Consider the following 138,398-nt stretch of genomic DNA (forward strand, 5'->3'; position numbering starts at 1 on the left):
TGGTTATTCCATCGATTTAGGATGTATTATGACGTTTTACTAAATTAATTGATAAAAAAATTGTAACGATTCTCATATACCATGAAAAAGTGCTTAAAATACATTAATACAAATGTAGAATGTGGTTAGAAACTTTTAAACAACACTAAAGATTATAGGCTTTCAGTATATAAAGTATTTACCAAAAACTCAATATTTTTGAAGGGGGTTAATACATGGATTTTGAGAAAACTTCAAAAAATATGACAATATTGTTTTCATGCATATTTGCATCCTGTACTAACATACGATGATGTTCAAAGAGGTTTGGAGCCTTTGTTGTCTCTATTTTTAAAGAAAATAGTTATTCCATCGATTTAGGAAGTATTATGAAGTTTTACTAAATTAATTGATAAAACAAATTGTAACGATTCCCATATACCATGAAAAAGTGCTTAAAATACACTAATACAAATATAGAATTTGGTTAGAAACTTTTAAACAACAATAAAGATTATAGGCTTTCAGTATATAAAGTACTAGTGTTACTCCCGTGCTAAAGCACGGATCAAATTTGTATTTTAAATTTAAAAAATGTGTGGTCTCTTTTATATAGAGCAATTTATATAAAATGTTAACTTTCTGTAACATTCACCCTCTGTAACGTGAATATACTTTATCTTCTTTAAATTATATTATTAATTGCAATAATTTATATATAGGGGGTTAAAATCAGATATTTTTACTTTCTAGTGTTTCCAAGTACTCTATATTTTTCTCATTACCATTTTTTGTTGTGGCTGTTAATTTTCATCCAATCCAAAAGTTTTGAAATTTTTATCTGCTTCTTTTTCCCAAACATTATCAAAATCATCACTCATATACAATTTCCTATGAATATAGAGAAAAACTGAATGGATTAGTAAAAATCGACAATATGTTTATAATAGAATAAAAGTGCTTATTATTACCTCATGTTTTGACGTAAATTGCTCAATAATATTCAAGATGCTTACTGAATTCTTTCTTTACATTTTCTTATTTGTTAGCAATGTCTTCTCTAGCTTCAAATTTTGTCGATGATTCTTGAAATCCTTTAAGAAGCAAGCATAATAACAATTTCTTGTCAATTGCTTTCAAATACGTTTTCTGCTTTGGTAGCAAATAGATAAAAAAAAAATTCCTAAAGATAAGTCACAAAGCAGATATGAAAATCAGTTTATAGATAAAAGAAGTAGAAAAATAATTTGTCACCTTCATTACTGATAAACGGTGAGAAACTGGCGTTCCTGTTAATTAAAGGATTTCAAAAATCATCGTGAGAATGTAACAACTGTCACAAAAAGATGTTAGAAGCAATAGAAAAGTACAGTAGTAATTCAATCATTTCTAAAAAGATTATTTCAGAAAAGATAAGCAGAAAAACCGTGAGAATATAGACAAAAAGGAATATCAATAAGAAGATTGAGAAGTTCTTGTCTATTTTGGTCGTCTAAAAAGTTGCAGAGCCACCATATGTGAACCTATGAGAACATAAAGAAAAAGGAAGACCAATCTGGTGGAGTTTGAGAATAACTTAGCCGATTGCTATATTTATTTTTTGACATCAGAGATTGCTGTTTATACAGAGAAAAAAACAGTTTGATAATGAAGAAGAAAATTGAAACGTGGGATGAAAATCCCGAAAGAATTGAAATTTAAGTAGTTAGAGTTGCAGAAAAATAGGGAATGAAATAAAATAATTTAATCCACTAATTTTTGTTAACCAATGCCATGTGTCAGAATTTTAGTGGTGAGGTGACTTGTGCTTTAGTATATAAGGGATTTACCAAAAACTCAATATTTTCGAAGGAATTTCAAAAAATATGACAATATTGTTTTAATGCATATTTGCATCCGGCACTAACATATGATGATGTTCAAAGAGGTTTGGAGCCTTTGTTGTCTCCATTTTTCAAGAAAATAGTTATTTTATAGTAGTTATTTCATCGATTTAAGGAGTATTATGAAGTTTTTCTAAATTAATTGATAAAAAATTATAACGATTCCCATTTACCATGAAAAAGAGCTTAAAATACATTAATACAAATGTAGAATGTGGTTAGAAATTTTAAAACAACACTAAAGATTATAGGTTTTTAGTATATAAAGTATTTACCAAAAACTCAATATTTTCGAAGAGGGTTAACACATAGATTTTGAGAAAATTTCAAAAAATATGACAATATTGTTTTAATGCATAGTTGCATCATGCACTAACATATGATGATGTTCAAAGAGTTTTGGAGCCTTTGTTGTCTCCGTTTTTCAATAAAATAGTTATTTCATAGTGGTTATTCCATCGATTTAAAGAGTATTATAAAGTTTTACTAAATTAATTGATAAACAAATTATAATGATTCTCATATACCATGAAAAAGGGCTTAAAATAAATTAATACAAATGTATAATGTGGTTATAAATTTTAAAACAACACTAAAGATTATAGGCTTCAATATATAAAGTATTTACCAAAAACTCAATATTTTCGAAGGAGTTAACACATGGATTTTCAGAAAATTTCAAAAAATATGACAATATTGTTTAAATGCATAGTTGCATCCTGCATTAACATATGATGATGTTCAACGAGGTTTGGAGCCTTTGTTGTCTCCATTTTTCAAGAAAATAATTTTTTATAGTAGTTATTTCATCGATTTCGGGAGTATTATGAAGTTTTATTAAATTAATTGATAAACAAATTATAACGATTCTCATATACCATGAAAAAGAGCTTAAAATACATAAATACAAATGTAGAATGTGGTTAGAAATTTTAAAACAAAACTAAAGATTATAGGCTTCAATATATAAAGTATTTACCAAAAACCTAATATTTTCGAAAGGGTTAACATATGGATTTTGAGAAAATTTTAAAAAATTTGACAATATTGTTTTAATAATAGTTGTATCATGCACTAACATATGAATGATGTTCAAAGAGGTTTGGAGCCTTTATAGTCCCTGTATATTGCAGAGAATTTTTGAAATATTTGAACAAATAAATTAGTACTACATGTAACAAATGGATTAATATATATGAATAACATAAGCCTAAAGCTAATTGATAAAAAAAGGATGGGTCCGAGAAACCTCCCCTAACATGATCCTTTCATCCCTTGCTTTCTCTTTCTCTTTATATGAGGGGTTGATGATGAGATCCCCAAGGAACTCCAAACTCCTTTGTTATTGATCTCTAAATCTTTAAAAAACAAAAGCATTCATCATCATAACATAAGTTCACGATCCAATACAAAGCATATATGTGATCAATCCTCTTGGTGGAGTTCGTTTGTATATACATGTATTTATTTGATCCAACTGCAGACGCAGCTGCAGGATTTAGTTTGGAGATGGCCTTCCCTCAACATGCTTTTATGTTCCAACAACGTCATGAAGACAATAGCCATGATCAACTCCCTTCTTGTCCTCCTCCTCATCTCTTCAATGGTACTACTATCTATATATATATGTCCCTACATATATAGAATATAGTCGTATTTAACGTATTTGTTGTCTTGTTGGAGGAAACTACATGATGAACAGATCTATGTCGTTAATGAACGTGCAAGAGGATCATCATCAATCAGTTGATCATGAGGAGAATTTATCAGACGATGGGGCACATATGATGCTTGGGGAGAAGAAGAAGAGGCTACAATTAGAGCAAGTTAAGGTATTAGAGAAGAGCTTTGAGCTAGGGAATAAGCTGGAGCCAGAGAGGAAGATACAATGAGCTAAAGCATTGGGGATGCAACCGAGGCAGATAGCGATCTGGTTCCAAAACAGGAGAGCTAGGTGGAAGACTAGACAACTCGAGAGAGACTATGATTCACTCAAGAAACAGTTTGAGTCCCTTAAATCCGACAATGATTCTCTTCTTGCCCACAACAAGAAACTTCTTGCTGAGGTATAATATATATATATATATATATATATCTGTCTCTAGAAAAAATTAATCGAACTTTTGGCTTAATTTTTGGTTGGGTCATTTAGTTTTACTTTACCGTATTAATAAAGTAAAATGAATCTCATAAATTATAATTATTTTTTTTTGTTTGAAAAAAATTAGAATGAAAATTTGTTAAGAAAGTCTTTAAAAATCGTTTTGGATTCAGTATTTCAGCATATATTTTGGGTTTTAGGATATAAAAATAATACCTCATTTTTTACTTGGATTGGGTCATGAATTTATCAAGTTTATATATGCGTTTATATTATAGTAGGATTAGTCTCATTTAATACGAAGAGCAAATTAGCTCAATATACTAAAAGAAGTGGGATACCATAGAATGTGGGAAAAATGGTAATGATGGAGGGAAGCAAATTAGGGGGAAATAGAGTATGAAGTGCAAATAGAGTAAATGTTGTGTGTAGGGAATACAAATTCTCTAATATGAAATGCAATAAATTATTCTTAGGATTTTAATGATCCAACACTATGAGATGTTTGTCAAAAGACAGTGGGTGTTTTGTTTTTAAGTAAATTGTTCTTGATCAGTGTATACATTTAAGAGCAAATTAGCTCAAATACTGAAAAGAATGGGATATCATTGAATTGGGAGAAAATGGTAGTGATGGGGGAAAAAAAATTGAAGGGAAATAGGGTATGGAGTGCAAATAAGGGGGAAGTTGTGTGTAGAAAGTACAAATACTCTACATTTAATTAGTGCATTCCCATATACGACTATCAAGCCATTGCATGTGGAGAACGCGCCAACCATAAGAGAAAAATACAATATATTTAACAATACTATTTTTGGGTTTTCAAATGATTCTGCTAAAATGCGATAGTTACTACATCTCTAAATATAACTTGTGGAAATTTCTAAATTCTATAGGCTTACTGAAATTGAAAATTCTGATACAAGAACGGTTATTTTAAGTATATTTGTAGTCAATTTTCCAAATATTTTGTTGTTACTTCAAAAAATATTGAAATAGATATTATTTAAATGTCATTTAGAAATGTAACCATGACTCATGAATCCAAAAAAACGTATTCGGTCTTCATGTCACAAATAGTGTTTGAATTTCTAAAACTTAACATTTGATATGTGTATGATGGTTAAAGGTAATGTCATTAAAGAACAATGATTGTAATGAAGGAAGCATAATAAAGAGAGAAGCAGAAGCTTCATGGAGCAATAATGGAAGCATTGAGAATAGCTCAGACATAAATCTAGAGATACCCAGAGAGACCACTACAACACATGTGAGCACGATCAAAGACCTTTTCCCTTCATCGATTCGGGCATCTACACATCATCGTCAGAATCATGAAATGGTTCAAGAAGAGAGCCTTTGTAACATGTTTAATGGCATTGAGGAAACTACGACGGATGGTTACTGGGCATGGTCTGATCCAAACCACATCAACCACCGCCAATTCAATTGATTAATGATTTTATAGCTCGAATGGATCACCACCATCATGGCATTATCATCACCACCATCGTCAGCATCATGAGATGAGACACTTCATCTCTTATTTGCATTTGACTTTTTGAAATTATATATTATTACTCTTTTAAATTTAAATTGTGATTTATTTGGTTTCTTTGGATTTGTAGAGCATTGGTGTATAGTGGGAAAAATTGTTGTTTAATCGAATAAATTTAATCTTTACTTTTATGAGCAAGTTATATATATATATGGATCATGAGTTTACAAGCTAATCGTAAGATCATCTTATACTTCTTTGCTAGTGACTGAAAAATTGGACAAAAAGAGAAGCATAGCATTGCCATTTAGCAAAAAGTTAATATGAACACACGCTAATGTACAGTCTAACCTTCTATGACTCTGATCCCAACCTTACCAAGATTTATAAATTACGTTTCTTTCATTTCCAACATTTTCCAAAACTAGTCTCTTTTTTTGAAACACTTTCCAAAAATAGTCTAAATGTGTATTTTTGTGTGTGGTATATAGAAAATTTACTTTCTTTTATCCGATCAAAATTCTCCCTCTAACCAGTTGGGTGGGACTAGAAACCATGACCTCGTCAAATTTTATTATAATAAAATGGAAATGCCACAAAACACGAATCAAGATCCATAATACGAAAACCAAAATCAGAATGAGGAAGAAAAAGATATTGTGATGTAAGTCTATTATTCCTTGCATTATAGGTGTATCTGCGTCTTGAGATCCTAATTGCCATGGGTCTGCTGCATCGGAAGGAGAAATTGTGAGGAACGTTGCAAAAAAGAAAGTGTTGCCTTCCATGCCAAGCCAGTACAATATATGCCAAAATATTACTGAAAACACACATGCATCTAATTCGTTATGGACGAATACCATGCGTCACATACAGTCTACTGTCTACATACATACTTGATACCTGCTTTAATAGATGTGCCAAATATTCAGGTTTAAGCACATAACGTAATCTAATCACCTCTGCCTATAAGTGAATGTACTATATTGTAATTTTAGTGTAATATATAACACGAAATGCATATTCTTCTGTCATTGATGAATATCTCCGATATTCTTCCTGGTAGCCATTCAGCAAGTGTTGCTAGTTGAGCGATTAGCTATATATGTATATATGTAAGTGCTATGTTTCTTAATAACCAGTTGAAAATGTTGATATATATATATATATATATATATATATATCTTTCTTACCAGATTAGGACCCTTATTGTTAATTTTATAAAGTTATAACATTATATCATATGTGTTAATATATTTGTACATACATGTATGAACTGTGTAGTTGTTGGAATCTAGATATACCATATTGGCATGTGGAATACCCGGCTTCTCAAGTATTCGATGGATATGGAGTGCACGTGGTTATATATGTTGATGGATGAATCATCTCATAAACTAGTTTTGTGTTAAAAGCAAAAAAAATATTCTGCAACTATTACAATATTGGGTTGATAACAAATTAACAAAACATTAGCGCAAAAATATATTACAATATTACTAGCAATACTTTCATTTAATAGTGTTACAGTTGATTTAATATTAAATTTATGTGCAATTAAATAAATATATACAATGGGCAAATTATTAGTTCCTCTCATTCGTAAAGCCAAACTTCATGGGGCCAATATGAAACCTCCTTATAACGTTCATGAAACCCTAGTTCATGTTTCAATATCTCCCTCTGTTTAATCCCAAATCCTTCAAAATGCTCTGGATTATGGATCCATATCTCTTTTTCTTTGGTGTCCGCTTAATCCTTCTGTTGAATTTCTTAAGCTTTTTCTCATAAGGTTTTAGACTCTTACCCTTTTTGTGAGCTTCTCCGAGCTCATCCAACACCGTCTCAGATTTGGTTAACTCATTCACCTGGGTTTCCAAGCTCTTAAGGTTGGCTTTCTTTTCTTTCAAGTCCTCTGCGATCAAGTCCTTGGCTTCATCCAGGTCCTTTTCAATTACTTTCTCCTCTTTATCTCTTTCTTTTTCTTTTTCTTTGTCTTTTTCTTTGTCATTGTCTTTGTCTTTGTCGTTTTCAAGAACTTTTTCGTCTTTATCTCTTTCCTTGTCTTTGTCTTTGACTTTGTCTTTGTCATTTTCAAGTACTTTTTCGTCTTTATTTCTTTCTTTGTCTTTGTCGTTTTCAGTTACTTTTTCTTCTTTATCTTTTTGTTCGTCTTTATCTGTTGAACGTTGAGCCTCAGAGACATGTAGAAAGACAATAAGAGCGACAACGAGAAGCACAATGGAGATCTTTGCCATGTTTTATTATTACTTTTCCCTCAACTTAATTTGAAACAGATCGAACTTTAATTTGTTAAAAGGGAGATATTAAATAAGAGGATTGAGTTCGTGTGTTCATTTCTTAAATCATTTGCAGTTTTATCTATGCGTAAAAATAGTAACCTTGTTTTGATGGTCAACGAATTGTGTTGACTTCTCCGGTCATCCATTTATTTCGCAAATGTTTTTGGTAGTCATCATCTTACTCAAAAACTTCAAATTTCGAACCTTCAATTATGGAAATTCAAAAGAATATTCTTATCTCTTCTATATATAATATACTAGATATGGGTCTGTGCGCGTTGCACGAATTTTGTTTGGTGTTATAATTTTGTGAAATATATAAAAAATGAGAAACGTTTTTACTAGAGTTTTATGACCTTTAGCATATATTTTTATGAAACTTAATTTAGGAATAAAAAAATTGTTTTCCCACATAAATTCTGATTAGTATTTATAATTTAATAATCATGGTGCATATGTGAGTTATTAACAACCTTGTACCTAGGTTTAGACAAAATACTCAGACCAAAGATCTAAACCAAACTTAATCTGGAAAAATAAAAGAATTAATAACAACGATATACACTCCTCATATAATGTTTGTATTAAATTGCTATGTTATTTTTCTTGTTCAAACATATTTAATGTTTAAATTCTTTTAATTTTCTAGTTTAGATATTGCTTAGATTATGCAGCCATAAAAGTATATGCGTATGATCTTCTTAATTACTCTTTCTTGATCTGCTCAGGGATCAGCCAAACAATATCAAGGAATCGTTGACTGGCTCCAATATATATATATTATATTTTTTAGATTATAACTAAAATACAATTTCATCAAGACCAATTAAATTATACCTCTTATATTATTTAGGTAAGGTATTTAGAAATTTTAAATACAACTTAATATTTTTGAATCACATTTAAATTTAATTGTTTAATAATTTAATAAGGTAAATTATAATGATAAGTTGGGCATTCATGAGTTTTTAAATTACAACTTAATATTTTTGAATCGTTTAATACTTTAATAAGGTAATTTAATATTTTTGAATCACATTTAAATTTAACTATTTAATAATTTGTGATTGTCGAAAACATGATTATATGTTTACTTTAAGAGGTCTTGTTTAGTAATATATTCTTTTTAGTAAATCACACACATTTTTTCTCTTTTTTTCCATTATTTGTATCTTATGTAAAGTTACGCAATTCCACAAATTAACTTTTTCTAAAAAACATGTTTTAGCATAACACTCTATAAATTAAAATGATATTTAAGTGCTTTTTTCCTTCCAAGTATCGTCACTGAATACACATGGAGATGTAATGTCAAGCTTATGATCTTTGAATGTGAATATTTATTAGACTCGATCACTTCACAAGTAATAAGATCCTTCGAAATTTTATTTGTTACATTGTCTTATCACGTGATGAGTGATAAAATTATCTATATTGACTGATTCATTTTTCAACTTAAAATCTTCGACATTAAATGTATATATATGACCTTAACAATGGTATTGTAACTGTTTGTAAAATTTAGAAATTTTCAAAACTCCACCGTAAATATTTGTCAATGCTTTATAAGAATATATGAAATCTCATTCACCATGTTAACTACAACTTAAAATTTGATAGTTAAAAAATAATAGTAATTTATATATTAATTCAATTTTTAAATGTTTAAGATAATTAAAAATTTCAAAATAATTACAAATACAAAGTGTTTGTTGTTAACTACAACAACTATAAACATATAATTAAACAATTTCATTTAATATTAGCAGTTTAATAAAATGGAGTGTTTAATTTATAGTTTATTGGTCCTTATATAATAATCCCATCAGCGATCAAATCAAATATATAAACACAAATATAAAAAATTCATCACTTATGAATTGCTAAACTTAGATTTTAATAAATTGTGTGATATCAAAAACTCTAACCATCTACTTTCTAAAATATTGTTTGCAGTGATTATTGAAATAAATGGATCCTTTCATCTAATTTTTTATCATGAGTATTTCTGAAGATATAAATCAGTATATATAAAAATAAAATTTGAATAAATTACTGACTTTACTTATGACAAATGCAAAAATTTAAAAACACACAATTATGGGGATGATTGGTTGGGTTGTAACTGTAGAAAATTTACTTTAGCTTTAAAATTTTCTACAGCCAAAAAAATGAGGTTTTAGAAAATAAGATGTTTACAACTATTTTTTGTGTGTTTTTGTTGTAGCTTTAATTTTTTGGTTGTATCTTTAAAAACCAAAATAAAGTATGATTGGTAGTATTTAAGGTTGTAGATGAAAGTTAAAGCTAAAGTCACTTCCTACGGCCCAACCAATCACCCCCATAGTTAGGTAGTAGAAATTAAAAAAAATTAAAAAAAAAACACAATTTTCACTGAACTTAACTTGCGAAAAATTGGTTGATTAAGTAGTAGAAGTTATTTTTGTAAATTGATGTGGTTCATCGATAATATTTTATAAATATATATCTCAAACTTCGTATCCACAATCTTGCGTAAGTTTTAACCTAAAAGAAAACTGACATAAGTATTGAAATTTCGCATAGAAACATATTCTGATATCATAAGTAGTAATATTTCATTTAATCATGTTAATTACATTATGATGCAACTAGTATACTATGGGGGAAATTATTATATCTCCTCTCACTTGTAAAGCTAAACTCAATGAACAAGTTCAAACCTTCTTTGAATAGTAATCAAACCCTAATTATTATCTTTTGTCATTCCCTCCCTCCGTTTAGCCCAAAATCCTTCAAGATCTTTTGGATTACGGATGCAGCTTTCTTTTTTTTCCCAAGTACCTCCTTGACTTTTACCAGCCTGCTGAATTTTTTGAGTTTCTTTCCGTAAGGCGCTTCATCCGTATCCTTTTTGTAATCATTTCCAAGTTGTTTCAGCGTCTGTTCAGATTTGCTCAACGTTGTCACCTCATATTTCAAACCTTGAGTGCTCGTTTTCTTGGCCTTCAAGCCTTCCTCGATCATGGCCTCGGCATTGTGCAAGTCTTTTTCAAGTCCTTTATCGAAATTTCCAATGCGGTGAGCTTCATAAGCCTGGAGAGAGGAGAAAAGGACAACGACCAAAAGCAATAAGGAGATCTTTGCCATGACTATAGAGCTCAATTTTCCCTTAACAATCAGTTTGAAATCAGATTCCAAATAATTTGTTAAAGGAAAAGAGGCGAGAAGAGATGTGAGTTCTTGTCTTTGATTTTTAGGTTACTTTATACTATTACCCGTGACTAATAATAGTATGTACATATAACCTTAAACTGAAGGTCAACGTATTGTATTCACCCGGAGACTCATCTTTATTTGGTTATCCACAAAATTCTCATATTTCTTTTTTACTAAAATCATTTCGTCAACTTTTTATATTTATAGCATTTACTAATAGAAGTATCGAACATCAAAATATCAAGCATTACCTTCTACTTCTTCTTTTTTTGATCAAACATTACCTTCTACTTTTAGACAACATTTTTCGTGTAAAGGCAACCACCCACAGAAGTTTCAGTCCTCTCATATATATGACCAAATAAGATTTGCCTTAAACCAATTTGAAACAATACAATATGGCAAAGAAATCTATCATACTTATTGTGACCCTAGTCATCGCATTGGGATGCAACATCGAAGAGGCTGCAGCGAGAGACGTAAAGCTAGTGAAACTCCGCGATGTAAACCCCGAAACATTGACAACATTAAAAGGAGAAGAAGAAAAAGAACTCATAAACGACAAACTTACAAAAGAGATTGAGAATGCAAAGAAATTGCTGGGAGAGTTGAAAACATTGAAGAAGGAATCAAAAGATGATATGAAAGAGGAGTTGAGTTCTTTAATGAAATCTGAATCGCTACTTAACGAAATGTCGGATACTCTGAGGAACGGAACGTGCAACGCAAACAAAGCTACCATATTTGTTGAGAAAGAATCATTTTTCTACAGATCATGGAAGGAGAATGCATATCATTCTGTGGTTCCAGAGAAGGAGAAAGAGTTTATGTCTACGATTAAACGCATTATTAAGCTGTTGAAGAAAACTTAGTGTAAATTTATGATATTATCAATGGTTTGGTGCGTAACAATATTTCCTAATTAGTAGTTTATTACACTGTTTTTTCTGTAAGCGTATCCAAGTTGTGTTTGGTCGGCAATACTGAAAGTAAGACGTTTTGGCGAACTAATTTTATCATCCGTTGTCGTCATGGTCAAACAAATGGGCCACACAAAATATATCATCAAAAAATAATTAACTCTTACGACGTTTGCATTACACACTGAAAATACTATAAAGTTACAACCTCTTTTTTTCCTCGTTCGAAAAACTTGGCTTAGACGAAGAAGAAGAAGTCGTGAACAAAGTGAATGGAAGTTCTGACGACGGTAGGTTTAACGTTGATAACATTCCTGGATTCGCCATATTTGACATCAATAAGCTGCTGAAATACCCTTCACATCCTTTATTTTTGTTGTTAGAATCTGCAGCAGCCTGTTGTTTAGTAATCGGCAAGCTATTTAAGGTACGAGCGGATTGCTGATCTCCATTCCCTGATCCGACCATAGTTGATATGGCTTGTGCTATCACTGAGTGGAAACTTGGGTCAGAAGCAAGAGCCTTCGTTAGGGTTTCGGTCAAAGAAGGGTTTTGCGGTAGGTTTTTTCCAATATTTAGAAATGATGGCCGTCCGATGTGTACCTTATTATCTGTAACAGGACTGCAAGAAGCGTATCCACTACCCCATATCGTGGGAATGTTGATGGTTGAAGTTGAATCGGAGGAAGAAGAAGAAGCAGAGAAATTAAGGCTTGTGGAAGGGAACCTTTGGAGTGAAGAAAATGTGTTGAAGTTCAAAGAATATGGTGATGAAGATGGTTTTGGCATAGGAATAGTGAGATCTAGAGTGACTGTAGGGTGTAATGGCGAGAGAACGGTTGGTTTGTTTATGAATCTTGAATTGTTGTCATAAAGTTTGAAGTTCATACCGTTCTTGATCATCTCGGTGTCTAACCCTGATGTGGAGGAACCAGAGAGGAGCATGGAGGCGGCAGCTGCGGTGGTGGAAGCCATGGCGGTGGCTGTGAGTGGAAGAGGGTGGTTGTGTGTTCCTTCATAAGTTGTGATTAGAATTGACATGTCATCCACGCATCTTTGTACCTAATTAAGAATAAAAATGTTACAAAAAATTAGACACCGGAAACTATATATAATGTATGGTTTATAGTATATGTCTCGGTAGATATAGATAGATACCTGTCTTCGAACAGGACAACCAGGTGCAACCGTGCAGCGGTAATATGCTCTTGGACAAGGGTTTCCTTTCGCAACCTTTTGTCCGTATTTTCTCCACTGACAACCATCATTCATCTTATAACACAAACATACGATATTATTTCATCAATATATATATAAGATGACAAATTTTTTGAAATAATCAGCATGATAGATTATATGAATATATATATAAAAAAAAACTCACCGTGAGAGTGTCACATCTTGCTCTAACACAAACTCTAGCTCTTTTGGCAAGATTTTGCTGACTATTATCATCAGCGCCGCCACTAGGAGAACTTCTCTTCCCGGTGACTTTATTCATGGCTGGAGCTTCTTCTGATGAGCTATATTCTAGGCTTGAAATGGCACGATTTTCCTTTGCTAATCCAACGGCTGGTCCTAAAGTCAAACCCGCATTTGTCAATTCCTCTTCTTCCTTTTTAACATTTTACCAAAAAAATTCCTCTTCTTCCTTGGCTCCTAAGCATATTAATTTTGTCTTCTCTTCTTTATTGGCAATGCTATTAGATGGAGAATTTGAGCTTCTTCTCCCAAGAGAAAGCGAAACAAATTCACGTTCTTGATCAGAAGAACTTAAAAACTCTGCGTTGAGATGATCATTCTTGTTATCCGGAACTGGTTTGGCTGAAGATTTTTGCTGAACTTTGTTCAAATATCTGAGTCTAAGAGACTTGTAATCACTCTCAATATGTTCTAGCATTACTTTAAGTTTCTCATTCTCCTCCTTCATTTCACGCATCTCAACATTTGCAGATTCAAGTTCATGACTCACCTGAAATATCATCATACATGTTTTAATATTATTAATAAATCATTATCTTCTCTATATTAAAACAATATTTATTAAGAAAAATAATTTATTGTATTTTCTCTATATATTGAGCTATAATCATGGATGAATTCAGATATGCAAGCAATGAATAAATATGTATGACATTAAAGTAACGGACTAATATTTAACTTCATCGTGTAACAAAACTGAAACTAATTTAATCGATTTGGTAGAAACCTTTTCCGCACTTTCACGTCCATATATATATGATGAAATCTCCTAGATCAAAACACATGCTAATCATGTAAGCTGAAGTAAATCAGACGCATAAAATGATTATAAGGAGGTTTCCCACTTAAACTAACGTATATATAGATATAACATCTGAGGTTTCGTTATTACCTTTCTACTTTCTTGGATGCCTCCATCAGATCCTGCAACTTCATCTTTTACAATAGAATCTGAAGTAGGTAGTTTCTTAAGAACCTCCATTTAGAAATCAGAAATATAAGAAGATCTTCAATTCGTCCTCTTCTTCTTGTCTGAAAAAAATAAAAAATTCTTCTTCTTCTTTTGTTTGTTTGTTTGTCCTCTTTCTTCACAACCTCTTACTATATATATAGCCTTCAGAATAGATCGATGTGTACTTTCTTCGAGGAAGACTCATATCGTCAACACTTCAACTTGTTCATTTTATAATGATTTCAACCATGAGTTAAGGACGACCTTTTCGATCTCCGGATTTATATGCTTTCACATCCGAGTCATTTGTTTTAAAATATCCCTATTAATCTAACCAAAATATAAATTCTTGGCCTCGTTGATGATAATAATACAATACCTAGTCTACTATAATTATTTTTTCAATTGGAACATTCTCTCTCTCTAAATACATGCGTGTGCTCCCATGTATATGAATGGCCATATTAGCAATTTAGCTTTACACATTAAGGGTGGATTTCATATTCTTTTGAAAGGGTGAATTTCATATGGATACGTGAGTGTAAGTGTTTCATTTTAGTTAGCTAGCATCTTATTATGTTTCTTGTTTTGGTCTAAGTAAACTATCGTGTATCTATGTGGTTTCTTTCTTTACCAAAAGGATATAACATATTGATAAGTTAACATATGGATATAGTCATCTTGTCTTTGATAACTAAAATTTGATAACATATTTAGTAGCTTCCCATAATCAAACACCAAACCCATTTAGGAATTAGAAGCAAAAAAAAAGTTTTAATTTTAGTTTTCTCACAATGTCCAAGAAAACTCAACAATCGCTTAATAACATTTCATGGAAAAAAACTAATGATTTCGTATGTAGTTTTATATTTTGCCACGTTATCGTATACTAGATTACAAGAATATAAATAAACATACTAGTCTTATCTAGACTAGAAAAAGTCCTCGGTCATCGATACGAATTACTTTAGAATATCACAAAAATATTTACGCCTCTTATGATCACATAACCTCTCCTACAAAAGACAAAAATTATACGAATGGAAACAACCAGGCGAGGCGGAATTGCAGTGACATGCCATATAAAAATGGGAAAAAGGAAAACAAATGACAGCGAAAAAATCGGAATAGTCGATTCAACAAATAAAAAGAAAAAGAAAGAGAAAATTCAATGGTTCAATAATAGTAGTTGACTTTTGCTAGACAATGAGTGAATCAGTGAATGGAAGGGTCAACTAGCATGTCTTCACGAACTTTCAACATTTTTAGAAACATGTATTAGTAGGTATGTTCGTGTATTGTGTGATTAAACATGCATTATCAAATATGCAAATAATATTTATTTTTAATAAACTATAGCGATGAAGGTTTCGCAAGTCTGCCAGCCTTCATTGCGAAGTATTCAATAAGTTATTGATCATCAACTTGCTAATAGATTTTCTACTGACCTATAAAGGTCAATGGTGTCGATTTAGACATTGACATTAAACAATGACATAAAGACTTTTTAAGCTTAAGGCCAGCTTGAGATTCTCTGTATATAATAATATTGGTTAATTAATGGTCAACACGCCTTATGAAAAATCAATATAAGTGCTTACTAGGTGTTTTCCTGCACAATGTGCAGTAATAAATTTTTTAAAAGTTAAATTAATTTAAAATAAAATGTATTAATATTATATATTGTATTCTTTTTAACTAATATTAATATAAAGTTGATTATTTAATAATAAAATTAAGAAAAAATGATTTAAAGTGCATTTAATAATATATATGTAAAATATTTAAAATTCGAATCTTAGATAATTTTTTATCTATTTATTTTGGTTAAATGTATTAAATCAACTTGTATAAAATTACTAAGAAATCATATAAAATTGTATAGTTATTTAAAAATTATAACTAAACAATAATTATAAAATTTGTAGATATCTAAAAGAAACTAATGAAATTACGATTAACAATTTATTTATTTTTAAAAAAAATGTAGAAAATTTTGAAAATATTAGTAATAAAAATTGTATAATTATAAAAATACAATTAAATAATATTTCAAAATTTATAATGCATATTTCAATATATTTATTTTAATGATGATTTATGAGTTATTATCATATTTTAAGAAGTTTACCAAAAATATAAATCAACATTAAATGTAATGTATTAGTTATTATCATATTTTATAAAGTTTACCAAAAATATATATCAGTAATAAATGTGATTGTCCATGTCATATTAACTATAAGCCATGTCATCAATCTTTTTAGCTATGTCATTATTATTTTTTGTAAAAATAATTGTAGAGATGACACGTAGCAAAATCACTTATCAAATATAGTCTAAGGGATAGAAGACATGTACCATTATGTCAAAAATGAAGATAGGATGTTTTTTTGTGCTACCAGTTCATTAGATAGGATGTATAACTTATGAAAAATCAATATAAGTGCTTGAATGTACGGAAGAGTTCAATGACATTAAAGTGTAAACAATACACAACAACTATATAAGTTATTTATTTGTTAAATGTTGGAATTACTGCGATTTCATGTACTGAAGCTAAACTATTCTTTTCGTCTTCTACAATTGGAAGAAATAAAGAATAATATGTTTGAGAACGATTTTTTTTAACACATGTTTGCGACAGATACTTATCAAAATTAATTAATACCAAAGAAATCATTTGTCAAATCTAATAAATTGTTAACATACTTAATATGTTCTATTTTTTTTAATCACAAACCAAAAGAGCTGATGGAAACGGATTAATTCATATATTTTGTTAAATTTTTTGTATTAACAAGTGTAAGTTTTGGTGGATATGTATATAATATATTTGGAATGAAGGCCAAAATATTGGAAAATGACTATTCGGATAAGTAATCAACACATCGGTTAAATTGTTAACTAAGAACAATCGGTTCAGGAAATGGACATTAGTTTTTTGATCCTTGAGTCATTGCTTAAGTCTTTGTTTTTAAATTAATCACCTTATCTGTTTTCCCATTGGTATTTTATATTTGTCCCCAAGATAAGATAGTGAAATTATGGCGAGCACAACCAAAAAAACACACACACAACAAATGTAATACAGAAACAGAATAGAGTTACAAAGTATCCAGCCGTTCGCATTCATTTTTTACACAAAAATCTTCATAAATTAGACTTATTTCAAATTTTTACCCCATGATTTTGCTTAAAAAGATTTTGGCCTAGATACAAGGAGAAAAAAAAAATAGTAGTGAGCAATATTGTTTAGCATGGTTTTCCGACCCGGCAATCCAATGCTCCGGCGTATTTGGTAAGCTTTGAAACGGCAACACCGTGTTTGGGCTTTATCATCTGTTGTCTAGAGTGTGAACACATGAACTTTGGGTTTCCAGACTGTCTGAAATATGCATTGTTCATGAAAATGTCTTTCTCGGATCTCCAGTTCCAGTTTTTCCACTCCGATTCTGGAGCAGAATCCCTCTTTGTCACCTGTAGACGCACACATTTTTCTCTTAGCTCAAAAACTATATATACCTTAAACACATCAAGCCTTTGGGTTTATATGTTTATACCTCTCTGTAATGTTGTAGGTGAGGAGGAGCGATGAAACGGTTTCCGTGGCTGAGAATGGTAGGACTTTGGCTACCCCCGATAGCGTAAAGCTCCCAGTGAGTGTAGTCATTGTTGACAACATGGACGAAACCCCATCGAATCCTCGGCATCCTCTGCACAAGTCCTTTACCAAAGTGGTTGAAAGCCACGGTGACTTGCATTTTCTTGTCCGCGTGGTTGTCATTTTGTGCACCAAGCAACATCACCTAAACACACAAACAACATGTTCATTAATTACTTTTAAATTGTCTTTAAAACTCCATATATAACGATCAAATCAATTAGGAAAAATCTAGTAGAGATGTACGGATTTGATGAATACTCACGTCGTTGTGGTGGGTGAAATGAGAGTTAGAGATAGTGATACCGGTGGAGCCCATTATAGCGTCGATGAGACCATCTTGGCATTTAGACATAGAAATGTGGTCAAGCCAAATGTTTGTTGCTCCAAAGATGGAGATACCATCTCCATCGGCCACTCCTCTGAACCCAAAGTGGTCATTTGAGTTTCTTATCATGCCACCTCTGCCCTGGACGATGTGATGGATGTGAAGCCCATGGATGATGATATTATGCACGTACTGCATCGTGATCCCAGCACCATATGCGATGTGCACGTTAGTGCCACGAGCATCGATCGTCTTGTGACTATTAATCATTAGCTCTTGGCACAACCTAATGCTCATATCGTGCTTGAAAATGATCCAGAGCGGTTCGTTCTGAATCACAGCATGACGCAGTGTTCCGGGTCTAGGGTTCACCGTGTCATCATCTCTGTTGCTTGTGACCACGTAGATTCGACCACGTTTGCCTCCTGTAGTCTTGTAACCGAATCCACGGACACACTTGACGAGCTTCTTGCGACGCCTGGCCCAATCCGGCTGGCAACGCCAACATTTATCGATAGGGTTACTTGCAGTGCAAGGTCCCTTTAGCTTGCTCCATTTCCCTCTACCCTTACCTTTACCTCTACCTCTTAGACTCCTCCTTGTGCTGTTCGTCGCACTAGAAATCATCTCAATGTCGTCCTCTTCCTCCGAAGCGTTTTCATCCATCTCTTCAACATCAGTAGAGTTGCTGAAGATCATATGCACAAAAACCAAAACCCATCATAAACCCTAAATCATTATTTTCGTTTATAAAAATAACCTAACGAAACATTGTCGTGAATTCATGTGATAAAGAAATAGATTAAGGGAGACTTACTCGTAATGACGCTCGTGGAAGTGGTCGACAATCTGATAAGGATCAGGATGGTAAGCCATAAGGGTACGTCTACGAGCTTCGTTGGCTTTTGTTACCCAATACTCATCCGTCTCCGCAACATTGGCTCGTAAGGTCGGAATCAAACTGGCAATACAAATCACGCAAACTAAAAGCCTAGCCGTCTCCATTTTTTATTTGATTACCCCTTTTTCTAGAGAAAAAAACAATTTGTATTAATTCTTTTTTTCTTTCTCAAAGGGGTAATCTTTTTATATATTTTTTAAATATATATGGAGAACTGCTAAGCTTTAAACATGGGGTTAGGTCGTTTTTCTGTTTGGCCTAAAGTGAAACGTATTGCGAAGTTTGACAAACGTGAAGGTTGGTCTTTAAATAATTATAAATAGAAAAATTGACGAAGGAAGTTAACTTCTAAATTTAGAAAGTTTTTCCCGTTGTGTATGGAAAGCCACCACAATATACTGGTGGACAGGTTTCTCTGTTTCTCTTTCTTTAGTAATTTAACATTTTTCCTCTCCTTTGTACGTCTTCTATATTTGGATGCTTCTATGAAGAGAGAAGCGTTACTGTTTTCTCAATATTTCCAACCAATTTTAGCAACAATAAGAATTTACTTTATAGGTTATAGTTGTCAGATGCATCCAAAAGTAGTAAAAATGTCAGAGTGTTTGTTAAGTCTAATTTATTTACCTGTATCAACCATACTAAAAAGTAAAAACTAACAACTATTTTTTTCCTAACAACATCGGTGCCTCGGTGGTACTTGATCAATAATAAATAATGACTTCAAACAATGCTCATATGTTCTTGTATTTTTTTGCTTTTGAAATTTGGCTGATGGTGAAATTTTCGAAAATTTTCTTATAGTTACATCCGTTTTTGAATTCTTCTAGGCGAAATTTTGTTTTTGTTTATAAATATAAATTTAGACATAATTGTTCATCCTAAAGTATGTTAAGGTGTATATGTTAAAAAATGTAAATAGCAATTTACTTAAAATCGCGAACTATTTATAATGGAACCCTGAATTTGAGTATTAAACAGAGATATCAGACAACTAATGGCGAAACAATTATTGAACTCCAAACAAAACCACATGGGTTTCAGACTAAATAATTCAATTAGTAAATAAACCGAATCATTTCCCATTCAGGACAGAAGAGAGTCAAAGGAATAAAGTAAGGTTAGTATAAAACCACGCCGGACCTTATTCTCATATGTCCTATACCTCTTAAAAAATTTCTAATATACCCCTTTTCTAGTAAATAATTTATTTTCATTTATTTTTGATTACAAAATGTGGCTAAATACAAAACAACTCTTAATAAGTTAAGGTATTTACCGGGTCAAACCCATTTGGGTCATCGGAAAGTAATCTAATATGTCCGAGTTCCTAGAAAAGGGGTATATTAGAAATTTTTGAAGAGGTTATAGGAGGACATTTTAGAATAAGTTCCAATAGAGAAGAGGAGAAGAAGTATAAGAAAAGGAATGAGCGGCAGCAGATGAGGGAAGCAAGTATGGATCCAACGGCTGATAATAGCTAGGGCTTTCTTCTAATCTTTTATAGACGCCACAGTTTCTTCTTCTTCTTCTTCTTCTTCTTCTTCTTCGTTCTCTGGAGCTAATATCATACTATCAAGGAGAAGCAAAAAGAAATGGGGAAAGGTCCAGGTCTCTACACGGACATCGGCAAAAAAGCCAGAGGTGAACCTTTTGCCTTCTTTTTTTTCTCCATTTTTTATTGCGAATGAATCTGTTTCTGCCAAATAGAAGATGTAAGTTAGGTTTCTGGATCGCTTGCTTAAGATTTAGTTTTCGGACCAATCTAGTTATGCGCATGTTGGTTTCAGTTTTTTACTTTTCGAGTTATTCACTAGAAATAATCAGAAGTTTATAAAAAATCGAGTTATTCACTAGAAATAATCAGAAGTTTATAAAAAATGCGTTGTCATGTGCAGACCTGCTGTACAAGGACCACAACAGTGACCAGAAATTGAGTATCACCACTTACTCTCCTGCGGGTGTTGTAAGTTTCTTTCTTGCACTTCATTTTTTTTTTTCCATCTGAAAATATTCATTCAAGAGTTTGTTACAAAAACCCAAAGGAAAGGCAACTTGAGCCCACGACGGAGCAGCTTGAGCCCACAACGGAGCAGCTTACGGACAACAAAACAACAACGGTTAAGAAAGAACCTATCAAGCCCACACCAGGGCAGCTTACGGAAACTAGAACACCACAACGAAAACATCTACAGACAAACCTATAACAATTCAATGCACATAATCTCCCAATTTAGGAACCACAGTGATCTGGATAAATCGAAGCTGCCCTCGGCCAACCAACGATTCCATCCGCTTCAAACCCTGAAGACCCTTAGTCTTCTCAAATCGGATCTATCGCTGCCGCCTATAGCCTGCCAAACGATACCATCCCCACTAGTAACTAGGAACCAAAACTTCACAACCCGACAAGTAAGACCACTTCAGGATCCAATCAACTTTCGGATACGGTTTGAACGCACTCTTTGACGTCCACTTTACACCTAGAAAGAAGCCTCCCAAACACCTCCACACAAACAAGCCTCGTTGATTGATTTCCACAACAAATGCATTCTAAAACAGATCACATCAACGAGAAATCACTGTACCACCAACTAAAAGAGATTTCTGCAACTGAAATTGTCACAACGGCTGCCAGACCCCACAACTCTAATCAAAAGAGAACCAACAACAACACTCGCTAGATAAGGTTTCCAATCCTAGCCAACCCATTGGTCAGGCAATACTGATGCAGTGCCATGTATCAACAGACTTCACGCAAAACCCATTTAGAACTGAGGACAAGGCATCAGCCAACATAATCACAAACCTTAGCCACAACACTGACCATACACACTGAACTGAGGACAAGGCATCTTGCACTTCATTCTTTAATATCTTTGTTTTCTTACTCTTTTGTTTTATTGATTAGTTTTCTTTATTTACCTTTTACAATCTTTAGGCCATCACATCAACCGGAACAAAGAAAGGTGAATCGCTCTTGGGAGATGTAGTTTTTCAACTCAAGCAAAAAAACATCACCACCGATTTCAAAGTTTCCACTGACAATACCGTATGCTTTATTATATTTACCCAAATTACATTCTTTCCCTTTTACCTTATCTGATTATCTAAATCTATTCCCTTCTTTATTATTACTGGTTGGTTTCAGGTTTTGATCACTGCTACCGTTGATGAGGCTGCCCCTGGATTGAAGTCCATCTTCAGCTTCAAGGCCCCTGACCAAAACTCCGGCAAGGTAGGTCTTTCTTCTTCTCTTTTCAACCCCCATCCATCTGCATTTGGATACCTTTTATAATTCTTTGTTTCCTCTTTCATACAGATTGAGCTTCAGTATTTGCATGACTACGCTGGTATCAGCACCAGCATGGGATTGACTCAGAACCCAACTGTCAACTTCTCTGGTGTTGTTGGGAACAATTTGCTGGCTCTTGGTACTGAGGTTTCCTTCGACACCAAATCTGGCAATTTCACCAAGATCAATGCTGGCCTCAACTTCACCAAGGATGATTTGATTGCTTCCCTTACCCTGTAAGTCAATGAATGAATTCATGTGAGATATTTGTGGATTAAAGATGTGGTTCTTATCAGTCTTGTTTGTTCAGGAACGACAAAGGAGATTCTGTCAACGCCTCATACTACCACATTGTTAACCCGCTGTTCAACACCGCTGTTGGAGCCGAAGTGAACCACAAGTTCTCTAGCAAGGTCAACACCATAACCGTGGGAACGCAGCACTCGATTGACCCCTTGACCATGGTGAAAGCACGTGTGAACAGTGCGGGGATAGCCAATGCACTCATTCAACACGAGTGGTCACCCAAGTCCTTCTTCACAGTCTCTGGAGAAGTTGACACCAAGGCCATCGACAAGAGTGCTAAGGTTGGATTGGCTCTCTCTCTCAAGCCTTGATAAATGAGCCATCCCAAGTAGTAGTTTATTTCTACTCACTTCCCTCTTGCTTGGTTTTAATGGCGGGCTGCTTGCTAATCTTTTTTCCCCCATTTTCTTGTTGGATTTGTAGAAGTGAATAATAATAATAAAGTTGACAAAAAAGATGGTTTGTCTTGGTGACATGATGAAACACTAAAAGATCTTTATGTTTCTTTGCTATGCACTGTGTTTCCTTCTACTCTAATGTTACCCTTTTAACATGTTTAATCTTATATGAAATGAGGTGATATCACTTCTAACACAATAGTTAGTGATAATATTACCCTCACTAGGGCAACGGTTAAAGAGTACAATAGACAAAAGAAACACTAGGTTAACAATATCTGTTTTACATCGGTTGAATAGACGTTTCCTTGCATTACAAGAGAGATCCTCCCCTTTAGGAAATGTGAGATAGCTTCAAAACTAAGTAGTTGCACCTTTGGGCTTAGGAGACGGAATCTGATGACGATAAGGTGAAGAACCAGCTTGGCCATGAGGACTAGACTGTGTCCTAAACACAAGTTGCCCGTTTCTTGACCCGAACCCACGACCCGACCCAGACCCAGCTTTCAATCTCTCGGCTTGCATTGTCTGGAAGTAGTAAGAAGAGCTTGCCATGTCTTTCAGATGTGGGAGTGGTTTAAGGACCTCAACCACTTCACTCATTTTGGGTCTGATCTTGGAGTCACGGCTAAGGCATTGAGCTGCAAGCTGAGTTACTTTCTGAGCTCCTTTGATGGAGAAATGACCCTCCAGCCTCGGATCAAGTAGCCTGTAGAATCTTCTCCTGTCGAGGAGGTGCGGTCTCGCCCATTCCACCAGGTTGTGTTCCCCGTTTGGTCGGTTTTTGTCCATAGATCTTCTGCCAGTCAGCATTTCGAGTAGAACCACACCGAAACTATAAACATCGCTCTTTGATGTCAAGTGACCTATGGGCATAGTGCAGAAAAGATTCTATAGTTATATATCTAATCTCCTAAAGAACCAAGCCAAAGAAAAAAGTGCCAGAGTGTGAATGAACAAAGAAAAGAAAGGCATACCAGTCATAACATACTCAGGAGCAGCGTAACCATAAGTACCCATGACTCGAGTAGAGACATGGGTTTTGCCTTCATCAGGAGCATCTTTGGCAAGCCCAAAATCTGATAGTTTCGCATTGTAGTCCTGAGAATATTGGTAAAAAAGTTAAGAAGCAAGCAAGGCCTTATACTATATATGTCAAAGTAATTTAAAAAAAAAGAAAACATACTGAATCTAGTAAGATGTTTGAGGTTTTGAAATCCCGATATATAACGGGCTTCAGAGCTTCTTCGTGAAGGAAACTGAGACCCTTTGCAGCACCTAATGCAATCCTCATCCGAATTGACCATGGAAGAGGCAACGACCCTTCCAACACAAAGCAACGAGCTCAGTTTACAGCGCATGTACAATAAGAAGGTTTGAGAATTGTTTTAAGTTTTAACTTACTTCTGAAGAGGTGATTCTCCAAACTCCCACGAGGCATAAACTCATATACCAGCAGCCTTTGGTCATCTTCGATACAATAACCCACCAGTTTAACAAGATTCGGGTGCAGAAGATTACCCAGATAGTTAATCTCAGCCTGCAAAAGACCACAAACCTTTTAATCGTGTGTGTTCTTCAGTTTCAAAAAGAAAACAGATGCAAAGGATCTTACAAGCCACTCTTTATGACCCTGAAGGCCATCAGGATTCAAGGTTTTGACGGCCACAGTAAGGCCAGTGCCAGGCTTAACAGGAGCGGTGCCGTTCTCCTCGACCCATCCTTTAAAGACACAACCAAAGCCACCTTCTCCAAGAAGACTCTCCGGTCTGAAGTTTCTAGTTGCCAACTTGAGATCAATGAAAGAAAACTTCTTGAGGTGAGAATAGATCTTAAGTTCTTCACTGATCATTGGAGTGGACAGAGAGCTTTCTGCATTGCTAGTTGTTGTTGTAGAAGAAACAGGGCCAGCCGGTTGATCATTAGATTTCAAAATTGGAGACTTACTTCCCACTGTTAAAGCAGAAAAAAAAAGTCTTATCATTACAATACCATTCAAGGAGACAATAGTCATAATCAGAAATGGTTTAGCAAACAATAAAAGAGGAATCTTTTTTTTAATTAGGATTAGAATCAAAGTAGTTAATACAAGACTTATGACAGTTATAGAAACCAAAATTAAGAAGATTGCATTCCAAAAGGAAAGTCCTTTCTTTGAACTCAATTGCATACCAGTGGTTGTGGAGAGGCTGAGAGAGCTATGAACGTCTGATGTCGAAGCTACGCAACAAAGCATGACCCTTAATTTGACCCAGCAACCCCCATTTGCTTCTTCTTCGACATCACTGTTTCTGACATTGTTGTTCTTTTTCTTCTTCTTATTCCTCTTGTTAAGCTCATTGGATCTGTTGGATTGCCAATCCTCCATTACTTTGACGGAATCTAAACTCATCCCCGAGAGTTTCCCAGTTTGAGGAAAGAAGCGATTTTGGTGTAGAGAGAAGTAAGATTTAAAAAAAGCAGATAGAGAGAATTTTAGTCAAAAAAGGGAATTCATTGTCTATGGGAGATGAAAGAGAAAGAGAGACAAATCATGAGTTTGTTTGCTTATAAACTCTCAACTGTTACAAAACGCAGTTTTCCTATCATTTTCATTTATTTATTTATAGAGTCATCTATCTATTTTTTTTCTATATTGAGGAACAAATATACTCACTCCTTTTATAATCAATTTTTATAAAACAAACAACAACAGATGGACTACTTTGTTTTGTCATCATTATTACTTTTTCTTTTTGTTCTTTTTCAGTTTGAAGAATTAGTCGTTTCTTTTACAACTAATCTTCCAATCACTTAACTTCTTCAAATTTTGTTTGGTCAATCCAATTAATTTCTTGAGATTTTGCCTACAAATGTATAGAGAAATATATGTATGATTTAATTGTTCCTCTGTGCTTTTTTTGGAAAAGAAACTCCCAATCATATTGCTTTTCATTTTCACTTTTTCGATATAAGTGAAGCTTACCCCAGTTAAAAAAGGAAAGTGTTAACATAACGTAAAATTAGTTTTACCTTGAAATGAAAAATCATTACACTTTCTTTATTCGGTGGTCGGCCAATAACATAAGTATTTTAATAGTATTGCTGTTGAAATCTAAGGCCGACAGACATAACCTCAAAAACAGAGAGACTCGGACACAGCTCCTAAACCACTAAAAAATAAGAACGAACTAGTACCCGCGAGAAACATAACATTTTTGAATCATTGAATAGTAGTTTGGGGGGAGAAAAGCAAAACTGAAACATGTAGGGAAACAAAAAAAAAAGGAAAGAACAATGATTTTGAGCTGCACAAAGACAAAATCATATCAAATTTCAGAAAGAAAGATAAAAAGTAAAAATTTGGTAGGCATATTCCCTTCAGCTTTTTCCGTTGGATGAAGAGTTTTTGTAGTTGTGGAAGAGGTTAACCAGACGCTCGAGCACCGCGGCACTTTTGGAGAAGTAACCGGAGAAACCAACCGGAGTCGAGGCCGGCGGGAAGTCTTCAGGTGGCATAGCAAAAGGACGAACCATTTTCTCCATAGTCTCCAGTGTTAAACAAGAACCAACCTCTTGAAGCCTCTCTGGTCCCATTATCGGAAGCGTGTGTTCCCTTAGCAATGACTCTGCCTCGTCGTCATTATTCTGTCCTCACACATATTAAAATCATATTTTCAAATTTTAAGTTTTAATTTGTTCCTTTAGACGTTGAACAAAAATAATAATGGCTCTTCTTTACCTCCAAGGGAGACAAATCAGCTCCACGGCTGAATGTAAGTTCAATCCTGAATCTCTTGGGGTCTTCAAGTGATACCTGAGACCAATTTTTTCTTTTTATTATTATGGAGACAATATAATATTAGATGTTGAAGCATATGATATATGATGTGAGAGTAAAAGGAATGTAATGTGAACCTCGGTGTTTTCAAAGAGCCTTAGGACAATGTAGCTCATGTAATCGAGTTCCTTTGTTTTGCAAAGACGTTCCAATGCGTTTTGGCAGATGAGACTTTCCTCTCCTTGAAGTGATTCGTCCAGGTTACAGTATCTAAGTACGTTCATCAGCGAATGAATATGTGATTCCTGTTACATCAACATCATGCCACGCAAAAAAAAACATATCAGTTTCACTCTAAGAGTGTCAATCACATACACACGTGAACACCATAACAAGCAATAGAGAAAAGAGGAAACTTACAGATGTGAAATAAAGTCGAGTCCTCACATGACGTTCAGGTGTCTTAACATTGGCATACCTACAAGGGAAATGAAAAGTAATTAGTAGACAACACTTAAATAATATGCAGAAACCAAGAAAAAAAAGAAGAAAATAATTTATAGAAGCAGAGGCTATTACTTTGGATCCAATCGGTATTTGGTTTCTTTATCATCATCTTCGTCTTTATCACCTGTGCCAGGTCGTCTCAAATCATCGCTGCTATTAATAAAAAGCTTTGGCTGACTATTTCTATCTTCCTTTTTCGAAGCAGATAATGACAAGGCGGCTTGTTCTTGGCTTTCTTTCAGTTCAGCAACACTCATTGCTTCTTCTCGAGTGACTTGCTCTTGGCTTTCTTTCAATTCAGCAACACTCAATGCTTCCTCTCGAGTGTTCCTCAAGTCTATCAAGATCTTCCCCATCAAACGCCGAGCAATCTTTTTGTTTAACGGGGAAAAAAGAAGAAGAATAAGATATGATAAGATGTGAGATCCTTTGGAGCAATCTGGATAATCAGAAAATAATTACTTGTAGCTAGAAAATGTCACCTTTGAACCAATTTTAAGCTTTTGTTGCGGATTGATTCCATACTCATTTGGGATTACACCATCTGCAAGCAACTGCGACCACATAACAAGTAACTTAGTCATAAGCGAATATAATCAACAATGCATGCATAATAGAGAACTACAGTTAGTATGTACCTGTGCAACTTTGAAGAGTTCATCTAATCCTTTTAGATCTAGATGGGAATTATGCAAAAGGTCGTACCTGGTGAAGATAAGAGACATTACAGCATATTCAGAAACGAATAACTAAAGCTAGGTGTAAATCTAGAGATACACCAAAGACATGATCTAATATGTATAACTTACTTGCATGAATCATAGACATCCGGAATCTGCGTGATGTCGAATCGGCTGCAAGTTAAAACTCAACTATTAGTGCTATTCTCAGTCACAAGCCTCTAACGAAAATAAAGTTTAAAAGTTTGAGAAGCTTTAGTTTACTCTTTTCTTTCGTTATAGAGATCCCTTGCAAGTTTTATCCACCGAGCAAACATCAGAAGGAAACCTTCACTACCACATGGTAATCCAGAAGCAATCCGATCACTATCAATGTTAGTCTTGCCCAGGGCTTTTGCTTGATCATATGGCGGAATTATATCATATGGCTCTGTGAGGTTCTCGTCCTCATCCATTGCAAGTTGTCTTACTTGGTCAGTCACATTCTTAGTTAATTTCACCTGATTATTTTAAAAGTAATTCAACAGTTAAAGAATTGTTTTTTTTTAGAAATAACTTTATGGACTCTAATACACCACTTTTTATGAAGGATTAAAAATGGAAGTAAAAAACAACCACAAAAATGAGAGAAATGCCACAGAGGTTACGAATGTGCTCAGAGTCAGTGCAGTATGAAGTATTAAGTTGTTTGCAAACAAAACTAAAAACGTTTGGTGATCTGTTTCACATTAGTAATGAACTAATAGTAGATGGAAAAGTGTGAGTACCAATTCACGGAGGACTTCATGGGCATTGGGAGGAAGTCCAGCTCCATCGGTCATCCAAGGGAATTCTTCAGAGGAACCATGCTCATGTATCATCTTTGTGCCAGATGTTACAATCTCATTCAATCTAGCCTGCAGTCCAAGTAGTGACATCAAAATTGTTAACATATTTCAAGTGGACAAAATGAAATTAACTGAAACCATATCTACAAAAACCATTTGAGATGGTTTTGAGAGGCTTCTATTAGACCACTTTAAGAAAAATACTAAGATCTTTCAGAAACAGTTTTGATCTAACTGACAACTACCGATGGTTCAGACGAGTTGCCACCACGTGATTTATACACAATAAAGATGACTCATCAAAGAGAAGGGCAAACCTTGGCCGCTTCCATTTCAATGCTGGCATTATCAAGACCGTCCAGCATGGAAGAGTCCTTGCTAACCAAAGAAACCTAGAGAAAATAGATAATAAATTAGTGAACACATGATGACAATTCAAATCACAAGAAGATCTCAGTAAGATAAAAGTGAAAACCAGAATTGGCGTCAGCTGTCCTTCTAAGTCAAGCAGGCCTTTAGCAAAAGCAGCTGCAGACATCTGTCGACAGTGAAAATCAGTTAGTAATATTCGATCAGACTTGATCTTCTGTCACGTATTTTGGTGCAAACTGAGAAGAGTAGTGAGGCGTCAAGTATATCTTTAAAAGCTCAATGGCATACGCTCATCTTCACTACTAATAGTGTAAAGCTGTACCTGAACACGTCCCTCGTCAGAGCTGTAAATTTTAAGGTCATGACGGTATGTACTATGGAGACGAAGCAAACCAGTCCCTTCACCTGCAAGCATATTATGCCATTTGATCATGAAATATGTGACAGAAACTGCTTCAGAAACTTTTGTGCGACAGGTTAAAAGTATCAGATAAAAACAGATCAGACGCCCGTACCTGGATACATATTGTTTCGAAAGAATCTACCAAGTTCTTCCGCCTGCAGATGAAGCACACATCAGTAAACTTAGACAAGTTTACACGATAGATAAGCTACCAAAATAGATTTCATGTTTAAATAATTGTTCGATGCAATACATTTAACAATGACTAAATGGTAGTAGTATACCTGCTTTCTACCAGCGTGTGTTAGAACACCCCCATATTTCAGTACCATAAGAGCCTCTACTGGTCTTTCTTCTTCGCCTTCACCGTTGTTTTTTGGTATTTTAACCCACTTCAGCGGCTTTAGTTGAACCTTCCTGTATATGCCAGAGAAATGTCCACCCTGCATATCAAAGTTCTATTAATATGAAAGAGAGCTCATGGAGGAAAAATCAACCACGAACATATGATAGCAACAGTTGTCTGGCCGTGAATTTAAACCCCTAACTGATACAATGTAATTATTTCCAAGGACTATCCGCCACCATACAAAACTGTACGTTTCAAATAATGAGGACAATAAATTGGAACGTATATATGTATCAAGATATACCTCTTCAAGAACTGCTTTAACTTGTCGAAGTTTCTCCGCATGTTCAAGGTCTTCTGCATCACTATCACTTTCACGACCTGGTCTAAAGATTAAAAAAAAAGAAGACCATAAGGTCATTACGAGAATTCAACTATCAGCACGGGGTGCTGAGCAGAAATGCTATATCTATAGCGAAAGTATCTCAATGGAAAATGCTTCACAGAAAAATCATGAGTGTTCTAACAATAACATAATCTCTTTCAATAAAATTGTGCAGCCACTTGGAAAGCTATTGTGACAAGACCCAAAGAGGTGAGTTAAGGGTTATACCTTGTACGGGGAACTAACATTCTTGTGGCATCTAATAAGTCTTGCAACTGGACCGCAGTTTTAAGTTTGGTCTGTAAAATTAGAGAATAAATTTACACAGTAGAAGCAACTAACCAAGGCAGGAATAAGTTGATGATAGAAAAGTCAAGCCTCTCACCTCAGCTCTTGGCTTCCCACCATTGTACTTCAACATCAGGTTTAACAGTTTTTCCTCTGTAACTTTTAGTTTCACCTTCTGTTTGGGAGTTCGATCGCCACTGTCAAGTAAAAAAAAAGGTTAAAAACACTCAGATCTTGGCTAAACACGGAGAGAGGTATAGAGGGGAATGGTGATCATAAGCTAAAACATACTGTCGAATAACAGCGATAACACAGCGTAGCTCTTCTGATTGCCCAAAAGTGCCTATGATGCCACTGCCTTGGCGGGTTAGTCCTTCATTAGGTTGTACAGGTTCATTGACCTTCCATGGCAAAGTGGGAGGAAGAGTCGAGGAAAGATGTGGAGCTTTTGCATCCAAACACATTTTTCTTAGTACACAAGCAGCATCGTCGTAATACCTTAATAGTACAAAAGGTTTGAGTATACTCTAAAGTTGTAAAGCATTTTTATAAAGTTAAATAAAGTGAAGAGTGCTAGCTTACTTGTAAGAATTCTTCACAAAACTCCATCCATTTACATCACAAACATATGAACATCCCTCAGATCGTAGAAGATCAAACCCACATACCTGAAATTTGAGAAATGTTGAAAAAACTAACACGTAATTGTATTAAATCCAAAGAATCATAGAGGATTGGTTTCATAGCATACCGCTTGACGAAATGCAAGGCAAACTTCTCTAGCCATCTGTTTCTCGGTAGGTGTAAGCAACACTGGATACCTCACCTGTTCAATAAAATATCCAAAAAAAAAAACTGATTAAAGTCTAAACACATCAACGTGTTACACTTTCATGAAAGACTTAGGCAATTCATGCTTTGATACTCTATTCAAACTATATCTCTTTCGTCAAAAGATAGTGAGATAATTTCCGGTTTCATTTTTTAAGGTAATAATTGGTAGAGGACGTACTTCCTTGCCATCAGTATTCCTCATAACAACACCATCAACAACAGGTGACTTTCTTGCTTCAGCATGTGCGTATTCAGGACCCACTGTGTACACCTGTATTTACCAAGCAGATTTGTCAATTTTATAACTCGAGAAAGCCAAGATTTACGAAAAATGTTCTCCAGACAAAAACAACCAGCAATGGGAGCTACAACAGCTGTTGATAAGTCATGCCTTATATATACAAACATAGAAAACATAGGTCACTAACATGACAACCTTTTACATTTAGGACACTTGATACCAGCAACAGAACAATAACAGCGTAATATTCGAAGCAAGGTTAGGTGGTGCGAAAGATGGGAATGAAGAAACATGTAAAGGAAAACAATCAGACCTTGACATCAGTTCCTCCGGTAGCCATAAACTCCTCATATATATAGGAACCCTCTCGCCTAACTCTTCTGACGTCAGGATGAAACTCACTTGATCGGTTCCCAATCTAAAGTAAAATGGAGACAAACAAAATACATTAGATGGGAAAAGAGTCAACCAGAGGAATCTGCCACAAACTATTACGAAAATATTATAGTATAAACAGTTCAATCCAGACTGAAGAAATACCTTGCGAAACAATTCCTTCATGCCTCCACCTGCGGAGCTAGGATAGTATATCATGATACTATGGTCATCTCCTACAAACGCACAGAGAATTTTTGTAAATAGAACAAGGAGAATACCAAGAATCATATAACAACTTGTCCTTATGGATAAATAGATAATAAGGTGCATGAGAAAGTGAGCAAGAGGCAAAAAAAAAGAGAAGCTCACCATTGACAGGCTTTTCCACAAAAGGCTTCCAGAAGCGTTCGCCATTAACCTCAACAAAATCTTCTTCCTCGACAAAATAATCGAGGTCTTGATTTGGTACCGTTCTGTTAACACAAGCATACCTAGGAACTGGGATGCCATACATCTCAAGATGCTGTAGATGCACAGAAAATTTATATCCGTTAGTACAAGGAAAAAGTATATAACATCTAAAGTGCACGGAACCAATTCTTTCTTGCAGTCTAACATGCATACATACCTCATACACCTTGCGGCGATCATGAAGAAGATACTGAGGATCAAGTTCATTCACTAAAAACGGCCTGAATAGCAGAAATAAGAAAAGTCAACTCATGAGTTGACGCTGGACTTTTCAGGAAGGAAACATTAGACGTAAGCTAGGCCTTTTACTGAACCAAGAGCAAAAGAAAAGAAACTCACTTTCTTAAAGCAGCATATGCCTGAGCCTTTTCAAGAGGATATCCAGAGGAATGAAAAGCAATCAAGCAATCACAAATGGGCCAACTGAAACAGGAAATGCTTAGGTCAAGGGTTTGATTCCAGTATATACCACCACCTTGTGGACTAATAATGAAACAAGAAATCAAGATGATACAAAAATAGGAAAAAAGCGAAAAGCAAACCTTTCAATTGGATCTTCAAGTATGACTTTATCCCCAAAATGTAAGATCTGCGTATAAAGTTGTACATCACATGACAAATATAAAAAAAAATACAGGAGGGAATCTAGAAAGACAAGCGTCAACAGCAACTTTTGTTTTGGCAAAATAAGGCCAGCAACTTGTAAAATGATAAAAGCATCATCTTCCACTAACATATGGCCAAGGATACACAAAGTACAAGTAATTTAAAACAAAAAGAAACCTCTCTCCAGATTAAATACCAAACTACTTATAAGAGTATAGTGTATAGACCAGAAAGCAGTGAGTAAGCTAACCTCAAATTCACCAAAGGACTCCAGTCTGTCAAGAATTTGACCCATGGGAGCTGAGAAGACCTATAAACCCCACAAGGAACAATATATGAGTGATGGAGAAGAACAGATGGTGAAAATAAACTGGATCCGTATCAGAGTTAAAGAGGGCTTTTAAAAAAAAAAGCATCTGAATCTGTTGGTCAGGAGAAGTAAACGTGAAATACATATACGAGCAGCAGCAGCAACAGCAACAACAACAAACAAATAAAAAAGGAAAAGAGAACCTCGGAGCCGCACTTCACCTTCTTTTCCATGACGCACACTCCTATCTTTATCTTCCCACCACCACCAACGCTTCCTCCTCCTCCTCCTCCTCCTCCTTCTTCCCCCTCCATTCTCTACCTTTTGCTCCTTTTTCCTCTTTCTGTTATATCCTCTCACTAAAGTCGCAGATTCACAAATCAAACAAAAATCTCACTAAATCTCTTCAGTTTTAAAAACGAAGATTTGCTAATCAGCTCTCTGCAAAGGGAAAAGAACAAGCAAACGAAAACAGTTGAAGAAGGAGAGAGAGAAACTTACCAGAGCGAAAAAATGAATGATGATCACAAGGCAGAGAGCAGTAGGCGATAGATAATACTACTTCCTACTGATTTGGGAAATAAATAAAAATAAAATATCTTTCTTTAGCGGAGCGGTGAGGAAGCACGAGGACAGAGCGAAGGGCCAGTCATCTCGTCACTGGCCCGTTTGCGTTAAATTATTTTATTTTTATTTTATTTATTTATAAGAATAAAATCAAACATGCTCTCCTTTTTCAAAAATTTCTAGTCAGCATCTCTTGGACCCACTGCTTGACGTTAATATTATGGACTTACTATGGTGCTTGAGCTTATAATAATAATACTGGTTGTAATGATGATTTTGTTAATATGTGATTGCTACCAAACTTAAAGTATCAAAATGATGGTCCATTGTGTTACTCATCAATGTTACATATGTCATTATCATGTTCTCCCTCTTATATATCTTGCTCTTATAAAACCGATGAAAGGATAAGATCTAGGATTCGAGAATATGCACTAAGATACAGCCAAATGTAGTTTAGCTTTTTGGTTGCTTTCCAACTTTTCCTTATTCCATAAAGTATTGCAGACGGTTCAAAAGGTTCCAACCAAAAGACAATCTCTGTCATATCAGGCTCTTTTTCTACTACCAACTGATTCGTTACGTTACGTACGTGTATCACTATTAGTTATACTAGAGCCTTTTCCCGGGCTACGCCCGGGGTTTATTTTCCTAAAATTTTAATTTATTTTAAAATATTATTTATATTTAAATATGTAATTTATATTGGAAATTTTGACAAATATAAATTATTAAAATGAAGTTTCACATCTTAGAATGTAAAACTTAAATAATGATAAAACACATATTATATTATTTAAATTAGTATTACAGTAAAAGTAAAATTAGTTAAAATTTCAATAATTTAAAAGTTTGATTTCTTAATTATTTTGTTCATTCTATCTGATTCGTATTGTATAATTAGTGACGAAAAGTTTAAGTTCTTCCCAATAAAATCAATCTCTCTAGAAATACACATGAAAGATAATATTGTTGGATCTAATAATTTTATCAGCTTGATAAAAGGTAAACAGTTGATTTATTAAATATTTTCAGAAATTTCATAAATGTTGTTAGGGGTAATTGGTAAGTGCTCTGGGTATTTTCTACTGTTCTTTTTATTTTTACAACATTTTAATTTATCAATTATTTTTTTTAAGAAAATAATTTAAAAACTATAGCCCAAAGCTAAATTAGTAAATATATTGGTTTTGGAAATCATTTTAAAAAGATATATACATTCAGTATTGGAAAGTAATTAATATAAATTTACGTCAATCTAATCTAAAGTCACAGAAAACCATGGATAATGTATATTCGAAAAGCTGGCAAAAGTAGATTCTGGAAAACCATGGATAATGTATATTTCTGAGAAAATATCAGAGTGAATTTGATCAAGCAGATTCGAAACAGATGCTAAGAAAGTAGATTTATAAGGGAAAAAATAGTGAGGAAGATGAAAAGAGTCCATTGAATGGGTTCAATTAAGAATTGATGAGTGTAGATAGTGGTGAAGTTATTGTTTGAAACGCATCTGGAGAGAATAGCAATGGAAGATATCGAAGCTAGAAAATGGAAGGGGAAACCGAAAAAAAGAAAACACGAACGAAATTAAGGTTGAGTTCTGCAATTTCTTTTTCACTTGGACAATATGTCGGGCCTAAAAAAAACGAAGAAGCCCAAAATCATTAACAACAAAGCCCTAAACGAAACAAAAGAATCCAACGTGGACGATGGAAGCAATTTAACTGGCCGAATTTTTGAATTGTTAGATTTGTCTTTTTAATTTGTATGTCAATTTCTATTTTTTACAATTTTTGTACTTTTTCATTATAAATTTAGAGTAGTCATTTTTTGTTTTATTTCAAATTAATATTTTACTGTTGTTTTGTTTTATTTATTGTATATATGAAAAAATTTCCTTAAGCCGTATCAAATTTATTTATTTGGTTATATAATAGGTTATTATTATTTGAAACCAATAGTGCGGAAGACAACAATTAATATGATAAATATGAGGAATTGACATTGCGTATTAATTTTTTCATATTATAGTTGTGTATCTTTGATTCATTTACTTGAAAATGACTAAAATATCACTTTAAGTCAATGCATGGCAAAAACAATTCTGATCAAGTTACACAGTTAATAATTTTGTTCTAGGTTTACATTAACATTTTCCAATTGACTATTATATACTTATCTTAGGAAATAGAACTGAGATCATTTTTAAAATGTGTGATAATATAATATTGAATTTCAATAAAACAAATTTAGCAATTTCTAATATATCAGGATTTAAAAGTCTGTTTCTAACATATAATAGTGTACTATATTAATTCTAAAACAAATATTGTTTGCATATTATTTTAAAACAATTTAGACATTTTTTTGTAGTTTTCTATTAATATAATTTTTTAGACATTTGATGCATTAACCAATTGGCCAGCAATGAGTGTTATTCTTCCATGATCACACACCTAAAAGGACTAACAATGTTTAAGGTGAATGTAATGTTTTTATAATACTAATTATGTTTCATTTTAATTGTCATTTTCGATTTGTGCATACAGATGTAAAAAAAAAATTAATTTTGTATATTACTAAAATAAAATATCATTAGTTATACACTTAATCACATTTCAATCAGTAAAAAATAGACTGAAGAATACAAAAATCATATAACATATAAAGTTAATCAATTATGTATTTAAATTCTAAAACAACATTTATCTTGAAACAAACAATTTACTCTACAACAACAATTAAATTAAAATGAAAATAGTAGTAATTTTTGAATTTCATAAGAGATTATATCAAAAAAAATTTTAATATGTACTTTTATACTCAATTAAAATATAATTGCTTAAAACTTCATTTACCATAAATGTTAAATTTTCTTACATTCACAATAATTAAATTTTTCGTACATTCACAATAGTTACATATATATTAAAATGAGAGTCAAGTGTGTATAATTGATTTTACACCAACTACTAATCTAAAACTCTAATATACTACTCCCTCTGTTGCAAATCATATATGTTTTACAATTTTTACACATATTAAATCTTATTTTTGTGAATATATATTTATTTAAGTCTTAGTTATAAATATATATTTTGTGATTTATATTTCTTATAATTCTAAACCGGTAAAAAGTCAAGAAATGCAATTAGTATTTGAAATTTAGAATTTATCATTATTAGTTAATAAAATGTATTGAAAATACAAAAATGTATCTTTGAAAAAATAAATTTCCGCTAAAACATACAGTTTTATGTGTATAATTGAAAGTCTCATAATCTTAACGAAAACTTGAACTTTTATGATTTTGAATATTAAAAAAACACGTGGATCCAATAACGTTTTCAAATTTACAAATTCCCTTCTGTAATACAAAAAATATTCTCCTTCGAGTGGAGATTATTTAAAAGTAATAGTAGTAGAAAACATTTGTTTTGAACAATCTTTTTTGTCCAGGGGATTGATTATGTGTATTGTTCAAACCTTTTGGTCTTTTTCTCGGATCTCAATCTTTTTATTATTATTCTTTCTCTTTGATTCCTTTCCTCGATCCAACCTGCTACTACAGTTTCTTATTATGCAAAATCAAACTACTTCTGAAGATTTGTTTAGCATATTAAGACATTCACAACTCCTTTAGTATCGGGAAAACGTTTTAATAAACGCAGTGGACAATCAACCCATTTGATTTGATTTTAAAGAAAAAGATAAATGGTAGCAACATTCATTCGACTTCATCGATAACATATCAACGATCTTTCACTTTTATTAAGCTTTAAAGTTTCAAAAGATGCAACAACGTCACTGACACAAACTCTATTGACAAACAACATGCTATGTGCAACTGAGATACTAAGGAAATAACTAAAACATAAAGCACTTTTACTACTTGTCTTCTCATACTTGTTTGGGGAAGCTCAGAGTCGTGGGCTACGTCCATCGTTTTGGTTGATCTGCATAGAGGAGAAGAGATATAGACAAAATCTGCAAGGACATGGCAAGAAGCTTAGATCTGCTGCATCCATCTCTTGAGGGCATATAAGACATGCATTCATCACATCATCACCTTATTTCTTCTGATCATACTTCATATTTTTTCTACTTAAATTGTGATGAATTGCCTTTTCTGGTGAAGCTTCTTGGTGGCACTTGCACTCTCCTGCTCTTCTTCATATTGCTGCAGAGAAGCAATGAATATTGTGATATTTTGACATTAGCACAAGAGAAAAGACATAGCAATAAACAACCATTATCATTGCACAAAATCAGACATATATTATCTGGTGGGATCCACTTACTCGGCAAATAATAATACCGAAGACGACATCCCCTAATAAGGAACTTATATTATTGATATTAAGAACAAACATACATAAATTAACAGATTTATATAGACATGTTGAGTAGGCTAGATTACAGAGAACGATGGTTATCAATTTGAGGGGTTTTAAATTATGAGAAAATTTGGCTGTGCAAATAGCCAGAGAAAAAGTGTCAGAAATAAAATTGTAGCATATACTAAGACCTCTTGGAACAGAGAATTACCATGTCTCCCTCACTGCGTATAGCACAGTTTAAGATTTGTTTCACACCTTAGCTAGCTCCATCAGTGGAGAATATGAGTTTTGGATCACTGAGATATGAAAATAACAAACAAAAGGCTTGAGCTGGCTTTCCTTTTACAACAAATACATTCCATGAAAACAAAACTGAAAGCTGGTTTTCCTTTTACAACAAATACATTCCATGAAAACAAAACTGAAAGCAATCACCTGGGATACCCATCAAGTCATTCAATGAACTCAGCAACCTCTTTCCTAGCTTCCAGAAGGCCTCTTGAGTCACTGTAAGCACCTGATGACACACATAGAAAGGAAATAAAATTTTGATATTTCCTCACGAAACCTTTGCAAAGAAAAGATAATGCTCAGCTCTTGGAAATATCATTCATACCTTCAGGTTTATGGAGTACCTGGGGCAGTTAACTCACCAGGCTACCAATACGGGCAACTGAATCAAAACATCCCTGTTGGTCACAGTTATACAACGGTACAGGGCTATTCAGTTCCAGGAAGTCATATTCAATCTCCCTACCCTTCAGCTAGAGCAGGTCCTACGCCAAAGCAGTCCCATATAATTGTCCAGACTCCTCAGTATATGCAGAGTAGTGATTCATCCTGATGGCTAAAATTATATATAATTAGATATATATATATATATATATATATATATATACGTGGTGAAGAAATGTCAGCAGCTTATGTAATATTCAACCCAAATTAGTCCTAAACGAACTGAAGATCACATGCTTCATTGTAAGTCTCTTTTTCTAGATTAAAGCCAATATGTAAAAGCACAAGATGATCCAAAAGTGTATACCTTTTTAGAGATGCGAGGGTAGGGAAGATAATGTTCCTTCTAGGGAAAACTCACCACTTACGGCATACTGACACTTCTTCATGTTTTCATTCAGAGATCATATTCGACAGACATTTATCTTCACACCTTACAGCAATCGCTACGGCACTTTAACCTTATCGAGAAAAACTAAAAAATTGTGAGAAGACTGGATCAAGCGAATCGACATGAAAACTACAAAGCGACGGCTTTTCAAATAGGTTATCAACACCATTGAAGGAAAAAAGAAATTGATCATCGCCATAACTTTAGATTCGAAATACTAATTCAGATTCGGGTGGACCTGGTGAGATGTCCTTGAAATACAAACTACAGAGACTTACCGTGGAGACATGGGACTTTCAGTTGGATTTTGTTGCCAAAGCTTCCGGAAAGAAACTCTGATGACATCAAAAGAGAGAGAGAAGAGAGAGAGAGAGAGAGAGAGAGAGAGATTAGAGATAACTCTTACGAATATGGATCAAAGGATCGCTTACGGATTTGGATGGCTTGAGGATTGAAGCCATCCTGATTGGCTCCTCGAGAAGGAGATGGCTCGAATGCATCTTTGGTGAGTAAAGAGAGAGATCTCAGATGAGCGACGACGGCGAACGGAGAGAAAGATGTGTGACGGCGAACGGAGAGAAAGATGTGTGAAGTTTGGTTTGATTTACTTTCTGCGATTGAGATTAGACTGTCAAATCTTTTCTTTTAAATCCAAATGTTTTCAATTCTTCAGGTTTCATATCGGAGAAAACAAAGAGGTGGAGAGGAAGATGATGAGTTCATGTGGCGTCAACTTCAGTTTTCATTTGTCGATTTGGGCAAAAAAAGCAAGCCCAAACGTGATGGGTAAGTCCAAATTTAATTACATATAAATTACCTTGCCCAAATTTACGCCCAGCTGACGTGTTTAAAAAAAAAAAACATGATTGGTTGAATTTATTTGAGGACGTGGACACCTTAAGAGAGCTTTATTAGTCCCTTTTAGTATAGGATAGATGTTTTTGATCAGGAAAAAAAAAAGACTATTAGTTATATGTTGAGTCTGATGAAGGTTTAGTGAACTTTATTCCTCTTTTTGTTTCGTAAATAATATTATTTTGACACTTTTCACAAAAATTTTTAAAAAAATTATTAAAATACATTTATGTTTTTAATCAACCAATAGTGTTTGAAATAAAAAGAATCTATAAAATTACTACATTTTGTAACTAATGCCAAATTTAAAATATATATAGAAATTGCATTAGAAATGTAAAATTGCATTTTTGTAATACGAATGTTTTTGTCAAAATGATACTTTTGTTAAAGTGACATTTTGATTTGTTTTTATTCAACACGGTGCTTAATTGTAGACTTTTGGATATAAAACGTGTAGATAAAACGTAAGCAAGTATATAACTAATATAATTTGGTTTATTCTACTAATATGTTAAGATAGCTGATAAATATTTGCCAGTTGATTTTGATATTGTCGAATACCATAGGCTGGTACCCATGATTGGACCGATATATATTATTAATATACATACAACTCTTTGAATATATAAAACCAGTATTATATCTTTTCTACGTGCTGAATGCAAAGGAATACAAAGAAGAGACTATATTCAAAATGGAGAACTTTTCTACGTACTGAATGCAAAGGAATAAAGAAGAGACCATATTCAAAATGGTTTCTCTGGTAGTAAAGAAATAACATAAAATAAAAACTTTCTCTATGTATAGTTTCTTCTCCTCGATCGACATACGTGCTGAAATATAAAACATAAAATAAAAACTCTCTCTATATAAAACCAGTATTATATCTTTCGACGTGCTGAATGCAAAGGAATACAAAGAAGAGATTATATTCAAAATGGAGAACTTTTCTACGTACTGAATGCAAAGGAATACAAAGAAGAGACCATATTCATAATGGTTTCTCCGGTACTAAACAAATAACATAAAATAAAAACTTTCTCTATATATAGTTTCTTCTCCAAGAAATGACATGTTGTTTGACATGTAATGTATATATAACTTTATCGTTTATCAATGTCTGCAAGAGATGAAAGAAGAAAAATCGATAAACAAGATTAGACATTAAGAAAATAATTAGACTTGGGATGATGAACATTATATATACGTAGCGAGTCTTTTAAGGAAAGAGTGTGTCGTATAGTAAATTTTCATTTTAGATTGGAAACAAGAGCTTTGGACACTAGCTAATGTCTCAAGAAATCTGGGCTTTGTACCTAAAATAGTCTCATCAAAAACACTTTGGAAAACCTGCACTTCCATTTTGGAATCACGATTCTATTTTAAAAATCAATATCATAAATAAGTAAAAACATTTGACCAAAAAATAATAATAAGTAAAAATATAAAATTATGCTTTTCTATTTTATATAAAATGTAAAAATTAATATTATTAAAATAGAAAGAATAAAAATATATAAATATTAAAACGAAAACTATAAATTATTTTTGTGTATAGTAGTTTAAAGAGATCTGGCGTATATATTCATATATATTGCATTAATCATTTGTGAGATATTAAAAATATTTTATTTGGTTATTTGGCTTATAAATTCAGTTTGTTAGTATTTTCAAAATTATAATATGAAGTTAAGAAAAAGAAGAAGAAGAAGAAGGCAGAGGAGAGAAGAGGAAGTAAGTTTCAAACGCAGCGGTTGCGGTTGCGGCTGCGGGCGTTTGCGGATGCGGGTGGTTGCGGTTTCTAGCGGTTTTAAGAGATTTGTACGACTGGTTCTGCGGTTAGAAATTGGTGCGTTTGCGGGATACTTATGACTGGTTAACTATCAAATACAGCAGCGGTTAAATAATAAATTAATAATATTTACATTTTATATAATTATAAAAATATCAAAAATCATAATATTATAATAAATATGTAAATTATATTTTCAAAGTTATAGTTTTAAATTTTTAAAATTATAGAAAATATTTTTATTTTAAAATTTTATAATATTAATTAAAATATAATAGATATATTTTAGTATTTTTATAATTCCATTTTAAAAAAATTATTGAATATTTTTATTTTTGTATTTATATGGTTTTTAAAGAAAAAGAAAAAAAAATTATCTTCCCGCAACCGCCCGCAACCGCAAACGCTAGCTGGAACCAGCTTTTGATTTTAAGAGGTTCGGAGCGGTTTGAAGCGATTTGTAGCGGTTTGTATGATTGTTTCGAAACGCTGTCAACCGCTACCAACCGCAAAAGCTGCGTTTGCGTGTGGTAGCGGGGAAACCAATCAACCTCTTAATGAAGTGGTGGAAGAGGAAGTAAGTTTATTTGGTTATTTGGATTATAAATTCAGTTTGTTAGTATTTTATTTGGTCATATCACTGTAACTACTATTTTACATTTTTTTTGTAATAAACTCTAACGATAAATTAATTGACTGGACGATATATTTGATTAGTTTTTACACTATGCAATTAACGTTTTTAATCAATCATAGAATACCAAATATCTACCAAAGTAAATTTAAAATAAACATTAAAAAAACTTAAGAAAAATTTAGTATTACCAAATTAATTAGAAAGCTCAAATAAGTGTATAAACAAAACAAACATATTAAGGGTTTAGGGTTGAACCCTAGGGTTTAGGGTTAGATGGGATTTAGGGTTAGATGGGGTTAGATGGGGTTTAGGGTTAGGTAGGGTTTAGGGTTAGATGGGGTTTAGGGTTAGATAGGGTTAGATGGGGTTTAGGGTTAGATAGGGTTTAGGGTTAGATGGGGGTTTAGGGTTATATAGGGTTTAGGGTTAGATGGGGTTTAGGGTTAGGTAGGGTTTAGGGTTAGATGGGGGTTTAGGGTTAGATAGGGTTTAGGATTAGGTAGGGTTTAGGGTTAGATGGGGGTTTAGAGTTAGATGGGGTTTAGGGTTAGGTAGGGTTTAGGGTTAGATGGGGTTAAGGGTTAGATGGGGTTTAGGGTTAGGTAGGGTTTAGGGTTAGATGGAGTTAAGGGTTAGATGGGGTTAAGGGTTAAGTAGGGTTTAGGGTTAGAAAGCTCAAATAAGTGTATAAACAAAACAAACATATTAAGGGTTTAGGGTTGAACCCTAGGGTTTAGGGTTTGATGGGGTTTAGGGTTAGGTAGGGTTTAGGGTTAGATGGGGTTTAGGGTTAGATAGGGTTAGATGGGATTTAGGGTTAGGTAGGGTTTAGGGTTAGATAGGGTTTAGGGTTAGGTAGGGTTTAGGGTTAGATGGGGTTTAGGGTTAGATAGGGTTAGGTAGGGTTAAGGGTTAGATAGGGTTTAGGGTTAGGTAGGGTTTAGGGTTAGATGGGGTTTAGGGTTAGATGGGATTCAGGGTTAGGTAGGGTTTAGGGTTAGAAAGCTCAAATAAGTGTATAAACAAAACAAACATATTAAGGGTTTAGGGTTGAACCCTAGGGTTTAGGGTTAGATGGGGTTTAGGGTTAGGTAGGGTTTAGGGTTAGATAGGGTTAGATGGGATTTAGGGTTAGGTAGGGTTTAGGGTTAGATGGGGGTTTAGGGTTAGATAGGGTTTAGGGTTAGGTAGGGTTTAGGGTTAGATGGGGGTTTAGGGTTAGATAGGGTTAGGTAGGGTTAAGGGTTAGATAGGGTTTAGGGTTAGGTAGGGTTTAGGGTTAGGTAGGGTTAAGGGTTAGATGGGGTTTAGGGTTAGGTAGGGTTTAGGGTTAGATGGGGTTTAGGGTTAGATGGGGTTCAGGGTTAGGTAGGGTTCAGGGTTAGATGGGGTTTAGGGTTAGATGGGGTTTAGGGTTAGATGGGGGTTAAGGTTTAGGGAGATGGGGTTTAGGGTTAAATAGGGTTTAGGGTTTGATGGAGTTTAGGGTTAAGATAGAGTTTAGGGTTGAACCCTACGGTTTAGGGTTGAATTATAGGGTTTAGGGTTGATTCTTATGATTTACTTGTGATTTTTTTTGTTACAAAACACTAATTTGAACTTTATAATTTACGGTTTTGGATTTAGAATTTAAAAGGTAATATTAATAATGATATTTTTTTCTTCTTTGTTTATTAATCAAAATATTATTTTAAAAAATTTAGGAAAAAATCAGTATTGCCAAATTAATTTCTTGCTGAACATAAGTGTATAAATAAAACAAATATATTATTTCTAACAATCAATTAATTGACAATATGTTGATTAAATTTTACTCAAACAATATTAAATTTCTATTAAATTAAATTTAAAATAAATATTTTTTAAAAAATACTACAAAGTCTTCCACCTGCATGCAGATGATGCAAACATCAGTAATTAGAAAGCTGAACATAAGTGTATAAACAAGACAAACATATTATTCCTAAATATCAATTAATTGACAATATGTTTTATTAGGTTTTACACTAAACAATATTAAACTTCTACTACCTGTTTTACATAAGGGCAAGTCTTCCTCATGACAACATCATCAACAACAGGCAACTTTCTTGCTTCAGCATGTGCGTATTCAGGACCCACTGTGTACACCTGTATTTAGGCAGCATGCAGATTTTCAGTTGAGAATCCATGAAAACCAAGACTTAACGAAAAATGTTCGCCAAAAAAAAAAAAAACCAGCAAATATATAGGAGATAAGTCATGCATTTAGGACACTTGATACTAGACAATAACAAACAGACACTGTAATATTCTCAGTAAGATTAGTTAAGTGGTCCAAAAGATGGGAATGAACTAATCAAGAAACATGCATGCATATGGCAAACAATCACACAAACCTTGACATCAGTTCCTACGGTGGGCATTAACTCCTCATATATAAAGGAACACTCTCTCCTTACTCTTCTGACTTCAGGATGAAACTCACTTGATCGGTTCCCAATCTACAAATGTAAAATGAAGAAAAACTAAATACATTATCTGAAAATTTAGAGTCCCCTAGAAACATACCACAAATTGTTATGAAAATATATTAGACTATAAAGAATTCAATATATAGGCAGAGCTCACTACAAGAAAACATATTTTTTACGAGGGCGGTATTCCTTGTTAATTCGTCGTAATAGAGGCTTTACGACGAATTAACGTGGAAACGCGTTTCGTTGTTAAACGCTCGTCGTAACGGAGGATTCGTCGTAAAGTCCACGTAACGTTTACGAGGAAAGAATTTCCTCGTAAAGCGGAAGGAAAGTTTTCGTCGTAATGCACTCGTAAATCTCGACGTAAATACCTCGTAGTATTTCGTTGTAAAAGACATGTAATACTTCCACGTAAAGTCGATGTAAAGTTTACGAGGAGTTTACATCGACGCCATGTAAATTCCTCGTAAAGTTTACATCGACTTTACGTGGAAGCTTACAACGAATTTACAATTCGAAAGATATAATATTAATTAATTATAATTATATTAATTTATAATATTTGAAATAAAATTAAATATAAAACAAAAATCAAATTTTTTAAAAATTATAAATTCATAAAATAATATTTAAATTTATAATACAAAACAATGTCTAAAAAAAAAAGTACTAAAGGCCAACATCGTCGAAGTAGTTGGCCGAGGCGTTCGGGTCTGAAGAAGTTCCTGCTTCGGGATCCGGCTGTTGCATCCTCAGAGCTGCTCGTCTGTCCGCCAAAGCGGCCTGCATGGTCGGGTTTCCCACCGCCATAATATCCAGCAAACTCTCGAGAGAGTCCAAACGCTCCTGCTGGGTATCCAAGCGAGCCTGCATCCGCTCGTTGTCCTGGTCCCGTCTCGAATGGTATGACAAAGTCGCCCTTGCAACTTCATTAACGGAACCTATTCCGACCGTCCGTCCCTTCTTTCTAGGAGCCACCTATATATAAAGAACGTATTTAGAGTTAATAATATATATACTCAAACAATAAAAATTAAATTTTTAAAAATTATAAAATTTTACCTCCTCGAAGATCCGGTCGATCTCTTCGGTTGACAACTTGACGGGTAACCCATCTGCAGACTGTTGGGTAAGTTGCGTCTCTCGCTCTACAATCCGAGTAGCCACCGCGTTGAAGAGTTTCTCGGATGCAGGATCAACAAAAACCCCCTCTGGTGAGGCGTGAGTCATCTTGAATAGGTCGGAGAGAGATGGCAGAACTCCTGTCTTCTCCAGCTAATAAACAAAAATAATAAATAAATTTAATTAATAAATATAAATTTAAAAGAATTTAAATTTAAATTTTAATTAAAACTTACAACTTCAAGACGAATCCCGGCATGTGGTTTTTGGCCGGTTCTATGAACCATGGGCAAATTGCCATCCTTATCCTTCGTTCTTCGGGAAGCGGAGCAGGAGTTGGCTTTACGGATGGAGCTGGGTAGTTGCCAAAAGGCAATGAGACCATCCCATGCTTCCTTTGTGACCCCGTTCGGCTTCCCCTCATAGCCGTAAATCTCCCACTTGTCCTTCCAGTCCGATACGGTGTTGCAAAGACGAGGCTTTGCCTTTGCAATGAACTCCCTCTTCACCCTCTCGGTGATTCCTACGGACCAGTTCCACTTTTGCTGAAAAAAACAAATTTTAAAAAGATTAGAAAAATAATTAATTATTTAAAAAATATAAATATAAATAATTATATGTAAATATTACCGCAAATTGCTTAAACCACGTCGTCTTGACGTGTTCGGGAGTCGAGCTCCAGTTGGGATAAGGGCCGTCGTAATATCCCTTCATCGTCTCCGAAACGCTCCGGCCAACACGGTTGTTAGCCCCAAACCTGCAAATATAACAAATTTGTTAAAAAATTGAAAAATTTAAAATTTAAAATTTAATAATTTAATGTACTTACCAATAAGTACCCGGGGGTCTATCGGGGTCCAGAACGTCTAAACCCTCTCGTCCAGGCTGGGCAAGCAAATCCTCGACGGTGTATCTCGCGAATGGTGCATAAGCAGGCACCCGCAAATCGGGATGAACTGCGGCCGGTGGAGCAGGCTGATCCGGGGCGACAGGTGGAGCTGGTGGGGGAGGCATCTGAGGTGGAATAGGAGGAGGGGTCGAAGAAACTCCCCGAGATGCCTGAGAGTCCGGAACAGTCCCCGAAGAAGACGACGGACCGGTAGATGAAGATGTGCCATCGCCAAACAAGTCGGCATACGTCGGTGCATCAGAAACTGGTTTCCTCTTCCTAGGAGCCATCTATAAAAATTAAAAAAAAATTAATATCTTTAAAGAATTATTTAATCAAATTTCCTAAACTAAACACCTAAACTAATCCCTAAACTAATAACCTAAACTAATTCTCTAAACTAACCACCTAAACTTAAAAAAAAAAAAAAAGTAAGAGAGAGGAACTTACCTTTGTACAAGTGGGGGGGAGGATTTTGAGAGGAAGTTACGAGCAAAGCTCGTAACAAATGAGCTCTGCTATATATATAGAAACGTTGTCCTCGTAATTTCGTCGTAACGTTACGACGAAATTACCAGGCCCGCGTTTTTAAAGTTTACGACGAATTTACCAGGCCCGCTTTTCTGTATTACGACGAATTTACCAGGCCCGTCTATTTTATTTTACGACGAATTTACCAGGCCCGCTTTTTTGTATTACGACGAATTTACGAGGAAAAGTATGAAACCCCAAAAATCAAATCCCTAAACCCCAAACTTACTCATCCTTACCATTATCACTCTTTCTATCTTTTATCCTCTTTATCCAACTAAAACCCTTAACTTCAACAAATTAAAATTTTAACCCCAAATAAATATATATTATACAAGACAATATATAGTACACATACATTAAGTATCTCATTTAAGTAATAAAAAACAACATTTGGTACAACAAATTTTTAAGATAAATACAACATTTGTTACATATATTACATCATTCTGAATTGTTTGAGTTCTCATCAACATCAGAACAATCATCGTCGTCACTACACTCGAACTCGTCTTCACGTGCTTCATCTGTCGCATCTTCGGGAAGATCTTCATATTGATGGTTATTTGGGTCGATCAAAAGAATTTCATCAGTTTGTTGATCAGGAACCTCAACTTCATTAATAGCATCTTCTTCTTGCAACGGTGGTTCTTCTCCAGCAATAATTCGTCCACGAGGTGTAATTTTGATAGTAGCCAACCAATTAATCCCAGAACTTCGAAGGCGAGGGTATGGAAGAAAACTAACTTGTTCGGCCTGGGAAGCTAGGATGAAAGGCTCAAATTTGTTGTATCTTCTCCCAGAGTTGACATCCACAACACCAAATTTGTTAAACCGAACACCTCGATTCTCAACGGGATCGAACCACTCACATTTGAAGAGGACACATTTTAGCTTCAATAACCCTGGAAATTCCACTTCAATAATCTCCTGCAAGATCCCGTAAAAGTCTGTTTCGCCTTTCACACATATTCCATAGTTACTTGTTGCCCGATGACTTCCATACTCGTATGTGTGAAAGGTAAAACCTCGTGTGAAGTACATATGTGATGTGGTGACCTTTGCTACTGGACCTTGGACCAATTCGTGAAACCATACAGGGTAATATGGATCATCATACTCAACCTACAAAATACATCACCGTTAGAATAGTACCAAAGATTGCTTAATTTTAATTAAATATAATACCTGTGATTTTAACCACTTGACAAAGTGCTTTTCTTTTCTTCCTTCCACTTCAGTTTCAGATATTCCCGGTATTGCTTCTTCAACTTGAGATACAAACATGCTGCAAATTAAACAAATGTATCATATCATATAATTAACAACAATAAATATAATTAACAACAATAAAGATAATTTTACCTTTCAAACGAAGACGTGATTGCATCCCCACAGTTCAGCATAATATATGTGTGGGCACTATGCTTGTCCTCTTCACTAGACCACCAGACTTCTTTCAGCTTACCACCAAATCGTCCAATTTGACAAAAAATGTCAGGAACACCGTCTATGGCATATGACGAAGGTACTCCACCATCATCATATCTTCTAGGAACTCTTTTCCTTGTACGGACGGTTGGAGCAAAGTAGTAAGACGTGAAGTTAGAAGTTTCTGCTGTCAAACTCCCAGCAATGATCGAACCTTCCACCTTTGCTAAATTTTTTGCTTTCCCCTTCAAATGTTTCATGTACCTCTCATATGGATACATCCAAGTGTAACTGTACATCAACTTTACAACGAATTCAGTTAGGTATAAAGCACACTAAATACACGTTTGGACCAAGTATAACTGTTACAAGTTTCGTCGTAAAGTAGTTGTAAAATTACAACTGCTTTACGAGGAATGGTAATTAGCAGGTTTCGTCGTAAAGTAGTTGTACAGTTACAACGCTTTTACGTGGTAGATAATATTCCTCGTAAAGCCGTTGTAACTTTACAACTACTTTACGACGAAACATGTTCGATGTATTATTACCTCCACTTTACGACGAAACAACATTTCGTCGTAAAGTTGTCGTAATGGACTCGTAATTTTACGAGGAAATAATTTCCTCGTAACTTTTCGTTGTAATGCCCGCGTTTTCTTGTAGTGGCTGTGCATGTAGTGTATTGAAAACGACATTCGCCTCCAAATTTATTTAAGTCTCCAAATTTAAAATATTTTTTAGTCTAGTAGCTTAAACTTATTTTGAAAAACCTACAACTAATTCACCTTCTGAACTCAACTATTTTTTTCCTATATGATATAATTACAGCATATTTACTTAATAAAATTATTCTTTTATAATTTTAGACTTGTATATTTGGTGATGATGATATTTTGTATTAAAAAAATTATTTTAAAAACTTACCTTAAACCCTTGACACAACACTGTATATACGAGCCAACTTATTCTGCAGAGAGATACCTTGCCGAATAATCCCTTCATGCCTCCACCTGCAGAGCTAGGGTAGTATATCATATGATACTATGGTCGTCTCTCAGAAATAATTTAAACTGTTAGAAGATAAAGATAATTAAAAATAACAGTCTACAAACCAGAAGATAAATAAGTTACAAAAAAAAAAAAAATCAGAAGATAAATAGAACAAGGAGTATATCCATCATCATATAACAACTAAAAAAACTAAACAATGAGTATATGACTTTGAAAAATCACCTCTGTCTATATTCACTGTGAGATAACAGATTCAAGTGAATTTGGTTAGAAATATCAGAGGAAAATAACAAAACAAACTCCTATGGTTTTATGTTTCTAGTTTAGACTTTGTCCTTATGGGGGATAAATAGATTATACCCAAGCTACCACAGACCAATGAATGAAAAGAGAAGGTCACCATTGACAGGCTTTCCACAAATGGGCTTCCAGAAGCGTTCACCATTGTACGTCAACATCAGGTGGGTTTAACAGTTTCTCCTCTGTACCACTGTCATGTAAGAACAAAAGTTTTTTAACACTTGTCAGATCAAAAGAGCAAGTATAAAGAAGATATATAGGAGATTGATTGATTATATGCTAAGAAAAAAACATACTGACAATGGCTGTCCGTGATGGAGCTCTCCTTAACGATACAGCTTGCAAGATCCGAGATCCATCGAGAGAGGAGAGAAAGAAAGAATGGGAACAGAGAGTGAGAGAGACTGAGAAATGAGAAGATTCAAAATTTGTTTTGCTTTTTTTACTCTACCATAATAAAATATTTATCTACCCCCAAAAAAAGCAACGGATCTATTATTTACTTTACCGTTGTAATTTATTATAGCATAGCTTCCTTTAATTTTACTATTTCCGATAAAGAGTTTTATTTATATTTTTAAAGATTTTTATTTAGTTTCCTTCACCTGAACCTTTTTTTTTTGAAACACAAGTGTTTCCTTCACCTGAACCAAAACATATTATTATTTTAATAAGATTTTGAATTTTCCGGTTTTCTGTTTACGAAATTTAGACCGTAGATTTTTCCGGTTTGCCATGTAAACATCAAATAATCTCCGCTAAGCATTTTGGTCCAAAGTAGCAAAGTAAAAGGTCGAAAACGAAATCCATTATCCCAGTAAGGCTCTTTCACCCTCAAAGTTTGATTCTTTTATCCATTTTTAGTCTTTGCTTGAAGTTCTTGAAATGCATTAAGGTCTGAGATGCAATGATTCCTCTGAACATTTACAGTTTTTTGGAGATTGAACTATTTGTTCCCGGGTTTATTGGGACTGTATGGCAATGCACATAAGGTGTTTGTTAGATTGCCTGCCTGCCTGAGAATTTTGGATTTGGAAATCAGTTTTTTTTTCCTTTAATTAGGCTTTAATTTGAATTGGTTTTTTTTATCATCACAGGACTTTGCAGTTTTGCAATTAGCCAGGCTAGTCTTTTTTTTTCTCTTCCGGAAAGGGAAAGCAAAGATTCCTTTTTTCGATCTGTTTTTACATAAAGACAATAGTTTTATTGTAATGAAATGACCAAAGCAAGTACTGTTGTATGTTTACGACTTTTGTTTTGCTTTTATAAAAGATTTCTTTACCAATATTGTTTTCAGCTGATTTTTATTTTTTTGTTTTCTTCTATTTAGTTCTACCAGCTTCTCTACTGAAGAAAGGTCACGGCAATATAGTAAACCTTATGGCATATGCAACAGGAGTGACCCCTGCTTCAAGGAGTATCTTCCCTATTTGTTCCAGAGCCTTGTTATTTCGCTTACGTGTGGCTTCTATACTTGAATCATCCCCCTCCACTTTCTTCACAAGGGTCCAAGCTCATCAGCTTTTCTCCACTTCTAGAGCTCCTCTCTTCTCCTCTGTTAAGTGTTCTACTTCCTCTCTTGAGACAGCTGCTTCTCGCCCAAATGTAGTCGATATACTCGAAGAAAGAGGACTCCTGGAGTCAATCACCAGCGAGAATCTCAGGTCTGCTTGTTCTGATCCCAGCGTAGCTCCTACTGCGGGTTTGATCCAACGGCTGAGAGTTTACACTTGGGTAATCTCCTTGGTATCATTGTCCTTTCTTGGTTCCAAAGATGAGGACACCAAGCCGTTGGTTTGATTGGTGACCCATCTGGTAAAAGCCTAGAAAGACCAGAGCTTGACGCCCTTACATTGGAGAAAAACATCGCCGGGATTAAAAACATCCTCGTCAAGATTCTTGGTGGCAATGCTAGGCTCTTATGTGATTTTTTAATAACTACGATGCTAGACTTTCTGAAAAACGTTGGTCGGTTCGCTAGAGTTGGACAAATGATGGCGAAGGAGAGTGTGAAGAAGAGGTTGGGATCAGAGCAAGGTATGAGCTACACCGAGTTCAGTTATCAGTTACTGCAAGGATATGATTTTGTTCATCACTCGATACATGCTTCAATCAGCAGTGCATGCGGTCTGGAGAGAAAGGAATAGAAGAAGGCATGGAGAGCCTCCATCCCCTGCTGCACTCTTGATCAAACGGCTTGACAAGAATTTAAGGAACAAGTTCACGGTGATAAGACAGAAGGGAGACCAAGAGTATGAAAAGGGAATGGAAACTTGGTTTAGCTTGAGATAGAAGTTTATTTGAAACTCAATTTTGAAGTTTAGGCATGTTTAGACCTTTATAATTCTTGGAGGGAATCATTAGTTTGTAAAAGATCTTTTTTTCTTTGAATTAAATTTAACATTCAATTCAAAAAAAAAAAATGATTTTGTTCACTTGTTGGACAAGGAAGGGGTTAATGTTCAGATAGGTGGGAGTGATCAATGGGGTAACATCACAGCTGGAACTGATTTGATCCGTAAGATTCTCCAAACCGAAGAAGATGGAGCTGTTTGGCTATCTCCTTCCATGCTATCGCCTTATAAGTTCTATCAGTACTTCTTCTCACGTTGATGTGATACGCTTCTTGAAGACGTTAACTTTCTTGAGTTTGGATGAGATCAAGATGTTGGAAGATGAGAGATGAGGAAGCCTGGGTATGTCCCTAACACCGCGCAGATGAAGCTCGCTGAAGAAGTAACTAGATTTGCACATGGCGAAGAGGGTTTGAAGGAGGCAATGAAAGCAACAGAGGCTTTAAGACCAGGAGCTGAGACAAAGCTTGATTGGAACTTGATTGAGAGAGGTTTTCTATTGTGGATGTCTCTGGTTCTTCAGGGTTGTTTGAGAGTAAGTCTGCAGCAAGGAGGTTGTTGAAGCAAGGTGGGGTTTATATGAACAATGAGAGAGTTGATGATGAGAATAAAAGAGTTGAAGTGGGTACATAGATAACATCTGAAAAGGATTTAAATCTTGAAGTCTGAATGAAATCATGAGTTATGCTAGGCCTTTTTTTTTTGAACAAGCTAGGCCATTAGATATAGAATAGGGCTATCATGTTTTAAGACCAGCCAAATTTAAATTGAAGTTTTAGTAAACTATTACATACTGTAGTGTTTTTCACGCAAAGGCCCATTATAATTTAGTTTCCGCGCAAGCGCGGGGTCGGGTTACGTTGTTGATGCGTTTTGTTGTTTTGTGTACGGAATTTTGTCATTTTTTTTAACTTTTGTTTTTTTTGTATTATCTATAATGATGATGAATGGAACATTGGAAGTCACATAGCTTGATTAGGTTGATATAATAATAACCGGAGAATTCATATGTGTTGATATTAGTTACAAAATTATTTATTTTTAGAATTTTACTGGATTTTGTTTAAAATGATTTGTGGTGGACAAAAAAAAAAGTGAAATGGTCGACCAAAGAATAGAATTTGGTATAATTTTATGGCCCAATATAATGATTAAGTGAAAACTGGATTTGTCGTGACGCTTTGGTTGGGCCGACTTATAAGGCAAGCACATGTACAGTGCCACCCCTCACTTAATTGCAACTCTTTATAAATATTTGAAGGTGAAGCTGTTTTTTCTATGGTCTTAGATTCGTCGAGATTTGTATTTTGATATGATTTAAGTGGGCTACTAAAGTGTAGTTATTTAAATGTGTGTCATGTTGTGTATATTTTTTTGTCCTTGTAGTAAATTTGTGGTATTTATTTGCTGTTGTTTTATTCTAAACTAATATTTATTATCCCAAACCTATTTATTATTGGTAATTTATAATTAACTGTTACTTGTGTTTTAAATCAATCATCTAAAATAAAATAAAACATAAACTATAATGAAACTTACATTGGGGAGTTTTAGTTTTTTTTTGGTCCATAGTGGCCTTTAAATTAAGGATTGCAAAAGCTGCAATTGGAAGTAAATCAATAAGAAAGCAAGGAGAATACGGGAACAGAAAGGAAGATGAGGTAATCCGGAGGAATATGCAAAAACATAATCGGTGAACGCTTGTTTCCTTGCAGCATAATCTCTTTTTTTTTTTTTGTCAACTAACATAATCTCTGTATTGGCCTAATCGGTGAACACTTTTTCCATTGTCATATTGTTTTTAAATTACATTTTTTAAAGAAAAATTACCTTTAGTCTCATGTTTATATCGTGAAAATATTTGTTTCATTTTTAAGTTTGTTATTATTTTTTGTTATATTTGGTTATATTTTTCACCATTTATTTTGATTATATGTAACTTAAATGTTGTGTGTTTATCAGTACATTATTAATTTTCCTTAACTTGAGTTTTTTTTTTTTGGTTGATCTTGCTTCGGTAAAATGTTCAAAACAATGGCTTTGTTTGCTTTTCAATAAATTTGTTCCATAACCTATTTAAATCACTAACCTTTTTGTACACCCATATTTTTGTGCACACATCGGTTTATGCCACAATCGCAAAAAGCCAAGAATAATTATGTGCTGGAATGAATTGATTTTCATACGTAATCCAAATAACATACGTCTTTCAAATTTAGCTGCTTTTTGTTTTGGTTTTGGAAGACGATAGATGTATAAACTTACATGCTCTTGCTCCCTCCAACTTCTTGAAAAGATTAATGTACAGACTAAAACGCTATGTGTTCTGCACAATGTTGAAACACTCAATATTTTTTGTAAAGGTAAGATTCAGATAACATTGTTGCCGTCCATGTCGTTGTTCCAGAGATGTCTTTGATGGATCTTATTGTATTTCATGTGACTACTTATAAGTTGCCCAGCTGCAATTGCTGATATTAGAGATAACTCTCGGGCCAAAACTGCTCATGCCACTATCATAGCTACCGTCCTTGAGTTCATCCCCATCGGCTCCATGCTCGTTCCTTTAACGCATAGGAGGTTTAACCAAGTCGATTGAGACGGAAACTGTGTTCCTTATCTCACTGTCCCAACCCGAAACTGTAAGCAATGATAAATAAATAAGTCAAGTTAAATTCTAGAGCTTAAGAAAGATAGATTTAATCAATTACCTCAATAGATGGTGTGGTAGTAGAGATATGTATATCTTTACCATTAATGGCTACCATCATTGTGATGCATTGTGAGCTCTCAATGTTTTGAGCTGGATCTTGGCAAGTAGCTATGAATTCATCAAACACTATGTTGCTGGCGTGAGAATTTATTGAGCATATTGAGCTCCACCAAGACAGCCACACTCGTTTTCACTTTTTACTAATATGCTCAAAACAGTTTCGAGTGGTTACTAAGTTTACTAAACTTCCACTCGAATCGTTTTACAAACTGCAGTCTAATAATACGATCATATCAAACCAATAACATACACAAAGGAACTTACCAAAGATTCCGATCACATCCATGTATGGGAAATCATAGGTGAGGTAGTCAATAACAGTATGCACACCTTTGGTTACCATGTTCATGCCCATATCACCACCAGTGTTACAACTGAACGTTAAGTAGACTTTTTCCCTGCCATGTACAGTGAACACTTTGTAGCCTCGTAAATCTACTTGACATGCATCCACTAAATTATTTCATCTGGTTGATTTTGACAGTATATACTTCTAGATCTAGAATATGGAAAGACTTGGTTCAGATTTAGACTGCAACTACTGATTGAAAAATTCACTGTACGTTTAGCCAGTGAATTTTTCGTTGGAGCTTTACCATCTCCTTCACTATCTTCTGAACATGGCTTCCCATGGAGACATCTCGATGCCTGCGGTAGTGGTATCCTGCGTCGCTAGCTATGGCACTATTCTACGTCTTCATATTTTACGCTTCCAACATGATTCTACCCTCCTATCTTCATTTTGGACTAGTTGTTATAATCCTAGCCGGGGAGATAAACGATGAGTGTATTTGAGATGCAGGGTTCCAAAATTTAATATAAGCATATATAGGGAGGAAGTACAAAGGTGTAACGATTCAGAACTTTTAATGATGAACATGGTAAAGAGAAGTAGGGTTAGAAGAAGATACATCGATTCGTGGAAATTGAAAGGATCACTTGTGTTTCAGAGGAGGCTGAAGCGATAGATTTCCATCGAAGAGGAAGTTAACAGACCAAAGAGGCTTATTTGGGCCATAAACACACAAAATCTTCATTAAACCCAAATACATATTTTCGGTGGGATCCACAAAGGTGGACACGTGGACAGCTTACTGTCCGATTATAATATAGACTAGGGGGTTTTCCGCCCGGATTTTTTCCTATAATATTTGTTTAATTTTATATTTATATTTTAAAATAGAACAAATATGATATACACTGAAACTTGTTATAGAATTATAAACATAAATGCAAATTTAAAAAATATTTGAAATAAATTGTTGTGTGTTTATTGGAGTTTTATATAGGATATTAGTAATATTAATAAAAAGTTAACTAAATTATAAGTTAAGATCTATATATATTCTTTATCTTCGTTATTTATTTTTATGTAAAACAATTGCAAAGCTTATAATTAGTACTGTATAAATTTTGATTGGTTTTAAAATTATTAAATTTTATTTTTGTACTTGTCTTTAAAAGAAAGTAACACCGACTTGTATACCGGTTCTTTATTTGTTGACTTCTTAGATCTTTTATCTGTGCTACGCGCGGATTGTTTGGTATAGTTAAACTTTTATTTATTTAATTAATTTATATTTATTTTAATACTCTATATTGTAATTTGTATAGTGATTTTTTGCCTCTGAACTCTCATACTTAAAGTTAAAGCCACTAAAATATTTATAATCCTTAATAAATAAATATATTTGTTAGTATATAATTAACAATTAATTAAAAAGAAATTTTATTGATTTATAATTATCATTGTCTAAAAATAATTTATATTGTGTTATAAAGTCTTCATATCTTAAATAAATAATTAGATTTGTTAATATATTATCGTAAATTAAAATGCTTTTTTATTTGGTAATTATCATTTTATAAAAATAATTTATATTGTGTTACCAAAAATAATATTTTACATCATTATTATTATTTTTAAATAAAAGAGATATATCTCTCTATATATATTGTATATAATTTTATATATACATAAGTGTTTTTAATATTCTTACACGATAAAGGAAAATTTTATTATAATAAATAACTTTGTGATATGTAAAAAAAAATGATATTTATTTTTTTTATTAAATATTTCAAATGCATGAGTACTTTTAAACTGTATTTTACGTGATAAAAATAATTTTGCTATGATAAAAAAAATTCTGTATGGTTGATTTAATATTAAATTCTGAACATATGAAAATAATTTATTCTAGTGATATTTAAATTGATAATATATCTATTTATATGCAATTATTGTGTTTGCAACCAATGTACCGTTGCAACAAAACTCTTTCTTGAGGTCCTTAAGTATCTTGCTGTAAAATAAACATGAACATGTCCGAGTTCAGAGTCATGAACCAATGTACTGTTGCAACAAAACTCTTTCTTGAGGTCCTTAACTATATTGCTGTAAATATACTCTTTCTTTGTCAAGCTTTTCCTACCATTGCGCTGCTGCACACGAATGTGGACGTACTCCTTTGTTCCCGCACCTGAGTCCTCAGCATTCGCATCAGCAAACGGGTCTGCAGGTAATTAAAAAATAAACTGATTAGCAAATGAGAAACATTAACCATAGCCCATGTTCCAAATATAAAAAACTGTAACCAAAGATTTAAGATAAGTCTTAAATGGACAAATGAGGCAGATAAGCAGAGGTATTTTGATAGATTATGGATCAAAGTGGAACTTACCGAAGGCAGTAGAGACCTGGGAATCAAGTTCAGACATGAAACTTTGTTGATCTGATGGGCAAAAGGACAGAGAATCTGAGACCTGAGCAAGAAAACCAACGTCATAATAAAAGTTTAACACACTCAGATGGGTACAAAACACCATGATATAAACAGAACAGTTAACCATCAAGTAAACTACACTTCAGTATGAGTTACACAAAACACTAAGATACATTGCGCTTGAAGTAAACGATTTCAACAACTCCTTTGTTCCCGCACCTGAGTCCTCAGCATTCGCATCAGCAAACGGGTCTGCAGGTAATTAAAAAATAAACTGATTAGCAAATGAGAAACATTAACCATAGCCCATGTTCCAAATATAAAAAACTGTAACCAAAGATTTAAGATAAGTCTTAAATGGACAAATGAGGCAGATAAGCAGAGGTATTTTGATAGATTATGGATCAAAGTGGAACTTACCGAAGGCAGTAGAGACCTGGGAATCAAGTTCAGACATGAAACTTTGTTGATCTGATGGGCAAAAGGACAGAGAATCTGAGACCTGAGCAAGAAAACCAACGTCATAATAAGAGTTTAACACACTCAGATGGGTACAAAACACCATGATATAAACAGAACAGTTAACCATCAAGTAAACTACATTTCAGTATGAGTTACACAAAACACTAAGATACATTGCGCTTGAAGTAAACGATTTCAACAACTCCTGAGTACCTTAAGAAGGGGATGGAGATAGCTAGCATCAAGAGGTTGTCCCTTAGCATTGAAGTTATACTCCTTGAATTCCAACTCTTTCCAGCTGCATGTGAGTACCCATTTTTCTCTTACTTTTCCAATGCCAACAACATAATTAATAAGTCTAGAAAACAAACATTAGTGATTAGTACTCACATGTGTAGATTTTCTCGAGTCAAGTCAGTAGCGAAAATCTTCCTTTTGGGAGCATAATTAGGACCTTTCTCAACATCAGAATATCCCGTCCATCCCCTAATAAGTAAGGAAAGGAGGTAAGCTTTAAAAACAATGTCTCCCAAAAGATAAAACAATTTACAAAAAAGAAAAAGCGCAGGTAGTTACTGTGTTACTAAGAGTTTCCTGGTTTTGAGAGAGTTGAGACTTTCTTTGTCAAGTTCCTGAAAGTGAGAAAGGCCAACTTAGTTTCATAAATTATAAAAATCTGGATTAGATTTCTACATAATAGTTCTGATTAAACAAACCAGTCCTTGTTGTATTTGTAGAAGAGACTCCTTCACTTTATCTTCAACATGTTGAACCTAAAACAAAAGATTACAAAGTCAACATGATGAATAAAAAGAAGCCAAGACAATTCAATTCAATACCTTCCTAGAGACTTGCTTTCCCATTGCAACCCACCTTTTTTTAGCAGCTTGTGTGCTTCCAATTTTGAAAACAGAGGGATCTAGCTTTTTCTGAAACAAACAAAAATAACAATCTTTAAGGCACACACCAGTGAAAGATAAAAGAAATTATCAAAAGCATAGTAATCATCACCTCAAGATCATCTTGGATATGCTACCTTCCTCAGGAATAGCCGAGAAAAAGTGAATCTCCGGTTCTGCCGCATAGTAATCAAAACCAATGTCTCCCGTTTGAGCTCCTGCACATCAATGATTAATCACAAAACTCCACAACGCATAGATCCGTGATTATCAATCGAAAGTGGTGGTGATACCTTAGATTCGATGTACCTGAAACCTTGGTGTGGTAGATATAAAAAAAGAGTGAAACTTTAGCTGAAACGAAGACATATTTGTTTTCATAGATAAAAAAAATGCGAAAGCTAAACCCTTTAATGATCACATTTAATCTATATGGAAGAAATCGAAAGCCTGGACCATAATCTCCATGATCGAACACTGTCAAGGTTACATCGGTGTTATGTAACAGGAACAGATCGTGAAAGAAAAAGCAAAGGGCATGTCAGAGAATGCAACGGAGTCACAAAAAATGAGATTCGAAATTACCCAGATTCATAGCTTTATTACTCAATTGGGGATTGTGGTTTGATTTGGTATATACATTCATCCATCTCCGTCTATCTCGAAGCTTCAAGTCGACTTCTATGGCAGCATCCATGTCTTCTTCTTGCTGCCTTTCATCGCTCCGTCTAATCCCACTCAAACGAACCTTCTTCTCCTCCGTTAATCCTCCATCCAAAAACCTAATTCTCCGGCCAATCCTCTCTTTCCTCTGAGCAATCGTCACGTTCCAGAAAATACCAACCGTTATCGTCCCTCCCTTATCGGCTTCATCATCATCTCCATCGACCTTCAACCGATCGAAGAGCTTCTCTTGAGAGAGTCATCGACTTTCAGTTAGAGGAGAAGAAGAGGATAGGAAACGACGAAGAGAAAACGACGAAGAACAACGATGAGTTAACGCGCATCTCATCAAACAAATCAGATTAAAAAAAAATTAAGCCCAACAAAACCCAAAGCCATGCTGACGTGTCCGAATGCTGTTCTCTTATTGGCCGATTTTTTAATCTGACGTGGACATCCTCTCTACTCCTCATATAACCCTTTTAATATAGTATAGATTAGTGTATATTATTTAATTTTTTGATTTTCAAAAACAACACAATCCCTAATTATAATACAAAACTAAAATTTAAGCTACTAATTTAGTATATTATTAATTGAAATTTGTAAAGTAATATATTGCAATTAAATTCTAAAGTTCTCCAAAAAAAAGGAATTCTACGTTAAATTTCCTTTATTTCTACTTCAAATTTTCTTTATTTTAAGTTTTAAAATAATAATATTTTTTGGTAAGTGTTACAAGTGTTAGAACTATTTCGCATATAAATGAATTTGTGATTCATATAAGAGCGAAAACATAGAACATGCTTTAAAATGTGTATTCAGAAAGGTTAATTCATATACCAAATCATATTAAATTGTTTGTTTCAAAAATAGATACATTAGGAAATGGTCGATTTTGTACAAGATTATCAAATTATAAATGAATTATATAATACATCATTTTACTGTTTCAGCATCGAAAACTGACTAGAAATCAACATTGTTTACAAAAAAAAAATGATACTCATAAATGAAATACTTAAAAAAAAAAAAACATTTGCACGGTTGCATGGCTCAAACCAAATATAAAGAAAAATATTTGGCAAAAAATAATAATAACTTACCAGTACTCATTATTTGTATCATCTAAGAACACAGTCGTGTAGACCTCTTTTTTCAATCTTTTCCTGATGTATATACTATTAAAAAAAAGAGAAAATTATTAGAAACAAAAATGATATAATTAAGGGAAGAAAGAAAATTATCCGCCGGACTGACATCACCTGATTTCAGGGCCATAGGCTTTCCGTTGATCATGAAGGTTATAACAGGCAGCTTCCACAGGCTCAAACAATTTCTGGATGCAACGATTTCCTGATTGATACTTGCGATCAACGTCGAAACATTACAATAACACAAAAAGTAAATTAACAAATGAGAGGCAATCGGAAAAAAGTAGTAAGTAAAGATTTATTATTACCGGTGGACCAAGAATGTTTGAAGTCCCACAGTCAACTATCAGTTTGCATCCGGTTAAGCAAATTTTGGTGATTATCAGAACAAGACAATAAAACAACCTCATTATATCAACCAAAACTATATAACAACATCATTTGTATGCAAAGTTATTTTTATACAAAGTTATCAACCTAATTAATTGTAATATGGAGTGATCATCAAACCAAGACTACCAAAGTCTTTATCGATAATTCTTTGCTAAGGATCCATATTTTTCAGGTTATTTCCTTTATCACTTTGATTAGAGGAACAGGTGTCACGCTTACTTAGTGACGTGATATCACAGAAAGGAGGCAAACATTTCTTTATATATATAGATATATATATATTGTGTTAATCATTTGTGAGATATTAAAAATATTTTATTTGGTTATTTGGATTATAAATTCAGTTTGTTAGTATTTTAAAAATTATAATATGAAGTCATATAATTAAATGATTCTTCTTTCATTTGAATCATATAATCTTTAGTCATAAGCTTTTTAAAATTATTTTTATCTTTTAATATATATATATATATATATATTTATTATATAGTATCTATTTAGATATACGCTTTTAATTTGAATCATATAATTAAATGATGCTTGATGGCATTATGGACTCTCCACCGTTCTTACCAGTATATCTACATATATTCCTCATTTTTTGCTTCCAATTTTCTAAGCTTCCTTTTATTCCTTTTTATTTTTTCTATGTTTTGCAAGTTTTTTTCATTTTTACCATATATGACAATGGACCTAGTAACTAACTAACTATCTCAACCATGCATCCATTTGGTGGTTTTTGACGACGCTTACTAACCATTTGAAGCTGTAATTTCAAAAATCAGTTGAGGTATGACTTTTATAAGTAATGTTTGATATCTAAGAAGTTTAGATTTTTATTTATAAATCTGTAATATGGAAAATTTATATTCGTTTCGTCCAAACTTGAGCTTTTAGCCAAGAATATTATGTACCACAATATCCAATTGTTCCCGCTATTGTTATAAGATATCTTATTAGATTTTGACATGCGCTTTCAAAGCACGGTTTATTATTATTATTATTATTATTATTTTTAATTGATAAATATTTAGTAAATGTCATATTTTCATATATTTGTGTTTTATTTTATAAAAGACTTAAACTTTTTATCTTTATTTATCGTATTTCATTTTAAATGACTATTTATGTTTAAAAATTAAATTTTATTTTTTAATGAATTAAGTTGGTATAACTCTGATAAATTAATTTTATTATGCGGTTAATATTTTAATTAAAAAAATTATATACTTTTAATAAGATTATACTTTTCAATGAAAAAAATTAATTTTTTTTTATGAATGCTTAAATTATATTAAGAAAAGAAAAATAATAATTAAAAGTAGTTGAAAAAAAAATTATTTGAAGTTGGACTCAATGACCCAAAAGAAAAAAAAAAGTGAGAATTAGATCTGATTTCTTAATCGGCCTAAATGGCCCAAGAGAGATCTGATGTGAGCTGGATCCGAAAAAAAATGACCCAATATAAATAAATGTGTTATTAATATTACTTGATTGACCTTAATGAAACATGCAATGTTAGTAAAGAAAATGGCAGGCTAAGGTAAAAAGGATAATAGGTTCCTGCTTTAATAGTATAGATACGAGAAATTGGATACATATTCATTATTCAACCCCGTTGATTACTCACTAATTTTGCTTAAGATGTTTATCTCAAATGTGAATTTATCTTTAGTTAAAAACTAAAATAAAACCTTTATAAACAAAATAAATAAATAAATAAGAATTCACAAAATTTTGACATCTATTTAAAGAGGCATTGGATCCGGTTTTAATGGAAGACATATCAGATAATATCTCTTTTTGGATTAGATTTATACCTTTTTTTAGTAAAATAAATTAGATTTATGATTTTAAAGAATAAATTTCAAAAAATGGTCAGCTAAAACTCACACTAAATATGAAAAAAACTCATTTTATGTATAAACACATCTTAATTTAGCATGTCTGCACTAAATAAAAACTGGATCAAATCTATTTTTGAACTAAGCTAAGTTTAAAAATCTTATCTCAAACAAGATAAGGAGAAAACATTTAAACTCTCAAAAAGTTCAAGCACTTTCAATAGCTTCATATATACACAAAAAGCAGCTTCAATAAATCAAAACAAATTTGAGATCAACTAGTTATATTCGCAAGAGTTTTATACTAAACATGACAACTTTACAAAGATCAGCAGTTTCATTCCGACGCCAAGGATCTTCAGGTCGAATATGGGGTGATCAATTCGTTTTAAATCAAAAAGGTGGAGAAACTCTTCAAAATCAAGAACATTCCACTAAAAATAGTAATGATCCTGAAGATAACATTCAAATACAAAAATCAAGTTCTTCATCTTCTTCTTATTCATCACCTTCTTCTTATTTTTCTGAAAGACGTCGAGAACCAAACATTTCATCTCCTACACGAAGCAAGCCTGGTTGTGGGTTATCATTGTTTTTTCGACAATGTATCGGTTCTTCAGCTCATACATAATTTTTGTTTTCCTATATCTATAAATTGATGTTTGACATAAATATGCAAACATTTTTTCTTTGTTACATAAATTTCATCACAATTTTATGATTTTTATTCTAATGCTTCGATATTCCATGCCTTAAGAAATATATGACTAAACCTTAATTAATTAACTCGTTACTTAGAAAAAGGGGCTAGTGTGTTTAGTTTGGAACTAAACCAAACTCGTTTGGTCTAGAGGGCGTAATGATTAAAAAAGGCCCAATATATATGGGATATTATTCAGTGGGCTTAAAGTTTTGATGTAGGCCCAATAAATATTTGAGTTCCCGGCGGAAATAAAAACAGAAGAATAGTAGTAGTCCACCCCACCAGTAGCCGCAAAACGCAGAGAGAGTGAAACGTACCTTCTCCGCCTCCATATTCGATAATTCTCCGCGCGTCTTTGCAGCGATTCCTTGGCAATTCACTGACTCCTTCGAGCGTGCGTTGCAGCTCTCGTCTCATTTCATCGCAATTCATCTCCAGTCTCGGTTAATTTCCTCTGTTTGCCGATGATCAGAGTGCTTCTTCCCGAATCTATCCTCGTCTCGGAGATCTGAGAACCTGATTTCGTTTATTATCCAAAGTCCCATAAACCAGGTCTCGGGGAATGATTTTGACTCCCTCAACTTCAGATTTCGATAATTATATGATTTTTTTTTTCTGTTTTTAAATTTGAATTTGATAATTTGCAGCCATGAAGCGGATACGAGACGGCTCCGGGTCTCAATTTCGACGCACTTTGGGCTCTTCTCGAGGCGAATTGTGAGTTTCTCTTTACATTTTATTTTCCTTGTTTTGTTTGCATGGAGAGGTGAAGTTTGTTGATAGGAATGATTTGAGTAATTAATTGGTGTAGATATGGACAATCTCCGGTCCCTGGCAGTGGTGACACTGAAGAAGAAGGAAGAGGAGAGGGAGGGAGAATCGCTAGTGGAGACGTTACCTCTCAGAATGTTAAGGATGCCTTGTCGTACCTCCAGGATGTTAAGGACATGTTTCATGATCAACGGGAGACATATGACAGGTTTCTTGAGGTTATGAAAGATTTTAAAGCTCTAAGGTGACGTCTTTCAGGTTTATATTTTGAGCTTTGAGGTTGTAAATTTAGCAGTCGGTCTCAAATTATTTCCCACTCTTGGATTTGCAGGATCGACACACGCGGTGTGATTGCCCGAGTTAAGGAGTTGTTCAAGGGTCATAACCATTTGATATACGGTTTTAATACCTTCTTGCCTAAGGGATTTGAAATTACGCTTATTGAGGAAGACGAATCCCCGCCTAAGAAGACTGTAGATTTTGAAGAAGCTATTAATTTTGTGAATAAAATTAAGGTATTCTCGGAAAGTTTGCTTTTACCCTTCTCTTCTGAAGTATCATTACACCTAGTTTCTCAATGTACTACTTTCTTTATTGTCACTGCAGACGCGATTCAAGCACGATGAACACGTCTATAAATCTTTCTTGGGTATCTTGAATTTGTACCGAAAGGAGAAGAAGGGAATTAGTGAGGTTTACAATGAGGTAATATTCTTCATCCCACCTGTTATGCCACTTCAAAGTTTTATCACACATTTTCTGACACTCGATGTGTGCGCTTTAGGTATCTATCCTTTTTGAGGGTCACTCGGATTTGCTTGAAGAGTTTACTAGGTTTTTGCCAGCGTCTTTGCCATCTCATTCAGCAGCGCAGCATAGCCGGAGTCAGGCCCAACGCTACAATGACCCAAGATCAGGCCCTCCCCTAATTCGTCAAATGCAAGTGGAGAAGGTATGCCAGTGGTTTCATATTTTTATTTGTTCTGTTTATTTTTTTTGGGCAGGTATCTCAATTTTATGCCTTGTACATCTTTTTATCACCAGGAACACCGACGAGAAAGGGCTGTTGCTTCCCGCAGTGATTATAGTGCTGATCATAATGACCTTTGTGATGATAAAACGATGGTCAAGATGCAAAGAGAGCAGCGGAAGCGTGCTGATAAGGAGAACAGAGAAAGGAGAGGCCGTGTTCTGGACGACAGAGAAGCAGATCAAGATAATTTGCACCATTTCCCAGAGATAAGAAAGTCTTCGAGAAGAGCGGAATGTCCTGAAGCATACTCTGGTTCTGCTTCGCATTCTGAGAAAGACAATTTGAAAAGTAAGCTAACTATTGTCAGACATGTTTATTTACTCGGTTCTTATTCTATATTCTAGGGTCCGTCGACATCTTAACTCTTTCTCTTCAAGGGAGAACGTATTTTCCAGTTTTTGCCGCCTGGTGTTTTTTATATGGTGCAAACAATCTGTTTTTGATTTCTAAGATGTTTACATCCTTTGTGCTAGGTATGTACAACCAAGCATTTGTTTTCTGTGAGAAAGTTAAGGAGAGATTATGCAGCCAGGATGATTATCAAACATTCTTGAAGTGCCTCAATTTATTTAGCAATGGAATAATCCAAACGAAGGAACTGCAGAATATGGTATTGCGAATTTCTTTGGTATTGTGATTAGGGGTTGACCTTGGGTAACTTTCACCAACTTGTATAAATTCCCATTCATTGCGTTTCAGGTTTCTGATCTTCTTGGGAAATACCCTGATCTCATGGATGAGTTCAGTCAGTTCTTTGAGCGTTGTGAAAGTATTGGTATTCAAAATACCCACTTTGACTTTTTAGTAATTATCTGTAGTCTTCTTTCTGACTGTCATCCTTTATTGCAGATGGATTTCAACACCTTGCTGGTGCTATGAGCAAAAGTATGCTGCTATTTTACTCTTCGGCTATGAATAATATCGCATCTTGCCTTCCTACTCTGTAAGATCATCACTGACATTGCTGGTACACATGATGCAGAATCATTTAGTAGCGAAGAACAGGCATCCAGGTCAATGGAGGTGGAAGAAAAGGAAAGAGAACACAAGCCTGACCTCGAGGTTGTTAATGAAACAGAGCAATATAAGGAGGAGTACGTGGGAAAATCTATTCAAGAGCTTGATCTATCTAATTGCGAGTGTTGCACTCCTAGCTACCGACTACTGCCTTCGGATGTAATTAGATTTTCTACTTCAAGTTTCATTGTGAGCATGTTCATTGGATGATTTCTTACATGTTATAATCTGATTTGCAGTATCCGGTACGAACTGCCAGTCAGAGGTCGGAGCTAGGAGCTGAGGTTTTAAATGATCGCTGGGTGTCTGTCACTTCAGGAAGTGAAGATTATTCTTTTAAGCACATGCGCAGAAACCCATATGAAGAGATCTTGTTCAGATGCGAAGATGATAGGTATATATATATATATATATATATATATATATCTCTGACAATATATATTTTGTAGTTTGAAGTAATTGGTCTATTTAAGTTAATTACTGCTTATAACAGATTTGAGTTGGACATGCTTTTGGAATCTGTGAGCTCTGCGGCCAGAACTGCTGAAAATTTGTTGAACATCATCACAGAGAAGAAAATAGCTTTCTCTGGCTCCTTCAGGATCGAAGATCACTTCACGGGTCTGTATGCTTTTCTGGAACCTGTAGCTCCTTGTTATATATTTTCTCTCTTCCCCATATATTTGGATCTTACCATTGCTTTTCTTATTGACATTTTTGCAGCCCTGAACTTAAGGTGTATTGAGCGACTTTATGGCGAGCATGGTCTTGACGTGATAGACATATTACATAAGAATCCAGCCACTGCACTTCCTGTAATCTTAACTCGTTTGAAGCAGAAACAAGATGAATGGAAAAATGCCGTGATGATTTTGATAAGATCTGGGCAAAGGTATATGCGGAAAACCATTACAAATCACTTGATCATCGCAGTTTCTACTTCAAGCAACAAGATTCAAAGAACTCGAGTGCAAAATGTAAGTAGACTTGTGGATATTGTCAAGTTGTAAGCAAACTTATTTTGTCACGTTTAATTGTTTACAATCAGCTGGCAGTGCTCCATTCTTGCTTTCACTTTTTCTTCTCATTGTTTTCCGTTTCTTATTCTTGTTTTGTGAACCAGCATTGGTGGCTGAAATTAAGGAGCTTAAAGAGAAGAGTCAGAATGAGGATGATATTCTGCTGTCTATTTCTGCTGGTTACAGGCAACCCATAAATCCTAATCTTGACTACGAGTATTTCAGCCGAGATATGCATGAAGACCTGTACAAACTAGTCCATTTTTCATGCGAGGAGTTATGCTCTACAAAAGAACAGCTCAGCAAAGTTCTGAGGCTTTGGGAAAATTTCCTTGAGCCAGTGCTGGGCGTTCCTCCCAGGGCCAAGGGCACAGATCCTGTTGAAGATGTTCCCAAGACTCTTGATGTGAATCACAGCACTTCGACTAATGAGGAGGCTAATGGGAGTTGTGGAGCAGACACAGCAACGCTAGCTTCCAGGAAACTAATATCTGTTGCCAACGGAGATCAGAATGCTTCGTCTGGGGCATCCAATCTTGGTGAGATTGGTTTGTTAAATAAGGATTCGACAGGGAAAGAAGATCTTCAAGATGCTGATACAGCCAACGGAGATGGTGTTACCTCTTCTGCTGTAAAACTCCAAAAAGAACATGAGACTGGAAATAGAGCTGATCAAAGATCTGTAATGCCGATCCCAATGGATATCAACGAAAGAGCATCCACCTCGAATTTATCAACCCCAAGTGGAGAAAACAATCATGGTGTACTAGAAAAGGAAGATCTGGCAGGTACGTGTCAGATTTCAACTTTTTTTTTTCTGCTGTTTATCTATCTCTATTGACTTTTATTACTTTTACAATCAAGGCTCACATGAGATTCAAGCCAAACCAAGCAGCACTTTGAGTGATATTCATCACATTAAAACTTCTCCTTCGACCCAGGTACTACACTCAATTGCTCGTTGCAACTTTGAATATATAGTTACTATTGCCCAGACGTTTCCATGGCTTAGGGATGTACCCATTGAGTATTACAAGACTTCCTATGGGACCTGATGGTGGAAAAAAACTAAATTGTTTTATTTTTATGTATTGTGCTTTGTGGATCCATCTGATCATCCTAAACTGTTCTTATCGTTTTATTAGGCTGGTGATGGTGGCAAATCAATAGCTTTGGCAAGTGGAATAAGATCAGATTCTTCTACGGATAATATGAATTCTGATGAACCCGAATGTCCGCTCACAATTGAGAAGGAGGAAGGAGAACTCTCACCTAATGGTGATTTCGACGACAACGTTGGTCTTCATGAAGATCTTGGGGTGAAGTCCACTTCTAAACCAGAAAATTTAGCAGATGCTGAAGTAGAGAATGAGGATGAGAATAGTGAAAATGCTTCAGAGGGTGGTGAAGAATGTTCACATGATGAAAATAGAGAGGAGGAATCTGGTGAGCATGAGGAAGTGGACTCGCAGAGCTTAGCAGGAGACACTGAGCTGCTTCGCCAGTCCGAACGTGTTCTGTTGTCTGCCAGACCTCTTTCAAAGCATGTAGCAGCGGTTTTACGCGACTGGAGGACTAAAGATATCCGAGTTTTCTATGGGAATGACGACTTTTATGTCCTCTTTAGGCTTCATCAAGTGAGTGCATCGTTTGATATGGTTGCTTGCACCAAATTATTGACTAAATATTCTTCTCTCTAACAAAAATAGTGAAAGTGCGTTTTCAGATTCTTTATGAGAGGATTTTGTCTGCGAAAAGGAATTGCTCAGGCGATGAACTGAAATCGAAAAACTCAAAGGATACCGATTCGCTAGATCCTTATGCGAGGTACCTTCCTTTGTACAAACATACCAGCCTATTATAAGATTATCCAATACAGTGTTTTCCTGTTAAAATAAAAAAGAGGATCTGATGTGTATGTTGTACTACAGGTTTATGAAGGGATTGTATGGTTTGCTTGATGGATCAGTTGAAAATACCAAGTTTGAGGATGAGTGCAGAGCTATTTTCGGAAATCAATCATATGTGTTATTCACGCTGAACAAAGTGATATACAAATTGGTTAAACAGGTTTGACTGGCACTAGTGGTTTAAGAGTAAGATTTTTTTTAATTTTACTTTGCTTATGATTGTTGTGATTGTTATCCATGTGTAGCTTCAAGCTGTTGTAGCTGATGAGATGGACAACAAGCTAATTCAGTTGTACGAGTATGAGAAATCCCGGAAACCTGGAAGGGTTATTGATTCTGTGTATTATGAAAATGCGAGGGTCCTCGTTCACGACGAAAATGTTTACCGGTTGGAATGTGTATGACTCTCTTATCTCTCTCCCCCGGTCTTCATACATCAATGTGGTGTCAATTGGAACTTAAATTCCCCTTTTTAATATATATATAATTCATATGCAGTCATCCTCGCCATCTCGTTTATCGATCCAACTTATGGACAACATAGTCGAAAAACCAGAACCATATGCAGTTTCTATGGATCCCATGTTTGCAAGTTACTTGCAAACTGAATTTCTTTCCACCTCGCGAGAGAAAAAAGAGGAGGGACATAACATTGTGTTGCGAAGGTATCTTTTTATCTTCATTGTTCTATATCTTTATGTATAGGTGGTTTTTTCCTTTCATCTTCTAATCGAAATCTCTTTTGGACAATTTTCTTGGCAGGAACCGGCGTCCATACTCGGGCTTGGATGATCTTGCAGCACTCTGTAAAGCCATGGAAGGTGTTGAAGTAGTAAATGGCTTGGAGTGCAAGATGTCTTGCTCTTCTTACAAGGTAACTCGATTTTCAGTCTCAAACATTCTCGACCCAATCCACTTCTTATATACTGATTGCAACCGGTTTAATCTTTCTATATGCAAAAGCTATCTCTACCTCAGTATTCTGTTGAGCAACCAATTTAGTATATATGCATCTCTTGTAGGTTTCGTACGTGTTGGACACAGAGGATTTCTTCCACAGGAAGAAGAAGAAGAAAAAGAAGATCGAACACATATCGCAGCAGCGTAGCAAAGATAGAGTAGAAAGGTTCCATAGGTTTCTCTCAGCTTCAAGATGACAATAACGAAGCTCCCTCTTGTGTACTCTTACTCCAACAGCACACAGGATCGAAGGTAATACCGAGAAAGTTAATTCCCAAATCTAGTCGTCCAAATATCTTAGTTTCCTGATTATAAGATGACATTCACAAAGTAAAGAAGGAAACAATAAGATGTTACAAATGTGTAATCTTGTATTTGGGTTTTAGGTTTCAAGTGGCAAGTCTGTAGTGTGTATACTTTTTGCGGAGATTGTTGTTGTTGTAAATATGGCAACACAATTGAAGATGTGAATGAACAACTTACATAATTAGACAATTACAAATTCAATCTCGGATTAAAACTACTTTTGACAGATTTATTTTTAGATTAGCTGAATTCAAATTTGAATTAGGCATTGAAAAGTATATTAAGGTATATCAAGGATTGATCGTGGATGTCGATTGAATCGAAGTTGTATTTTGAAAGATCTAATTATCTTGATTCATCTTGAATATGAAAAAAAAATGACAAAAGAAACAAAGATGAACATAGAGATTTCAATCAAATCGAGGACCCCCATGCATGAAAAAGAGAGATAATCAAATAGGATACGCAATAAAATATAAAGAAAATAAAGGGAATTCTCTAATGCAAATGCTTACGAAGACGCAATCAGGATAAACAATCATCAAGAGGCAATGAGGAAGTGTTTTCACTGCTTTGAAACAATCTCTTGACTAAGCTGTTCATCTGATATCTGCTAATCTCACTCATCCCGACACCTAAACCTAAGGCCGTTTTCTTCGGATATAAATGTCTCATTCGGTTGAGCTTTCTGATGGTCGGACACATCAATAATTAATTATATCTCATCATATCAATGTTAGAGTAACGAATTTTCATATACTTTTCCATATCAACACGTTAAAGAACCTTGTACTATTTCATAGTTATATTATATACTTGGGGTGCTCTTTTATGCTATCGAACGAATGAGCAAACATATATAAAGAGAAATGAATTAAACGTATGTATGCATGGTTATGGGAATATAGCAAAACGAACCTTCAAGTCAGGCCGGTTCTTATCCATGGCAACATGGGCATTTGTCAGGGGTCTATGGATCCACAAATTTTTTTTAATATTATTTTATAAGTTATAAAAATCTATTTCACTATATTAGTTTATTAAATAGTTGGTGAAATTATAATAAAAAGGTCCATAATAAGTTAAACATAATACAAAGACAAAAAAAACAAATTATGTATGATTTACCATTCTGAATTTTCTAATTTACAAAGCCTAATTTTCATATAAACCTATTTTCTAAAAAAAAAGTTCTTTTAATACCAAAAGGTTCTTGTGGTTTAATTTTTCAAAAATGCAATGAGAAATGTTAGATGAAAATGTATGTAAAAGGGTCCATGTTTTATGTTTTGCCCAAGGTTATTAAATTGTTTAAGACGACACTGCTTTAAGTGTTGGATTCATGTTAAATACGGCCTCGGGGTCGACTCGCACTGGCCACCAGAAAATTTACATGCGGACTTACTCTAGCGCCCGAGACCGAAGACCGTTGCCTGGCCATAATCCACCCTTAGGTGTGCATCCGCGCCGCTAAAGGGTTCGGTCTCTACTCTGGACCACCACAGTGGAGCGAAAACACTCAGTTATCAAAAAAAAAAAGTGTTGGATTCATGTTGGCGTTGATAGTCATAACTATTAATCATTTGGACGTACTTTACTTTTTCTGTAAATTATAAAACCTAGAACGTATTGATAAGTTCATAATAAGAAGGAATGTATAAAACTTTATATATGTAATAAGTTGCTTTAGCAACAACAATGTAAACTGGTACGAATCTTAACAATTAGACAAAAAAAAAGATGTGATATCTAAAATTTCCCTTAGAATTAGATGTTATGTTAGGAAGTTTTCTTATATATAGAAACTAGTTGAAGAAAGTTTGGACTCTGTAGATTTGGAAAGTTTATTATTGAAGTAACTAGCAATCAATGTTTGATGCTTCCAAGGAAAGTACATTTTAAAAATTATCTTCCATTATAGGAATATCAATTATTCATGCTTTAAACGAAATTAATTCAACCGATGAATGTGACTTTGCTTCAGGGAAACAAAATATTTACATACATCTAAGGATTTTGATCATGGATATAGAACCCAATACTATTTTCCGAGATTTTTGTTTTTTCATGATTCAACCGTTTCATAGACTACAAATTAATGAAACATAATTTAGGTATAAAGGCTTATAATCAGTCACTTGATCTTTTCATAGTTTAATTTACAAGAGAATGGTTATTTGTGGGTCAAAATTTTAAAATCCAAAATGAATATTTACATCAAACAAAACGAAAACCATGAAACATTCAAGTGAAAGGTATGCGTATATATAATTTGAATGACGTAAGAAAATAATGAAAAGTAAACCATTTTTATTATATTGTTGAAATGATTAGATAAACAAAATAATCAAATACATTTATTTTTCAATAGGGAACTTCTTATCACAGATGGTAGTGAAGAAATCAAGAGGGTAAGCTTTGCCAGGGAAAGCAAGCAAGTAGCAACCATCAGGAAGTGTTCTAACAGCAGTGCAACATTCTTTTGATAGCCATCTTATATCTCCATCTGTCGCTATTCTCAACGCATAGTAACATCCATCCTCATTATCTAACGCCTTTGGCGGACAATATTCCGCATCCGCTTCTGTTTCACGGACCATTGGTGCCGAGATTAGGGCCACCAATAAGAATATCACTTTTTTTTGTTTCATATTCATTTTTTGGGGTTGGATTGCGTAGCGGTAGCGCTAATGAGATCTTTGCTTCTGTGACTTAACAGAAATGAGTTTGTATATCACCTACTCACTTGCTTTTCTTATATATTAAGACTTTTTGAGACGTGTGAAGAAAGTTTGACTAAAAGATTTGGAAAGTGTATATATTTGTTCGACCCCGTAGCGTATTCACAATCATTTTGTGTATCGTTTACGTGATACTCTCAAGGATATTATGTTTATGTTATTATGTTTCATTCTTCCAGTATCATCAAGTCATTAGTTATTTAACAGTATTTTACTAATTTTATATTTTGTTGATTCCCCTCTTTTGTAAGACAAGACACTAAAGCCCAAAAATGGAGATTTGTTTTTTTTTTTACTAACACAATTCAAAATAAAATAAACGAGGTCTTTTGTTCTCAATTTTCTTACAACCCCCAAAGACATTATTATGAATACAACAACAAAGAGATATTACAAGAACGAAAAAGAGAGCAGATAATAAATAACTCGTAGCAACAAATTTAATATGAGATTTGAGTGTCTGACTGAAATCCATCTCAGTTCAAAAGCGACTTGGTGATAAATCAAGTCTCAGTTCTTGACAGTGGTGACATGTTTGAGGAGCATATCCACAACATCATTGGAAATCCTGGAAGCTTCGTTCTTGAGCTGCTCGATTTTGGCATCAGTCTCTTGCTCCAGCCTCTTCACATTCGCACCCGAGTCTCCACTTGTCTATGAGGAGAAAATTATTTAGAAAGAAGAAGAAGAAAAGGGGACACTAGATTGTCTCTGATGTGTTACCTCCTCAAGTTTCCTCTGGAAGTCTTGCTCAGTTTTAGCCTTGTACTCGGCAATCTCTTTCTCAGCTTCTTCCTTGGCTTGCTTCAGCCTAGCCATCTTTGCTGCAACACAAGAAACACAGATAGTGAATCAGTTCCTATATTAAAAAAGCTCCAGAACCAAAAGAAAGAAGAAGTTTAGAGAAATAACCGGTCCTGGCAGCATTGACAATGTGTTGAGCTTCTTGTTCAGCAGCAAGCAACTGCTGGATTCCACATCCTCCTCTGCTCGATTCCATCTCCTTCTTTTTTTTATCCTACCAAACAAAAAAGAAGTGATCATTAGATAAAATCGAGGTGTGTGGATCAACCAACAACACATACACAAGCAACTAAAGTCTTAAGGACAGTCATTGTCTCTCTATGTTAAAATCTAGCACCATTCCAAGTACAAAAACAAACGATCAGAAGCAAATTAGATCTAAAATCTAATCCTGTGGACGGATGATCAACGAATCCATGTAGAAGTCAAATACAACCGATGGGATTACTTGTCGATTTTCCTACCACTCTATGAATGTTGTTCACAAGTAAACAAAAAATACATTTCGACTTCCGACTGAAAACACCGATCTCATTGTAGACGAGATGTAGAGAGAGAGAGAGAGAAGCATACCTTTTGCGCTTTGGCTAGGAGGAGCGAGATGTACACAATACACAATCAATCAAGCAAATCGGAATCGGAGAAAGGATATCTGATCACACACGTTTAATAAATCTACCGACAGGCAGCTAGTGGGCTAACGTTAATTGAACTAAAAGCCCCCACGTTTAAATGGGCCACACTTACATTAAGACACAATTGAATGAGCATTATATACCCATTTTCTTATAATAAAACCCAAAACGATTATTATATTATATTTAATTTAATAATTGTTTGTTTCTCCTCTCTTATTACACATCCAAACAAACAAATATTCTCTCCGTCTCTGGTAAACCATCCACGTTTATGAATACGATATCACACAACAGTCTTTCATCTCTCTCTCTCTCTGCATCGATGGAGACGGATACTAGCGCCGGTTTCAGCTACCTCGGCCACACTTTCAGCAACTTGAGCCTCAACGACCACTCCTCCTCCGCTTTCAGCGACTGCAACAGCGACAGATCCGGCGAATTCCCCACCCCTTCTTCCCTGAGCCGACGCCTCCTCCTCTCCTCCGCCACCGACAACTCCGACGACCTCATCCCCCATCTGGTCGCCCTCCTCTCCTCCTCGATCGAGAACCAGAAGCAAGCGGCGATGGAGATCAGGCTCCTCTCCAAGCACAAACCCGAGAACCGCATCAAAATCGCCGAGGCCGGCGCCATCAAGCCGCTCGTCTCCCTCATCTCCTCTTCCGACCCTCTGCTCCAGGAGTACGGCGTCACCGCCATCCTCAACCTCTCCCTCTGCGACGAGAACAAGGACCTCATCGCTTCCTCCGGCGCCGTCAAGCCCCTCGTAAGGGCGTTAAAGATGGGAACTCCCACGGCTAAGGAGAACTCCGCGTGCGCCCTCCTCCGCCTCTCCCAGCTCGAGGATAACAAAATCGCGATCGGGAGATCGGGAGCGATTCCTCTTCTGGTTAACCTCCTGGAGACGGGAGGGTTCAGGGCGAAGAAGGACGCGTCGACGGCTCTCTACTCCCTCTGCTCGGCTAAGGAGAACAAGATCAGAGCCGTGGAGTCTGGAATCATGAAGCCTCTCGTGGAGCTGATGGCGGATTTCGGATCCAACATGGTGGACAAATCGGCGTTCGTGATGAGCCTGCTGATGTCGGTGCCGGAATCGAAGGCGGCGGTTGTGGAGGAGGGGGGAGTGCCGGTGCTGGTGGAGATCGTGGAGGACGGGACGCAGAGGCAGAAAGAGATGGCTGTCTCGATACTGCTTCAGATTTGCGAGGAGAGTGTCGTGTATCGAACCATGGTGGCTCGGGAAGGAGCGATTCCTCCGCTTGTGGCGCTCTCTCAGGCGGGAGGAACTAGTCGAGCCAAGCACAAGGCCGAGGCTTTGATTGAGCTTTTGAGACAACCTAGATCCCATTCCTACTAACGGTGGATGATCGTCGCAGCTGTGAGCCTTTTTTTTTTTTTTTTTACTTTGTACAAACAACCGCAAAAGGGAAATAGATAAATAACTGTAAATTAAATGTTTGTTTCCCTCTGTAATTTATCTTCTTGAGATTGTTTGTTTTTGTGATCCAGTTGATAAATATCAGGTTTCGTTTTTACCATCTTCACATCCAGAGCTTTTGAATGTATGTAAAAAAGCATTTAAATTATTTCATCTTTGAGAACAATTGACCTGAAATTTCAACAGGCTGTGGACAGAGCAAATGAGATATCAGCATAACATGTTCCATCTTCATATGCAACAACCTTGTTCTTGTTGAGTATGGTTTGGACAATTATTAGTTAGCCCTTGCATGTGTGGACTAATGGTTTTAATAAACAAATAAGACCGTATAACGAGGAAACGTTGATAATGTTTTCAAGTTGAGAAAAAAACATTATCACTAGGACAACGTACTGAACCGAATATAAGCAAAAGATAGACATGTTCTTGGGGGCAGGGGACAGAGCAGAAGAGAGAGAAGAACACGTTCCATCATCATGTTGACACATACTACTAGCATATCAAAGACACGATCCCAGAAATTAGCTAACAGAAATATATAATTAATTAGTTGAACATGATGATTCTTCTCTTCTTCTAGCCGCCTGCAATCTCTTTCGTTTGACCCTCTGGTTTCGCATCGAGTTAAGAAGAAAAGAAACACACAAGACCTCTGGTTAGCATCTTAAGATCCATTTATTTTAAAAAGAAAAGCTAGAATCTATATTTCTTTTAAGATAACTCACCTGGGAGGTTGATGGCATGGTTAGCTTGTGCATCAGCAACAGAATTGAACTCCTATACATATAGCACACGGCTAACCATTAATTATCATCTTCACTTCCAAATTCCAATTACACAAACAAACTAAGTGGCTTTATTACCCTGTCAATGTGTTGGATGTGGAATGATTTAAACTGCTTCATAAGCTCCTTGGCCTGTTTACAAAGCTCAGCCATTTTCGGGTGTTTGGTTTTCCATATATCTTGAACCTGCCTCCCAAATCAGTTATAGATACTTTTGGAACCAAAAATAAAATAAAAGAAGGATTGAAGCAAGAGTCTATATATGGACCTGCATACAGACAAGCATTGAGTCTCCTTGGACGCGCACATTCTTAAAGCCTTTGTGAAGAGCAGACTTGAGACCAAGAAGGAGAGCTCGATACTCTGCAACGTTGTTAGTAGCAGTCCCCACACCCTCGCGCAAATAGAAGAGCACACTGTTGTCATGTGAAGCACGGAGAACAGCTCCAGCACCAGCTTTCCCAGGGTTTCCTTTGGAAGCCCCGTCAAACTCGATGTTACATGAATCCTGAGAGGTTCAAGTAAATAGATTCCGATTACTATTTTTGAAAACAAAAGAAAAAAAAAACATTTTTGTTGGGAGAAAGGTATTACATTTTGAAGTATGGGACGGCGAGTCAACTGACTGGAAGGAACAGCAAGGCGAGGAACCATGCCGCCGCTGCTATTTTCAGTCTTAAGATGCTTTTGTGGATGACTCGAGGAGGGTGATTCATCAGTTTCCTGAAAGATCATGACAGGTAACAAGACACTTTTACAATCTATCTCTCACATTGTTATATGGGTAAATGAAATGAATCATGAGTCTGGTGGTTACCATTTGTTGCAATAATCTCTTAGGCTGGGAAGGTTTGTCGAGAGAGTCTCCTTGGGAAGAAGAAGAAGATGGTTGCTGAAACGAGAGCAAAAGTATATGATATGTCTCTGCACTAATGAAGTGGTAAACAAAGATGAAGATTATATATAAAGAACCTGAAGAGGGCAAGGAATGAGTTTGCCAAAGACAGAATCATCTTTGAGATGAGTAGCGTTGACAGAGAAGAGAGCGTTCTTAAGGCCAAAAGAGGATATGAAGTCTTGTGCTCCTTGTGGCCAACCATATCCTTTGTACACACTCATCGCTGGATCTGATACCTGAACAACCACAATCCATAGTATTCTAGCATATTATCAAGTGATGTTTTTGAGTCGATTTAAGGGAAAAAAATAAATAAAAAAAGAGAGTGAGAGTGAAATGAGAGATTACAGAAGAGGAAGCTTGTTGCTGGCATTCGCTAAAGCTTCGATACACACCAACGATGTCTCCCTTACGAACAACGTAAAACGCGTCCTTCTCATCCCCCCCCATCGCCGAACCCATTTTTGATCCTAGAAAATCCCACCCTAAATTCCTCCACTTTATAGAACCCTAAAAACCTCTCTACTCAAACAAGGGGAAATTAATTCATACCCCCGCCCTCTGGACGTTTCGTTCCTGTAGTTTACCAATATGGGCCTTTTAGTGGGTCTTCTTTGTCTCCTCTATTTCATGGGCCTTGTACGTTTCCATATTCATAATCAGCACGTCCATTACCCGAATTCGGTTTAACATAGATATACAAGTACACACATGCATCAAACAGTTCGTGTGCATATTCCATGGCAACTATCACTATTCTACAACTGACGAGTTGTCCTTTTTTGTTTTTGTTTAGAGGAAAAAGGCATTGCACATGAACTACTACAGAAACAATATTTTTAACTTTTAAGAAAAGAAACGCTAACAAATCTAACTTTTATTCCACACACACAACGCAGCCCCGTGATTTTTCACTTATGAAGCGACTGTGCCTCTCTGTCGCTATCGAAATCCATGGGACACTTAGTGGAGACCGGCAACGAAGGCGCAGCGAATCTCTTCGAGTAATACTGGTATGGAAACTCGTCTTCAAAGTGTCCCGTTTGCTTTCCATCGTCGAAATTTAAAGAGTAGCTCAACGGATCGTACCGGAATTTACCCTGTTCTGACCGGTTTGGACTGATTGCTACGCAATCACTGTTTCCAGCACATCCGCCGCAGCAGTGGTTACGTCCGAATCTGCGTATAAATGTCTTCCATCTAGGGCCAGCTACGAGCTCCGACCACTGCCTCGTCTTCCTCCACCCTCTAATCCACCACCGCTCCCCAGGCTCGAGCTTGTCGCCTGTTGTCCTGATCCGTCGCCACCACACAGATCTGCCACGAGAGGACGGCTGGGATGAGGCAAGGCAGGGCACAAGGAAACAGCAGCCTCTCTTTGCGAACAACGCCTCGTGCATTTCATCCGTAGCGTCCATTTCAGACATGGGCGACGTTTGTAGCCTCATCCTCTTAGATCCCATGTGATGTGACCCGACTCGAAACGGAAAAAATTCAGGATAAATCCTGATTCTCTCTCTCTATCTCTCTCTCTCTTCTTAGACTTAGATCTTTGTTCCTCTTCTTCTCATCACCAACTTGTAAAACCCTAGTTTTCAAGTTTCTCCATATAGCAAGAGATTGCCTTCACCAATCAAACGCGTCTCTTGAGCTGGCATAAAAACAGAGCATGAACCGGCATAACCGCTAACAGAGAAGTACCGGTTCTCACTAAACCCTTTGCTAGCTTTGGTCTGGGGGAGGTTCTATAAATAAGCTGACGTGGCTAACTCCCAATTGGTGCATCTAATTCATCGCATGTGAATGGTCTAACCAACTTCACCTAATCTTTTTAGCAAAATCAAATACATTTATGAAAAGCAAGCTTACTTGTGCCACAAGCAGAGGATAGCCTGTATTATTCTAGAAACTACTACATCATAATTGCTCAAAGGAAGAGTTTTGTAAATATTTAACTAAAACCAGCATAGAGGAGATTTTGTAAAAACAAAACTCGATAGAAAGTCTGCAAAAGAGAGATTCATAACGAGTTCAATCGGAAGAAGGATACCGGTCAACGGTGTTTTTAAGATCATGAAGCTGGGAGAGGACATATTCAAGCTTCTGGAAGCAGATTTCATTAGCTATCCTTGCGTTGTAGTCGCATTTCTCAAAGGGACGGTACTCGCAGGCGCTTTTGATCTCTTCCCTTAGTGTCACTTGAATATCCTGCCAAAATTTCACAACAAGTTCATGTTGTCATATGGATTTGCAATAATGTAAAAGCATATCTGTACATCCAAATGTTAGCTGAAAATTTGTGGTTAGCACAATCAAAGTAATCCTTAAGCAAGACTAGTGTGAAATGAGAGCCCGAATTGTTTTGTTGATCAACGAGATTATCAAAACAGATGAAATTAGAAATGAGCATTAATAATCTAGACTTGTGTCCCAAACAGGTAGCAGTAGAATCCAAAGGAAATATCAGAAGTTCACCATTCATAAACCTTAAAGCTCAACAAGACTCTATAAGGTGAAGTGAAGAAAAGAAGAAGAAGAGTAATGAACCTTGATGGATTGCATGAACTCTCGGCAATGGCTGTTGACGAAATCTTTCCTGGGCCCAGAAGGGCTCGCCAGCTCTTCCATCACTCCTCCAGCTATATCCAATACCCTTACCACTCTCTGCGCCCAGGCCCAGATTCAAATCAAATAAACTTCCAATTGTCCGAGATTTAAACTATATATAAATGCTTGTTCCATTGTCTGAGATTTAATCTACAAATCTCACCCTCTCTACATTCTGAAGGCGTTGCAACGAAGTGTTCTGCGTCTGCGGATCCATCCACGATTTCTCTACATGATATGAAACTGGAATTTTAATCACCAATAATTCCAAATCGGAGCAGTGGAGTACCTGAATGGCGCTTTGGAACACAGGAGAGGGAGACACGAGGAAACGTCGTTGGTAGAGACAGAACACGGAGAAATCGGATAATCAGACGGCGGGATGAAGAACCGCGACGGAGAGGAGAAGATAAAAAAGAAGTTTGTCACGTTAAAACGGCACGAATTCTACTTCGTAACTTGTAGAACAGCACGCACTTAAAGTATTGAATTACGGAAACACCCCCTCCGTTCAGATAGAGTATTTGTGATAACCAGCTTCCCTCTTTTTTATCAACGGATTAAAAGAAAAAACGAAACCAACACAAGAACAGAAGAAAGCTCATCCTTAAAGGGCCAAGCTTCCTCTGGTGACTACAATCAATGGCTCACTTCATAGACCTTAACACTCTCACCAACACTTTACTCTCGATATCTAAACTACGTGAGACTCGGAAAATCGTAAAATCGAGCGGGTTTGTTTGTAGGAAAACCACCACAGATGACTCGGTACAGCTTCCAAGACGGATGATGACACTTGGATTTGCTGTCTCCATAGCTCTGTCTGGAACTTTCGGCGGTGATAATGTTTCTTTGGCACAAGACAACAATGGGTTTTGGATCGATGGTCCTCTTCCAACTCCTCCTATTTACAACAGTAAGCAACCTTCTCTTGATGGAGAATCTGATAAGTTCGTCTTGGTTCTTGATTTCTTTGCTGAAGAGGATATTGACTTTGTCCTTAAACAAAATTCGAAACTTCAGAGCCGTACAACTTGCTCAGTTGACAAAATTTCGGTTTTGTTCTTCTTCCTCAGATATCGTGAACGAGCAGACAGGGACGAGGTCGTTCTTGAAGAAAGGAGTGTATGTAGCTGACATCGGGACCAAAGGAAGAACGTATAGAGTTAAAAAGTATGCTTTCGATCTGCTAGCTATGGAGGATTTGATCGGACCAGACACTTTAAACTATGTTAAAAAGTACTTGAGGCTTAAATCCACCTTCTTGTTCTACGATTTCGACAATCTCATCTCTGCTGCTGCCTCCCAAGACAAGCAGCCTCTCACTGATTTGGCCAACAGATTGTTCGACAACTTTGAAAAGGTATCACCACTAACACCAGTCTTCATCTGGTTTACTCTTATCCGAAGAGAGTGTTGATGTATTTTTTTTTTCTTTCTACACAGCTTGAAGATGCAGCTAAAACGAAGAACTTAGCCGAGACAGAATCGTGTTACAAAGATACAAAGTTTCTTCTTCAAGAGGTTATGACCAGAATGGCCTGAAGCCAGTTCAGTTTTCACTGGTTTACTTGCTGCTGAAGATCATTCATTCATGGTGGATAACACTCTATGATCATGAAATGTAATCTTGCATAAGTCAACACCAAAAGAAAACCTTAAAAGTTAATAAGAAAAATGTAATATTGGGATAATGATAATCTAGCCAACTCTCTTGTATGTATAAATGCTTGTTTTAAGCTGTTTGGATCAGTTTATCTCCCAACCCTTATATATAGTTTCTACACACATTAATGAATGAGAGTATACACATTGACATAAGTTACAAGAACATGTGTACATTGATGGAACAAACCACGTTTCAAACTATTTTGTTGCAATATTGTACACTTTTCTACTGGGACAGGTAGATCTAGTCGACTCTGTGTTAGAAAACTTGATAAAGAGGCCCCTGATCATTGTAACGTTCCTGCTTTGGGCTTGTGTGCAGGTTCTATATCAACATTTGGTCCACTAGACGAATCAGTTGATTAGGCTAGGTAGTCAATTCTTAGTTATATCCTGACACAATCTTAGATTAATGTACCAAATGATTTGCAGATTGGTATACAAATGACTGCTTTAGTATTAAAAAAAAAGAAAAAGAAAAAGCGATTAGTAGTATCACTAACGTATACATTACACCTTCTTCCTTGAGTTACTTTCCTCGTGATGCCAATGGTTTTAAATTCTTTACCTTTCTTCTGACACAGTAACATATTTTTGACCACTAAAGGTCCATTGCTTCCTAGTTCCTACTTATCTTTTACCGCTTTACCAATGAAACCACCCCCACACTCAAAATTGTAATTATCATGTGATAATATATTATTCAAATATAAAAGCAAGAATCTAAAGTAACTATTTTCTTTTCATATTTTACACTCATTCCTTGCTATCATGTAATTACGTAAATGGAATTAAATATGCCGATTACAACAATAATCTCATTTTACCTTTGTTGTTAAGGCTACAACGAACTACTACTAATCGAGTAAATTAGAAAAAAGAAAGTTTAAAACGCCCACAAAAAAAAAAAAAGAAAAAGAAGCTAAAGATAATTCACGTTTTTTTTGTTTCGTTCTCTCTCGAAGTCGAAACAGAAGTTGGGGAAAAGTGGAGAGAAAATTAATAAGAAAACCTCTTTCGCTTCTAACTCTCTTCTTTCTTCGTCTTCAAATGTAAAGGCAATGCTCGATCTCAACAACCTAATCGAATAATGGAACTCACTGATTCTACGAAAAAGCAACTCGGAGAGACCAGGAGCGCCGCTCTCGACGAAGATAATCGCTCCTTTCTCGGCATCGATCTTAACGAAATCCCTACCGGCGCTACTCCCGGCGGCGCTGTTCAGGACGATGACGGAGAGTATGAGCCCGTTGAAGTTGTTAGGTCAATTCATGATAATCCGGACCCAGCGCCTGGAGCCCCTGCTGAGGTTCCTGAGCCGGATCGGGATGCCGCGTGCGGCGCCTGTGGAAGGCCGGAGTCGATGGAGCTCGTAGTAGTCTGCGACGCTTGCGAGCGAGGGTTTCATCTTAGCTGTGTTGACGACGGAGTGGAGGCTGCTCCTTCCGCCGATTGGATGTGCAGCGACTGTGTTGCCGGCGGCGGGAGGAGTAAACTGTGGCCGTTGGGGGTGAAGTCCAAGCTCATCCTGGATATGAACGCCTCGCCGCCGAGTGATGCCGAGGGATACGGAGGCGAGGATACGTCAGATTCGAGGTACGCAGCTGTGGTTCCATTTTCCGACTATTCGTTAGGGTTTATTTTTTGACGAACTGACAAGAAAAGCACTGATGGCTCATGTGCTTCGTTGTTTGTTTTTTATTCTCCAGAAAGCATATGCTGGCCATGGGGAACTCTTTTGAACATTCAATGACGCATTCAAGCTTTCTGGATCCTGGTAGAGCACATACTTTAGGTTTTGGCTTCCCATCAAACCTCGGCAACAGTACTTTGCCCATCAGATTCCCATCCTTGGATCCAAGCGAGCTCTTGTTGCAAAATCTCAGGCATTTCATATCTGAAAGGCACGGAGTTTTAGAAGATGGTTGGCATGTCGAATTTAAACAGCCTTTAAATGGCTATCATCTCTGTCCAGTGTATTGTTCTCCGAGTGGAAAAACATTTAGTTCAATACAAGATGTTGCTTGTTATCTCGGCTTGGCAACTAATGGTAACTACAGCTGTATGGATACTGATATCAGGAATGAGAGTTCTCTTCTTCAAGAAAGATTGAATATGCCCAAGAGAAGAAAGACATCAAGATGGCCAAACAATAGTTTCCCTGACCTAAAGGGTAGTTCAGTGAGTGCTCAGCTCAGTCGTTTTCCATACAATGGTCAGACGATGCCCCCTTTTGCCATTTCATCTGGTGAATCTCTTAGCTCTGGGAATAATGGATGCGGTTGTGAGGAAGCTAATGTAAGTGTAGACTTCGATTCTCAACTGGTTTCTCTTTGTTTTTTTTGTTTTTAAACCCTCATGTTTGTGTATTTTGACTTTCAGAAAGGACTTCCTATGCAATTTGAAGATTTCTTTGTCCTCTCGCTTGGACGAATTGACATAAGACAGTCTTACCACAATGTCAACATGATTTATCCAATAGGATATAAGTCCTGCTGGCATGATAAAATCACGGGGTCTTTATTTACTTGTGAAGTATCTGGTGGTAGTTCTGGGCCTGTTTTCAAGATTACACGGTCACCATGCTCTAAATCATTTGTTCCAGTTGGATCAACTGTCTTCTCCTGCCCAAAGATTGATGAAATGGTGGAACAGAACATTGACAAACGAGGTGATCGGAGAGACAGTATTCAAGAACATGATGACGACACTGTTGAAATCCTTCTTTCAGATCCATCGCCACCACTTGGAGATGATATATTGTCTTGTTTACAGGAGAAGAGTTTCTCCAGTACATTCTATTGCTTGCGCTCGGAAGTTGGTTCTTCTCAAGTAGACTTAAATAATACTCTATCCTATAATCAGCAGCATGAGGTTGAGATTGGCGATATTATTGTGGAAGAAGATTCATTGTCTGTTGCATGGCAAAAGGTGTCTCAAAAACTTGTTGATGCATGTTCCAATGTCCTGAAGCACAAGGGTACCATGAACTTCCGTTGCAAGCATGTTGACAGAGAAACGAGGGAAATCAACTGGGATACAAGAAATGAGAAAGATAATGTGATTTTATCTTTGTCAAGATTTTGCTGTTCTTTGGCTCCTCACAGTGCTACATGTGGTGGAAAGGATAATAGCGAGATTGCATCTCTAGTTGATGTTTTGTCAAGGTGGCTGGATCAAAGCAGGTTTGGGCTTGATGCAGATTTTGTACAGGAAATGATTGAACGTATGCCTGGTGCCGAATCATGTTCAAATTATAGGTCTCTGAAGACTAGAAGTTCTTCTGTTTCTGTAACTGTAGCAGAAGGAGCGCTTATTGCCAATCCAAAAGTTGGAGAAAATGTCAGGGAAGAAGTTTTTGGTGAGATATCTCGGAAAGCCAAAAGGCATAAACTAAATGGTGGTCATGGTTTCAGCAATCCACACCCTCCTCCCGGGAGGCCTATGTGTTTGAGGCTTCCTCCTGTGGTTGTTGGTGACTTCCTTCAGGTACATTCATGTGTTTTTTTATTATATAGTAATCTACAAAGTACCCCTCCATTCACTAAGTCCTGCCACATGTATAACACTCATTTTTATGTTTGCCTGATCAGGTATCTGAAGTGTTCTGGCGTTTCCGTGAAATTTTGGGTTTGGGAGAGGCTTTCTCCCCTGAGAAGCTTGAACAAGAGATTGTCAATCCAGTGTTCGATGGTTTGTTTCTTGATAAATCTGGGAAAGAAGTTAATAGAAGTGAGATGAACATTAGTGATGAGGATCGTACAGCTACTAAATTTTTATCTTTGTTGGATGAATCTCGCCAACCTTTTTCTTCGGAAAATACCTTTGCTTCTGTACTAAAAGAGACGAAAGCAGGGGATTCTACTGAGTTCAACATTTCAAATTCCTCTCGTGGGCCGTGCGTGGGTGCACTTCTAACAAAGACTCACATTTCGCTTCTGCAAGTGCTAATATGTGAGTTGCAATCCAAGGTAGCTGCATTTGTTGATCCAAACTTTGATTCTGGAGAATCAAGATCCAGACGGGGACGGAAAAAGGATGACAGTACACTTTCTGCTAAAAGAAATAAGCTGCATATGCTTCCTGTTAACGAGTTCACATGGCCTGAATTGGCCCGTAGGTACATTTTGTCTCTTTTATCAATGGATGGGAACCTCGAATCAGCGGAGATTGCTGCTCGTGAAAGTGGTAAGGTATTCCGTTGCTTACAAGGGGATGGTGGTTTGCTCTGTGGTTCACTTACAGGAGTGGATGGGATGGAAGCCGATTCAATGGTATGTTTTTGTTATTTTTCTATTTATTTTCTGGGTTACATATCTTACTTGTATTACTGGTTGACGGGATCACAAATTGAGTGTCTCTTTCGGAACCTATGTGCGGTTTTTCTTGGCCTTCAAATGTTCTATAGTCAGGTTGATCTTTCTCAAGCTTATTAGAAGATATGTTCCAATTGTAGGTGAGTCTAGAGTGTTAAGTTCTTTTGTCTTCTATATTTTGACATTCATATTCTGTTACTCTTGAATATCCCGAAGGTCCTGTTTAATTATACAGTCTGAAAAATCGATTTGCTTTGTGTTGTTATGAGTATTAACTTCCGGGCAAGTCTTTGATTGTTGAGTGTTAATATACGTACATTCCTAAACCACTCTCACAGAGACAGAATGATCTTTGGATTTACGTATACATATTAACTCTTTATCTTCAGTTACTTGCAGAGGCTATTAAAAAAATATTTGGTTCTTTGACAAGAGAAAATGATGTTCTCTCTGTGGAAGATGATGATTCTGATGGCCTTGATGCTACTGAGACAAACGCTTGCAATGGTGATATTCCAGAATGGGCACTGGTTCTGGAACCTGTGAGAAAGCTTCCAACAAATGTTGGGACTAGAATCAGAAAGTGTGTCTATGATGCTTTAGAGAGAAATCCACCAGAGTGGGCAAAGAAGATATTAGAGCATTCCATCAGTAAAGAAGTATATAAAGGCAATGCATCAGGACCGACAAAGGTTCAATCTCTAAAACCAATGCTCTTCCCTCCTGAAGTACATTAAATTTTGAATTGCGTAATTGGAAATTTCTTGTTTCTCGAATTCCCTTTTCTGTCACTTGTTCTTCCGGTGATTTAATCTCAAGTCTGATGACATATGATATTATTTCCCTTTACTGAATACAGAAAGCTGTCCTCTCATTGCTAGCCGATGTTCGAGGTGGTGATTTGGTGCAGAAGTCTGTCAAAGGAACCAAAAAGAGGACGTCTATTGGTGTTTCTGATGTCATTATGAAGAAATGTCGTGCTGTGTTGCGTGATGTTGCAGCTGTAGACGAGGATAAAGTGTTTTGTACTTTATTGGGGCGAAAGTTACTGAATTTAAATGATAATGATGATGACGGACTCTTGGGATCACCTGCAATGGTTTCGCGTCCCCTAGACTTTAGAACTATTGATTTGCGGTTGGCTGTCGGTGCGTATGACGGATCAACTGAAGCTTTTCTTGAGGATATTCTTGAGGTAGGATTCTCCCTCTTTGTCTGATTTTTCTGCAATTGATGGCATGATGCTTTTTGTGCGATATGAGAACTAGTTTCTAAAAGTGACACATCTCCATTTTGGGTATTGCATCTTTGTGCTGTTAGTTTTGCACTATTCATTTGGATGCATGAATGTAAAAGTGTTAACACCCATAAATTTAGCTGCTCAGCTGTTGGATAACGTTTTAGCTATGATTAGAAATCGAACCAATTGAGTCTGCCAGTACATGCTTGACTTATTTTTTAAATTTCATTGTGATGGTATACTCGTGGACTCCGTTTTGTTTATGCATGCAACTTTATCTTGTTTCATGGATGACATGCTAATTTTCACTTTCTGATTTGCAGCTGTGGAGTTGTATACGTGTTATGTATGCGGATCAGCCTGATTCTTTAGAACTGGTTGAAAAGTTGTCTAAAAAATTTAAGTCACTATACGAAGCCGAGGTTTGTGTCTTTTTCTCCCTTTTCTGCTATGCTCTGTACAACGTATGTTCACAGCTTGGTAGCCTCTTGAAGTCAAATGGTCGAGACAGTCTCATCAAACAAATTTTGTTAAGGCTTATCGTTTGTGAAAGTTATAGGTCTTTGAGATCAGAGTTAGATGCTTTCGAAGGGTTTTTCCTTTTGTGTGCTTGTAGAATTATCGTTGTGCTTGCCTTTCAGTTTCCAGGAGTTGTATGCATGTTATCCTAAGAAATAGTTGCAGTGTCGAGTGCAATTATTTACTCAAGTTTTAAGCCTTTATTTGTTTGCTGATATAGGTTCTACCACTTGCTCAGAAACTTATGGACTACAGAAAATTGGAATGTCTGAGTGCAGAGATGAGGAAGGAAATTAAGGACATTGTTGTTTCAGTAAATAAGCTTCCCAAGGCCCCGTGGGATGAGGGGGTATGTAAAATATGTGGCGTTGACAAAGATGATGACAGTGTTCTCTTGTGTGATACATGCGATGCGGAGTATCACACATATTGTTTGAATCCCCCTCTTATTAGAATTCCTGATGGAAATTGGTATTGTCCCTCATGTGTCATTGCCAAGCGCATGGCTCAAGATGCTTTGGAATCGAACAAACTAGTCAGACGGCGGAAACGTAGAAAGTATCAGGGGGAACTTACCCGAGCTTCTATGGAAACAGCTGCTCGTCTGGTAGATGTGATGGGCGAAAAAGACTACTGGGAGTTCAGTGCTGAGGAGGTAAGTTTTGAACCTCTTCTCTCATTTTTGGTCATTCATTTGAAATGTGTCACCTTTCCCTTCTCATTATGGAGATGAATATCATGATTATATTGTCATGTTGTGATCCTTAGCTTATGTGTAGCAACTATTATTATATTTGACACTTGCACATGTTGTGGATTTTTTGAAGGAATGAAGTCTTTAGATATTTATTTTTCTACCGTATAGTTTTCCGGTTAAATTGAGTCAAGTGACTAAAGATTAGTGCGCAAAAACTATTTTGTAGCTCTCTTTGTCTTAAAATTAGTACAAGCATATGGGCCTGCTGCTGTTAGTAATCTGGTCAATTTCTTTTGGTTTTAATGCAGAGAATCCTGGTGCTTAAGCTTCTATGCGATGAACTGCTTAGCTCATCCCTTGTTCATCAACATCTCGAGCAATGTGCCGAAGCCTTAATTGAAATGCAGCAGAATTTGCGCTCTCTTTCCTCAGAATGGAAAAACACAAAATTGCGGCAAGAATTTCTGACGGCTAAACTCGCAAAGGTTGAACCTAGTATTCTAAAGGAGATGGGCGAACCACAAAATTCAAGTAGCTTTGCAGACCACCATGGACGTCATCAACAACAGGAGAATGTTGGAGAGAAGGTTCCTCATGATGATGGCACGTCCTCTGCTGCGTTTCTTACCAATAATCAGGGGAAAGCTCCGATTGAGACCCATGCTCAAACTGGAGGGTCAAATGTCATTTCCAGTGAGAACAAAATTCACACCCCAGAAAAAGTTACATCCCCTGGAAGGAACGAGTTGCCAATAGAGGTAACGGATCATATGTCTTGTGAAATAGAAGATACCACAGAGACCTTGGACAAATCAGTTGGAAAGAACCGTGAAACACACTCTATAAAACCTAATGCGGCGGAATTGAAGACAGCACATGATGCATCTTCTCTGGCTTCCCAAGAGTTGCAGGCTTGTCGACAGGATTTGAATGCCACTAGTAATGAAATACAGAATCTGCAGCAATCAATCAGAAGCATAGAATCACAGATTCTAAGGCAATCTATACGAAGAGACTTTCTGGGAAGTGATGGTAGTGGTCGTCTATATTGGGGTTGCTACTTCGCAGAAGAACATCCTCGTATTTTGGTTGATGGAAGCATGTCGTTGCAGAAAGCTGTACAAGTTGATTTGACAGGTTCAAAAGTTCCCTCCCCATTTCTCCATGCCGTTGACCATGGAAGACTAATGGTCTCACCCTGGACATATTACGAAACTGAAGCGGAGATCAGTGAGCTTGTCCTATGGCTTCATGATGATGACCCAAAAGAAAGAGAGTTGAGAGAGTCTATTATGTGCTGGAAAAGGATACGATTTGGGGATCTTCAAAGGGAAATTAAACAAGCTGAGAATTCGTCCTCTCCAATAATGGCTGGGGATCTTGTGACCAAGGCTGCCATGGCAATGGAGAAGAGATATGGTCCATGCATCAAACTAGAGATCGAAACCTATAAAAAACGGGGGAAGAAGACAAAGTGTGCAGAGCGAGAGAAACTGTGTAGATGCGAATGCTTGGAATCCATTTTGCCATCTATGATTCACTGCCTCATATGCCACAAAACATTTGCAAGTGATGATGAATTTGAGGAGCACGCCGAGAGTAAGTGTGTTCCTTATTCATTAGCAACTGAAGAAGGCAAAGAAAAATCTGATTCTTCAAAAGCAAAAGAAAGCCTGAAATCCGATTATCTTAGTGTAAAGTCTAGCGCTGGCAAAGATAAAGCTGAAATATCCAATGTTTCTGAACTTGGTTCTGGGTTGATAAGATATCAAGAAGAAGAATCTATTTCCCCATACCATTTTGAGGAGATCTGCTCCAAGTTTGTGACAAAGGATTCTAACAGAGATTTGGTTAAAGAGATTGGTCTGATCGGTTCAAATGGAAGTCCAACATTTCTTCCGTTGCCATCTATTCATCTTAACGACTCAATGCTCATATCGGCCACTTGCAATAAGCTAGATGGTGGTGATTCAGGGGATCAGGTGATTTTTACTGGTTCTGAAGCCAATGGTGAAGGCTTGAATTCTGAATCATTGGACAGATCTGTGACAAATGATCTTGGCAATCCGCTGAATAAACTGAGCGGAATGGGATGTGACAAGTCAGAGGAAAAGAACAAAAAGTCTACAGGTAGTGGGTTAAAAGGCTGCTGTGTGGTTCCACAGGCTTCTTTGAAACGTGTTACTGGCAAAGCTTTGCCGGTTTTCAGATTCCTTAAAACCAACTTGCTTGATATGGATGTGGCACTACCTGAAGAAGCTTTAAGACCATCGAAATCACATCCAGACCGTAGACGAGCTTGGCGTGCTTTTGTTAAATCGGCACAAAGCATTTTCGAGGTTTAGTTCTTATATATATATAATATACCTTTTACTCCTCTCTATATAACACCCATATAATCTGGATTTTCTAATGTGACATTTTTTGATATTCAGTTGGTTCAGGCAGCAATTGTGGTAGAAGACATGATAAAGACAGAGTACTTGAAAAATGAATGGTGGTACTGGTCTTCTCTATCAGCGGCTGCTAAAATCTCGACGCTCTCTGCGCTATCCCTTCACATCTTCTCGCTCGATGCAGCGATTATGTACGATAAAACCATAACTCAATCAGATCCTATGGATGCGACAAAGGAGATAGGCTTACAAGAGCAGAAGTCACAACCTGTAACAGATCCACAAGAAAGAAGCAGCAGAGCTAACAGAAGGTCTGGTAAGAAAAGGAAAGAACCTGAGGGAGCATAACAGTTTACTTGAAACCACACAAGTAGAAAAGCTTTGAGCGTGCAAGAACATGAAAACGGAAATGGTGGCTTTTTTTTTAAATCAAAGTGGAGCCAATCAATGTGTGTTTGTGTAGATATAGGGAATGTTTCAGTCTGTTGGGGATGTTGAGATCCGGTTTGGTGGTTTAGATCGTTCTTGGAATTGAAGGGGGGGGGTTGAAAGTGGGTCTAACAGGTGGATGAGCGGAGAGAGTATGTGTACGTACACATACATATATGTAGAAGACAAACTAATGTGGAATTAACTAGTGGTAGTATTAAAGCCGCTTTTTTTTCAGACATGAGCTGATTTGATGTTTTAGAACGGAAACTTTTATTCTTTATATATCTCTCTCGCTCTATAAACAGTGAATGGAAGATTATGAGAGGCTTCAATCTCTCTTCTTCTGCGTATAGGTTCCGATGGGTAGAATAACCAGTGAACTTATCGAACCATAAAATATTTTTCACTTTTGACTTTATAAACATAGATTCGTACGTTTTCACAGTAACATTTATATATAAGTGATAAATACCGTGGAATTGGGGAATCACACCACCCGTCCACAAATTATGCAGCATTACGTCAACATGGAAACGACATTGCTGTATTTTAAGGAAAACACAAACATAAAATATAAAATACAGATTGTATTTTGCATTTAAGTCCAGCCCCAGAATCCTAATGATTCACCGTGACCGTGCGGCGGCGAAGTGGTGGGCACAAATACGTCAACGAAACAGCTCCGGTCATTAACACTGCCGTTGCGGTTGTTATGTCCCTCCGAGTGGTGGATGGGTGCGATGATAGGGAAGTAAGAGTTGCAGCTGTCTAGTAGTTGAGGTGCGTCGTCTTCGTCTAGTACCGTGCTCCCTGAACTCAACCGGTCTTCTGTTTTGATTGGCGGTTCGATCTGGTTCATGTTTACCGGATGAAGCTGCTGCTGGGGGTTTGCTTCGGGCACTTGACCCGGTGGCTTGTTAGTTGTGTCTTCTTTGGCTTGGAGCTTCTCTACCAGGGAAGTCACCTGTGGAAACAAAAAAAAGGGAGAGAAAGATGCTTTTAAACTTTTTAATCACACACAAGGGGTCAACACAAGCAACCTCCCATAAGAAGATAATATTAAATTTCTAAAATTTGTATAATTGATTTGATTCCCAATGTCTCTTTCTGATTGTGTTAAAAAAAAAGAAGGAAAAGCATATCCTTTTTCTCATTTGATGCTTTTGCTCCTTTGGACCAATAAGGCATAAAAATAGATGCAGTAATCATTTTTTATTAATCAGAGGTTAATACTCCATTTACGTTTGAAAAGGGAATGTAAAGACCTCGGATCTGAGGAGATGGTTGTCCTTGAGGATGGAGTCGTAGTTAGAGAGGAGTTGGTCGTAAGAAGACTTGAGGAGATTGAAGTCTCTTTCGAGCTGCTTGGTTTTCCAACGAGCACGGCGGTTTTGAAACCAGACAGCAACTTGCCTAGGCTGAAGACCAAGCTTGTTGGCAAGCTGAGTCTTGCGCTCTGGCTCCAGCTTGTTCTCCGTCTCGAAGCTTTTCTCCAGCAGATGCACCTGAGACGAAATCATTAATAATTATTTTCTAATAATTAAAGACTACTCGGTTCAAATAGTGTGTGGATTTACAGGTAATAAAAAAACATGAGGAAACCTGTTGGGAAGTGAGGCGACGCTTTTTTTCGGGTGTGTGATCGTCGTAATAGTCATCGTCGTAGAGATCCTCGTGGGAGCAAAAGAAGGGCCTTCGCTTTGATGATTCCTCCGTTGTCATCATCGATTTTGCTTCTTTGTAAACACACACAAAAAAAACGTATAAAATTCAGATAAAAGCAAAGTTCAAAAATTGCAACTCTAGAGTGAGAAAAAGAAAAGACCTTGGACGGCGGCGGGATTGAGGAAGAACATGTTGCCATGGGAGAGAGAAGGATCGAAGAAAAAGGAATTGGATTCCATATTCGGTTAACCAGAAAGAAAATAGCAGATGTAAATGAACAAGGAAACAGAGAGAGGGTTGGGCTCAAAGTAAAGAGAAAGACCCGATAGGATTAGAAGATGATGATGATGATCTTATGGCGGAAGAAGCTTGTACTCCATAGTAATCTCGTCGGAGATTCCAACGGACAGATGCAAAATCCCATCATCAACTGCAATACCCCCGGAGGGAGTACCAGAGTTTTCGAAATATGGTTTATCCGACCATTTAAATCTCAATTAAATTCAAAGAGAGAGTGAGAGAGTTTCCTTTACCCTTTGGCTTTGCTAAACTCATACGCTTCAAGAAGCGCGCTCTTTTATACCGCAATCAATCTCTGTTAAATGACCCTATTACCCCCTCTCTTCATCTAACCTATACTGTATATTTATAAATTCTGGTAGTTCGAATATGATTGGGTTTTACAGTCTGGAGTGGACTTTTTTGAGCTCAGTGGGGTCCACTTTCTTTGGCGAGTGGACTTGGAAACAGATCTTAGCCGTTGGCTCTGAATATACTATATGGAATATTAAAAAAAATGGAGACTTCTTTTTTTTAATCAGCTGTGGTGGTTCGGCAAGAGTGTTTTAAATAGGGTGCATGCTCGATGGTCGGGTGCGTGTCGGATCTGCCGGTTGATCTGAAAAAAATCTAACGATCATCATCATCCTGTGTTTTTACATTTTTCCACAGCTTTGTCATATTATTTTCCATTCATTATAAAATTTAGTAGTAATCGAAGTTCACGTCACTCCTATTTCTTTTCCCTAATCTTGATGAACCTTGCAGCAATCTTGCACGATATTCTGTCATTTTATATTACATTTAAGGTTAAGCAATAACCATTGGGATTAATTTTGCATACAGTGTCAAGTCCAGTTACGGCTCAAAATGAATTTAAAAGAAAATTAAAAAATCATAAAAGTATGCAAAAACCGATATTTTGTCGAGTATCGATTTCATGTCACCTTATGAAGAAGAAGAAAAACAGACTAGGTGCAATGGAACTGGTTATGGCCGTATTAGTTTAAGTTGAAAATATGATATCACTTTCTGTGTTTATTACTCAAATCCCTACGCATTTTTTTCGTCTTGTCTTCTGTATTCGATGATTTCTTACGTAATCAGAGAAGAAAAAAAAAAAAATCAGAGAAGAAAGAAGAAAGATGAAATATTCTCCCTCCGTTATTATTAATTTTTACTATTTCGTTTTCTTTCCATTTCGGGTTCTTGTTTTCATTGATGAACGTAGTTATATTCTATTAACATGATGAGTGGTAGTTTATAATTTGACACAAGTAATAAGTAAATATCCAAAAAATTATATACATGATATATATTCCTCGGTTCATTTTCATCAGTTTCTTCTCGACTCTTCAGCTACCCAAAATGCAAATACTCCATATATGCATGCTTAAGACTTTATCAACACATATTCATGCTAGCATAGTTGCATAAATAATTACATGAGTATGTACGCTACCCCATCCCTCAACTATAAACTCTAAGTCTAGATTAGTTAACCCTAGGAATATAATTGTATTTTATCCTTCATTAAAAGTGAGGGTAAAAGTGGTTAGTGTAAACATGAAAAATAATACTATGAATGTGGTATTTGTGGCAATTTCCATATTTTTTAGCACCAAAACAAGAATAAAAAAAAAGAGAGAAAGCATTAGTTTTAGAAATTAAAAATATAGAGTATATATTAAGGAACTAAAATCATACCATGATTTAATATATACTACGCTTATTTACTTTGTAAGCTCTAAGATGCTACATATATAAATCGTTCTGCAATACAGATTTTCCTTTTGTTATTTTTTTTTCCTTCACAATCAAGTTAAGAAGCCATGAAATGGTGCCATCTTTTTCATTGAATAATTTTTTTTAAGGCTTTGAATAATGACAAATCGTCTCGCATCACACTGTCATGAATAGTAATAAAAATTTCTACATATACTTATATATTTTTGTTATTATTACAATCGCACCGCACTTGTTCTGTAGTTGTTATGCACGTCACCATTTGGAGCCTAAATGTTTTTTTTTTCTATTTTTCCCAAAAAAGGAACTATCTTCTTTCCGCCGGCTTAGTTTCCAGGGATTATCCTTCATCCGCTGGCTTTGTTTCCGGGGGTGTTGGTTAAACTCGCCGGCTCTGTATCAATCTGTATGTTTTTTCACTTTGATGAATATAATCTTCCAGTGTTCAAAAAAAGGATTTTTTTCTTTATCTTTTTTTTTGAGCAAAAGACTTTTCTCTATTTCTCTTTCGTTTGCTTTACCAAAAAGTGGTTGGCATAAATAGTCAATGGAAAATTATGAGAACTAAAAAAAACAGAATGTTGGGAGAAAAACATCAATTTCGACATATTTCCATGGGTTATCTTTTATAAAAATGTTGCAAAATGCATGAAAACACATTATTTGTGTAGTTGGTGGTTCTTTCGTCTATGAATGACCTATATTTTTTTTCACTTGTGCATTGTAACTAACCTGTAAATGTTGGGAAAACAAACTGTAAATAAAATTGGATTTGCGAAAGTTATTGTTTTTTCAGAAAGAAGGGAAGCAAAAAAGTAACAAGAAAAGAAGCAGAACACCTGAGAGTAACAATGACTTTACGCCAATGAAAGTTATTTTTTTCGTCATTGTTTTTTTTTTTTTATCAAAAAAAAAACAATGACTTTGCGCCACAAGTATTGGTAGTGGATTAGTGTCGATCATCGCCATGTGTGTGGTTCTATGAAAAGACGATCAATCTATAAAGGTGTTAGCACCATTCATAGTTTAATAGTTTCCTCCATTATCTTTTCTTTTTTCTTATTCCAATTTATTAGACTTATAATAACTAAATAAATTCGAAGCTTTAAGTAAATTTTCATCGGAAATCGTTTCTCTGTCATGATATTCACACTAGCTACCTTTTTCAGGTCCAATATATCATTTTCAGAGAGAAAAGGATATAATTTTAAATTTATACAATAAGTACATTCAGTCTTTTCGTTTGAGAAGGTCCATTCATTATGGTATGATCTTTCAATTTTCACTGTATATAAATAGTGGTTGATATACAATTTTCCATCTCGAGCCATACACGTATACACAAGTCTTGTCTATTACAAAATTCTGAAATTTATCAAGAAATTTTGATTCCAGATATATAGAAAAAAGCATCTAGTATAAAACAAACTTCTTTTAGGAATGATAAATATATAGTGAAGTAATAATAAACCATGAACTTGTTTTCTATTTTCCGTGGGCAGCCTGGTGTGTTTATATTAGGAAACATATAGTACAACAGAGCATGCATCTTTAAGTTATACAGTATCAGCAATGCCGTATTAAAGACTGATTTCATTATAGCATGAGATAAAGTATCTACAAAATGAGTTCACTTACATACGAACGAGAGAAAACTAATTGCGTTTGGATTTGACCTAATTAAAGATGTCACTAATATTGGACTCAAGATGCAACCTACTCACCTAGTCTACTAGGCTTGATAGTAAGACAAAATAAGTTTTAGGCTCTGAATAAGAAAAGCGGATCAAGTATCGTGGATCTAGCATATCAAGCGGATCAAACAGATCGAGAGTGAATCAAGCGGATCGAGAATGGGTCAAGTGTATCAAACCATCCAAAACATATGTTCAAAGGTAAAACTGGATAAAAAACAGTTCAAAGTATTATAAATTTTAAATAATATATATATATATATAAAATTATTTTTTATTATTAAAATTATTTATTTTAATAAATAATAAATAATATAAATATAATTTTATTCAAAATATAAGAGAAAATTAATTTAAACACACACATTTATATATATATGTAAAATTATTTATTTTAATAAATAATAAATAATATAAATATAATTTTATTCAAAATATAAGAGAAAATTAATTTAAACACACACACATATATATATATATATAACTATTTCAAGCTTTAAATAAAACAAAGTTGTTATTTTACAAAATTAATATATAAAATGTTATACATATGAAACTTATATTCAAAATATAACATAAGAATAAATTTAATACATATATAATTGTTTAAGATTTAAAATTAATTAAACATTAATAATTTTTAAATATTTTAAAAAAATCCAAAATATAAAATAACATATTTTAAAAATAAGTATAATATCAAATAAGAATATATATATATATACATGTAACATATATAATTTAAAAATAAAAATCAATTTTTTTTTAAATGAACAAAATTTACATATTGTTAAAAATAAAATATGATATTAAATTAAACATACACATGGTAAACATGGTGTAAATACAAGACTCAAAATAGTTTTTAATGAAATAAGTTTTCAAGATAAAAAAACTATAATATTATGTTACAAAAATAAATTATCACAAAAATATGAAAAAAATAACTTCAAAACTAAAAGGTCGTTTACAAATAAAATAGTATGAAACACTCTTTTTGATATGTATATTAAAATTAAGTGATTCTTCCACTTTTTCTTAGAAAAAGACAAAAATATTTATACTATTTGTGGTTCTTCCACTTTTTTCAATTCATTTGCAAAGTTTCATGAATGGGGAAAAATAATGGATGTTGTGCTTTGTTGTAGGAACCATATTTTATTTCACTTCCCATTCATACTAGAGCTGGGCATAAAATCCATACCCGAAGTATTTACCAGAACCGACCCAAAAAATAAGGTACCCGATCCGATCGGATCCTGCCTAAATATCCGAATGGGACCATTTTTGAAAAACCCGAAAAACTAAAACCGAATCCGATCCATACCGAGAACCGAATGAGTATCCAAACATATAAATATATATATATATATATATATATATTATTTTAAATTATATTTATAATAGTATTAATACCTAAAATTAAAAATATAAATCATATATATTTAGGTATTTATAGATAAAAATAGATTTTTTGGATAAAAACACTCAAATAACATTATGTATATGGTTACTTTTAGACAAAAAATAACAAATTTAAACTATATAAATTGAGTATTTTTGGGATTTTAAGTTATTTTTGATAAGTTCAGATAATTTGGATATAAAATACCCGAATCAAATCGAGTAATTTGGTTACTTCGGATAAAATCCGAACCCATCCGGATCCGGGAGGATCCGACTCGAACCCGACCCGGTTTTTGTAATACCCGAATGAAACCATCAAAATCCAAAAAAATCGATACCCGAATTGATAGTATCCATATCTGAAGGGGTATCCGAACGCCCATGCCTAATCCATACTCTTAGAATCCTGAACTTGCAAACAAATCAAGAGTTACAGATATGACAGGCTGTCCCCCTTTATTAAATACTAGTATGGTTTAATACTTCAACTGATGGTGTTAATTGTCTTGATATACTCCACTTCACAAACTTAAATAAAAAGTTAAAGTTTCACTAACGTCGTTTTTCTATATCCTAATATGCAACTGCATGTATATATAATCTAGTAGTGAAAAAACAAAATAAATAAATAAATTTAGTAGTGAATAGTGAATACACAAAAAAAAAGTGTAAACAGAGAGAGGAGGGGGAGTAAACATGCACTAGGAGGGAAAGACCATGTAATAGATTTTAGTATATTGATAGTATTTAGAACTGGTTGGCAATAAAATTTGTCAGAAGTCTGTTTAACACGAGACGTTTTGAAGACGCCTTATCTACGATTCACTTCCTTCAGATTTTTGTTTTATTTTATTTTAAAATCTTGAAAAGAAAACAAAAATTACTTAATTGTATATTTTAGTTTTTATTTTATTTTTTCACCCTAAGGTTTCAATTTTTTATTTTACATAAAATGAAAAACCAGCTACATGCAATATTCATTTTTAATTATTAAATAAAACGCGAATGGTTATTTCATGATGAGCGACATGGAAACAACAAGATGATTGGTTGAATGGGATAAAGGCTTCAAAGAGTTCCTACAGCTTCCAATGTAGTATGGTAGCCACATCTTTAACCTATCAAACAACATAGAAGAAAAAAATATCAAACCGTAGATACAACCGATCTGATTCACATTATAATAAACTCAGTTTTTCATAATTATAAATCCCACCCCAAGATCTATATATCATCTGAGTTTCCTTTTTTTTTTTTTTTGTATGAAAGTTGAAAACCATGAAGAAAGAGGTCGGGAGGAAGAGAGAAAAACAAATCAGCACGATCAAATTAAGCACATTACAAATTACATATATATCGAATAAACATAGGATGATGATGGATGTTTATGATGATGACGATGGATTGGTTCATACAGAGCTAGTTTCGGAGAGGCCAAACTCAAGTCCCCAAAGCTCAAAAGCACCCTTAATAAAGTCATAGTAGCCTCCCTTCAAAGCAAGTGTTCCCTTTACAAGTCCTTCCCTCACAAATGGATATGTCAATAAATTTGCTAGTGAAACGTTCACTGCCTCCTGTATAAATTCATACTTTATATTATAGAATCTCATTTTAATATAAGATATGCATATGTGGACATCTATCTATATGTGTACCCTTTCACATCGGCTGCATTGGTCCTCAAAGGCTGAATCTCCAACTTCTGATTTGACCTTGGACTTGGCTGGTAAACAGATTTTGACCCAGTCCTCTATGAAATCACTGTAATTAACATAGTTCATTGAAAAATCTCATTTGATAACAAAAAAAACTGGTGTTAATTATAAATAAATTGAATATAAAGAGATTTTACGTAGAGTTGTTTCCATCTAAGGGAAAAGACATAAGTCCCTTGATCCCACCACAAGCACTGTGTCCTATCACCACAATGTTCTCCACCTACAATATTAATGAATTTTAATAAAAAAACAATTAGAGTTTTATTTTAAAACTAAGTACAAAATTGATGAAGCTCGGTATTTTCTGTTTTTCTTAAGGTGTTAACTGTATGTATATTTCTCTATTTTAAAATTTGTATACATCAGAAATGTATACAACATTTTCTCATGAAGGTGGGTACACCCCAGGGCGACCCGTTTTAATGACCCTTTATGGTTCGGCCCATTATAAAATGAATGGTTCACCTTAAGATGCAAAACAGCGTATTCAATGGCCGCTCCAACTCCACCGTATTTGACCTGCAAATTTTAGCAAAAAGGTACAAATATAAGGTCAACGTCATATCCCCTTAGGAAGGAAGTCAAGCACTTCTGTATCAATAGAAGGTTCTAGGTAGACTGAGACAGAAGCAAAAAAGTGCTAAACCTTGTCAAAAGGAGGAACCATGTTGGCGATGTTACGGACGACGAAGGCATCTCCTGGCTGGAAGTTGAGAACGTGCGATGGACACACACGTGAGTCCGAACAAGCAAACACCATATACTACACCGCAACATTCACACATACATATTACTTTTTCCATCTCTAGTTTATAAACTGTACACTTTTATTCATTTTTATATAAAAGTTAATTACCTTAGGGCTCTGACCCTTGGCGAGCTCACCATACAAAGCAGGATTGGTTCTGCAAGTTGAAATATTAATATAAACTAGTTAAAATCTAGCTTTAATCTGATGGGTGATATATAATTAAGAAAAATAAAAATACAAATAATTACTCGTATTTCTCCTTCTTGAAAGTGATGAAGCCTTGCTTAATGTTTTCCACGGGGTCGAAAGCTTTCTTGTCGGAGGGGGCACCTGTCTTAAGTTCAGCCGTGATCTGCTCCACCTTAGCGGCCGCTACCGTCTTTAGCTCTTCCTTCTCGCTGTCCATGTTTATACATATTATCCGATTAATTAAACAAGATTATACATTGTACCTAGTTTATATCCTTTTTATATCTACTAAAAATAATCAGATGTTGATACATATATATATATAGGAATCTTACATGAGAAGTTTCTTGAGAGCTTCAGTGGCCTCTTGGTATGATTCGCTACCCATCTCTTCGCTCTGAAAATTTGTTGACCAACTTAAGAAAATGTATATAATTAAAATGTCATAGCAGTAACTAATTAATACAGAGAGGAGCTGGTCGTGTGCGCTAAAGTTGAAACTATAACCAACCTATTCAAGAACTACATTATACGATAAAGTACGATTTTGTGGTAGTTAGTATAATTAATTTTAACGTTGGATGGGAAGAACGGTAATGTGGTTAGGAGCGAAATCGGTAGGTTTAATAAATAACTGTAGATGGCGACTTCATCACTACTATGCTCCACACGATCACATATGGTATATGCACAGAGACACGTCTCAGTTATATAAATCGTTTTGTTAAAGCTACTAGTAAATTATTTTCTGTTATCACGTGGATCCTACGTGGATCCCAACTTCCAATTTAAAAATGTCGGATTTTGAATAGAGTTGCCATAACGCCTTTTAAATTTTGAGGTCAATATTGTTTTACACATGAAACATGATTCAGTCCATATTTCGATTTAGAACGTACGTGTTATAAATTGTCGGGACAAAAAAATGTACTCCACTTAATAAATTACATTAGTCTTGGTTTGGATTTTTCTTTCGGTACGATAAAGTCCAAAAATAAAACACGGATTATAAGAATAGTGAGGATAATAAAAGGAAATGTTAAATTAAATAACTAAAAGAAACACATGAGAGTTTCCAGGATTTTTGGAAGTTTCGTATGTAACTAATGTATACCGTTACTTAAAGATATGGTTTTGAAGGATAACACTAAGTGTACTGAGTAGAATTTTCAAGTCTTTCATTTTAGTTATATGTGCTTCGACTACCTCTAACAAAGTAATATCATTTAGCTTCTAGAAATGACAGAAACGTAGGAAAATCATCTAACGAGATGGCACAAAAATTAATTAGTAAATTGTGAAATTATTGGGTTTTCATATCATAAGTTAAAGAAAATCCAACGGGAGGATAATTTTGTTTCCTATCTATCTATTTATCTATCAACCCTGTAGTACGAAAACAGCAATGTAGCTATATATGCAAGTAATAATGAATGTAGGTTAAGAAAAGAGATATGAATGTAAAATGTATACCCAGTAAGGGGTGATGATAGGAGCAGGAGCAGCAAGAACGGGTTCGTTACGGATAAGGGTTGGAACGGAACGGGAGGATGAGGATGAGGAGGAAGAAGAGGAGGAGGGAAGGCTGGCGACAGTTGGAGAAGAACGAAGAGAGACTTTCTTGAGAGAAGATTGAGAAGGGGAAAGAGAGGTGAGGAAGAAGCCGGAGAGAGGAGCGGTCGACATTTTCTGGTGAAGAGAAGTTAGTGAGAGTGAGATATACTTACGGTAGTAATAAGACTTTGTCTATGAATGTTGTAGCTACTACTGAAGTGAATTTTATTATATATATCTGAGGTGAAAGATTTGAGCGTTTAAAAGAACGGTGTCTCATGGGAATGGTGAGGTTGGGAACGGGGATAATGAAAGCGATGGGTGAGGTGAATAAGAAAGTTTCTTTTCTTTTTATGGATGAGGAATGTTGCATGCTCTTCTTCTTTCATTTTGTTTTTTTTCTTTGTTTAATTTTAGAAAATAAAAGGTCTCAATGGGTGTAAAGGATAACGTCCCTTATCACCAAAACAAGGATCAGCCTCTTTCACTTACCCTCTTCAGGCTCTCATCTTTAATAAACACCATCCACTTTAGATCCCAGGCCATTGTTTGTGGTCCATAATAACTGATACTTCTCTAAGCGCTCCAAAGGCCAGAGACATGCTCTTGTTACAGAAATTCAGAAGATGTCCATCATGAGGCTAAAAAGGGCTACATGACCACACAAAAAAATGATTTACATTGAGAGGCCTATGCATGGACTGTTATATTCTATGAAACAACAAACACAAGTGAAAACTCTTAGCATGAACATGTAACAAAGAGGAATCACAAGACTTAAAAGAGAGAAAAGCCATTAAAAGATATATTGTATATCTCTCTCTCTCTCAAATTTTCCATCATTCCATGGCTAAAAATCATATGTAAGCCAAATTAGGGAGTAAAGTACGCGCTTCTTCCGCTTTTGATTCACATGTTAAAAGAGGGGGAAAAAACTGAAGAAGAAAGACAAACGAGAAATGCTTTAAGGGTTGGTTTTGCGACTTTATATGTAAAAGTTGGGGGGGGGGGGGGGGGGGGGGGGGGGGGCGGCAATGGCAAAACTATGACGACATTTCCATGCAAACACACACAACATAATGTCAACATTCTCTTTGTCACAAAGTGTGTCTTTTTTTTTTGTCAACAAATTGTGTCGAAAGTGGCTTTTATTTGTTGATTATAGAAAAAAAATGAAATGAGCATTGAATTTCGCAAAACCATTATAAGGAAGTATACCTTGAGTACTATTGGATATAGAGAGAAGTGTTATTGAAGTAATATTCAGCTTAATTATGCCAATAGGAGCTCGCGAATTTATGACGTGGCGTCTTTGTAGTATATTTTATATATAAATATTTAACAAAAACTCAATATTTTCGAAGGGGTATAACACATGGATTTTGAGTAAATTTCAAAAAATATAACAATATTGTTTTAATGCATAGTTGCATCCTGCACTAACATATGATGATGTTCAAAGAGGTTTGGAGCCTTTGTTGTCTCCGGTTTTCAAAAAAGTAGTTATTTCATCGATTTAGGGAGTATTATGAAGTTTTACTAAATTAATTGATAAAAAATTATAACGATTCTCATATACCATGAAAAAGAGTGTAAAATACATTAATACATATGTAGAATGTGGTTAGAAATTTTAAAACAACACTAAAAATTATAGGCTTCAGTATATAAAGTATTTACCAAAAACTCAATATTTTCGAAGGGGTTGTTAACACATGGATTTTGAGAAAATTTCAAAAAATATGACAATATTGTTTTAATGCATAGTTGCATCCTGCACTAACATATGATGATGTTCAAAAAGGTTTGGAGCCTTTGTTGTCTCCGTTTTTCAAGAAAAAAGTTATTTTATAGTAGTTATTTCATCGATTTAGGGAGTATTATGAAGTTTTACTAAATTAATTGATAAAGAAATTATAACGATTCCCATATACCATGAAAAGGAGCTTAAAATACATAAATACAAATGTAGAATGTGGTTAGAAATTTTAAAACAACACTAAAGATTATATGCTTCAGTATATAAAGTATTTACAAAAAATTCAATATTTTCGAAGGGGTTAACACATGGATTTTAAGAAAATTTCAGAAAATATGACAATATTGTTTAATGCATAGTTGCATCCTGCACTAACCTATGATGATGTTCAAAGAGGTTTGGAACCTTTGTTGTCTTCGTTTTTCAAGAAAAATAGTTATTTTATAGTAGTTATTTCATCGATTTAGGGAGTATTATGAAGTTTTACTAAATTAATTGATAAAAAATTATAACGATTCCCATATACCATGAAAAGAGCTTAAATTAAATTAATACAGATGTAGAATGTGGTTAGAAATTTTAAAACAACACTAAAGATTATAGGCTTCAGTATATAAAGTATTTACCAAAAATTCAATATTTTCGAAGGGGTTAACACATGGATTTTGAGAAAATTTCAAAAAATATGACAATATCGTTTTAATGCATAGTTGCATCCTTCACTAACATATGATGATGTTCAAAGAGGTTTGGAGCCTTTGTTGTCTCTGTTTTTCAAGAAAGTAGTTATTTTATCGATTTAGGGAGTATTATGAAGTTTTACTAAATTAATTGATAAACAAATTATAACGATTCCCATATACCATGAAAAAAGCTTAAAATACATTAATACCAATGTAGAATGTGGTTAGAAATTTTAAAACAACACTAAAGATTATAGGCTTCAGTATATAAAGTATTTACCAAAAACTCAATATTTTCGAAGGGGTTGTTAACACATGAATTTTGAGAAAATTTCAAAAAATATGACAATTCTGTTTTAATGCATAGTTGCATCTTGTACTAACATATGATGATGTTCCAAGAGGTTTGGAGCCTTTATTGTCTCTGTTTTTCAAGAAAATAGTTATTTTATAGTAGTTATTTCATCGATTTAGGAAGAATTACGAAGTTTTACTAAATTAATAGATAAAAAATTATAACGATTTCCATATACCGTGAAAAAGAACGTAAAATAAATTAATGCAGATGTAGAATGTAGTTAGAAATTTTAAAACAACACTAAATATTATAGGCTTCAGTATATAAAGAATTTACCAAAAAGTCAATATTTTAGAAGGGGTTAACACATGGATTTTGAAAAAATTTCAAAAAATTTGACAATATTGTTTTAATGCATAGTTGCATCCTTCACTAACATATGATGATGTTCAAAGAGGTTTGGAGCCTTTGTTGTCTCTGTTTTTCAAGAAAGTAATTATTTTATAGTAGTTATTTCATCGATTTAGGGAGTATTATGAAGTTTTACTAAATTAATTGATAAACAAATTATAACGATTTCCATATACCATGAAAAATACTTAAAATACATTAATACCATTGTAGAATGTGGTTAGAAATTTTAAAACAACACTAAAGATTATAGGCTTCAGTATATAAAGTATTTACCAAAAACTCAATATTTTCGAAGGGGTTAACACATGGATTTTGAGAAAATTTCAAAAAATATGACAATATTGTTTTAATGCATAGTTGCATCCTTCACTAACATATGATGATGTTCAAAGAGGTTTGAAGCCTTTGTTGTCTCCGTTTTTCAAGAAAGTAGTTATTTCATCGATTTGGGGTGTATTATGAAGTTTTACTAAATTAATTGATAAACAAATTATAACGATTCCCATATACCATGAAAAAGCTTAAAATACATTAATACCAATGTAGAATGTGGTTAGAAATTTTAAAACAACACTAAAGATAATAGGCTTCAGTCTATAAAGTATTTACCAAAAACTCAACATTTTCGAAGGGGTTAACACATGGATTTTGATAAAATTTCAAAAAATTTGACAATATTGTTTTAATGCATAGTTGCATCCAGAACTAACATATGATGATGTTCAAAGAGGTTTTGAGCCTTTGTTGTCTCCGTTTTTCAAGAAAGTAGTTATTTCATCGATTTAGGGAGTATGATGAAGTTTTACTAAATTAATTGATAAACAAATTATAACGATTCCCATATACCATGAAAAATACTTAAAATACATTAATACCAATGTAGAATGTGGTTAGAAATTTTAAAACAACACTAAAGATTATAGGCTTCAGTATATAAAGTATTTACCAAAAACTCAATATTTTCGAAGGGGTTAACACATGGATTTTGAGAAAATTTCAAAAAATTTGACAATATTGTTTTAATGCATAGTTGCATCCTTCACTAACATATGATGATGTTCAAAGAGGTTTGGAGCCTTTGTTGTCTCCGTTTTTCAAGAAAGTAGTTATTTCATCGATTTAGGAGGTATTAAGAAGTTTTACTAATTAATTGATAAAAAATTATAATGATTCCCATATACCATGAAAAATAGCGTAAAATACATTAATACAGATGTAGAATGTGGTTAAAATTTTTAAAACAACACTAAAAATTATAGGCTTCAGTATATAAAGAATTTACCAAAAACTCAATATTTTCGAAGGGGTTATTAACACATGGATTTTGAGAAAATTTCAAAAAATATGACAATATTGTTTTAATGCATAGTTGCATCCTTCACTAACATATGATGATGTTCAAAGAGGTTTGGAGCCTTTGTTGTCTCCGTTTTTCAAGAAAGTAGTTATTTCATCGATTTAGGGAGTATTATGAAGTTTTACTAAATTAATTGATAAACAAATTATAACGATTCCCATATACCATGAAAAATACTTAAAATACATTAATACCAATGTAGAATGTGGTTAGGAATTTTAAAACAACACTAAAGATTATAGGCTTCAGTATATAAAGTATTTACCAAAAACTCAATATTTTCAAAGGATTTTGATAAAATTTCAAAAAAATTGACAATATTATTTTAATGCATAGTTGCATCCTGCACTGACATGTGATGATGTTCAAAGAGGTTTGGAGCCTTTGTTGTCTCCGTTTTTCATGAAAGTAATTATTTTATAGTAGTTATTTCATCGATTTAGGGAGTATTATGAAGTTTTACTAAATTAATTGATAAACAAATTATAACGATTTCCATATACCATGAAAAATACTTAAAATACATTAATACCAATGTAGAATGTGGTTAGAAATTTTAAAACAACACTAAAGATTATAGGCTTCAGTATATAAAGTATTTACCAAAAACTCAATATTTTCGAAGGGGTTAACACATGGATTTTGAGAAAATTTCAAAAAATATGACAATTCTGTTTTAATGCATAGTTGCATCTTGTAATAACATATGATGATGTTCCAAGAGGTTTGGAGCCTTTATTGTCTCTGTTTTTCAAGAAAATAGTTATTTTATAGTAGTTATTTCATCGATTTAGGAAGTATTATGAAGTTTTACTAAATTAATAGATAAAAAATTATAACGATTTCCATATACCATGAAAAAGAGCGTAAAATAAATTAATACAATGTAGAATGTGGTTAGAAATTTTAAAACAACACTAAAGATTATAGGCTTCAGTATATAAAGAATTTACCAAAAACTCAATATTTTCGAAAGGGTTAACACATGGATTTTGAGAAAATTTCAAAAAATTTGACAATATTGTTTTAATGCATAGTTGCATCCTTCACTAACATATGATGATGTTCAAAGAGGTTTGGAGCCTTTGTTGTCTCCGTTTTTCAAGAAAGTAATTATTTTATAGTAGTTATTTCATCGATTTAGGGAGTATTATGAAGTTTTACTAAATTAATTGATAAACAAATTATAACGATTTCCATATACCATGAAAAATACTTAAAATACATTAATACCAATGTAGAATGTGGTTAGAAATTTTAAAACAACACTAAAGATTATAGGCTTCAGTATATAAAGTATTTACCAAAAACTCAATATTTTCGAAGGGGTTAACACATGGATTTTGAGAAAATTTCAAAAAATATGACAATATTGTTTTAATGCATAGTTGCATCCTTCACTAACATATGATGATGTTCAAAGAGGTTTGGAGCCTTTGTTGTCTCCGTTTTTCAAGAAAGTAGTTATTTCATCGATTTAGGGTGTATTATGAAGTTTTACTAAATTAATTGATAAACAAATTATAACGATTCCCATATACCATGAAAAAAGCTTAAAATACATTAATACCAATGTAGAATGTGGTTAGAAATTTTAAAACAACACTAAAGGTAATATGCTTCAGTCTATAAAGTATTTACCAAAAACTCAACATTTTCGAAGGGGTTAACACATGGATTTTGATAAAATTTCAAAAAAATTGACAATATTGTTTTAATGCATAGTTGCATCCAGCACTAACATATGATGATGTTCAAAGAGGTTTTGAGCCTTTGTTGTCTCCGTTTTTCAAGAAAGTAGTTATTTCATCGATTTAGGGAGTATTATGAAGTTTTACTAAATTAATTGATAAAAAAATTATAACGATTCCCATATACCATGAAAAATACTTAAAATACATCAATACCAATGTAGAATGTGGTTAGAAATTTTAAAACAACACTAAAGATTATAGGCTTCAGTATATAAAGAATTTACCAAAAACTCAATATTTTCGAAGGGGTTAACACATGGATTTTGAGAAAATTTCAAAAAATTTGACAATATTGTTTTAATGCATAGTTGCATCCTTCACTAACATATGATGATGTTCAAAGAGGTTTGGAGCCTTTGTTGTCTCCGTTTTTCAAGAAAGTAGTTATTTCATCGATTTAGGGAGTATTATGAAGTTTTACTAAATTAATTGATAAACAAATTATAACGATTCCCATATGCCATGAAAAATACTTAAAATACATCAATACCAATGTAGAATGTGGTTAGAAATTTTAAAACAACACTAAAGATTATAGGCTTCAGTATATAAAGTATTTACCAAAAACTCAATATTTTCGAAGGGGTTAACACATGGATTTTGATAAAATTTCAAAAAATTGACAATATTATTTTAATGCATAGTTGCATCCTGCACTAACATATGATGATGTTCAAAGAGGTTTGGAGCCTTTGTTGTCTCCGTTTTTCAAGAAAGTAGTTATTTCATCGATTTAGGAGTATTATGAAGTTTTACTAAATTAATTGATAAACAAATTATAACGATTCCCATATACCATGAAAAATACTTAAAATACATTAATACCAATGTAGAATGTGGTTAGAAATTTTAAAACAACACTAAAGATTATAGGCTTCAGTATATAAAGTATTTACCAAAAACTCAATATTTTCGAAGGGGTTAACACATGGATTTTGAGAAAATTTCAAAAAATTGACAATATTGTTTTAATGCATAGTTGCATCCTTCACTAACATATGATGATGTTCAAAGAGGTTTGGAGCCTTTGTTGTCTCCGTTTTTCAAGAAAGTAGTTATTTCATCGATTTAGGGAGTATTATGAAGTTTTACTAAATTAATTGATAAACAAATTATAACGATTCCCATATACCATGAAAAAACTTAAAATACATTAATACCAATGTAGAATGTGGTTAGAAATTTTAAAACAACACTAAAGATTATAGGCTTCAGTATATAAAGTATTTACCAAAAACTCAATATTTTCGAAGGGGTTAACACATGGATTTTGAGAAAATTTCAAAAAATTGACAATATTGTTTTAATGCATAGTTGCATCCTGCACTAACATATGATGATGTTCAAAGAGGTTTGAGCCTTTGTTGTCTCCGTTTTTCAAGAAAGTAGTTATTTCATCGATTTAGGGAGTATTATGAAGTTTTACTAAATTAATTGATAAACAAATTATAACGATTCCCATATACCATGAAAAATACTTAAAATACATTAATACCAATGTAGAATGTGGTTAGAAATTTTAAAACAACACTAAAGATTATAGGCTTCAGTATATAAAGAATTTACCAAAAACTCAATATTTTCGAAGGGGTTAAACACATGGATTTTGAGAAAATTTCAAAAAATTTGACAATATTGTTTTAATGCATAGTTGCATCCTGCACTAACATATGATGATGTTCAAAGAGGTTTGAGCCTTTGTTGTCTCCGTTTTTCAAGAAAGTAGTTATTTCATCGATTTAGGGAGTATTATGAAGTTTTACTAAATTAATTGATAAACAAATTATAACGATTCCCATATACCATGAAAAATACTTAAAATACATTAATACCAATGTAGAATGTGGTTAGAAATTTTAAAACAACACTAAAGATTATAGGCTTCAGTATATAAAGATTTACCAAAAACTCAATATTTTCGAAGGGGTTAACACATGGATTTTGAGAAAATTTCAAAAAATTTGACAATATTGTTTTAATGCATAGTTGCATCCTTCACTAACATATGATGATGTTCAAAGAGGTTTGGAGCCTTTGTTGTCTCCGTTTTTCAAGAAAGTAGTTATTTCATCTATTTAGGGAGTATTATGAAGTTTTACTAAATTAATTGATAAACAAATTATAACGATTCCCATATACCATGAAAAAGCTTAAAATACATTAATACCAATGTAGAATGTGGTTAGAAATTTTAAAACAACACTAAAGATTATAGGCTTCAGTATATAAAGTATTTACCAAAAACTCAATATTTTCGAAGGGGTTAACACATGGATTTTGATAAAATTTCAAAAAAATTGACAATATTGTTTTAATGCATAGTTGCATCCTGCACTAACATATGATGATGTTCAAAGAGGTTTGAGCCTTTGTTGTCTCCGTTTTTCAAGAAAGTAGTTATTTCATCGATTTAGGGAGTATTATGAAGTTTTACTAAATTAATTGATAAACAAATTATAACGATTCCCATATACCATGAAAAATACTTAAAATACATTAATACCAATGTAGAATGTGGTTAGAAATTTTAAAACAACACTAAAGATTATAGGCTTCAGTATATAAAGTATTTACCAAAAACTCAATATTTTCGAAGGGGTTAACACATGGATTTTGAGAAAATTTCAAAAAATTTGACAATATTGTTTTAATGCATAGTTGCATCCTTCACTAACATATGATGATGTTCAAAGAGGTTTGGAGCCTTTGTTGTCTCCGTTTTTCAAGAAAGTAGTTATTTTATAGTAGTTATTTCATCGATTTAGGAGGTATTAAGAAGTTTTACTAATTAATTGATAAAAAATTATAATGATTCCCATATACCATGAAAAATAGCATAAAATACATTAATACAGATGTAGAATGTGGTTAGAAATTTTAAAACAACACTAAAAATTATAGGCTTCAGTATATAAAGAATTTACCAAAAACTCAATATTTTCGAAGGGGTTAACACATGGATTTTGAGAAAATTTCAAAAAATATGACAATATTGTTTTAATGCATAGTTGCATCCTTCACTAACATATGATGATGTTCAAAGAGGTTTGGAGCCTTTGTTGTCTCCGTTTTTCAAGAAAGTAGTTATTTCATCGATTTAGGGAGTATTATGAAGTTTTACTAAATTAATTGATAAACAAATTATAACGATTCCCATATACCATGAAAAATACTTAAAATACATTAATACCAATGTAGAATGTGGTTAGAAATTTTAAAACAACACTAAAGATTATAGGCTTCAGTATATAAAGTATTTACCAAAAACTCAATATTTTCGAAGGGGTTAACACATGGATTTTGAGAAAATTTCAAAAAATTGACAATATTGTTTTAATGCATAGTTGCATCCTTCACTAACATATGATGATGTTCAAAGAGGTTTGGAGCCTTTGTTGTCTCCGTTTTTCAAGAAAGTAGTTATTTCATCGATTTAGGGAGTATTATGAAGTTTTACTAAATTAATTGATAAACAAATTATAACGATTCCCATATACCATGAAAAAGCTTAAAATACATTAATACCAATGTAGAATGTGGTTAGAAATTTTAAAACAACACTAAAGATTATAGGCTTCAGTATATAAAGTATTTACCAAAAACTCAATATTTTCGAAGGGGTTAACACATGGATTTTGAGAAAATTTCAAAAAATTTGACAATATTGTTTTAATGCATAGTTGCATCCTGCACTAACATATGATGATGTTCAAAGAGGTTTTGAGCCTTTGTTGTCTCCGTTTTTCAAGAAAGTAGTTATTTCATCGATTTAGGGAGTATTATGAAGTTTTACTAAATTAATTGATAAACAAATTATAACGATTCCCATATACCATGAAAAATACTTAAAATACATTAATACCAATGTAGAATGTGGTTAGAAATTTTAAAACAACACTAAAGATTATAGGCTTCAGTATATAAAGAATTTACCAAAAACTCAATATTTTCGAAGGGGTTAACACATGGATTTTGAGAAAATTTCAAAAAATTTGACAATATTGTTTTAATGCATAGTTGCATCCTTCACTAACATATGATGATGTTCAAAGAGGTTTGGAGCCTTTGTTGTCTCCGTTTTTCAAGAAAGTAGTTATTTCATCGATTTAGGGTGTATTATGAAGTTTTACTAAATTAATTGATAAACAAATTATAACGATTCCCATATACCATGAAAAATACTTAAAATACATTAATACCAATGTAGAATGTGGTTAGAAATTTTAAAACAACACTAAAGATTATAGGCTTCAGTATATAAAGTATTTACCAAAAACTCAATATTTTCGAAGGGGTTAACACATGGATTTTGAGAAAATTTCAAAAAATTTGACAATATTGTTTTAATGCATAGTTGCATCCTGCACTAACATATGATGATGTTCAAAGAGGTTTGGAGCCTTTGTTGTCTCCGTTTTTCAAGAAAGTAGTTATTTCATCGATTTAGGGAGTATTATGAAGTTTTACTAAATTAATTGATAAACAAATTATAACGATTCCCATATACCATGAAAAATACTTAAAATACATTAATACCAATGTAGAATGTGGTTAGAAATTTTAAAACAACACTAAAGATTATAGGCTTCAGTATATAAAGAATTTACCAAAAACTCAATATTTTCGAAGGGGTTAACACATGGATTTTGAGAAAATTTCAAAAAATTTGACAATATTGTTTTAATGCATAGTTGCATCCTTCACTAACATATGATGATGTTCAAAGAGGTTTGGAGCCTTTGTTGTCTCCGTTTTTCAAGAAAGTAGTTATTTCATCGATTTAGGGAGTATTATGAAGTTTTACTAAATTAATTGATAAACAAATTATAACGATTCCATATACCATGAAAAAAGCTTAAAATACATTAATACCAATGTAGAATGTGGTTAGAAATTTTAAAACAACACTAAAGATTATAGGCTTCAGTATATAAAGTATTTACCAAAAACTCAATATTTTCGAAGGGGTTAACACATGGATTTTGAGAAAATTTCAAAAAATTGACAATATTGTTTTAATGCATAGTTGCATCCTGCACTAACATATGATGATGTTCAAAGAGGTTTGAGCCTTTGTTGTCTCCGTTTTTCAAGAAAGTAGTTATTTCATCGATTTAGGGAGTATTATGAAGTTTTACTAAATTAATTGATAAACAAATTATAACGATTCCCATATACCATGAAAAATACTTAAAATACATTAATACCAATGTAGAATGTGGTTAGAAATTTTAAAACAACACTAAAGATTATAGGCTTCAGTATATAAAGAATTTACCAAAAACTCAATATTTTCGAAGGGGTTAAACACATGGATTTTGAGAAAATTTCAAAAAATTTGACAATATTGTTTTAATGCATAGTTGCATCCTGCACTAACATATGATGATGTTCAAAGAGGTTTGGAGCCTTTGTTGTCTCCGTTTTTCAAGAAAGTAGTTATTTCATCGATTTAGGGAGTATTATGAAGTTTTACTAAATTAATTGATAAACAAATTATAACGATTCCCATATACCATGAAAAATACTTAAAATACATTAATACCAATGTAGAATGTGGTTAGAAATTTTAAAACAACACTAAAGATTATAGGCTTCAGTATATAAAGTATTTACCAAAAACTCAATATTTTCGAAGGGGTTAAACACATGGATTTTGAGAAAATTTCAAAAAATTTGACAATATTGTTTTAATGCATAGTTGCATCCTGCACTAACATATGATGATGTTCAAAGAGGTTTGGAGCCTTTGTTGTCTCCGTTTTTCAAGAAAGTAGTTATTTCATCGATTTAGGGAGTATTATGAAGTTTTACTAAATTAATTGATAAACAAATTATAACGATTCCCATATACCATGAAAAATACTTAAAATACATTAATACCAATGTAGAATGTGGTTAGAAATTTTAAAACAACACTAAAGATTATAGGCTTCAGTATATAAAATTTACCAAAAACTCAATATTTTCGAAGGGGTTAACACATGGATTTTGAGAAAATTTCAAAAAATTGACAATATTGTTTTAATGCATAGTTGCATCCTTCACTAACATATGATGATGTTCAAAGAGGTTTGGAGCCTTTGTTGTCTCCGTTTTTCAAGAAAGTAGTTATTTCATCGATTTAGGGAGTATTATGAAGTTTTACTAAATTAATTGATAAACAAATTATAACGATTCCCATATACCATGAAAAAAGCTTAAAATACATTAATACCAATGTAGAATGTGGTTAGAAATTTTAAAACAACACTAAAGATTATAGGCTTCAGTATATAAAGTATTTACCAAAAACTCAATATTTTCGAAGGGGTTAACACATGGATTTTGAGAAAATTTCAAAAAATTGACAATATTGTTTTAATGCATAGTTGCATCCTGCACTAACATATGATGATGTTCAAAGAGGTTTGAGCCTTTGTTGTCTCCGTTTTTCAAGAAAGTAGTTATTTCATCGATTTAGGGAGTATTATGAAGTTTTACTAAATTAATTGATAAACAAATTATAACGATTCCCATATACCATGAAAAATACTTAAAATACATTAATACCAATGTAGAATGTGGTTAGAAATTTTAAAACAACACTAAAGATTATAGGCTTCAGTATATAAAGAATTTACCAAAAACTCAATATTTTCGAAGGGGTTAACACATGGATTTTGAGAAAATTTCAAAAAATTTGACAATATTGTTTTAATGCATAGTTGCATCCTGCACTAACATATGATGATGTTCAAAGAGGTTTGAGCCTTTGTTGTCTCCGTTTTTCAAGAAAGTAGTTATTTCATCGATTTAGGGAGTATTATGAAGTTTTACTAAATTAATTGATAAACAAATTATAACGATTCCCATATACCATGAAAAATACTTAAAATACATTAATACCAATGTAGAATGTGGTTAGAAATTTTAAAACAACACTAAAGATTATAGGCTTCAGTATATAAAGAATTTACCAAAAACTCAATATTTTCGAAGGGGTTAACACATGGATTTTGAGAAAATTTCAAAAAATTTGACAATATTGTTTTAATGCATAGTTGCATCCTGCACTAACATATGATGATGTTCAAAGAGGTTTTGAGCCTTTGTTGTCTCCGTTTTTCAAGAAAGTAGTTATTTCATCGATTTAGGGAGTATTATGAAGTTTTACTAAATTAATTGATAAACAAATTATAACGATTCCCATATACCATGAAAAATACTTAAAATACATTAATACCAATGTAGAATGTGGTTAGAAATTTTAAAACAACACTAAAGATTATAGGCTTCAGTATATAAAGTATTTACCAAAAACTCAATATTTTCGAAGGGGTTAACACATGGATTTTGAGAAAATTTCAAAAAATTTGACAATATTGTTTTAATGCATAGTTGCATCCTTCACTAACATATGATGATGTTCAAAGAGGTTTGGAGCCTTTGTTGTCTCCGTTTTTCAAGAAAGTAGTTATTTCATCGATTTAGGGAGTATTATGAAGTTTTACTAAATTAATTGATAAACAAATTATAACGATTCCCATATACCATGAAAAAAGCTTAAAATACATTAATACCAATGTAGAATGTGGTTAGAAATTTTAAAACAACACTAAAGATTATAGGCTTCAGTATATAAAGTATTTACCAAAAACTCAATATTTTCGAAGGGGTTAACACATGGATTTTGAGAAAATTTCAAAAAATTGACAATATTGTTTTAATGCATAGTTGCATCCTGCACTAACATATGATGATGTTCAAAGAGGTTTGAGCCTTTGTTGTCTCCGTTTTTCAAGAAAGTAGTTATTTCATCGATTTAGGGAGTATTATGAAGTTTTACTAAATTAATTGATAAACAAATTATAACGATTCCCATATACCATGAAAAATACTTAAAATACATTAATACCAATGTAGAATGTGGTTAGAAATTTTAAAACAACACTAAAGATTATAGGCTTCAGTATATAAAGAATTTACCAAAAACTCAATATTTTCGAAGGGGTTAACACATGGATTTTGAGAAAATTTCAAAAAATTTGACAATATTGTTTTAATGCATAGTTGCATCCTGCACTAACATATGATGATGTTCAAAGAGGTTTGGAGCCTTTGTTGTCTCCGTTTTTCAAGAAAGTAGTTATTTCATCGATTTAGGGAGTATTATGAAGTTTTACTAAATTAATTGATAAACAAATTATAACGATTCCCATATACCATGAAAAATACTTAAAATACATTAATACCAATGTAGAATGTGGTTAGAAATTTTAAAACAACACTAAAGATTATAGGCTTCAGTATATAAAGAATTTACCAAAAACTCAATATTTTCGAAGGGGTTAACACATGGATTTTGAGAAAATTTCAAAAAATTTGACAATATTGTTTTAATGCATAGTTGCATCCTTCACTAACATATGATGATGTTCAAAGAGGTTTGGAGCCTTTGTTGTCTCCGTTTTTCAAGAAAGTAGTTATTTCATCGATTTAGGGAGTATTATGAAGTTTTACTAAATTAATTGATAAACAAATTATAACGATTCCCATATACCATGAAAAAGCTTAAAATACATTAATACCAATGTAGAATGTGGTTAGAAATTTTAAAACAACACTAAAGATTATAGGCTTCAGTATATAAAGTATTTACCAAAAACTCAATATTTTCGAAGGGGTTAACACATGGATTTTGAGAAAATTTCAAAAAATTGACAATATTGTTTTAATGCATAGTTGCATCCTTCACTAACATATGATGATGTTCAAAGAGGTTTGGAGCCTTTGTTGTCTCCGTTTTTCAAGAAAGTAGTTATTTCATCGATTTAGGGAGTATTATGAAGTTTTACTAAATTAATTGATAAACAAATTATAACGATTCCCATATACCATGAAAAATACTTAAAATACATTAATACCAATGTAGAATGTGGTTAGAAATTTTAAAACAACACTAAAGATTATAGGCTTCAGTATATAAAGTATTTACCAAAAACTCAATATTTTCGAAGGGGTTAACACATGGATTTTGAGAAAATTTCAAAAAAATTGACAATATTGTTTTAATGCATAGTTGCATCCTGCACTAACATATGATGATGTTCAAAGAGGTTTGGAGCCTTTGTTGTCTCCGTTTTTCAAGAAAGTAGTAGTTATTTCATCGATTTAGGGAGTATTATGAAGTTTTACTAAATTAATTGATAAACAAATTATAACGATTCCCATATACCATGAAAAATACTTAAAATACATTAATACCAATGTAGAATGTGGTTAGAAATTTTAAAACAACACTAAAGATTATAGGCTTCAGTATATAAAGTATTTACCAAAAACTCAATATTTTCGAAGGGGTTAACACATGGATTTTGAGAAAATTTCAAAAAATATGACAATATTGTTTTAATGCATAGTTGCATCCTTCACTAACATATGATGATGTTCAAAGAGGTTTGGAGCCTTTGTTGTCTCCGTTTTTCAAGAAAGTAGTTATTTCATCGATTTAGGGAGTATTATGAAGTTTTACTAAATTAATTGATAAACAAATTATAACGATTCCCATATACCATGAAAAAACTTAAAATACATTAATACCAATGTAGAATGTGGTTAGAAATTTTAAAACAACACTAAAGATTATAGGCTTCAGTATATAAAGTATTTACCAAAAACTCAATATTTTCGAAGGGGTTAACACATGGATTTTGAGAAAATTTCAAAAAATTGACAATATTGTTTTAATGCATAGTTGCATCCTGCACTAACATATGATGATGTTCAAAGAGGTTTGAGCCTTTGTTGTCTCCGTTTTTCAAGAAAGTAGTTATTTCATCGATTTAGGGAGTATTATGAAGTTTTACTAAATTAATTGATAAACAAATTATAACGATTCCCATATACCATGAAAAATACTTAAAATACATTAATACCAATGTAGAATGTGGTTAGAAATTTTAAAACAACACTAAAGATTATAGGCTTCAGTATATAAAGAATTTACCAAAAACTCAATATTTTCGAAGGGGTTAACACATGGATTTTGAGAAAATTTCAAAAAATTTGACAATATTGTTTTAATGCATAGTTGCATCCTTCACTAACATATGATGATGTTCAAAGAGGTTTGGAGCCTTTGTTGTCTCCGTTTTTCAAGAAAGTAGTTATTTCATCGATTTAGGGTGTATTATGAAGTTTTACTAAATTAATTGATAAACAAATTATAACGATTCCCATATACCATGAAAAAGCTTAAAATACATTAATACCAATGTAGAATGTGGTTAGAAATTTTAAAACAACACTAAAGATTATAGGCTTCAGTATATAAAGTATTTACCAAAAACTCAATATTTTCGAAGGGGTTAACACATGGATTTTGAGAAAATTTCAAAAAATTGACAATATTGTTTTAATGCATAGTTGCATCCTGCACTAACATATGATGATGTTCAAAGAGGTTTGAGCCTTTGTTGTCTCCGTTTTTCAAGAAAGTAGTTATTTCATCGATTTAGGGAGTATTATGAAGTTTTACTAAATTAATTGATAAACAAATTATAACGATTCCCATATACCATGAAAAATACTTAAAATACATTAATACCAATGTAGAATGTGGTTAGAAATTTTAAAACAACACTAAAGATTATAGGCTTCAGTATATAAAGTATTTACCAAAAACTCAATATTTTCGAAGGGGTTAACACATGGATTTTGAGAAAATTTCAAAAAATTGACAATATTGTTTTAATGCATAGTTGCATCCTGCACTAACATATGATGATGTTCAAAGAGGTTTGAGCCTTTGTTGTCTCCGTTTTTCAAGAAAGTAGTTATTTCATCGATTTAGGGAGTATTATGAAGTTTTACTAAATTAATTGATAAACAAATTATAACGATTCCCATATACCATGAAAAATACTTAAAATACATTAATACCAATGTAGAATGTGGTTAGAAATTTTAAAACAACACTAAAGATTATAGGCTTCAGTATATAAAGTATTTACCAAAAACTCAATATTTTCGAAGGGGTTAACACATGGATTTTGAGAAAATTTCAAAAAATTTGACAATATTGTTTTAATGCATAGTTGCATCCTTCACTAACATATGATGATGTTCAAAGAGGTTTGGAGCCTTTGTTGTCTCCGTTTTTCAAGAAAGTAGTTATTTCATCGATTTAGGGAGTATTATGAAGTTTTACTAAATTAATTGATAAACAAATTATAACGATTCCCATATACCATGAAAAATACTTAAAATACATTAATACCAATGTAGAATGTGGTTAGAAATTTTAAAACAACACTAAAGATTATAGGCTTCAGTATATAAAGTATTTACCAAAAACTCAATATTTTCGAAGGGGTTAACACATGGATTTTGAGAAAATTTCAAAAAATTGACAATATTGTTTTAATGCATAGTTGCATCCTTCACTAACATATGATGATGTTCAAAGAGGTTTGGAGCCTTTGTTGTCTCCGTTTTTCAAGAAAGTAGTTATTTCATCGATTTAGGGAGTATTATGAAGTTTTACTAAATTAATTGATAAACAAATTATAACGATTCCCATATACCATGAAAAATACTTAAAATACATTAATACCAATGTAGAATGTGGTTAGAAATTTTAAAACAACACTAAAGATTATAGGCTTCAGTATATAAAGTATTTACCAAAAACTCAATATTTTCGAAGGGGTTAACACATGGATTTTGATAAAATTTCAAAAAATTGACAATATTATTTTAATGCATAGTTGCATCCTGCACTTACATGTGATGATGTTCAAAGAGGTTTGGAGCCTTTGTTGTCTCCGTTTTTCAAGAAAGTAGTTATTTCATCGATTTAGGGAGTATTATGAAGTTTTACTAAATTAATTGATAAACAAATTATAACGATTCCCATATACCATGAAAAATACTTAAAATACATTAATACCAATGTAGAATGTGGTTAGAAATTTTAAAACAACACTAAAGATTATAGGCTTCAGTATATAAAGTATTTACCAAAAACTCAATATTTTCGAAGGGGTTAACACATGGATTTTGAGAAAATTTCAAAAAATTTGACAATATTGTTTTAATGCATAGTTGCATCCTGCACTAACATATGATGATGTTCAAAGAGGTTTGGAGCCTTTGTTGTCTCCGTTTTTCAAGAAAGTAGTTATTTCATCGATTTAGGGAGTATTATGAAGTTTTACTAAATTAATTGATAAACAAATTATAATGATTCCCATATACCATGAAAAATACTTAAAATACATTAATACCAATGTAGAATGTGGTTAGAAATTTTAAAACAACACTAAAGATTATAGGCTTCAGTATATAAAGTATTTACCAAAAACTCAATATTTTCGAAGGGGTTAACACATGGATTTTGAGAAAATTTCAAAAAATTTGACAATATTGTTTTAATGCATAGTTGCATCCTTCACTAACATATGATGATGTTCAAAGAGGTTTGGAGCCTTTGTTGTCTCCGTTTTTCAAGAAAGTAGTTATTTCATCGATTTAGGGTGTATTATGAAGTTTTACTAAATTAATTGATAAACAAATTATAACGATTCCCATATACCATGAAAAAACTTAAAATACATTAATACCAATGTAGAATGTGGTTAGAAATTTTAAAACAACACTAAAGATTATAGGCTTCAGTATATAAAGTATTTACCAAAAACTCAATATTTTCGAAGGGGTTAACACATGGATTTTGAGAAAATTTCAAAAAATTTGACAATATTGTTTTAATGCATAGTTGCATCCTTCACTAACATATGATGATGTTCAAAGAGGTTTGGAGCCTTTGTTGTCTCCGTTTTTCAAGAAAGTAGTTATTTCATCGATTTAGGGAGTATTATGAAGTTTTACTAAATTAATTGATAAACAAATTATAACGATTCCCATATACCATGAAAAATACTTAAAATACATTAATACCAATGTAGAATGTGGTTAGAAATTTTAAAACAACACTAAAGATTATAGGCTTCAGTATATAAAGTATTTACCAAAAACTCAATATTTTCGAAGGGGTTAACACATGGATTTTGAGAAAATTTCAAAAAATTTGACAATATTGTTTTAATGCATAGTTGCATCCTGCACTAACATATGATGATGTTCAAAGAGGTTTGGAGCCTTTGTTGTCTCCGTTTTTCAAGAAAGTAGTTATTTCATCGATTTAGGGAGTATTATGAAGTTTTACTAAATTAATTGATAAACAAATTATAACGATTCCCATATACCATGAAAAATACTTAAAATACATTAATACCAATGTAGAATGTGGTTAGAAATTTTAAAACAACACTAAAGATTATAGGCTTCAGTATATAAAGTATTTACCAAAAACTCAATATTTTCGAAGGGGTTAACACATGGATTTTGAGAAAATTTCAAAAAATTTGACAATATTGTTTTAATGCATAGTTGCATCCTTCACTAACATATGATGATGTTCAAAGAGGTTTGGAGCCTTTGTTGTCTCCGTTTTTCAAGAAAGTAGTTATTTCATCGATTTAGGGAGTATTATGAAGTTTTACTAAATTAATTGATAAACAAATTATAACGATTCCCATATACCATGAAAAATACTTAAAATACATTAATACCAATGTAGAATGTGGTTAGAAATTTTAAAACAACACTAAAGATTATAGGCTTCAGTATATAAAGTATTTACCAAAAACTCAATATTTTCGAAGGGGTTAACACATGGATTTTGAGAAAATTTCAAAAAATTGACAATATTATTTTAATGCATAGTTGCATCCTGCACTAACATATGATGATGTTCAAAGAGGTTTGGAGCCTTTGTTGTCTCCGTTTTTCAAGAAAGTAGTTATTTCATCGATTTAGGGAGTATTATGAAGTTTTACTAAATTAATTGATAAACAAATTATAACGATTCCCATATACCATGAAAAATACTTAAAATACATTAATACCAATGTAGAATGTGGTTAGAAATTTTAAAACAACACTAAAGATTATAGGCTTCAGTATATAAAGTATTTACCAAAAACTCAATATTTTCGAAGGGGTTAACACATGGATTTTGAGAAAATTTCAAAAAATTTGACAATATTGTTTTAATGCATAGTTGCATCCTTCACTAACATATGATGATGTTCAAAGAGGTTTGGAGCCTTTGTTGTCTCCGTTTTTCAAGAAAGTAGTTATTTCATCGATTTAGGGAGTATTATGAAGTTTTACTAAATTAATTGATAAACAAATTATAACGATTCCCATATACCATGAAAAATACTTAAAATACATTAATACCAATGTAGAATGTGGTTAGAAATTTTAAAACAACACTAAAGATTATAGGCTTCAGTATATAAAGTATTTACCAAAAACTCAATATTTTCGAAGGGGTTAACACATGGATTTTGAGAAAATTTCAAAAAATTTGACAATATTGTTTTAATGCATAGTTGCATCCTGCACTAACATATGATGATGTTCAAAGAGGTTTGGAGCCTTTGTTGTCTCCGTTTTTCAAGAAAGTAGTTATTTCATCGATTTAGGGAGTATTATGAAGTTTTACTAAATTAATTGATAAACAAATTATAACGATTCCCATATACCATGAAAAATACTTAAAATACATTAATACCAATGTAGAATGTGGTTAGAAATTTTAAAACAACACTAAAGATTATAGGCTTCAGTATATAAAGAATTTACCAAAAACTCAATATTTTCGAAGGGGTTAACACATGGATTTTGAGAAAATTTCAAAAAATTTGACAATATTGTTTTAATGCATAGTTGCATCCTTCACTAACATATGATGATGTTCAAAGAGGTTTGGAGCCTTTGTTGTCTCCGTTTTTCAAGAAAGTAGTTATTTCATCGATTTAGGGAGTATTATGAAGTTTTACTAAATTAATTGATAAACAAATTATAACGATTCCCATATACCATGAAAAAGCTTAAAATACATTAATACCAATGTAGAATGTGGTTAGAAATTTTAAAACAACACTAAAGATTATAGGCTTCAGTATATAAAGTATTTACCAAAAACTCAATATTTTCGAAGGGGTTAACACATGGATTTTGAGAAAATTTCAAAAAATTTGACAATATTGTTTTAATGCATAGTTGCATCCTGCACTAACATATGATGATGTTCAAAGAGGTTTGGAGCCTTTGTTGTCTCCGTTTTTCAAGAAAGTAGTTATTTCATCGATTTAGGGAGTATTATGAAGTTTTACTAAATTAATTGATAAACAAATTATAACGATTCCCATATACCATGAAAAATACTTAAAATACATTAATACCAATGTAGAATGTGGTTAGAAATTTTAAAACAACACTAAAGATTATAGGCTTCAGTATATAAAGAATTTACCAAAAACTCAATATTTTCGAAGGGGTTAACACATGGATTTTGAGAAAATTTCAAAAAATTTGACAATATTGTTTTAATGCATAGTTGCATCCTTCACTAACATATGATGATGTTCAAAGAGGTTTGGAGCCTTTGTTGTCTCCGTTTTTCAAGAAAGTAGTTATTTCATCGATTTAGGGAGTATTATGAAGTTTTACTAAATTAATTGATAAACAAATTATAACGATTCCCATATACCATGAAAAATACTTAAAATACATTAATACCAATGTAGAATGTGGTTAGAAATTTTAAAACAACACTAAAGATTATAGGCTTCAGTATATAAAGTATTTACCAAAAACTCAATATTTTCGAAGGGGTTAACACATGGATTTTGAGAAAATTTCAAAAAATTTGACAATATTGTTTTAATGCATAGTTGCATCCTTCACTAACATATGATGATGTTCAAAGAGGTTTGGAGCCTTTGTTGTCTCCGTTTTTCAAGAAAGTAGTTATTTCATCGATTTAGGGAGTATTATGAAGTTTTACTAAATTAATTGATAAACAAATTATAACGATTCCCATATACCATGAAAAAGCTTAAAATACATTAATACCAATGTAGAATGTGGTTAGAAATTTTAAAACAACACTAAAGATTATAGGCTTCAGTATATAAAGTATTTACCAAAAACTCAATATTTTCGAAGGGGTTAACACATGGATTTTGAGAAAATTTCAAAAAATTGACAATATTGTTTTAATGCATAGTTGCATCCTGCACTAACATATGATGATGTTCAAAGAGGTTTGGAGCCTTTGTTGTCTCCGTTTTTCAAGAAAGTAGTTATTTCATCGATTTAGGGAGTATTATGAAGTTTTACTAAATTAATTGATAAACAAATTATAACGATTCCCATATACCATGAAAAATACTTAAAATACATTAATACCAATGTAGAATGTGGTTAGAAATTTTAAAACAACACTAAAGATTATAGGCTTCAGTATATAAAGTATTTACCAAAAACTCAATATTTTCGAAGGGGTTAACACATGGATTTTGAGAAAATTTCAAAAAATTTGACAATATTGTTTTAATGCATAGTTGCATCCTTCACTAACATATGATGATGTTCAAAGAGGTTTGGAGCCTTTGTTGTCTCCGTTTTTCAAGAAAGTAGTTATTTCATCGATTTAGGGAGTATTATGAAGTTTTACTAAATTAATTGATAAACAAATTATAACGATTCCCATATACCATGAAAAAAGCTTAAAATACATTAATACCAATGTAGAATGTGGTTAGAAATTTTAAAACAACACTAAAGATTATAGGCTTCAGTATATAAAGTATTTACCAAAAACTCAATATTTTCGAAGGGGTTAACACATGGATTTTGAGAAAATTTCAAAAAATTGACAATATTGTTTTAATGCATAGTTGCATCCTGCACTAACATATGATGATGTTCAAAGAGGTTTGGAGCCTTTGTTGTCTCCGTTTTTCAAGAAAGTAGTTATTTCATCGATTTAGGGAGTATTATGAAGTTTTACTAAATTAATTGATAAACAAATTATAACGATTCCCATATACCATGAAAAATACTTAAAATACATTAATACCAATGTAGAATGTGGTTAGAAATTTTAAAACAACACTAAAGATTATAGGCTTCAGTATATAAAGTATTTACCAAAAACTCAATATTTTCGAAGGGGTTAACACATGGATTTTGAGAAAATTTCAAAAAATTTGACAATATTGTTTTAATGCATAGTTGCATCCTGCACTAACATATGATGATGTTCAAAGAGGTTTGGAGCCTTTGTTGTCTCCGTTTTTCAAGAAAGTAGTTATTTCATCGATTTAGGGAGTATTATGAAGTTTTACTAAATTAATTGATAAACAAATTATAACGATTCCCATATACCATGAAAAATACTTAAAATACATTAATACCAATGTAGAATGTGGTTAGAAATTTTAAAACAACACTAAAGATTATAGGCTTCAGTATATAAAGAATTTACCAAAAACTCAATATTTTCGAAGGGGTTAACACATGGATTTTGAGAAAATTTCAAAAAATTTGACAATATTGTTTTAATGCATAGTTGCATCCTGCACTAACATATGATGATGTTCAAAGAGGTTTGGAGCCTTTGTTGTCTCCGTTTTTCAAGAAAGTAGTTATTTCATCGATTTAGGGAGTATTATGAAGTTTTACTAAATTAATTGATAAACAAATTATAACGATTCCCATATACCATGAAAAAGCTTAAAATACATTAATACCAATGTAGAATGTGGTTAGAAATTTTAAAACAACACTAAAGATTATAGGCTTCAGTATATAAAGTATTTACCAAAAACTCAATATTTTCGAAGGGGTTAACACATGGATTTTGAGAAAATTTCAAAAAATTGACAATATTGTTTTAATGCATAGTTGCATCCTTCACTAACATATGATGATGTTCAAAGAGGTTTGGAGCCTTTGTTGTCTCCGTTTTTCAAGAAAGTAGTTATTTCATCGATTTAGGGAGTATTATGAAGTTTTACTAAATTAATTGATAAACAAATTATAACGATTCCCATATACCATGAAAAATACTTAAAATACATTAATACCAATGTAGAATGTGGTTAGAAATTTTAAAACAACACTAAAGATTATAGGCTTCAGTATATAAAGTATTTACCAAAAACTCAATATTTTCGAAGGGGTTAACACATGGATTTTGAGAAAATTTCAAAAAATTTGACAATATTGTTTTAATGCATAGTTGCATCCTGCACTAACATATGATGATGTTCAAAGAGGTTTGGAGCCTTTGTTGTCTCCGTTTTTCAAGAAAGTAGTTATTTCATCGATTTAGGGAGTATTATGAAGTTTTACTAAATTAATTGATAAACAAATTATAACGATTCCCATATACCATGAAAAATACTTAAAATACATTAATACCAATGTAGAATGTGGTTAGAAATTTTAAAACAACACTAAAGATTATAGGCTTCAGTATATAAAGTATTTACCAAAAACTCAATATTTTCGAAGGGGTTAACACATGGATTTTGAGAAAATTTCAAAAAATATGACAATATTGTTTTAATGCATAGTTGCATCCTTCACTAACATATGATGATGTTCAAAGAGGTTTGGAGCCTTTGTTGTCTCCGTTTTTCAAGAAAGTAGTTATTTCATCGATTTAGGGAGTATTATGAAGTTTTACTAAATTAATTGATAAACAAATTATAACGATTCCCATATACCATGAAAAATACTTAAAATACATTAATACCAATGTAGAATGTGGTTAGAAATTTTAAAACAACACTAAAGATTATAGGCTTCAGTATATAAAGTATTTACCAAAAACTCAATATTTTCGAAGGGGTTAACACATGGATTTTGAGAAAATTTCAAAAAATTTGACAATATTGTTTTAATGCATAGTTGCATCCTTCACTAACATATGATGATGTTCAAAGAGGTTTGGAGCCTTTGTTGTCTCCGTTTTTCAAGAAAGTAGTTATTTCATCGATTTAGGGAGTATTATGAAGTTTTACTAAATTAATTGATAAACAAATTATAACGATTCCCATATACCATGAAAAATACTTAAAATACATTAATACCAATGTAGAATGTGGTTAGAAATTTTAAAACAACACTAAAGATTATAGGCTTCAGTATATAAAGTATTTACCAAAAACTCAATATTTTCGAAGGGGTTAACACATGGATTTTGAGAAAATTTCAAAAAATTTGACAATATTGTTTTAATGCATAGTTGCATCCTTCACTAACATATGATGATGTTCAAAGAGGTTTGGAGCCTTTGTTGTCTCCGTTTTTCAAGAAAGTAGTTATTTCATCGATTTAGGGAGTATTATGAAGTTTTACTAAATTAATTGATAAACAAATTATAACGATTCCCATATACCATGAAAAAAGCTTAAAATACATTAATACCAATGTAGAATGTGGTTAGAAATTTTAAAACAACACTAAAGATTATAGGCTTCAGTATATAAAGTATTTACCAAAAACTCAATATTTTCGAAGGGGTTAACACATGGATTTTGAGAAAATTTCAAAAAATTGACAATATTGTTTTAATGCATAGTTGCATCCTGCACTAACATATGATGATGTTCAAAGAGGTTTGAGCCTTTGTTGTCTCCGTTTTTCAAGAAAGTAGTTATTTCATCGATTTAGGGAGTATTATGAAGTTTTACTAAATTAATTGATAAACAAATTATAACGATTCCCATATACCATGAAAAATACTTAAAATACATTAATACCAATGTAGAATGTGGTTAGAAATTTTAAAACAACACTAAAGATTATAGGCTTCAGTATATAAAGTATTTACCAAAAACTCAATATTTTCGAAGGGGTTAACACATGGATTTTGAGAAAATTTCAAAAAATTTGACAATATTGTTTTAATGCATAGTTGCATCCTGCACTAACATATGATGATGTTCAAAGAGGTTTGGAGCCTTTGTTGTCTCCGTTTTTCAAGAAAGTAGTTATTTCATCGATTTAGGGAGTATTATGAAGTTTTACTAAATTAATTGATAAACAAATTATAACGATTCCCATATACCATGAAAAATACTTAAAATACATTAATACCAATGTAGAATGTGGTTAGAAATTTTAAAACAACACTAAAGATTATAGGCTTCAGTATATAAAGTATTTACCAAAAACTCAATATTTTCGAAGGGGTTAACACATGGATTTTGAGAAAATTTCAAAAAATTTGACAATATTGTTTTAATGCATAGTTGCATCCTTCACTAACATATGATGATGTTCAAAGAGGTTTGGAGCCTTTGTTGTCTCCGTTTTTCAAGAAAGTAGTTATTTCATCGATTTAGGGAGTATTATGAAGTTTTACTAAATTAATTGATAAACAAATTATAACGATTCCCATATACCATGAAAAAAGCTTAAAATACATTAATACCAATGTAGAATGTGGTTAGAAATTTTAAAACAACACTAAAGATTATAGGCTTCAGTATATAAAGTATTTACCAAAAACTCAATATTTTCGAAGGGGTTAACACATGGATTTTGAGAAAATTTCAAAAAATATGACAATATTGTTTTAATGCATAGTTGCATCCTTCACTAACATATGATGATGTTCAAAGAGGTTTGGAGCCTTTGTTGTCTCCGTTTTTCAAGAAAGTAGTTATTTCATCGATTTAGGGAGTATTATGAAGTTTTACTAAATTAATTGATAAACAAATTATAACGATTCCCATATACCATGAAAAATACTTAAAATACATTAATACCAATGTAGAATGTGGTTAGAAGTTTTAAAACAACACTAAAGATTATAGGCTTCAGTATATAAAGTATTTACCAAAAACTCAATATTTTCGAAGGGGTTAACACATGGATTTTGATAAAATTTCAAAAAAATTGACAATATTATTTTTATGCATAGTTGCATCCTGCACTAACATATGATGATGTTCAAAGAGGTTTGGAGCCTTTGTTGTCTCCGTTTTTCAAGAAAGTAATTATTTTATAGTAGTTATTTCATCGATTTAGGGAGTATTATGAAGTTTTACTAAATTAATTGATAAACAAATTATAACGATTCCCATATACCATGAAAAATACTTAAAATACATTAATACCAATGTAGAATGTGGTTAGAAATTTTAAAACAACACTAAAGATTATAGGCTTCAGTATATAAAGTATTTACCAAAAACTCAATATTTTCGAAGGGGTTAACACATGGATTTTGAGAAAATTTCAAAAAATATGACAATATTGTTTTAATGCATAGTTGCATCCTTCACTAACATATGATGATGTTCAAAGAGGTTTGGAGCCTTTGTTGTCTCCGTTTTTCAAGAAAGTAGTTATTTCATCGATTTAGGGAGTATTATGAAGTTTTACTAAATTAATTGATAAACAAATTATAACGATTCCCATATACCATGAAAAAACTTAAAATACATTAATACCAATGTAGAATGTGGTTAGAAATTTTAAAACAACACTAAAGATTATAGGCTTCAGTATATAAAGTATTTACCAAAAACTCAATATTTTCGAAGGGGTTAACACATGGATTTTGAGAAAATTTCAAAAAATTTGACAATATTGTTTTAATGCATAGTTGCATCCTGCACTAACATATGATGATGTTCAAAGAGGTTTGGAGCCTTTGTTGTCTCCGTTTTTCAAGAAAGTAGTTATTTTATAGTAGTTATTTCATCGATTTAGGAGTATTATGAAGTTTTACTAATTAATTGATAAAAAAATTATAACGATTCCCATATACCATGAAAAATAGCTTAAAATACATTAATACAAATGTAGAATGTGGTTAGAAATTTTAAAACAACACTAAAGATTATAGGCTTCAGTATATAAAGAATTTACCAAAAACTCAATATTTTCGAAGGGGTTAACACATGGATTTTGAGAAAATTTCAAAAAATATGACAATATTGTTTTAATGCATAGTTGCATCCTTCACTAACATATGATGATGTTCAAAGAGGTTTGGAGCCTTTGTTGTCTCCGTTTTTCAAGAAAGTAGTTATTTCATCGATTTAGGGAGTATTATGAAGTTTTACTAAATTAATTGATAAACAAATTATAACGATTCCCATATACCATGAAAAAAGCTTAAAATACATTAATACCAATGTAGAATGTGGTTAGAAATTTTAAAACAACACTAAAGATTATAGGCTTCAGTATATAAAGTATTTACCAAAAACTCAATATTTTCGAAGGGGTTAACACATGGATTTTGAGAAAATTTCAAAAAATTTGACAATATTGTTTTAATGCATAGTTGCATCCTGCACTAACATATGATGATGTTCAAAGAGGTTTGGAGCCTTTGTTGTCTCCGTTTTTCAAGAAAGTAGTTATTTTATAGTAGTTATTTCATCGATTTAGGAGTATTATGAAGTTTTACTAATTAATTGATAAAAAATTATAACGATTCCCATATACCATGAAAAAGAGCTTAAAATACATTAATACAATGTAGAATGTGGTTAGAAATTTTAAAACAACACTAAAGATTATAGGCTTCAGTATATAAAGTATTTACCAAAAACTCAATATTTTCGAAGGGGTTAACACATGGATTTTGAGAAAATTTCAAAAAATATGACAATATTGTTTTAATGCATAGTTGCATCCTTCACTAACATATGATGATGTTCAAAGAGGTTTGGAGCCTTTGTTGTCTCCGTTTTTCAAGAAAGTAGTTATTTCATCGATTTAGGGAGTATTATGAAGTTTTACTAAATTAATTGATAAACAAATTATAACGATTCCCATATACCATGAAAAAGCTTAAAATACATTAATACCAATGTAGAATGTGGTTAGAAATTTAAAACAACACTAAAGATTATAGGCTTCAGTATATAAAGTATTTACCAAAAACTCAATATTTTCGAAGGGGTTAACACATGGATTTTGAGAAAATTTCAAAAAATTTGACAATATTATTTTAATGCATAGTTGCATCCTGCACTAACATATGATGATGTTCAAAGAGGTTTGGAGCCTTTGTTGTCTCCGTTTTTCAAGAAAGTAGTTATTTTATAGTAGTTATTTCATCGATTTAGGAGTATTATGAAGTTTTACTAATTAATTGATAAAAAATTATAACGATTCCCATATACCATGAAAAAGAGCTTAAAATACATTAATACAATGTAGAATGTGGTTAGAAATTTTAAAACAACACTAAAGATTATAGGCTTCAGTATATAAAGAATTTACCAAAAACTCAATATTTTCGAAGGGGTTAACACATGGATTTTGAGAAAATTTCAAAAAATATGACAATATTGTTTTAATGCATAGTTGCATCCTTCACTAACATATGATGATGTTCAAAGAGGTTTGGAGCCTTTGTTGTCTCCGTTTTTCAAGAAAGTAGTTATTTCATCGATTTAGGGAGTATTATGAAGTTTTACTAAATTAATTGATAAACAAATTATAACGATTCCCATATACCATGAAAAAAGCTTAAAATACATTAATACCAATGTAGAATGTGGTTAGAAATTTTAAAACAACACTAAAGATTATAGGCTTCAGTATATAAAGTATTTACCAAAAACTCAATATTTTCGAAGGGGTTAACACATGGATTTTGAGAAAATTTCAAAAAATTTGACAATATTGTTTTAATGCATAGTTGCATCCTGCACTAACATATGATGATGTTCAAAGAGGTTTGGAGCCTTTGTTGTCTCCGTTTTTCAAGAAAGTAGTTATTTTATAGTAGTTATTTCATCGATTTAGGAGTATTATGAAGTTTTACTAATTAATTGATAAAAAATTATAACGATTCCCATATACCATGAAAAAGAGCTTAAAATACATTAATACAATGTAGAATGTGGTTAGAAATTTTAAAACAACACTAAAATTATAGGCTTCAGTATATAAAGAATTTACCAAAAACTCAATATTTTCGAAGGGGTTAACACATGGATTTTGAGAAAATTTCAAAAAATATGACAATATTGTTTTAATGCATAGTTGCATCCTTCACTAACATATGATGATGTTCAAAGAGGTTTGGAGCCTTTGTTGTCTCCGTTTTTCAAGAAAGTAGTTATTTCATCGATTTAGGGAGTATTATGAAGTTTTACTAAATTAATTGATAAACAAATTATAACGATTCCCATATACCATGAAAAAGCTTAAAATACATTAATACCAATGTAGAATGTGGTTAGAAATTTTAAAACAACACTAAAGATTATAGGCTTCAGTATATAAAGTATTTACCAAAAACTCAATATTTTCGAAGGGGTTAACACATGGATTTTGAGAAAATTTCAAAAAATTTGACAATATTGTTTTAATGCATAGTTGCATCCTGCACTAACATATGATGATGTTCAAAGAGGTTTGGAGCCTTTGTTGTCTCCGTTTTTCAAGAAAGTAGTTATTTTATAGTAGTTATTTCATCGATTTAGGAGTATTATGAAGTTTTACTAATTAATTGATAAAAAAATTATAACGATTCCCATATACCATGAAAAAGAGCTTAAAATACATTAATACAATGTAGAATGTGGTTAGAAATTTTAAAACAACACTAAAATTATAGGCTTCAGTATATAAAGAATTTACCAAAAACTCAATATTTTCGAAGGGGTTAACACATGGATTTTGAGAAAATTTCAAAAAATATGACAATATTGTTTTAATGCATAGTTGCATCCTTCACTAACATATGATGATGTTCAAAGAGGTTTGGAGCCTTTGTTGTCTCCGTTTTTCAAGAAAGTAGTTATTTCATCGATTTAGGGAGTATTATGAAGTTTTACTAAATTAATTGATAAACAAATTATAACGATTCCCATATACCATGAAAAAGCTTAAAATACATTAATACCAATGTAGAATGTGGTTAGAAATTTTAAAACAACACTAAAGATTATAGGCTTCAGTATATAAAGTATTTACCAAAAACTCAATATTTTCGAAGGGGTTAACACATGGATTTTGAGAAAATTTCAAAAAATTTGACAATATTGTTTTAATGCATAGTTGCATCCTGCACTAACATATGATGATGTTCAAAGAGGTTTGGAGCCTTTGTTGTCTCCGTTTTTCAAGAAAGTAGTTATTTTATAGTAGTTATTTCATCGATTTAGGAGTATTATGAAGTTTTACTAATTAATTGATAAAAAATTATAACGATTCCCATATACCATGAAAAAGCTTAAAATACATTAATACAATGTAGAATGTGGTTAGAAATTTTAAAACAACACTAAAATTATAGGCTTCAGTATATAAAGAATTTACCAAAAACTCAATATTTTCGAAGGGGTTAACACATGGATGTTGAGAAAATTTCAAAAAATATGACAATATTGTTTTAATGCATATTTGCATCCTTCACTAACATATGATGATGTTCAAAGGGGTTTGGAGCCTTTGTTGTCTCCGTTTTTCAAGAAAGTAGTTATTTCATCGATTTAGGGAGTATTATGAAATTTTACTAAATTAATTGATAAAAAAATTATAACGATTCCCATATACCATGAAAAAGCTTAAAATATATTAATACCAATGTAGAATGTGGTTAGAAATTTTAAAACAACACTAAAGATTATAGGCTTCAGTATATAAAGTATTTACCAAAAACTCAATATTTTCGAAGGGGTTAACACATGGATTTTGAGAAAATTTCAAAAAATTTGACAATATTGTTTTAATGCATAGTTGCATCCTTCACTAACATATGATGATGTTCAAAGAGGTTTGGAGCCTTTGTTGTCTCCGTTTTTCAAGAAAGTAGTTATTTCATCGATTTAGGGAGTATTATGAAGTTTTACTAAATTAATTGATAAACAAATTATAACGATTCCCATATACCATGAAAAAGCTTAAAATACATTAATACCAATGTAGAATGTGGTTAGAAATTTTAAAACAACACTAAAGATTATAGGCTTCAGTATATAAAGTATTTACCAAAAACTCAATATTTTCGAAGGGGTTAACACATGGATTTTGAGAAAATTTCAAAAAATTTGACAATATTGTTTTAATGCATAGTTGCATCCTGCACTAACATATGATGATGTTCAAAGAGGTTTGGAGCCTTTGTTGTCTCCGTTTTTCAAGAAAGTAGTTATTTCATCGATTTAGGGAGTATTATGAAGTTTTACTAAATTAATTGATAAACAAATTATAACGATTCCCATATACCATGAAAAATACTTAAAATACATTAATACCAATGTAGAATGTGGTTAGAAATTTTAAAACAACACTAAAGATTATAGGCTTCAGTATATAAAGTATTTACCAAAAACTCAATATTTTCGAAGGGGTTAACACATGGATTTTGAGAAAATTTCAAAAAATTTGACAATATTGTTTTAATGCATAGTTGCATCCTGCACTAACATATGATGATGTTCAAAGAGGTTTGGAGCCTTTGTTGTCTCCGTTTTTCAAGAAAGTAGTTATTTCATCGATTTAGGGAGTATTATGAAGTTTTACTAAATTAATTGATAAACAAATTATAACGATTCCCATATACCATGAAAAATACTTAAAATACATTAATACCAATGTAGAATGTGGTTAGAAATTTTAAAACAACACTAAAGATTATAGGCTTCAGTATATAAAGTATTTACCAAAAACTCAATATTTTCGAAGGGGTTAACACATGGATTTTGAGAAAATTTCAAAAAATATGACAATATTGTTTTAATGCATAGTTGCATCCTGCACTAACATATGATGATGTTCAAAGAGGTTTGGAGCCTTTGTTGTCTCCGTTTTTCAAGAAAGTAGTTATTTCATCGATTTAGGGAGTATTATGAAGTTTTACTAAATTAATTGATAAACAAATTATAACGATTCCCATATACCATGAAAAATACTTAAAATACATTAATACCAATGTAGAATGTGGTTAGAAATTTTAAAACAACACTAAAGATTATAGGCTTCAGTATATAAAGTATTTACCAAAAACTCAATATTTTCGAAGGGGTTAACACATGGATTTTGAGAAAATTTCAAAAAATTGACAATATTGTTTTAATGCATAGTTGCATCCTTCACTAACATATGATGATGTTCAAAGAGGTTTGGAGCCTTTGTTGTCTCCGTTTTTCAAGAAAGTAGTTATTTCATCGATTTAGGGAGTATTATGAAGTTTTACTAAATTAATTGATAAACAAATTATAACGATTCCCATATACCATGAAAAAAGCTTAAAATACATTAATACCAATGTAGAATGTGGTTAGAAATTTTAAAACAACACTAAAGATTATAGGCTTCAGTATATAAAGTATTTACCAAAAACTCAATATTTTCGAAGGGGTTAACACATGGATTTTGAGAAAATTTCAAAAAATTTGACAATATTGTTTTAATGCATAGTTGCATCCTGCACTAACATATGATGATGTTCAAAGAGGTTTGGAGCCTTTGTTGTCTCCGTTTTTCAAGAAAGTAGTTATTTTATAGTATTTCATCGATTTAGGGAGTATTATGAAGTTTTACTAAATTAATTGATAAACAAATTATAACGATTCCCATATACCATGAAAAATACTTAAAATACATTAATACCAATGTAGAATGTGGTTAGAAATTTTAAAACAACACTAAAGATTATAGGCTTCAGTATATAAAGTATTTACCAAAAACTCAATATTTTCGAAGGGGTTAACACATGGATTTTGAGAAAATTTCAAAAAATTTGACAATATTGTTTTAATGCATAGTTGCATCCTGCACTAACATATGATGATGTTCAAAGAGGTTTGGAGCCTTTGTTGTCTCCGTTTTTCAAGAAAGTAGTTATTTCATCGATTTAGGGAGTATTATGAAGTTTTACTAAATTAATTGATAAACAAATTATAACGATTCCCATATACCATGAAAAATACTTAAAATACATTAATACCAATGTAGAATGTGGTTAGAAATTTTAAAACAACACTAAAGATTATAGGCTTCAGTATATAAAGTATTTACCAAAAACTCAATATTTTCGAAGGGGTTAACACATGGATTTTGAGAAAATTTCAAAAAATTTGACAATATTGTTTTAATGCATAGTTGCATCCTGCACTAACATATGATGATGTTCAAAGAGGTTTGGAGCCTTTGTTGTCTCCGTTTTTCAAGAAAGTAGTTATTTATAGTAGTTATTTCATCGATTTAGGAGGTATTATGAAGTTTTACTAATTAATTGATAAAAAATTATAACGATTCCCATATACCATGAAAAAGCTTAAAATACATTAATACAATGTAGAATGTGGTTAGAAATTTTAAAACAACACTAAAGATTATAGGCTTCAGTATATAAAGAATTTACCAAAAACTCAATATTTTC

General features: G+C 33.4%; 21 protein-coding genes, 3 long non-coding RNA genes and 3 pseudogenes across 35 annotated transcripts; 8 read left to right on the plus strand and 19 right to left on the minus strand.

Moving 5' to 3' along the window:
- Positions 1-803: 803 nt before the first annotated feature.
- LOC125606950 lies at positions 804-1,694 on the minus strand. Its single transcript, XR_007338195.1, has 3 exons — positions 1,234-1,694; positions 951-1,073; positions 804-870 (listed from the first exon to the last, which is right to left on the minus strand). It is a non-coding gene; the product is annotated as an uncharacterized LOC125606950 (long non-coding RNA).
- Positions 1,695-3,320: 1,626 nt separating this feature from the next.
- LOC106433420 lies at positions 3,321-5,430 on the plus strand (annotated as a pseudogene).
- A 1,458-nt stretch (positions 5,431-6,888) lies between these two features.
- On the minus strand, positions 6,889-7,815 carry LOC125606952 (splicing regulatory glutamine/lysine-rich protein 1-like). Its single transcript, XM_048776172.1, has one exon. It carries the CDS (start codon positions 7,717-7,719, stop codon positions 7,132-7,134), a length of 588 nt encoding a protein of 195 aa, XP_048632129.1. The 5' UTR covers positions 7,720-7,815; the 3' UTR covers positions 6,889-7,131.
- A 2,529-nt stretch (positions 7,816-10,344) lies between these two features.
- On the minus strand, positions 10,345-10,986 carry LOC125606953. The gene has a single exon (XM_048776179.1). It carries the CDS (start codon positions 10,891-10,893, stop codon positions 10,507-10,509), a length of 387 nt encoding a protein of 128 aa, XP_048632136.1. The 5' UTR covers positions 10,894-10,986; the 3' UTR covers positions 10,345-10,506.
- A 290-nt stretch (positions 10,987-11,276) lies between these two features.
- LOC106433412 lies at positions 11,277-11,965 on the plus strand. The gene has a single exon (XM_013874239.3). The coding sequence runs from the start codon at positions 11,361-11,363 to the stop codon at positions 11,832-11,834; it is 474 nt and encodes a 157-aa protein (XP_013729693.2). The 5' UTR covers positions 11,277-11,360; the 3' UTR covers positions 11,835-11,965.
- Positions 11,966-12,022: 57 nt separating this feature from the next.
- LOC125606954 lies at positions 12,023-14,588 on the minus strand (annotated as a pseudogene).
- A 2,794-nt stretch (positions 14,589-17,382) lies between these two features.
- Positions 17,383-19,503, minus strand: LOC106433413 (probable pectate lyase 7). The gene is made up of 4 exons (XM_013874240.3): positions 19,126-19,503; positions 18,246-18,996; positions 17,880-18,125; positions 17,383-17,796 (listed from the first exon to the last, which is right to left on the minus strand). Exons 1-4 carry the CDS (start codon positions 19,311-19,313, stop codon positions 17,572-17,574), a joined length of 1,410 nt encoding a protein of 469 aa, XP_013729694.2. The 5' UTR covers positions 19,314-19,503; the 3' UTR covers positions 17,383-17,571.
- A 1,119-nt stretch (positions 19,504-20,622) lies between these two features.
- On the plus strand, positions 20,623-23,322 carry LOC106433411 (mitochondrial outer membrane protein porin 1-like). Its single transcript, XM_048776198.1, has 6 exons — positions 20,623-20,853; positions 21,108-21,175; positions 22,151-22,261; positions 22,361-22,447; positions 22,532-22,740; positions 22,815-23,322. Exons 1-6 carry the CDS (start codon positions 20,805-20,807, stop codon positions 23,119-23,121), a joined length of 831 nt encoding a protein of 276 aa, XP_048632155.1. The 5' UTR covers positions 20,623-20,804; the 3' UTR covers positions 23,122-23,322.
- A 27-nt stretch (positions 23,323-23,349) lies between these two features.
- Positions 23,350-25,739, minus strand: LOC125606958 (serine/threonine-protein kinase PBL35). Its single transcript, XM_048776193.1, has 6 exons — positions 25,381-25,739; positions 24,824-25,161; positions 24,613-24,748; positions 24,395-24,531; positions 24,186-24,309; positions 23,350-24,074 (listed from the first exon to the last, which is right to left on the minus strand). Exons 1-6 carry the CDS (start codon positions 25,598-25,600, stop codon positions 23,569-23,571), a joined length of 1,461 nt encoding a protein of 486 aa, XP_048632150.1. The 5' UTR covers positions 25,601-25,739; the 3' UTR covers positions 23,350-23,568.
- A 653-nt stretch (positions 25,740-26,392) lies between these two features.
- LOC125606961 (inositol hexakisphosphate and diphosphoinositol-pentakisphosphate kinase VIP1) lies at positions 26,393-34,286 on the minus strand. Of its 3 annotated transcripts, none has more exons than XM_048776211.1 (31): positions 34,121-34,286; positions 33,841-33,978; positions 33,560-33,619; positions 33,246-33,292; positions 33,043-33,126; positions 32,861-32,924; positions 32,602-32,755; positions 32,395-32,465; positions 32,168-32,272; positions 31,792-31,884; positions 31,531-31,605; positions 31,362-31,447; positions 31,071-31,277; positions 30,877-30,976; positions 30,720-30,790; positions 30,411-30,492; positions 30,042-30,200; positions 29,870-29,912; positions 29,677-29,759; positions 29,458-29,520; positions 29,300-29,374; positions 28,923-29,051; positions 28,420-28,655; positions 28,285-28,329; positions 28,114-28,180; positions 27,958-28,029; positions 27,548-27,846; positions 27,389-27,446; positions 27,106-27,273; positions 26,930-27,004; positions 26,393-26,835 (listed from the first exon to the last, which is right to left on the minus strand). In XM_048776211.1, exons 2-31 carry the CDS (start codon positions 33,931-33,933, stop codon positions 26,569-26,571), a joined length of 3,231 nt encoding a protein of 1,076 aa, XP_048632168.1. In that variant the 5' UTR covers positions 33,934-33,978; positions 34,121-34,286; the 3' UTR covers positions 26,393-26,568. The 3 variants fall into 3 exon arrangements, with proteins under 3 accessions (XP_048632168.1, XP_048632162.1, XP_048632169.1); XM_048776205.1 differs by having other exon boundaries at positions 33,823-33,978; positions 34,121-34,281; XM_048776212.1 differs by having other exon boundaries at positions 33,841-33,938; positions 34,121-34,188.
- A 1,675-nt stretch (positions 34,287-35,961) lies between these two features.
- On the minus strand, positions 35,962-40,015 carry LOC125606964. 5 transcript variants are annotated; one of them, XR_007338204.1, is made up of 7 exons: positions 39,934-40,015; positions 39,572-39,725; positions 39,146-39,369; positions 38,965-39,046; positions 38,738-38,825; positions 38,259-38,369; positions 35,962-38,176 (listed from the first exon to the last, which is right to left on the minus strand). It is a non-coding gene; the product is annotated as an uncharacterized LOC125606964 (long non-coding RNA). The 5 variants fall into 5 exon arrangements; XR_007338202.1 differs by having other exon boundaries at positions 39,146-39,376; XR_007338203.1 differs by having other exon boundaries at positions 39,146-39,376; positions 39,572-39,739; positions 39,934-40,014.
- A 4,677-nt stretch (positions 40,016-44,692) lies between these two features.
- LOC125606972 (inositol hexakisphosphate and diphosphoinositol-pentakisphosphate kinase VIP2-like) lies at positions 44,693-51,124 on the minus strand. Of its 3 annotated transcripts, none has more exons than XR_007338208.1 (5): positions 50,982-51,124; positions 50,786-50,875; positions 50,299-50,392; positions 45,321-45,425; positions 44,693-45,072 (listed from the first exon to the last, which is right to left on the minus strand). XR_007338208.1 is itself a non-coding variant. In XM_048776238.1 (5 exons), the coding sequence occupies exons 2-5, from the start codon at positions 50,841-50,843 to the stop codon at positions 44,959-44,961; spliced, it is 363 nt and encodes a 120-aa protein (XP_048632195.1). In that variant the 5' UTR covers positions 50,844-50,875; positions 50,982-51,124; the 3' UTR covers positions 44,693-44,958. The 3 variants fall into 3 exon arrangements, 2 of the variants coding, with proteins under 2 accessions (XP_048632195.1, XP_048632201.1); XM_048776238.1 differs by having other exon boundaries at positions 50,299-50,384; XM_048776244.1 differs by having other exon boundaries at positions 50,299-50,384; positions 50,986-51,114.
- On the minus strand, positions 45,995-47,928 carry LOC125606969. Its single transcript, XM_048776230.1, has 6 exons — positions 47,863-47,928; positions 47,353-47,702; positions 47,154-47,280; positions 46,760-47,068; positions 46,464-46,676; positions 45,995-46,379 (listed from the first exon to the last, which is right to left on the minus strand). Exons 2-6 carry the CDS (start codon positions 47,700-47,702, stop codon positions 46,071-46,073), a joined length of 1,308 nt encoding a protein of 435 aa, XP_048632187.1. The 5' UTR covers positions 47,863-47,928; the 3' UTR covers positions 45,995-46,070.
- LOC125606971 lies at positions 48,288-49,652 on the minus strand. Its single transcript, XM_048776234.1, has 3 exons — positions 49,309-49,652; positions 49,132-49,231; positions 48,288-49,068 (listed from the first exon to the last, which is right to left on the minus strand). Exons 1-3 carry the CDS (start codon positions 49,632-49,634, stop codon positions 48,388-48,390), a joined length of 1,107 nt encoding a protein of 368 aa, XP_048632191.1. The 5' UTR covers positions 49,635-49,652; the 3' UTR covers positions 48,288-48,387.
- Positions 51,125-51,308: 184 nt separating the features above from the next.
- LOC106433410 lies at positions 51,309-54,749 on the plus strand (annotated as a pseudogene).
- Positions 54,750-55,262: 513 nt separating this feature from the next.
- LOC125606974 lies at positions 55,263-57,682 on the minus strand. The gene is made up of 2 exons (XR_007338209.1): positions 55,751-57,682; positions 55,263-55,679 (listed from the first exon to the last, which is right to left on the minus strand). It is a non-coding gene; the product is annotated as an uncharacterized LOC125606974 (long non-coding RNA).
- Positions 57,683-57,968: 286 nt separating this feature from the next.
- Positions 57,969-61,228, minus strand: LOC106377798 (phenylalanine--tRNA ligase alpha subunit, cytoplasmic-like). The gene is made up of 9 exons (XM_048776260.1): positions 60,012-61,228; positions 59,840-59,929; positions 59,717-59,773; positions 59,577-59,632; positions 59,391-59,486; positions 59,214-59,298; positions 58,959-59,040; positions 58,497-58,790; positions 57,969-58,328 (listed from the first exon to the last, which is right to left on the minus strand). The coding sequence occupies exons 2-8, from the start codon at positions 59,861-59,863 to the stop codon at positions 58,681-58,683; spliced, it is 510 nt and encodes a 169-aa protein (XP_048632217.1). The 5' UTR covers positions 59,864-59,929; positions 60,012-61,228; the 3' UTR covers positions 57,969-58,328; positions 58,497-58,680.
- Positions 61,229-64,919: 3,691 nt separating this feature from the next.
- LOC111212934 (paired amphipathic helix protein Sin3-like 1) lies at positions 64,920-71,873 on the plus strand. Its single transcript, XM_022714568.2, is given in 24 exon segments — positions 64,920-65,208; positions 65,304-65,373; positions 65,468-65,671; positions 65,759-65,942; positions 66,034-66,132; positions 66,212-66,379; positions 66,472-66,748; positions 66,934-67,070; positions 67,160-67,235; positions 67,310-67,345; positions 67,443-67,636; positions 67,717-67,871; positions 67,971-68,098; positions 68,201-68,329; positions 68,332-68,454; positions 68,601-69,284; positions 69,361-69,437; positions 69,642-70,133; positions 70,223-70,323; positions 70,428-70,566; positions 70,652-70,804; positions 70,905-71,071; positions 71,169-71,280; positions 71,429-71,873. Coding segments are annotated over 23 exon segments (4,038 nt in total). The 5' UTR covers positions 64,920-65,208; positions 65,304-65,305; the 3' UTR covers positions 71,564-71,873.
- Positions 71,874-74,724: 2,851 nt separating this feature from the next.
- LOC106433428 (V-type proton ATPase subunit G1-like) lies at positions 74,725-75,954 on the minus strand. Of its 2 annotated transcripts, none has more exons than XM_048776292.1 (4): positions 75,791-75,954; positions 75,326-75,431; positions 75,137-75,237; positions 74,725-75,067 (listed from the first exon to the last, which is right to left on the minus strand). In XM_048776292.1, the coding sequence occupies exons 2-4, from the start codon at positions 75,411-75,413 to the stop codon at positions 74,924-74,926; spliced, it is 333 nt and encodes a 110-aa protein (XP_048632249.1). In that variant the 5' UTR covers positions 75,414-75,431; positions 75,791-75,954; the 3' UTR covers positions 74,725-74,923. The 2 variants fall into 2 exon arrangements, with proteins under 2 accessions (XP_048632249.1, XP_048632248.1); XM_048776291.1 differs by lacking the exon at positions 75,791-75,954 and adding an exon at positions 75,720-75,783.
- A 60-nt stretch (positions 75,955-76,014) lies between these two features.
- Positions 76,015-77,395, plus strand: LOC111211384 (U-box domain-containing protein 4-like). The gene has a single exon (XM_022712430.2). The coding sequence runs from the start codon at positions 76,127-76,129 to the stop codon at positions 77,210-77,212; it is 1,086 nt and encodes a 361-aa protein (XP_022568151.2). The 5' UTR covers positions 76,015-76,126; the 3' UTR covers positions 77,213-77,395.
- Positions 77,396-77,625: 230 nt separating this feature from the next.
- Positions 77,626-79,559, minus strand: LOC106433426. Its single transcript, XM_013874249.3, has 8 exons — positions 79,328-79,559; positions 79,054-79,215; positions 78,899-78,973; positions 78,676-78,804; positions 78,350-78,589; positions 78,160-78,267; positions 78,022-78,073; positions 77,626-77,904 (listed from the first exon to the last, which is right to left on the minus strand). Exons 1-8 carry the CDS (start codon positions 79,439-79,441, stop codon positions 77,873-77,875), a joined length of 912 nt encoding a protein of 303 aa, XP_013729703.2. The 5' UTR covers positions 79,442-79,559; the 3' UTR covers positions 77,626-77,872.
- A 132-nt stretch (positions 79,560-79,691) lies between these two features.
- Positions 79,692-80,555, minus strand: LOC106433427. Its single transcript, XM_013874250.3, has one exon. The coding sequence runs from the start codon at positions 80,440-80,442 to the stop codon at positions 79,891-79,893; it is 552 nt and encodes a 183-aa protein (XP_013729704.2). The 5' UTR covers positions 80,443-80,555; the 3' UTR covers positions 79,692-79,890.
- Positions 80,556-80,807: 252 nt separating this feature from the next.
- On the minus strand, positions 80,808-82,063 carry LOC106433429 (mediator of RNA polymerase II transcription subunit 11). The gene is made up of 4 exons (XM_013874257.3): positions 81,876-82,063; positions 81,750-81,814; positions 81,527-81,643; positions 80,808-81,187 (listed from the first exon to the last, which is right to left on the minus strand). Exons 2-4 carry the CDS (start codon positions 81,801-81,803, stop codon positions 81,011-81,013), a joined length of 348 nt encoding a protein of 115 aa, XP_013729711.2. The 5' UTR covers positions 81,804-81,814; positions 81,876-82,063; the 3' UTR covers positions 80,808-81,010.
- Positions 82,064-82,134: 71 nt separating this feature from the next.
- On the plus strand, positions 82,135-83,338 carry LOC106433439 (photosynthetic NDH subunit of lumenal location 3, chloroplastic-like). The gene is made up of 3 exons (XM_013874270.2): positions 82,135-82,502; positions 82,663-82,949; positions 83,033-83,338. The coding sequence occupies exons 1-3, from the start codon at positions 82,229-82,231 to the stop codon at positions 83,129-83,131; spliced, it is 660 nt and encodes a 219-aa protein (XP_013729724.2). The 5' UTR covers positions 82,135-82,228; the 3' UTR covers positions 83,132-83,338.
- An 845-nt stretch (positions 83,339-84,183) lies between these two features.
- Positions 84,184-93,092, plus strand: LOC111212935 (methyl-CpG-binding domain-containing protein 9). The gene is made up of 10 exons (XM_022714571.2): positions 84,184-84,850; positions 84,964-85,552; positions 85,637-86,743; positions 86,848-87,528; positions 87,960-88,262; positions 88,430-88,765; positions 89,134-89,232; positions 89,550-89,984; positions 90,335-92,365; positions 92,462-93,092. Exons 1-10 carry the CDS (start codon positions 84,345-84,347, stop codon positions 92,768-92,770), a joined length of 6,396 nt encoding a protein of 2,131 aa, XP_022570292.2. The 5' UTR covers positions 84,184-84,344; the 3' UTR covers positions 92,771-93,092.
- A 143-nt stretch (positions 93,093-93,235) lies between these two features.
- LOC111212937 (homeobox-leucine zipper protein HAT5) lies at positions 93,236-95,072 on the minus strand. 2 transcript variants are annotated; one of them, XM_022714575.2, is made up of 4 exons: positions 94,680-95,072; positions 94,457-94,587; positions 94,120-94,359; positions 93,236-93,818 (listed from the first exon to the last, which is right to left on the minus strand). In XM_022714575.2, exons 1-4 carry the CDS (start codon positions 94,756-94,758, stop codon positions 93,453-93,455), a joined length of 816 nt encoding a protein of 271 aa, XP_022570296.1. In that variant the 5' UTR covers positions 94,759-95,072; the 3' UTR covers positions 93,236-93,452. The 2 variants fall into 2 exon arrangements, with proteins under 2 accessions (XP_022570296.1, XP_022570295.1); XM_022714574.2 differs by having other exon boundaries at positions 94,457-94,590; positions 94,680-95,071.
- A 5,538-nt stretch (positions 95,073-100,610) lies between these two features.
- On the minus strand, positions 100,611-104,805 carry LOC106375309 (beta carbonic anhydrase 1, chloroplastic-like). Of its 2 annotated transcripts, none has more exons than XM_048776304.1 (10): positions 104,031-104,805; positions 102,639-102,700; positions 102,363-102,512; positions 102,220-102,268; positions 102,010-102,126; positions 101,829-101,882; positions 101,498-101,583; positions 101,301-101,406; positions 101,061-101,219; positions 100,611-100,763 (listed from the first exon to the last, which is right to left on the minus strand). In XM_048776304.1, the coding sequence occupies exons 2-10, from the start codon at positions 102,689-102,691 to the stop codon at positions 100,725-100,727; spliced, it is 813 nt and encodes a 270-aa protein (XP_048632261.1). In that variant the 5' UTR covers positions 102,692-102,700; positions 104,031-104,805; the 3' UTR covers positions 100,611-100,724. The 2 variants fall into 2 exon arrangements, with proteins under 2 accessions (XP_048632261.1, XP_013670635.2); XM_013815181.3 differs by having other exon boundaries at positions 103,777-104,805.
- Positions 104,806-138,398: the final 33,593 nt, after the last annotated feature.

Source organism: Brassica napus, chromosome A1 (assembly GCF_020379485.1).
Source record: "Brassica napus cultivar Da-Ae chromosome A1, Da-Ae, whole genome shotgun sequence".
NCBI classification, from domain to species: domain Eukaryota; kingdom Viridiplantae; phylum Streptophyta; class Magnoliopsida; order Brassicales; family Brassicaceae; genus Brassica; species Brassica napus.

Coding starts and splice junctions, on each gene's coding strand:
- LOC125606952 (XM_048776172.1), bottom strand. CDS start 7,719: ATGGCAAAGATCTCCATTGTGCTTCTCGTTGTCGCTCTTATTGTCTTT.
- LOC125606953 (XM_048776179.1), bottom strand. CDS start 10,893: ATGGCAAAGATCTCCTTATTGCTTTTGGTCGTTGTCCTTTTCTCCTCT.
- LOC106433412 (XM_013874239.3), top strand. CDS start 11,361: ATGGCAAAGAAATCTATCATACTTATTGTGACCCTAGTCATCGCATTG.
- LOC106433413 (XM_013874240.3), bottom strand. CDS start 19,313: ATGGAGACGGCTAGGCTTTTAGTTTGCGTGATTTGTATTGCCAGTTTG. Junction 18,126..18,245: donor ATTTCACCCACCACAACGAC/GTGAGTATTCAT, acceptor TTGTGTGTTTAG/GTGATGTTGCTTGGTGCACA. Junction 17,797..17,879: donor ACCTACAACATTACAGAGAG/GTATAAACATAT, acceptor GTGCGTCTACAG/GTGACAAAGAGGGATTCTGC.
- LOC106433411 (XM_048776198.1), top strand. CDS start 20,805: ATGGGGAAAGGTCCAGGTCTCTACACGGACATCGGCAAAAAAGCCAGA. Junction 22,262..22,360: donor AAGTTTCCACTGACAATACC/GTATGCTTTATT, acceptor GGTTGGTTTCAG/GTTTTGATCACTGCTACCGT. Junction 22,741..22,814: donor TTGATTGCTTCCCTTACCCT/GTAAGTCAATGA, acceptor TTGTTTGTTCAG/GAACGACAAAGGAGATTCTG.
- LOC125606958 (XM_048776193.1), bottom strand. CDS start 25,600: ATGAGTTTAGATTCCGTCAAAGTAATGGAGGATTGGCAATCCAACAGA. Junction 24,532..24,612: donor GGAGAATCACCTCTTCAGAA/GTAAGTTAAAAC, acceptor TTGTGTTGGAAG/GGTCGTTGCCTCTTCCATGG. Junction 24,310..24,394: donor CAAACATCTTACTAGATTCA/GTATGTTTTCTT, acceptor CAATATTCTCAG/GACTACAATGCGAAACTATC.
- LOC125606961 (XM_048776205.1), bottom strand. CDS start 33,933: ATGGAGGGGGAAGAAGGAGGAGGAGGAGGAGGAGGAGGAAGCGTTGGT. Junction 29,521..29,676: donor CTGACGAGGGACGTGTTCAG/GTACAGCTTTAC, acceptor CACTGTCGACAG/ATGTCTGCAGCTGCTTTTGC. Junction 26,836..26,929: donor CTGATTTGTCTCCCTTGGAG/GTAAAGAAGAGC, acceptor GTGTGAGGACAG/AATAATGACGACGAGGCAGA.
- LOC125606969 (XM_048776230.1), bottom strand. CDS start 47,702: ATGGCTCCTAGGAAGAGGAAACCAGTTTCTGATGCACCGACGTATGCC. Junction 47,281..47,352: donor AGACCCCCGGGTACTTATTG/GTAAGTACATTA, acceptor TTATATTTGCAG/GTTTGGGGCTAACAACCGTG. Junction 46,380..46,463: donor TCGACCGGATCTTCGAGGAG/GTAAAATTTTAT, acceptor CTTTATATATAG/GTGGCTCCTAGAAAGAAGGG.
- LOC125606971 (XM_048776234.1), bottom strand. CDS start 49,634: ATGAAACATTTGAAGGGGAAAGCAAAAAATTTAGCAAAGGTGGAAGGT. Junction 49,232..49,308: donor ATCACGTCTTCGTTTGAAAG/GTAAAATTATCT, acceptor TTTAATTTGCAG/CATGTTTGTATCTCAAGTTG. Junction 49,069..49,131: donor TCAAGTGGTTAAAATCACAG/GTATTATATTTA, acceptor TGTATTTTGTAG/GTTGAGTATGATGATCCATA.
- LOC125606972 (XM_048776238.1), bottom strand. CDS start 50,843: ATGTTGACGTACAATGGTGAACGCTTCTGGAAGCCCATTTGTGGAAAG. Junction 50,385..50,785: donor TTGTGGAAAGCCTGTCAATG/GTGACCTTCTCT, acceptor CTAGCTCTGCAG/GTGGAGGCATGAAGGGATTA. Junction 45,426..50,298: donor TGTTGTGTCAAGGGTTTAAG/GTAAGTTTTTAA, acceptor TTACATTTGTAG/ATTGGGAACCGATCAAGTGA.
- LOC106377798 (XM_048776260.1), bottom strand. CDS start 59,863: ATGGGAAAGCAAGTCTCTAGGAAG. Junction 59,774..59,839: donor GAAAGCAAGTCTCTAGGAAG/GTATTGAATTGA, acceptor CTTTTGTTTTAG/GTTCAACATGTTGAAGATAA. Junction 59,633..59,716: donor TACAAATACAACAAGGACTG/GTTTGTTTAATC, acceptor TCTCACTTTCAG/GAACTTGACAAAGAAAGTCT.
- LOC106433428 (XM_048776291.1), bottom strand. CDS start 75,752: ATGAGATCGGTGTTTTCAGTCGGAAGTCGAAAT. Junction 75,238..75,325: donor TGTCAATGCTGCCAGGACCG/GTTATTTCTCTA, acceptor CTTGTGTTGCAG/CAAAGATGGCTAGGCTGAAG. Junction 75,068..75,136: donor TCCAGAGGAAACTTGAGGAG/GTAACACATCAG, acceptor TTCTCCTCATAG/ACAAGTGGAGACTCGGGTGC.
- LOC111211384 (XM_022712430.2), top strand. CDS start 76,127: ATGAATACGATATCACACAACAGTCTTTCATCTCTCTCTCTCTCTGCA.
- LOC106433426 (XM_013874249.3), bottom strand. CDS start 79,441: ATGGGTTCGGCGATGGGGGGGGATGAGAAGGACGCGTTTTACGTTGTT. Junction 78,805..78,898: donor AGAGATTATTGCAACAAATG/GTAACCACCAGA, acceptor ATGATCTTTCAG/GAAACTGATGAATCACCCTC. Junction 78,590..78,675: donor GCCGTCCCATACTTCAAAAT/GTAATACCTTTC, acceptor TGAACCTCTCAG/GATTCATGTAACATCGAGTT.
- LOC106433427 (XM_013874250.3), bottom strand. CDS start 80,442: ATGGGATCTAAGAGGATGAGGCTACAAACGTCGCCCATGTCTGAAATG.
- LOC106433429 (XM_013874257.3), bottom strand. CDS start 81,803: ATGGATCCGCAGACGCAGAACACTTCGTTGCAACGCCTTCAGAATGTA. Junction 81,644..81,749: donor GCCTTCAGAATGTAGAGAGG/GTGAGATTTGTA, acceptor GCCTGGGCGCAG/AGAGTGGTAAGGGTATTGGA. Junction 81,188..81,526: donor AGTTCATGCAATCCATCAAG/GTTCATTACTCT, acceptor AAATTTTGGCAG/GATATTCAAGTGACACTAAG.
- LOC106433439 (XM_013874270.2), top strand. CDS start 82,229: ATGGCTCACTTCATAGACCTTAACACTCTCACCAACACTTTACTCTCG. Junction 82,503..82,662: donor AACTCCTCCTATTTACAACA/GTAAGCAACCTT, acceptor CTTCTTCCTCAG/ATATCGTGAACGAGCAGACA. Junction 82,950..83,032: donor TGTTCGACAACTTTGAAAAG/GTATCACCACTA, acceptor CTTTCTACACAG/CTTGAAGATGCAGCTAAAAC.
- LOC111212935 (XM_022714571.2), top strand. CDS start 84,345: ATGGAACTCACTGATTCTACGAAAAAGCAACTCGGAGAGACCAGGAGC. Junction 86,744..86,847: donor TTGTTGGTGACTTCCTTCAG/GTACATTCATGT, acceptor TTGCCTGATCAG/GTATCTGAAGTGTTCTGGCG. Junction 87,529..87,959: donor GGATGGAAGCCGATTCAATG/GTATGTTTTTGT, acceptor CTTTATCTTCAG/TTACTTGCAGAGGCTATTAA.
- LOC111212937 (XM_022714574.2), bottom strand. CDS start 94,758: ATGGAATCCAATTCCTTTTTCTTCGATCCTTCTCTCTCCCATGGCAAC. Junction 94,591..94,679: donor CAATCCCGCCGCCGTCCAAG/GTCTTTTCTTTT, acceptor GTGTTTACAAAG/AAGCAAAATCGATGATGACA. Junction 94,360..94,456: donor GTCGCCTCACTTCCCAACAG/GTTTCCTCATGT, acceptor ATTTCGTCTCAG/GTGCATCTGCTGGAGAAAAG.
- LOC106375309 (XM_013815181.3), bottom strand. CDS start 103,989: ATGTCGACCGCTCCTCTCTCCGGCTTCTTCCTCACCTCTCTTTCCCCT. Junction 102,269..102,362: donor TTCAAGAAGGAGAAATACGA/GTAATTATTTGT, acceptor TTCAACTTGCAG/AACCAATCCTGCTTTGTATG. Junction 102,127..102,219: donor CCAAGGGTCAGAGCCCTAAG/GTAATTAACTTT, acceptor GTTGCGGTGTAG/TATATGGTGTTTGCTTGTTC.